Here is a 144,179-nt window from a genome sequence, read left to right as displayed (position 1 = left end):
AAGGAGTCACACATAAACAAAGCTCTTGGCTGCCATGCACATGGTCATGTCTATGTACACAATCAGGTGCTATGTGAGTCAAATCCAGGACTATCACCCTTCAAGAGGCTGTATCGTGTCACACATCAGGTGAACATCCAAAATCCCACCTGATCTTCACCCATTATATGAAACATGGACAGTTCCATAGTTAACAATGATGACACCACTGAATTGACTGTTTCCTCAGTTAAAACCAGGTCCCATGCATTTACAGGCTATACAGTTGGTAGACTGAGCAAATATTTTTTACTCAAGGAAACAATAAAAGCAATTGGTCATCACCTGGAACCTATATAGGCTGGTGCTATACCATTCAGCTCGCATTCAGCTGTGATGTCTCCAAACACACAGGCATGCATGCATGCATACATGCACACATAATTACAGTCTGTTCAAGGTACCCTCAACCCTAATGGAAGCTCCCCACCTAGCTGGGACTACTCTGAGTAAACCATTTATAAAATCGTTTAAAGTGAACAAACATTCAGGACGGTGGACAAACCTCCAGGGCTCAAGCAAGACCTGGTTAATCAAACTGGCCTCCTACAAAGAATACTTGGTGTGTATATATATATACATGATGTAATTCCCTGATGTTGGCTTGCAAGGTTAACCTGAAGGAATCCCTTGACTCTGCATGCTCTCAATGACACAGCACATGGCACCATGGTTACCCACACCATCATGCAACAAAAAAGTATTGTGTCATCAGGTCCACTTAGCAGCATAGTCCATGATAAACACAGCACACATACATACATACATACACACACACATAATACACTTATCCAGTTCTGTGCACTTAAAAGCTTAAAAGAATAACTTTTCTTTACAATTACATACAATTTCCTGTCAAACTTCTGATACAGGTTTCAAATTTAAAAAAAAAACTCCAGCTGTTTCATTTCGTAGTTGTGGATCTTATTAAAGTTGGAAGAAACCAAACGGTGGGGACACTATACTTCAACAAACTGTTGTCTATTCAACTTGACACAAAAACAATAGGAAAAGTGAATATTCAATTATTATCTTGTTTTTGTTGCTAAAATACATGAGGGATGCTGTGCTCACTATGATCACGTAAAACTTTTTAAGTGATTCCATAACAGTATCACTATATAATATTACCAATGCCTACACAGAAACCTCAAATACACCACTTATATGGGAACAATTCCTGTGGATTTAAAATTCCTAGCTACAAGATGTACAGTTAGTTATGTACCTGTACACCTACAGTGATAAAATTGCCTTAGGCCAAGTCAAATGTGACAGAATATGTTGATAACTGAATTTGAAACACTCTTTTATATTATCATTTGTGAAACAATAATAATTGAAAATAATTGTAATGCTATGAAATTATGCAGCTAGAGATTTACAGATGAAGCTCCATCATCAGTACCGCGCCAGATCTAAACTCATGCACCTGTGATCATTTCTTTTATGTAGCTAAATACCTAACAGATTGATTCATTCTTACCACTGCAGTCTCTCTTATGTCTGAACCATATGTGCTTTGGTAGGTCGAGCCATCTGGCTAACTGATGTATATTTTATTACTTGTACCATACAAAATTTGGTGTGATGAACATATTACACTCCTGTACAGTCATGTTGCAGCACAAGTCATATCCTTGTAAGCTCAACTATAGACATTGTACTACAAGATGATCTATTGAAATGATGTTGTGGAGTTTCCATTATTAGTGAGTCACTTGTGTGAGCTCCTGACTGTCAGGTAGTCAGTATTTCAGTTACAATATCCACAACTCTTGCAGAATTCAACATTAATTCATTGAATAAAAGTTGTAGAGAAGGTAGATAACATATCATCACCCCATGACATGAGATTATAAACCATTGTAACAGGTGTTAAGGCTTGTTTAAATGCTAGGAAAACAATGTGTTGCACTGAGAAGGCCTATAAAGGGCTCTGGGACGCACACGAATATACAATCAGTCCAATAAAACTTTGGCATTTGCATCAATCTGATTTGTCAATGTTGAAATAGTTTAACACTTCTCTGAGATCATGGGATGAATGATGAGCCGTGACCAGCCTCCTCTGCATGCAGTATGTATGTTTATATGTATATTTGCCAGACAGTGAACAGTTTTAAAGACTTACCAGCAGTAATCAAAATATTAAGCATATAGGGATCAAATCATACTCTAACTTTTTTGAATGGAATTATGAAATGTATATTACTTGTAGAGTTTTCTTCAACATCAATATGCAACCAGTTTACATAAAGCATTTTTGTAGTTGTTATCATGAGGAGACTGTGGCTATAATTGCTGGGATGCTTCATATACATTTTTCCCAAATTAAATCACAAACTTGTTACTGGGCCGGTACCACTATTTTCAATTTTCAGGTTGTAGCTAGATCTCAACAGTTAAAAGTTTAAGCATATGATTATATTACTAGTACATGCAAAGCTAATGGCATGACTACAGACCTACAATTATCATTGTATAGATGTGCTCTCTGGAGGGCTATAGCACAACACACATACTACACTACACTGCCACACTATATGCTACACACTACTACACTGTTTATATACTGCCACACACTCAGTGACACATACACATGTATGTAGGTGTGCACTGGCGCACACACACAGAGTATACACACGGAGCACACACACTATAATTACTATGATACGCTATACACCAATACATTCACAGTACATGCACACACTATACACATGCATGCACAGTACGCACACACACACGCACACATCAACTCATGCTAGTCACATTAGTGACACACAACTAAAGATTAAGGGAATATTAACAAGGTAGTTAACACCACTATACACTTGTAGTAGCTATTAGTAAACAATAAATATTGTAACTATATAGCAAACATCCAAAACCATTGAATTCAATGTCCTGTAAGTATTTTAACTAAAATAAACAATTTGCAGAACATAAAGTTACTACTGTATACTGCTGGGGGCTACAGTTGTTAGGGCATTTCTCCATATTCAGTCGGCCGGTTGGTGAATGCATCATGTTATGAGCAAATACCAAGTGTAGCTCAGTACTGCACTCTCACGGCAACTGCCAAGTTTCATAGCACTGACACGTACAGCTACAGCAAGCTATAGCTATACGACAGTTAGTAACTTACAGTAAATCAGAAATCTGATTGGTGTTACCGAGACTGCATCACAGTGCTCATTAATTTACCGCGCAGGCGCTATAATAGCCAATGATGAAACGGATTAGCTTATCAATCTAGTTGGCCAATTCTCGATTGAATAATTATCTATACAATGACAATGACCAGTAGTAGTACTCACCACAACCTCCACTTGGTCATACAATAAGAGAAAAGAATTGTTTTCGAGAATTCGATTTCGTGATCATGTGAACCCAAGGAGTGAACACATTTAAAAACAGCTATAAGTAGGCCTGCAAAATGCTTTTTACTAGAGTATACCAAATAGCAGGTAAGTATGATTTACCCTAGCTAAACGTGTTTTAGTCCCCAGCTGCTTAGCCATATAGCAAGCTGTGTAGCTAAGTGAAGGGTCAATATCATAGCTAGATAGGCTAATAGAACCCCTATTGTTCTATGTACTAGTTATTCGTTAAATATATGTTTGTACATACTGAATTGCATATTACTTTCTGTTGTTTTTTATTCATCAGTGGATATATTTCCTGGGTAGGAGCACAGTTAAGCCGCTCATGACTGGGAAGATGCTCAGTTATGTACCAATATTGCTACAGTGCTGTTTACTGTTCAGCTTTACTGACTCCCAGGAAGTGTTTAAACAAGATCCAGTTCCTGATCCATTTCAAATAAATGATCGCTATCCCAACCGTGATGAGTTTGAGGAGTGTAGACCGATCAAGGTGCAGCTTGAGAGAACCTCTGCCAGATTTTCTGCTACGATCATTCAAAATAGTAATACTGATTTAGATTTTGCTAATACTGATGCTTCCTTGATGACATCAAGACTAAAGTCACGTCTTGATATACTAGCTGGACTGTATAAGAACCAGTTTGGTAAAAACTTAAAGGTACTACTAACTTACGCTGAGGCAGGCCATCCTGATGTTACTACAAATGATTCACTACATTATGAAGGTATTGTTATAGTATAATTACAATTTGCTGAAAACATGGTGTAACAATCATCTCTTTCAGGTCGTACTTCTAGAATTGCAGGCAGCGATAATAGTCAACTACCAGAAATATTGCAATTAGCTATTCAAGCTGGATTTGACTGGGTGTACTATGCTGATGTGAACTACTGCAGAGTTAGTGTTATTCCTGATGGTATGTGTATGAGTCATAGCAGTAAAGTTAGCTATCTATGACCAATGCATTGTATACTGACCAAAATTCGTTACTACTTTTTCATTTTAATACAGTATGTCAAACTAACCTGGATCTTGTGTTCCTACTTGACCAGTCTGGGAGTGTTGGACAAAATAACCATGATCTGGCACTACGGTTCATGGAGTCAGTGGTGAACTTTTACAACATCTCATCAGAAGGCACTAGAGTTTCTGTGATCACATTTTCAACTGGAGCTGATGTAGAATTCAACTTTGAAAGACATGATTCACTGCGACAAGTTACTAGAGCTATTAGACGGATTAGCTATAGTGGTGGTTGGACCCAGACAGCTCTGGCTTTGGATTTAGCAGCAGATGCTTTCAACAACCCTTCAACTAGTGGAGCAAGACCACCATCTGCTGGTATCCCTCGTGTTGCAGTTCTCATCACTGATGGTCGCTCCAACACATATGATATTATAGAACCAGCTATGAATCTACAAACAGCTGGTGCTAGTGTGTACAGTATTGGAGTTGGTAACTACCTTCTTTCAGAACTCCTGTTTATTGCATCTGATCCAGACAGTGATCATGTGTTTCTGCTCGAATCATATACTGATGCTGCATTTTTTACTCAGCAGCTCAGGGGCACAACGTGTGATAGTAAGTATAACATTATAGTTATAGACATAACTATTGATGAAATTGCTGGCTATGTGCACCTGTACATTATTATGCTGTGGCGCTGCATGTCTATGCAAGAAAATGTGTTGAAATATTTTGTTTGCTAATTATGATTATAGCTAACCTTCTGCTATCAGTTGGTTGTTTGTATTGTGGGTTTTAGATCTAGAGACAATAATGACATTGGTTGACCATTTTAGGACTTAATTTAATCTGTTATGTCTTCAAGAGTGTACTTTTACTATAATATTATTGATCTATCTTATTTGCCAATTCTGACATTGCAGCCAAAAGTACAGTAACTATTTTGTGCATGTTTTAGTGATGATAATTGTGTGCTTAAATACACTAGTGTCATATTTCAAATGTGTGTATGTATATGACTGTCAGTTATGTAATTCACAAGGATTCATTGGCTTGTCTAGCATGTTACTCACATGTAAATCATTGACCATCCATATAGCTCCAGCCACGATATCTGCCTGTGCTGAAACTGAGACTGAAGTCACACAAGATGACTTCAAATACTTTCAATTGGATTGTCCCAGATTCACTGATAATGCTATAATAGAACTGACTGTGATTTCAGGACAATCTGCCATTTATGCCTCCACTGAGATTGTCAATCCCAGTCCTGTAAACAGTGTTGGGGTAACTCAACGTAATGAAGATATTGTGTCTGTGGGATCAGTGAAGACATTAACTGTGCCAATTAATGGAAAGACGGTATGAGAATTATAGACAACTACAGTACAGTAATATTTGCTGTATTTCACTTAAGAGTGCATGCTGTACAGTACTTATTGTGATTATTGCCGCGTGGGTTTGTTGGACCCAGCTTTTAGGATTTAGGAGGGATCAAATGTTGTATTGTTTACATTTGACGCACCCATGCACATAATTGCCAGACATGTAGAGTCTGTGACCTAAAATTACATTTAGGGTAAAATTTGGAGGCCAACCTTTAATAATGAAGCCATGAAGTACACCTTATAGTTACATACATTTAGGACTAGAAGTATAGTATAGCGGCACAACCAAAAAATTGTGTACTTTTCATAAAGCCATGAAACTTTCCACATAAATAGTAGTCCTCAATACATGTATTTTCAGATATAGTGCCATTGCTGATTTGACCTTTAGTGACCTTTACTGCTATTTTTGTACAGAAAATTGATCAATTTTGTCTTTAACTCCCTGAGGCAGTAATTAACTTGTTAAAACATGGTACCAAACAAAAGATCTTGCTGATAGAAAGAACTTGGTTTTGATTTGAAGTCAATAGGTGATTTCATTCTTAAGTTATGAGTATTTTTATTAGCAGCAATATTTGATAAATTTATGCATAATTATCTGCCCACAGGTAATTCACACCTCAAGGGCAGGTAAATTTATCAAATTTTGCAACTAGTAAAAATGATCATAACTTTGTAATGAAATCACCTATTGACTTCAAATAAAAACCAAGTTGTTTCTATCAGCAAGATCTTTATTTTGGTACCATGTTTTAACAAGTTAATTACTGCCTCAGGGAGTTCAAGACAAATATGATCAATTTTCTGTACAAAAATAACCGTAAAGGTCACCAAAGGTCAACTCAGCGATGGCACTATATCTAAAATTACATGTCACGAGGAGTATTATTTATGTGTAAAGTTTCGTGGCTTTATGAAAAGTGCACACTATTGTCAATTTTGGGGGCTACGTCGCTATACTAGTAGCCTCTATAACAAGGAAGTGATATTAATGAGGTGGATGCTATAACTGTACAACTAAAGTGACAAAATGATATCTTTCATATCTTTCATGCAGGTATTATACATTGCCATCAGAGGTATCAGCTCATCTACAAATAAGTTTCAGTTTATAGTTTACAATCAGCTGTTTTCAATGCCATCATACCCTGCATCAGTTCTGAGTATCAGTGACAATGGTGGTAGCCCCATCATTGAACTAGATGTTTTAGGATCTGATGACCCGTAAGTTGAATAACTATTATGTAACAATTTCAATGTTCATACATATAGTACAGTGTGCAGTGTTGATCTGTTACTGCTTTAAGACTGAATATCAATTCACACAAGGGATTAGTCTCTAATTGCTTTATTAGAATAATTTGTTGACTGTTTTATTGGAGTAATTTTGTGCACACATAAGGTACTGTAATGTAGTTAGCAGATCTATTACAACATTAGGTACAGCTTTACAATAACTGATGGAAATGATGGAGGAAACTTTGCAATTGATAGCAGTGGAAGGATAACTCTTAACAATGAACTTAATGCCATGGTCCAGGATGCCTACACCCTTACAATAACTGCTTCTAGTGTGAATTATGGTTGCCAGTGTGACAGGACAACTGTTGAAGTTTCTGTTTTAGCGTCAAATGATAATCCTCCCATATTTGATCATGTTGCTGCAGTTAACATCCTTGAGACTGCTCAAGTAGGTACAATAGTTGCTAATGTCACTGCAACCGATGCAGACTTTGGCATTAATGGTGAAATACATTATTCTATATTATCAGTTGATCCTGAAAATGTATTTGAAATTGATACAATTTCGGGTTCCATTACTCTAACTGGAACCTTAAATCATACCCTAACCCCCACATACACTTTAATGTTACAAGCAACGGATCAAGCAGTCTCTAATCAGATGAGTGGTGATGCCACACAAGTCATCAATGTTGTAGACGTCAACCAGCAACCATTCTTCCTCACACCATGTACTGCTACAGACATGTGTAGATTTTTAGTATCAGAAGGTGAGTCTATTAGTACCACTATAGCAATGCTAATGGCTGGAGACCCTGACTCATCTTCTATTCAAAATGGACAGATTGGTTTTACCATAGATCCAGACAACACTCCCATTACCATTAATGAGGTTGGTAACTTTGCTCTTTCTAGTACCTTAGACAGAGAGACACAAGACAGTTATTCATTCACTGTCACTGTTAGTGATATGGGAAGTCCTCCTTTAGATGCTTCTACCACAGTTCTTTTTATTGTCACTGATGTAAATGACAATGCTCCAATGTTGACTGCACCCAGTGAGGTCAGCATTTCAGAGAGTACTTCATCCAACACTGTTGTTGCCACTGCTACTGCCTTTGATCCTGATCTTGGCTCATATGGTCAAGTTTCATTTCAGCTATCAGGATCCAATCTGTTTACTATTGATGAGGACAGTGGACAAATCTCACTGGTTGGGACACTAGATTATGAAACTGCAACTCAACACACTGTAGTGTTGACTGCTACTGACTTCGGTAATGTTTCTTCTTCTGAGCATACTCTTACAATTAATGTGATAAATGAGAATGACAACGCTCCTATATTCACAGTGGACCCATACAGAGCATCAGTGGCTGAAAACAGTGATGACGGTACACTAGTTGTAACTGTAGAAGCTAATGACCAGGACTCTGGTGTATTAGGTGATGTGACTTATTCCATTACAAGTGGTAACTCAAATAATAACTTTGCAATCAACTCCACATCGGGAATGATCACGGTAAGTGATGACATAGACAGAGAGGTTGTTGGTGAATACAGGCTTACAGTAAGAGCTCAAGATGGTGGTAATCCTGCTAGATCAGATACATCAACTGTTATTATTACAGTACTTGATGTCAATGATAATAGTCCAGTGTTCCAAAGATCTCCATACTCCATTAGTGTACGTGAAGATGCTAATGTGCCTTTAGAGCTTCTAACACTTCTAGCTACTGATGCTGATGAAGCAGGGACAAGCAACTCTGCCATTACTTATTCCATTGAGAGTGGAAATGTTGAAAGTGTTTTTAACCTGTCGGCAAATACTGGAGTGTTCACACTTGTAGGAGAACTTGACTTTGAAACTTTGGAGTCTTACTCACTAACAGTCATAGCTACTGATGGTGGTTCTCGTACTGGTAATGCTGTTGTGATGGTAACAGTCATTGATGTGAATGACGAAATTCCCACTTTAAGTGAAGACCAAACAATCACTCTGCCAGAGGACCACAGCACCCTCAGTGAAGTAGCAATATTTAGTGCATCTGGTGAAATGGGCGAGCAGCTACAGTTTCAGTTATCTGGAGACCAAGGTGGAGAATTTACAGTTAACACAACAAGTGGTGTGGTATCGCTAGTACAGTCCCTTGATTTTGAAATGAGACAAGAATATCGGTTGACAGTTACTGTCACAGATGGTATATTCCCCACTTTTTCAATGCTAACAATTATAGTGACAGATGTCAATGATAATGCTCCAGTTATTGCACCTGCTGGTCCATTTACTGTCAGTGAAAATGCACCAGTTAACACATTTGTTGGAGCAGTTTTGACTTTTGATGCAGATTCTGGTAGCAATGGAAATGTTTCATTTAGAATCATTCAACCATTTTCAACAAACCTATTTTCAATAATTTCAAGCAATAACACGATTGGCATCATACAAACTGCTGCTGAGCTAGACAGAGAAGCTCTAGTTAAAATGAATCAATTCCTACCACCTGGTTCTCAGACTACTATCACTGTAGTGGTCACTGATATGGGAGATCCAGCAATGTCATCTCAAGTAGAAGTGGGAATTAAACTATTAGATGTTAATGACAATGCACCGAGATTTGTTGATCCAGTGCAAGAGGTCAACATCTCAGAAAGTACTAGTATCAGCACTAGAGTAGCCCAACTTAAAGCAGTCGATGATGATCTTGGTGATAATGCTCGCATTTCATATTCTCTTAGTGGCTCCTCATTATTTACCATTGACAGTAGCACTGGCTCCATTACCCTAAATGGTAGTTTGGATTATGAAACTACAACACAACACACTGTGGTGGTGACTGCTTCAGATGGGGTATTGTCAACACAACATACATTAACAGTTCTTGTAATAGATGAAAATGACAACTCTCCAATATTCACAATGGATCCATACACAACATCAGTGGCTGAACACAGTAATACTAGTACATCAGTTGTGACTGCGCAAGCTAATGATGCTGATTCTGGTGTGCTAGGAGAAGTGGTTTATTCTATCATTAGTGGTAATATTGGTGAAGTCTTTAGTATCAATGCAAACAATGGAGATATTACAGTCAGTGGAAATATCGACAGAGAAGTATTAGATGAGTACATGCTAGTTATTGCTGCTAGTAATCCTGGCACATCAACTCGAACAACACAAGCTAGAGTGAATATCATGGTCACTGATATTAACGACAACCTGCCACTCTTCTTGCATTCACAGTACTCACTCAGTATTCGTGAAGATGCCTCTCCATCTAGTATCTTAACCTTGGTGGTCACGGATGCTGATGAACCAGGAACTACCAACTCCCAATTTGATATTACCATCACTTCAGGCAATGAGGGTGACCTGTTTAGAATCTCCTCCCCAAATGGTGTCCTCAGCTTAGCGTCATCACTGGATTTTGAAATGCAGACATCTTACACATTGAATGTTAGAGCAGTTGACCGTGGTGATACACCTCTGAGTTCTACTACTGTTGTATCAATAACTACGATTAATGTGAATGATGAAACACCTCAGATAAGTGGTGACCAAGCAGTTCCTGTTTCTGAATTTGCTGTTGTAGGTGATAATGTTACTCAATTCACATCCACCAGTGAAGAAGGAGAGGTATTAACTTTTACCATAATACCTGATAATTGTTTTGACATTAATTCCACAACTGGCATGGTAACATTAGCTGCAAGCCTGGATTATGAAACTCAGCAAACCTTCACAGCTGAAGTATCTGTGACTGACGGACTATTTTCTACTTCTGCAGCACTCACTGTCAATGTAGTTGATGAAAATGATAATGCACCACAGATCACCTCAGCTGGTCCTTTCACCATTGAAGAAGAATTGTCTGAAGGAACATTAGTTGGTACCATATCGGCCACTGATTTAGATACAGTAGGTGATCCTTTATCCTTCTCTTTTGTTGGTACTGAAGTTCTGAGCTATTTTACTATTAACTCATCCACTGGTGAGATACGTACTGCTGCTACTTTAGACCGAGAAGCTCTGGAAAGTGTGTTTCCTCCACCTGGTTCTTCTCAAACATACAGAGTCAATGTTTCTGATGGAGTATTTTCATCATCAGCTGATGTAATCATCACATTGCTAGACATCAATGACAATACTCCAATATTTAATGGCCTCCTAACTGAATATAATGTTCTAGAAAATTTAACCATGGGAGTGGAGGTGTTTGTAGTAACTGCCACAGATGATGATTTGGAATCAAATGCAATAGTCTCATACTCCATATCAACTTCTCCATTTGCAATTGACACAAGTACAGGTAGTGTAACTGTTGCTGGTGTCTTAGATTATGAGATGGCTACTGAACATTCAGTGACAATTACTGCTTCAGATGGTACTCTATCATCAAGTCATGATGTTATAATACGTGTTGTTGATGTGAATGATAATGCTCCAGTGTTTTCACAGGACACTTATACAGCTGTGATAGTTGAACACAGCAGTGTTAACACAACTGTTACTAGTGTGTCAGCTATTGATAATGATTCTGGAGCTAATGGAAGAGTCAGTTATTCACTAGCCAACACTAACACTTTCTTCTCAATAAATCCTTCTTCAGGAGAAATAGTCGTTATTGGTGATATTGATCGAGAAACAGTTACGCAATTTACTTTTACAGTTGTGGCCACAGATGGTACAAGTCCAGCACAGAGAGATACTGCAATTGTGATAGTTAGTGTCACTGACATAAATGATAATGCCCCAACATTCCAACAGTCAAGTTACACAGTGAGAGTTCGTGAAGATGCTGCTACAACTTCTGAAATATTAACAGTGTTGGCAACTGATGATGATGAACCTGGCAATCCTAATTCACAGATCGACTACTCATTCCAACCAGATAATGCTGTGTTCTCCATTTCTGGAAGTGGAGTTATATCATTGCAAGCTACGCTAGACTTTGAGAATGCCTCATCTTATTCCTTAGTGGCAGTAGCAACAGATCGCGGAGACCCGATGATGAATGGCACTACTAATGTTAACATTATTGTTATTAATGTTAATGATCAACCTCCAGAATTTAGTGGAGACCAGAGCACAGAGTTGTCTGAATTAACACCAGTATCAGATCAGATAGCTAGGTTTACAGCAACTGGTGAAATGGGAGAAATACTGACTTACACTCTCAACGGAACACAGAATGGTGAATTTGAGATTAATGCAACAACTGGAATAGTAACCTTAGTTAGTTCACTTGACTATGAAACAACACAATTCTATGCTCTCACTGTTATCGCTAGTGACAATGAATTTAGTGAATCATCAACCTTAAACATCACAGTGTTAGATGAAAATGATAACACACCACAATTTGAACCTGTTAACACATTACAAATTGATGAAGAACAACCAACTGACACACCGGTAGGTCAGGTAACTGCTAGTGATGCAGATTCTGGAGCTAATTCAGATTTATCATATTCATTTGTCCAATCCAGTACACGAATTTACTTCACAATAGACACAAGCAGTGGTGAAATTACTACAGTTAGCACTCTTGATAGAGAATTGTTAGTACAAGAAAATCTCTTCTTGCCACCAGCATCACAAATTACATTCCAAGTACAAGTAACTGATGGAGGTAGTCCTCCATTATTCTCTCAAGTAGATGTGACTGTTCAACTTAATGACATCAATGACAATTCACCACAGTTTATTAATCCACCTGCAAGTGTGAGTGTATCAGAAAGTGAAGCCTCGGGATTTGTGGTCACTACACTATCAGCTGATGATGCTGATATCGGACGAAATGCCATCATATCATTTTCACTAACTGGATCATCATTGTTTAGTATTAATAGCACTAGTGGTGTTGTAACACTTGTTGGTAGTTTGGACTATGAAACTACAACAGAATACACTGTGGTAGTGACTGCTTCAGATGGGGTATCAGATACAAATCATACAATAACAATTCGTGTATTAGATGAAAATGACAACTCTCCAATATTCACAATGGACCCATACACAACATCAGTGGCTGAACACAGTAATACTAGTACATCAGTTGTGACTGTACAAGCTAATGATGAAGATTCTGGCTTATTTGGACAAGTACGGTATTCATTTGTCAATAACAATATCTCGAGTGTATTTACATTAAATGCAGCAAGTGGTTTAATATCTGTCAGTGGTGATATTGATAGAGAGAGTGTGACCTCCTACACATTTGAAGTTCGAGCATCAGATTCTGATAGTACTACACCACTCACTGCTACAACTACAGTAGTCATCACCATAGGAGACATCAATGACAATACTCCAGTATTTGATCAAGCAGTGTATCCGATAGAAGTCGGTGAAAATGTAGCCATTCCCACTGAGTTATTGACTGTTGATGCTACAGATGCTGACCAACCTGGTACTCCAAACTCTCAAGTATCTTTATCACTGTTGGATGGATTTGGAGTCTTTGAACTTAGTGATTCTGGTGTATTTAGTGTGACAGGTTCTTTGGATTTTGAAACACGCAGCTCTTATACTGTACAAGTGACAGCTACTGATAATGGACAACCTTCACTAACTGCAAATATTGAAATAATTGTTACTGTGACCAATGTCAATGACCAATCACCAGAAATTAGCACAGACCAAACCATTGAACTATCAGAGTTAACAACAGCAAATAGTAGGGTGACACAGTTTAGTGCCACTGGAGAAGAAGGAGAGACATTGGGATTCTCCCTTGTTGGTGATGGAACAGGTAGTGTGTTTGATATTGACTCCACAACTGGTGTTGTTACCTTGTTGACCACACTGGATTATGAAACAACATCTTCCTATAGTTATAATGTATCAGTTAGTGATGGTACATTCTCATCTTCCTCCATGCTAAGTATTACAGTCATTGACGAAAATGATAATGCTCCACAATTCGTATCAGGAAACGTGATAACATTCAATGAAGACTTACTAGCCAATACTGTAATAGGACAAGTTACTGCAGGAGATGCTGACTCTGGTGTCAACACTGAGCTGAGTTATTCATTTGTACAAGCAAGGGCAAGCATGTTTTTCACTATCAACTCTACTACTGGTGAAATATGTACAGCAATGGTACTAGACAGGGAGCAACTAGTTGCAATGAATGTATTCCTACCACCAGACTCTGAAATCTCATTTGAAGTACAAGCATCCGATAATGGTAACCCTGTTCTCTTTTCTACAATGGTGGTGATATTCCAAATCACAGATTTGAATGACAATTCACCACAATTTATTAATCCACCTGCAAGTGTGAGTGTATCAGAAAGTGAAGTCTCAGGATTTGTGGTCACTACACTATCAGCTGATGATGCTGATATCAGACAAAATGCCATCATATCATTTTCACTAACTGGATCATCATTGTTTAGTATTAATAGCACTAGTGGTGTTGTAACACTTGTTGGTAGTTTGGACTATGAAACTACAACAGAATACACTGTAATGGTGACTGCTTCAAATCCTGACGGTTTATCAACACAAAATACATTAACAATTTATGTATTAAATGAAAATGACAACTCTCCAATATTCACAATGGACCCATACACAACATCGGTGGCTGAACACAGTAATACTAGTACATCAGTTGTGACTGTAGAAGCTGATGATGCAGATTCTGGTGTGTTGGGAGAAGTGACTTATTCCATCACAAGTGGTAACACAGGAGACATATTCACTATTGACAGTATGACAGGATTAATCAGTGTTAATGATGATATAGATAGAGAGACAACAGATTCCTACACACTTGTAGTCTCTGCCATTGATGGAGGAGGACAATCCACAGATGCCACTGTGACTGTCACCATCACAGATATCAATGATAATGTTCCAGTGTTTGATCCATTGTCTTATTCTATAAAAGTACACGAAAACACTTCTGTTAATTCTATACTGGTCACTGTCACAGCAACTGATGATGACATTGGAGTGAATGGAGAAATCATTTACTCAATCGAATCAGGAAATGACAATGATTTGTTTAGTATTTTGGAAACTGGTGACATTTTACTAACATCTTCATTAGATTTTGAGACAAGTCCTTCACACACACTGTTTGTTCAAGTAGCAGATAGTGGTGAACCATCTCTGACAGCTGTAGCTGTGGTGTTTATAGAAGTGATTGATATTAATGATGAGGTACCTGACCTGGGTGGTGATCAGACAGTAGCAATATCAGAGTATACAACTGTTAACAGTAGAATTGTTGAATTTAGTATTTCTAATGTTGAGCAAGGTGATAACATCACATTTGAACTATTTGGTACTCAAGCTGAAGACTTTGAAATAAACCCATCAAATGGTGTGATAACTTTAGCACAATCATTGGATCATGAAGTAAGACCATCTTATGACCTCACTATTAGTGTAAGTGATGGAGTGTTTACTAGTTCTGCTCAGTTAACTGTTACTGTTCTTGATGAAAATGACAATACACCACAGTTTCAAGGAACAGGTCCATATACTATCAATGAAGAAATATCAACAAGCACTTCAGTTGGACAAGTAACGGCTTCTGATAGAGATTCGGGATTGAATGGAGAAATCATGTTTAGCATTATCAGGAATGTTGATGATCTTTTTACTATCGATACATCGAGTGGAGCAATCACTACCACGGCTGTCTTGGACAGAGAAACACTTGCAGACATGAACTTGTTTCTACCACCAGGATCACAACAATTATTAACAATACAAGCTGAAGACAGTGGTTCACCATCTCTCTTTACACGAGTTGATGTGACAGTGATGTTAGTAGATATCAATGATAATGCTCCACAGTTTGGAGATGTACCTTCTACCATCAGTTTCCCAGAGAACATTCCAGTCAATACATTTATACTAGATACATCTGCCACAGATACTGATATTGGTCCAAATGGAGAGATCACCTATTCTATATCTAGTAGCATGTCTCCATTACCATTTACAATTGACCCCTCAACTGGTGCTGTGAGCACTAGTGCTACATTAGATCGTGAGCAAGTTAACAATTATATTTTTAACATTGTAGCAACTGACAATGGAGCATCAATTCAGATGTCCTCATCTGTTGCTGTTAACCTGACAGTAACAGATATTAATGACAATGCTCCAGTGTTTGAAGAAGAATCATATGAAGAAGACATACCAGAGGATGTTCCTTCTGATGGTGGCGGATCAATCCCTCTTGAAACCGTTCGAGCCACTGATGCAGATATTGGTGTTAATGCTTTGGTTACCTATTCACTTGCCCCTGGTACCAACAGCAGGTTTACAATCCGCAGCAACACAGGTGATCTAAGTGTAAGTGGTGGCATCAACTTTGAAGAGGAGACAGAGTTTAATGTAACAGTGATAGCAAGGGATATGGGCATGCCATCTCTGTCATCATCAACTGTTGTTAGGATTCGTATTGTAAATGTTGACGAGTTTGCTCCAGACTTTATTGGTTCTTGTGATGTTACCATACCTGAAGATAGAGATGTCAATCCTGATAGTAATCCAGTGACTCAGTGTATTGCAGTGGATCAAGATTCTGGTGATGTGTTTTATCAAATATCGACTGAAGGAAACAATCCAGCTTTAAGTACATTCGTTTTGGACCAAAATACTGGTGAAGTGTTTTTAGTCCAATCACTGGATAGGGAAACATTAGATAAGTATAACTTCACACTACAAGCTAGCAGTAGTAGTAGTGCAGGAAATTTTCAACTTAAAGTTTCTCAAATGTTTGTTGCCATCAACATAGGAGATGTCAATGATAATGCTCCTGTTTTCAGCCCCAATCAACACATTATATCATACAATAATCCACAGTCTCAGAATATTGTAACAGTTACTGTTTCCGATGCTGATATTAATGAAAATGGAGAATTTACTGTAGAAGTTACCAGTATAACTCGTACCAGCGAGTCACATGAGATTGTCATTACAGCTGTGGATATGGGGACGCCTTCAATGTCAGGAAATGCCACAGTAACAGTCAATAATGTCTTCCCTTGTCAGATCATGAGATTCAACTTAGATCCTGACACTTTACAACTGAGTGTATCCACATTGTGTTCCCTGTCCAACCCACCAGTATCTAAAAACCATACACTTGGTACTGCAGTACCTTTAGACTGTAGTGCTGAGAGCAATCTTCCAGTGACATACCAGTGGCAGCGTGATGGATCATTCATCACAAATCCTTCAAGTGATCCGGTACTAAATCTAACAGAGATCGGATTTGATGATGTTGGCTCTTACTCATGTATTGCACGATCAAGTGTGGGTAGTCTTCAGTCCATTAGTGCTTTCATTGATGTTCATGGTAAGTGGTCATTGTAACTACAGGTGTGATACATGGTGTTTTGTTATTACACAGTTGTGCCAGTAATAATTAGACCTCCAGAAGCTGTCGAAGCTGAGGTCAACAGCTCTATCATGCTAACATGTGTGTCTGAGGGTGTACCACCACCTGAAGTAACCTTCTATTTTAATGGTGAAGAAATGAAGAATGATGATGAGAGGATTACTATAGATGGACACATTGTCACAATTGATCAAGTTGACATAAGTGATGATGGAATGTACCATTGTAGTGCTACTAATGATGCTGACTCTGTGGAATCTATTCCAGTTAGAGTTACCATCTTTGGTCAGTTAATAGTTTGTAGTTACATATTAAAGACTGACAATAATTTTCATCTGCGAATGGAACATTAACTGTTGCTGTGTGCTTTTATAGATGTCACAAACATAGTTGTTATCACAACCACATTGGACAATCCCAGTGAAGATGGAACATGCCATAACTTCAATTCAGCCATGTTTGAGGTTTGTCAAAATGTTTTAAACTTTGATAGAGACAATTAAGTGTTAGTATATGAACCAGGAATATATTTAGATATGCAATATTTGAGTGTGACAAACATTGTGATACTGTTTTAGAAAATCATACAAGACTCAACTGGATTAAATGTACAAGTGGCTGCTAAGCCAGCTGCAAGTTTGTGTGACTTTGGACCCTGTTATCCTAACCCATGTGCCAACAATGGTCGATGTGGCATTAACATCAACAGTGCTAGAGGTTACCAGTGTGTGTGCCCAACATCCTACATAGGAAGAAATTGTACTGAAGATGTTGATGAGTGTGTCGTAAATCGTAAGTATACACTTAGCTGTTATTGTTTGCTAAATAAATATTGTAACCATATTTGGTTATAGGACCATGTCTGTTTGGAGGAAACTGCACAAACACTGATGGGTTCTTTACTTGTACTTGTCCACCAAACAGAAGGGGTCACAGATGTCAGTATGAGATATTATGTGATAATGACACTCTCTGTGCTGATGGGGAGACATGTGTTGAGACACTAGCTAACAGTAATGGCTATGTGTGTGTATCCTCTGCACAAGCCAACAATACACTGAGCATTATGTTACGTGAGGGAATTTCCCCTGATGTTCTTGATGAAGAAGTTTATAACTTGGTAAGTTGGAGAAAATAAAAGTTTTGGAGTTTTATTTTCTGGTTGCAGATTGGTCCTTTACAACAAATGGACTTCAGTGGACGCAAGAGACGCCAAACTTCAAGTGACTTCTGTGAAGCTCGCTTCATTGTGGATGGCGACACATTTGTACTTGTCTGGGCCTGTCCTGAAGGTGGATCACCACCTGGAAATGAAGCTCTAGTGTTCCTTTGTGAGATATTGTTAAACAATAGCATAGTAACAAACTGTGCTTATCCTGATGGGACAAATACCACAGAATCAACGCCTGAACCTCTTCCACCAATTCAGTAAGTTAATTCTAAGTTGTGTGGTTGTTTTAATTAGTGTCTTTATTTAGGGTGGAAATCACCATTGTGCTAATTGAAGATGATAAACTTTTGAGTGGGAGTGATGCTGTAGAAGAGTTAAACAATAACGTAATAAAGCAGAGATTAGAGGATGCTGGTTATATAATAGACAATTTTACTGCTGGTAAAGTTATAGCATAATAAGCATATATAAACCTATTCGGTATATTCTAAATTTAGCTCAACCAACCACAGATCAGCCACCCACAAGAAGTGTAGGTGTAGAGGACAATGACAGGTTGTCTGGTGGTGCCATTGCAGGAATTATTATTGGAATAATTTTTGCCATTATAATTGTAACCATTATTGTCCTGGCCATTATTGCAGTATCAAGAAGACAGTCTTACACCATGAGTGATGGGTAAGAATTTTTGTTAACTTATTATGAATTTGCAAGCACGTATCACTTGTGTTCAACACTGTACAAAACATACATGATATGCAATGCTAAATTGAATATTGCTTGTGTGTTCTGTAGAACTCAGAATGTTGAATCAATGAAAAGGGTTACACCAGTTAATGCTAGGCAATCTGTAGTTGGTGTCTTCCGTAACCCAATGTACACCACTGGCTCACAAGAACAACTGAATGTGCCTCAACGAGAAGCAGAGAACTAATAGACGCTATAGTTTACTTAACATGTTTTATTAAAGTTTTATTCCAAAGATTTTTATATAATTATTATTGTACGTGTGTTGATTTACATGTGTTCTTGTTATTTTGTGCTTTTTATATGAGAAACTTTTTACATTCACATTAAAATTTTATTAAATGCACTTTGAATTGATTTATAATCAACCGATTACTAATAAATGATCAAGGTATGATTAATCACAAATCCATTTTTCTGCATGCATCATTTCTTACAGTGAATGGTAGATAGCTTAAGACAGTATGTGGCATGTGATCAATTAGCAGTCAATGCAAGTTGCTTCATTACTCCATTATGGAGCAATGTATATATGCATAATATCATTAGTATATATAAAACAACTTTGCAGCAGAATTTCAATTAAACTGACATGAACTGGACATATACTTATGATCTCAAAACATCACTGTGGTCACAGTCCATGTGTAGCTAACAATGCAAAACAGAACAGCAGAAATTTCATGAGGTGCACAGTTTCATGTCTTCTTATGTATTTCTTGCTTTTCAACTGATAGACTCCACAGTCCACACACCTTATATAATGTATATATAAAGTTATACATAACAGTTGCACACTAAGAGTAAAGGTATGGTCATTATCATCAATATGCATGATTTTGGGGAGTAGACAGCACATGTAATATAAAACTTAAGAATTGAGCTTCGCAGATTAAATTAATTTCAACTACAGCTTTTTTTGATGTCCAAATTTAAATTCAGGAAACTTTGTCTATAGAGTGGAACTTCTCTCAATAATTCTCCAAATTAAAGACTTGAAAAAACCCTCTATATTAAGAACAATGATTTTGGTTCCCACAAGTCTGATTCAGACCAGTGTTGGGCAAGTTACTTTGTAAAAGTAACTAGTTACATATTACATATTACTTGGAACTGAACTATTTAGTTACAGTTACATATTACCCATAAAATAAAGTAACTGTAATAATATTACATATTATATTACTTTGTGTCCACAGTCTTAAGCTGTCACGTGTGAAACTACCACCTTATCACGTGACATGATTGCGTTGTTGGACAATATGCAAATCTTGGTTATAAGTAAGAAGCTGGTGAATAAGCTTCATTCAGTAGGCCTCGTTATTTCGTTGAGGCTAGGCGTTACTCAGAGGATAACTAACGGGATTAGTAACTTCGTTACTTGTAGTTATTATTATTATTATCTACTTTACCAGTTAGGCACTGGAGGGTGTGCACAGAAGGCAGAGCCTGTTCGAGGTGTTTACCCATAGCCTAGGAGCCTAAGCGAAAATCTTTGAGCTAAATATCCTAAAGTGAAACGGGACAAATACCTAGAAGGGGTGAAAAAAAGCCAACCCCATCGTGACTTGATCCGCAGGCCACCCAGATTCCGGCCAAGCGCCACGCTCGGAGCCAACTTTGGGGAGGCCAGTTCTTATTTCCATCGGTTACCATCTTTGTGGAATGCCATGCCAATAATGGATATAAACACATCATATTTTACTCTCAAATCTAAGCTTAAATCATTCTTATGGAATCACTTTCTAATGAATTTTGACGAGAGCAACAACTGTACCTTTCACTTCCTTTGTCCTTGCAGAACCTGTCATCAATCCAGACCTCCAGTCACAAACTTCAAACATTTATAATTAATCAACATAACATTGTATAATTGTAGATAATTTTGTACTTAGGCAGGCTGATGGTGCAAGTTACCATCAGACCTTTGGTGTCACTTTTCACCATAAAGCATTAAATAAAAAAATAAATAAAAAATATTACGTAATATTTGACTCGTTACAGTAACTATATTACTTAGGTAACGCGTTACATTTGTAAGTAAAGTAGCTTGCGTTAGAGTAAGCGATCTATTGTCGGACACCATCTATAATCGGACACTTTTCTCAGAAACTACCAGGCCGAATCTTCTGAATTTTGCCACGGATAAACTTCACACTTAGCCTAGCAATGTACCAAAATTTGGGCTGGAAAGCTTTTGTGGTTGCTTTGCTACAGCCGATTAAAGTGACTGTCCGAAAACCTCTAATATCGGAAGTTTTATGATTATGATTATGATTATGATTAGATACTGGAAAGACAGCACTCAGTGCTGGTTACATCCAGGAGGGGGGGGGGGACCCTCAAAACAAAAAGGGGGTTAATTACAACAAATCTAGTCCAAAAATACAATTATTAAACTGTTCTAGTGACTCTGTATCGATGATGTGATTAGGGAGGTTATTCCATTGCTTGATAGTTCCTGGAAAGTAACTCTGTTGGTAAGCAAGTGTTCTAGTTGGAGGAATTATATATCTGTATTGGTGATGCAATCTAGTTGGATATGAAGTAGGCTTGAAATACTCAGGGAGCTGGATAGATGGCAAAGCGTGATGTAATACTCTATATAGTAAGTTCAAACGATCAATACATCTTCTGCTCTGTAGGCTCTTCCAATGCAGTTGATCCAACAGGTAAGTGACACTACTCATTGGATTGTAATCCGATGCTACCCATCTTGCAGCACGACGTTGTACCTTCTCTAAAGTATTAATTAAGTATAGCTGGTGAGGGTCCCAGACACAACTAGCATATTCCAGCAGAGGACGTATTGATGTTAAATAGGCTGTTATCTTAACTTCTTTGGAGCATTTACTTATATTACGTTTAAGAAAGTTGAGACTTTTAGTTGCTTTGCCGCAAAGATGATCGATGTGGTGGGACCAAGACATTGATTGGTGGAATATGACCCCTAGATATGGATGCTGACTCTTCAGTTCCAGAGCTTTATTGTCAATGCTGTAGGTGGTGAGCATGGGAGTTTTGCTTCTTGAACAACGTAGAAAAACACACTTTTCAACATTTAGTTTCATTTGCCAAGTTTTAGCCCAGTGGAAGACTTTATTTAGATCTTGTTGTAGGATACTATTGTCTTCTTCTGAATCAATAATTCTGTAAATAATACAGTCATCGGCAAAGAGACGAATCGAGGAGTTGATATTTGTAGATATGTCATTGATGTAAAGTAGGAACATTAATGGCCCAAGTACAGTGCCTTGTGGGACACCTGACTTTACTGGAATAAACCTGGAAGTTACATTATTTAGCACTACTCTTTGTTTGCGTTGTGTTAGCCAAGCCTTAATCCATTGATGAAGGTCTCCTTGTATTCCATAGTGTGATAGTTTCTGTAATAATCGTTTATGAGGAACTGAGTCAAAAGCTTTTGAGAAATCTAATAAAATTAGATCTATTTGTTTCTGTTGGTCCATTACCTTTAAGATTTCCTCTGTTAGCATTACTAGTTGGGATTGACATGAGTACTTAGGCCTAAAACCGTGTTGGCAATTATTGAGGATATTATTTTGGTCTACATGATTCATAATTGAGTGAAAAACAATATGTTCCATTACCTTGCAACAGGTAGAGGTAAGAGAAATTGGTTACCTCTTTTATCGGACACCGCCCAGCAATCCTCCACTAAAAGATGAAATTCCTCACAACCACCACTGACTGTTAGGGGAATACATGTTCTTTCTAAGCAGCCATAGTTTGTTTCATTCCTCCACTCGTAAGCGGAGCTACAACCATTAATATTCGGGTGTGTCGCGACCTCTATAATCGGACAGGGCAGAATTTCATTTCACGCGGTTTTATCACTTCAAAGCTACCTTTTAGGTATAATTAGCCATGAAAATTAAAGGTGTGGTACAAAATCTAATTGGATTTCCAAGGAGTCGTAAAATTTTACCATTTTAGTGATCAGTATGCTACTGTGGGACTCCACAAAATGACTTATGAACTGTTCCAAAGAACTTTTAGCACTGAAATGCATGGATGTAGCACAAAGGGGAGGGGCTAAAGTCCTTCCACCCCTCCACTTCCAATTATCAAGATATACTCTAATAGAGCAGTCAGCTACTCTAATAGAGCAGTCATGTGTCCAAACAAACATTTAGATTCAGGTTTTAGTAAAATTCAGTCACCTTTGTTACCAAAATCAATTTCAGAAGACTACTCTTCAACTTTCCTGTTGGGGGTATTCCCCCAGACTCCCTTGATAGAACATGCTTTGCGTGGTAAGAATGCTTCTCACTCTCAACCAGCCATGCTACTTAAGCCTTTCATGCACCTAATTAACTTTTGCTATCTGCTCTTACAGCCATGCATGTCACACATGCTTTGCAGCACACTAAACAAAAGGTATAGTTTTGTATGAAATAAACAACTAGCTACATGCACTCACGATATAGCTATACAGCTAGTAATTAGCTAGAAGATATTACAGACTTTTAAAATGAACCAAAGAAAGGCATGACATGTACACTATATAGATATAGCTGTGACAAGTGTATAATGTAGGTTAAAAGCACACAATTAGCTCCAATCTGGATCGTAATTAACTGCTGGGATGGTTGTTTGCAGAAATGGCAAATATATAGTGATAGTCATCCTTGCTGGTTGTTACTCCAGGACATGAACATGTGATGTCATTCTTTGCATCTCTTATATGTGACCCAATTTCTTGACTGGATGATAGGAGTTCTTAGCAATGTACAAGTTTTTTTTTCCACCTGCAAATTAGTTATATACACATGCATGCATGCATGTCTTATTTTTAATTAAGCGAAATCATACCTTTCATTGAGCACATTGTATAGTATGTGTGACATACATGGCTGCAAGAGATATAGCAGAAATAAGGTGCATAAGGGATTTACAAGCTAGAATGGTAGCTGGTTCATACAGTTTGCAGTGTGATAATTATACACTTATCATCATCTAAAGCATGCAGGTCTGGGAGCATGACTCCCAAAAAAATCTTTGAAAATTAGTCTTCTGAAATTCATTTTGATGTACCAAGGTTGAAATTTTATTCAAAAATGTATCTAAATACTTATTTGAACACATGACTGTTCTATTAGAGTAGTTGACTGCTCTATTAGAGTATATCTTGATAATTGGAAGTGGAGGGGTGGAAGGACTTTAGCCCCTCCCCTTTGTGCTACATCCATGCATTTCAGTGCTAAAAGTTCTTTGGAACAGTTCATAAGTCATTTTGTGGAGTCCCACAGTAGCATACTGATCACTAAAATGGTAAAATTTTACGACTCCTTGGAAATCCAATTAGATTTTGTACCACACATTTCATTTTCATGGCTAATTATACCTAAAAGGTAGCTTTGAAGTGATAAAACCGCGTGAAATGAAATTCTGCCCTGTCCGATTATAGAGGTCGCGACACACCCGAATATTAATGGTTGTAGCTCCGCTTACGAGTGGAGGAATGAAACAAACTATGGCTGCTTAGAAAGAACATGTATTCCCCTAACAGTCAGTGGTGGTTGTGAGGAATTTCATCTTTTAGTGGAGGATTGCTGGGCAGTGTCCGATAAAAGAGGTAAACTTCCGATATTAGAGGTTTTCGGACAGTCACTTTAATCGGCTGTAGCAAAGCAACCACAAAAGCTTTCCAGCCCAAATTTTGGTACATTGCTAGGCTAAGTGTGAAGTTTATCCGTGGAAAAATTCAGAAGATTCGGCCAGGTAGTTTCTGAGAAAAAGTGTCCGATTATAGATGGTGTCCGACAATAGATCGCTTACTCTATATTACCTGTTTTTATAGCGTATTTCGTTATATTACTTTGTTACCACAAAAGTAATAATATTACGTAACGCGTTACATAAGTAACGCGTTACTCCCAACACTGAGTCTGATTCTATAAACTTTTACTTCTGAAAGAGGAAAACCTCTATGTTGCAGAAAAGTGGACCAAAATTCTTGGTCTTAAAGTTCCCGTTATATTTCCACTGTATACAGCAAATATTTCTGTACATTAGATGGTATGCAAGCTGTGGTAAGGGGAAGGTATACCTATGTACATATGTCTAAGTCAGGCATTGTCTAAGTCAGTAGTGGTAGTCTAGCTGCACCCGCCCTTTCGCTTTTAGAGTAAGGGTCTGGTAACCATAGTATACGGTACTTGTGCTCCTAGTGGTAGTAATACAAGTACTGTATACTATGATTACCAGACCCTTACTCTAAAAGCAAAGGGGCAGGCGCTGCCAGACTACAGTAGTGGTTCATAATAGAGATTTCCTATATGCCTTTTGCCAAAATTCTAATAGAACACACACCTAAACATCACCTTAGGAAGACAAAAGAAGCCTTGGTAGTTAATTTGGAAGAAATATAGGTCCACTGGAAAATATGAAGTCAAAAGGAACCAATAAAAATATTTTCTTAGATAACTTGAAATATGCCATTTTGTTCATCTGCTTTGTATTTTTTTTCCACAGGGCTAGAGCAAAATGTGAGTACTTTTTGGGGATAAAAACTGCTTTTTATAGGTTCACTTTGCCATTGATCTTCTGACTTAATCTCTGTAAGGGTAATCAACATGTTAATTGTGTTAATAAATATCCATGTTAACACGCTCATTTGGAAACCCTATGTCGTTACCTATATTTAACCACAGTATATTAAGTGTTGTTCTCTACCACTGCGCACTTGACTCACTGTGATCGCTAAGTGTCCATGCCTATATAATAAATCAGAAGCTATACACTGCCTATAGTTGGATATGTCAAAGCTGTATAGTACAAAGTACATTCAATAGTAAGGAAACAATACACTGGTGTTTGATAACTCTGATAATATTAACTGACTACTTGCAGCTACTGTACATGATGACTGATTTTGATATACATGTTTAGTACTGTGTAATATCAAGCACCACCAACACCTCTTATAATCATGTTAGCTATCCATAAATAGATTTATAAAAAGTAAACAAATTAGTGTAAAAGTAATTTAAAAAATTAAAACACTAGAGATCGTTCAAAAAAGTAAAGAAACAAGAGTCAAACAAGCCAGCATGTTAAACACACAGAGATCTCTATTTGGACTCAAATAAAAATTTATACAAAAGCATTCTCAGTACTTATCTACCCCTGATTTACGGAGAAACTACTGTTTTTTTCCTTAGTTTCTACCATATCCATTGAGTCCAAATAGAGATCTCTGTATGTTTAATATGCTGGGTTGTTTGACTCTTGTTTCTTTACTTTTTCAGCAATCCTACTGATTCCCATGTTTTAATTTTTAAAATTACTTTTACACTATATGTATAGCTATATTTCAATGGAGAATCAAAGTGAAAATTTAATAACAATAATAATATCACTCTGAGCATCTAGTGCTATAGCATACCATACAACAGGAAATTTTGATGAAACAAAATTTGATGAATCAGTTACATTCGTAAATGTCAAACGTCAATAGACACCTCAAAAGTCAGTGTTTAAATCTGTGATTTCTTGCTTTTCGTCAAATTTTAATATTTATTAGTTGTGAATTTGCAAATTTCCTTTCATCAACAATTCCTGTTGTACAGTACCTAATCTTGTAAAGATGAATGAATGTGTGAAATAATAAATTTAAATTCTTCTGGCCTCAGAAATGGAACCACAAATGATCTTACCTGACTTCCAGTTAAGAGCCTTACTCATTTTCCTCCAGTAGACTCAGATGTAATAATTAGCTATTATAGCACTGAGGGTCACATGAGATCACATGCTCATACCTGTCAGTTTCCATCATGATTGCCTACTCTTTTAAATCTATTAGTCACCAATGTACTCTTGCCCAGCCAGACTGCCTTTATTTGGTCATATAGGGAAGATAAACTCTGTAACATTATCACTATACTGTATCAGTGAACACCTCCAGTACACTCCTAATATGGGAGCCTGATTATTTCTGAGTGCAAGTTATGAGAGAATACCTTCAGTGATATACACAAAGCCAGAGTGCAGCCTTATAGGACTAAGTTTTTACATCATAACAGAATGCTTGGGTGAAATGAACTTTCACATTATTGTGAGAAGTCTTAATGTTAAAATAGTTCCTATGCAAACAAATTATATTCATAAAGGATTAGCTATTTTGCAAAATGTTTCATAGTATATAGATCATGCATATAATAGCAAACAATTGATAAAAGTTGTGTTACTTCTTGTAGACTGCAAGTAGTTGAAATTTAGTCAAGTGTCTCACTTGAAAATGTTGGGAAACTTTGCAAAATCATACTAATTATATGAAGTTGGTGTAATATAGCCAGTTGTACGGTGTAGCTATAAGGCAGCAAAATTCCTGATTTTACTTATAGCATTTGTTTTCATAAAATAGTACATCACTATAGTGCATTGCGTAAAGGAAAGAATGCTGAGTCTGCTGACAGAGGATGTATTAGCAGAGATAATAGAGGGGTGCATGGTTGTTTGATTATAGGTTATAATGGATTAGCTACAAATAATTATAATAATTGATGGCAACCAAAGCCTGTTCTGACCATTACACAAACCATAAAAAATATATGGAGAATAATGCCATAAAGTGTGCCTGCAATCAGTCCTAAGGACTCAGCTGCTGACATTGGAAGACTGAAGGAGCAGGAGTGTTAACTTAGCGCGCAGGCGCTAGGAAAGTGCTATTAATTAATGACTCGAGTTTCTTATCTCTCGAAATGAGTCACTATTTATACAAGTGGAAGGGATGTACCGGTATATATGATCTACGTGTTAAGTTGACTAATCAGCTAAACCATAGAACTGAGATGATATCATGTAGAATCAGTGGTCACGTGGGTGGTCACCACTATACAAACTGACTATGGAAGGTTGAGCACATTTAAAAGCTTCGCAGCTACAAGTGCGTCTGTCAGTATTCATTGGTGCCGATAGAGCATAAGTTGAGCAGCAGGTAAATAACAGAAAATATAGTTATTACCAACTGACTTTATAGCTACAGGTAGTCATTTGTGGATACATAGCTATAATTAGTTGGAAGACTTGACATCGCTATAGCTAGCTGTTAGTAGCCTGGTTGCATGTGTATGATTTTTATTATTTTGTTTCACAGTGGAAATTTTGCAAAGGTGGGTAGAAGTGCAGATAAGCTCAAAAAAAGCTGGTCATTTGAAGATGCATAATCTAATGACCTTGGTGCTGCAGTACTGTTTACTGTTCAGCTTTATTAATGGCCAGGAAGTGTTCCAGCAAGATCCAATCCCTAATCCATTTCAAAGAAATGATCGCTATCCCAACCGTGATGAGTTTGAGGAGTGTAGACCGATCAAGGTGCAGCTTGAGAGAACCTCTGCCAGATTTGCTGCTACGATTATTCAAAATAATAATAATGATATAGACTTTGCTAATAATGATGCCTCTTTGATGACATCAAGACTAAAATCACGTCTTGATATACTAGCTGGTCTGTACACAGATGAGTTTGGTGGAAAATTAAAGGTACTGTTAACTTATGCTGAGGTGAATCATCCTGACATTGCAACAAGTGACTCACTTCATTTTGAAGGTAATTATTAGTTGTACAGTTTTAGCATAATTCATTATGAAAGACAACTACTTTAGGTCGTACTTCTAGAATTGCAGGAAGCAGTCGTAATCAGCTACCAAAAATATTAGAGTTAGCTGTACAAGCTGGATTTGACTGGGTCTTCTACGCAGACAGAAATTACTGCAGAGTTAGCGTCATTCCTGATGGTATGTGATTTTTAACTATGTTTGAGTGCAAGCTATAATAATATTTGTGATATCAGAAATTTATGCAATTTATTATATTGAATTTTGTTATAGTGTGTCAAACAAGCTTGGATCTCATGTTCCTGCTAGACCAGTCTGGGAGTGTTGGACAAAGTAACCATGATCTGGCACTTCAGTTCATGGAGTCAGTGGTGAACTTTTATGACATCTCAGAAGATCGCACTAGAGTTTCAGTGGTGACATTTTCAACTGGAGCCCAAACACAGTTCTTCTTCAATTCATTCAATTCACTGCAACAAGTTACCACAGCAATTAGTGGCATTAGCTATAGTGGTGGCTGGACCCATACAGGTCTTGGTCTGACATTGGCAGCAAATATCTTCAACAACCCTTCTATTACTGGAGTAAGACTGCCATCTGCTGGTATTCCTCGTGTAGTGGTTCTCATCACCGATGGTCGCTCCAACACATACAGTATCTCACAACCAGCTATAAACCTACGAGCAGCAGGTGTTAGCGTGTACAGTATTGGAGTTGGTAACTACTACCTTCCAGAGCTTCAGTCTATCGCATCTGATCCAGACAGTGATTATGTGTTCCTGCTCGAATCATACACTGATGCTGCATTTTTTACTCAACTACTCAGGGGCACAACATGTGACAGTAAGTGTAACTAAATCTATTGTATAATTTATTGATTAAGCTACAGGAAAACATTTTATTATGTCATGTGATGGTATAACAAGCAATTACTGCACTTTAAATACCAGTCATGGTTCATAAGTGATCATTGCAAGTTCATGGCTATTGGATTTCTGCCAGTCAATTTTCTATCTTATTAATGCTTCTGTTGTTCATGCTGTATGTTTCATGGGTGACTTGATCCTTGAATTGTATGTAGGGTTTTCAGTACTAATATGGTACTTCTCTATATCAGACACCTGTAGGCTAAGAACTTTTAGTCTACAGATGTTTTTGTCTTTCAAAGAATATTTATGATGTGCTAAAAATAAAAATCATAAAGAATGTAATAATGCTCTTAATCCAGAGGGTTCTATTAAAGGTGCTTTACTGTATGCTGACTAGGGATCAACGAATGTTATCTGTTGGCACTTTCTAGAAATTGAAGTACTTGGGTTCCAGGGGGAGTATGATCACAAAGCTGAAACGTAATAGTAATTCATATAACCCATAGATACAGAAGTTGATGTGGCAGCTATTATCAGCTATTTGTGCTGAAATATTCTGACAATTTTAGTTTTGTGGATTCTGTTTAGTAATGATTGAGTGTGTGTTTACAAGAGAGAAATATCACATTTCAGTGTGTATAGCTATTGGTTACTTGAACCCAAACTAGTTTTAATGAAGTCAAATTAGATTCATCAATATGTCTAGCATTTTTGTGTGTTTGTATTATTCAAGTACTAAGCATGCATTGTCTTTACAGCTCCAGCCACGATATCTGCCTGTACTGAAACTGAGACTGAAGTCACTCAAGATGACTTCAAATACTTTCAATTGGATTGTCCCAGATTCACTGATAGTGTTGTAATAGAACTGACTGTGATTTCAGGACAATCTGCCATCTATGCCTCCACTGAGATAGTCAATCCCAGTCCAGTAAACAGTGCTGAGGTAACTCAACGTAATGAAGACCCCGTACCTATGGGATCAGTGAAGACATTGACTGTACCAATTAATGGAAAGGAGGTATGGGAAATATCATTAGCTATTAGGTAGTAATGATGTACTTACTCATTGTATACTCTACCAATTGTCTGGAAATTGGTGGTGAATAACAATGGTACAAGCTTATGCCCTGTACTACAGCATAGTCTCTTGAGAGTTACTTATCCTGCCATACAAATGACACAATATGCACACAATAAAATGTGATAACCCTCTTAAGTGTATTGTGTTTATTGTTCAGGAAAGATCTACTATAGCCAGTAAGATGTTAATTTGAAAGAAAGTGTTAAATGCAGAGAAACCACTTTTGTAAAAAGAATTAGAAACCTTTGGTAGAACACAAACTAATTAAGCTAGAGTCCTCTAGGTAACTCAGGAGCAAAATTTTTTTTATTAAATGCTATCCCACTAGGGACCTGTGAGGGGCTACAACCTGTAAGTAAATACATACAGACCCAGTGGTGACTTGGTCCCCCGCAACATGCAGTCTAGGCCATGAGCTACAAGTACCCGTGTATAAATACATGCCACATTTTAGACACATTAAAGGTAGCTATTATATAACCATACGCCTTAAGCAAACAACTAGCAATAATCTTTGTATACCCAGAGTCAGCCTTTTGTGCTTATCTAGTGATACACAACTAGACAGAGTGTATGTACTGAACTACTACTATGCCTGTTTGTGAAAAATTCAAGTGTTAATCTTTAAATGGTTTGACATGCTCCATCATGTCATTTTTATTGGTGTGATCTCTATTTTCCATATTTTTATACCAGTTATATTATTTGTCCTTGTTATTTACATTCAGGTACTATACATTGCCATCAGAGGTATAAGCCCTTCTACTAATGAGTTTCGGTTTGTAGTTTACAATCAATTGTTTTCATCACCATCATACGCTACATCAGTTCAGAGCAACAGTAACAATGGTGGTAACCCCATCATTGATCTAGATGTGTTAGAATCTGATGATCCGTGAGTTGAATAATTGTTTATATAATTTACAGGGTATATAATTGTAACCATAGCTCTGCAGTTAAATAGATGACTAAATACAATATAAATAGTTAATAACCCCCTAAAATTGTTTATATTAAGATACATAGTGGTGAGTTGTGTGGTCTAAGAATTGTAGTGTAATAAACACAAATGCATTATTGACAGGAACATAATTAAGCGCAGTGGTTTTACATATGTGTGGTCACTTGTTCCCCCTTCTCCAAACAGAACAGATTTTATTATGAAACTCTGTGTGTAATTTAGTGTTGCACTGATATGACATTTAGCCGATATTCTGATAACCGATATTGAATAACATTTCCAAGCCGATAAACTTAGCCGATCCGATATAGTACTTCATGCTTATCCATCGTGAGAGATATCACAAATTTGATTGTAAATGACTAACTTAATTATTTTGCAGTGGTAGTAGTGCTAAAAAATAGCTGACAGTACTTTTAAGCAGAAATAACAACATTGCAATGCAACTTTATACATTGTTTGGTGCACTTGAGCAAGCATTTCTATGTAAAGGAATATATCTGTATCTGCTGCCTTTTCTATTATGGTGCTGATCCGATACCGATATCCAAAATATGCAGCCGATATATGGTTTTCCGTTAACCGATCCGATTATTGGTGCAACACTAGTGTAATTTGCCAGTACTACAGTTGATGTGTATGTAAAAATGTTAACTATGCTGGCATTACCTGCCAGGTTTGAAGTAAATCAGATGAAGAATGTGCAATTTGATCGTATCCAATTCAAAACAGCCAAGCTGTGAAAAATGGATGCAGCTTTTCAAAAAAAGAAAAAAAAATAGGCTGGTATGAAAAACATGTGATATCTAAAATGGTGGCCAAGATGGCTGCAGTGATACAATGTCAATTAATTTGTTTACAAGACACTTACAAATTAATTGATATTGTAACATTATTGTAGCCATTTCTTGGCTGCCATCTTTTTTTCACATCTTTTTCACACCAGCCTATTTTTGTAAAGCCACATCCTCAAAGCTTGGGTTTGGATTACTTATTTTATGCAAACATCAAAGCCAGCCTGCTTTGAAGTTAGTTTTTTGACTTCTTCTGCAAGTATACAGAATAGTGCAGTACAGAAGCCCTTAAAATTGACATAATTGTTCACTTTTGATAAAAGCACCAATTTTTTTACAGAGTATATGGAGCGTGCACTAAGTGTTTTAAGAAGAGGAGGCACGTAAAAAGTCCTCAGGAACACCCCTTTTTGCACCCTGACAAGAAAACTATTTGTTACTATTAAAATCAATCATGTTTCTATCAAGTTAACTGCTGGGCCTAGTATCATAGTAGTACAAAGCATACAGCTGGAACATAATAGCCTATTAGTAATCTATAAAAAACAAATAGTTTTCTCACATAGGCAGTAAACAAAATCACTAAAATTTCCATTTGCAGGGATTCTGTTAAAGTTTTGGACCTTCAATGCTGACGATTGTGTAGTTCTATGTACAAGAATCATCCTGATGTATATCGTTTCTTTATTGAAGGGGTATATTAAATTTCTAGTTTAATGAAGGCAGTTGCAAGTTGTTTCAGCATCTTGTTCTCAAGTTACAGCACTTTCAATTCAGTGTAATATAGCATAAGCAAGAAAAGTACAAGGATGTGTCATAAGGTACTTCTTAGTGCTCAAAATCTCACTTCATTGAAACCCAGCTCCTTTATGCTTATTTTGAGCATTATCACAGCACTAAGAAATACCTTAATACTCATCCGTGTGCTTTTCTTGCTTATGCTGTATTGTACTGAATTGAAAGCGCTGTAACTTCAGAACAAGATGTTGGAACAACTTGCAACTGCCTTCATTAAACTAGAAATTTAATTATCTTTCATATGGTGCCCAGTATAAGGACAAGGGACCTTTTGTTCAAGCTTTGTGCTTGATAATTGAACTGCTGTAGTTCATGGTTTTCTGTTGAGATATCCACCTGTGACCTATTAAAACTTTAGCATTAAATAACTTTTGTTATACCCCTTCAATAAAGAAACGATGCACATCAGAATGATCTTTGTACATAGTACTACACAATCGTTAGCATTGAAGGTCCAAAACTTTAACAGAATCCCTGAAAATGGAAATTTTAGTGATTTTCTTTACTGCCTAGGTGAGAAAACTATTTTTTTATTTTTTATAGATTGCTATAGGCTATTATGTTCCAGCTGTATGCTTTGTACTACATGATACTAGGCCCAGCAGTTAACTTGATAGAAACATGATTGATTTTTAATAGTAACAAATAGTTTTCTTGTCAGGTTGCAAAAAAGGGTGCTCCTGAGGACTTTCTACATGCCTCCTCTTCTTAAAACACTTAGTGCATGCTCCATATACCCTGTAAAAAATTTGGTGCTTTTATCAAAAAATGAATGAATATTTGGCTTAGGCGCTGGACTAGAAGAATTAAACTATTTTGAAATTATTTTTGTATGATTTTGTAGTTGCTTTATATTCGATTTTGTATTGTTGCTCTATTAAGATACATGGTACATATCTCGAAATGTGCTTATTACACATATGCATGTGTATATTATAATATGTGACTGGATTTTGGGAAAAACTATAATATATACAAATCGCACTTTAGAAGTTTCGAGATAAATGGTTTTAAATAATTCAAGTCAACATAGTTTTCCAAGAATAGCAAGCACGCATATGAAACTTACACAAGAGGTGCATCAATCTATTACTTTTCAGACCACGTACGTACTTCACTGCCTGTAGATTTTCCCACCAAATAAGATAGAAAATCTGTGCAGTTGGATGAGCAAAGTAGTATCATGATGAGTGCTCACAAAGGGTCAGAAGGTGGGAGTGGTGAGGTAAGCAAGAGATAGACTTCATAATGGAGGCAGACCATGACTGAAGTCCAGACACAAGATTATATGGCTGTGCTGGCTTCTCAGTGGCTGATATGCAACAAAATCAACCTAAAAAAAATGTTTGGCCAACAATATCAGGCCATCCACCAGTAAACCACTGATTCTTGCCAAGCCAGGCATTTCACAAAGCCAGAAATTGTCATTTGAGCTCACTATACCACCCAGAAAAGATGTCTGTTAAAACTAGCCTCAAGTAGTTTGAGTGATGCTGAGGGTCAAAACTAGTAGTGTAGTTATCCACTGGTGGTGTTAATTTGATTTTGCCTGATGTGTAATTTGGATCAGTTTTGTAAAATCTGGTCACATATGGTTGGCTTTTGCCTTAGCTATAACTCATTGACATTTTTCCAACACATTACTGAAGATTTGTACTTTGATATTTTATCAAAATGTGCAAGAAAATTCAACTAGTTTGCATAAGTGGTTTAGCTGGAAGGCATGACAGTAATTATATCATACTATCACTGCAACTGCTCTATTATACTATCTTAATAGCATGATTGTTGCGTATATGGTTAGTGTATAGCCTATTCTACTTGTTTGTGTTTTTAGTACTCTAATAGAGCATACCATTTTTCTGATCACTTCTAATACAATCCACTTAGAATGTTCTAGAACAATCTAGAATTTCTGCTGATAGATCTATGAGATTGTAAAACTTTACCATTCTAGTAACTAGAAATTAAGTGAATTGAGCAGCTGACAGCAGTGGTAAAGGGTTTGGACATATAGGTGTGGAGGTCCTTGGTTCGAACTCTGGACAACATTTTTGTGCAAAATATTTTCCCCTTGATGACTGTTCTATTAGAGTATCTCAATTCACTTGTCTCACTTGTTTGATTATTGCTTTATATCGAGAGTGTTGTGTGGCCAAGAAAACTGACACGTCACACCGTGTGTATATTTACAAAAAAATGCACACATACGTAGCTTGGTGCTCTTTTTTCAAATTGAATTACTTTTGTACTGCAAATGTCCCCCATATTCAGCACCCAACATACCAAGATTGCCTAATGCAATTGTGAAATACTAGCTCTCAAAGTTTAGCTTAATTTCTTTGTTTTGGCTTTTTTGTTTAGGGAGCTTGGGGGCTTAGATTATTCTTTTTGTACACTTCACAAAAGCCATTTTGAATGCGCAGTTCAATTTTCTAGATATGGTAGTGCACTTTAATAATGTATTGCGGCGAAATCACGTACCAAGTTTAGTACAAATCTGATAAAATTAGTCATGGAGCTACAGACAATTGTTTGCATTAAAAAGGTCAACTTTTTGTGATGCCTACAGGGTAAACTGCTAATGGGAATAACTTAAGAATCGGTATACATATATATTAACCATAATAGCTCAAACCTTTTGAGGTTTTAAAAAATTACATTGACAGCTTTAGAGTTGCAAGGCAAAAACCAAACAACTGTAAATTGCAGGGTTGAGATACTCTAGTCACTGCTGGGTAAAAAAGGTGCATGAAAAGACTTACCAAGGTTCAAACCAGGGACCTGCATGCTGAACACTCAAACCCTTAACCACTGAGCCGCTGCTATCATGGTTGTTCACCTCACTTAATTTCTATGTTATGAATAAAAATCCTAGCTAAAATCTACTCAGCTAATTTTAGTAACAATTGGTATTGGTAGTACATTACGATTAATGCACTTATCAATGTAAAGCTCTACTACCCCCCTCCTGGGTGTACATGGGGGGAATAGAGGGGTTTTTGATGTGGTTTGACTTTACCAATGGGACATTTGACTGCTAAAATTTTTAGAGCTTGTTGATTTTACAGGTCATGTGAGTCCCACAAGAATAACCCACTTCCCAAAGTACTCCAGGTGGGAATTTTACCACCCGTTATGCCCCATGGATGGGGAATTTGATTTTCAGAAAAGTCAAATCCCCACCTTTTTTCCCACTGACCAGTAGGGGGGAGGTAAGGGATAATATTGATAGGTGCATAAGACCCACTTGTGTCAGTCATCATCATCATGATCATCATACAAGTGCTATGCTAGCAAAACTTGTGATAACAGGCTGGAAATCGTAAAAGGTGCAGGATTTGCTTTTGCATGAAAAATCAAAATACTCTAATAGAACAGTTGCAGCAAAATAAAAACTAAATAATACAATCATGCATGCCTAACTTGTAAGGAATTTATTTTGCTATAAAACACTATTGCAAATCAATACAGACACTGTAATAAAGCCATAGCCATGAACAAGCAAGCACAAATTATAGAGCAATTATCAGTATTAGCTAATTGGTTATGTGTGTTAGTAAACGAAATGGTTACATGCTCCTTAATAAGGGGTGGGTGTTACGAGTAATAAAATGTTGATACCAAATATTGTCACCATTTTTTGGGAATGACTGTGGTTTTCCTGCAAGAAACTTAGTTAATTGAAGAAGAAACCTGAGTAGCCTATGCCATTATCTTCCTCTGCTAGTTCTCACCAGTGACGGATTTAGGGGGGTTTCAAGGTTTCCACAGAAACCCCCTTTTGAAGAATGATTATGCAACAGTTGAGTATTTTAATTAATTATTGCAGCTTGTGCCTATAATAAGTGATGTACATGCTCAGCACTCCATAAATAGACTCCATAAATATATATTTAAAAATAATTTCACACTAAAATTGTTGCCAAATGCAGTCTCAGAGCATCTAAATTTTAAAAATTTCTTGGTGGAGACCTCCCTAGCGTATGCATGCAAAGCACACTTACCCATGTCAGTGTACATGTCCACATTCTAACTGGAAACCCCCTTTATAAATTCCTAGATCCGCCACTGCTCACTGTGCATGAGTAGTGAAGAACTAGAGAAGCCTTTGAAAGGGTGTGTTCCTGTAGGTACAGCAAAAAGTGCATATTAAGCAATTTGTACATCTGTAATACTATCCCAGTAGGTACATGTGAGACAGCTAAAGTCTATGAATCTTGAATGCAGACCATTGATCCCAGCAACATGCAATCAAAGGAGTCATTTCAACAATGGCTTATTCAGTGAAACAAGTACATGCCAAAAAATAAGCACATAGACATATAGATACATGCCCTGTTTTAAGATTCTCACTTACTAGGGTTTAAACGAGATGTAACTACCACAATATACGTAGGGCTTCATTGGGATAGAAAGTTTTGGGTAGTTCATCAACAGAGTGATTTCTTAACTTAATTTCCTAATTAGCTTACTCTGTAAGCATGACAACATCCCGAATGCTTATTGAATTCACACCAAAAAGTTGGTAAATGAAATTCACTATTGGAAAAGCACGCCAAATTTCAAGGCAGATTATCCAACTTGGGAGGAAATTCAATTGCATAAAATGTGTGAAAATTGTGCTACTGTATTTCCTGTTACAAACGCACTGTTGATACACCAGCCATTTGGACTGTATGACTCATTACCATGTGTTGCCAAATGTCTTAGCACTGTATAGCTCAATGGACAAATTCATATTTTTCTGTAATGTCTATCGAGTCCATTTTATCCCTAAAATGACAGACCCCTTATTGATTTGACAATGCATCCTTAAAAATTGACCACCAAATTATTAAAAACTTTGTTGCATGAAAATTTTTAAGTATTTGTTGAAATCCCTTTATAAAATTGCAACTTTTGATAAAACTGTTTGGTTTTTCATGCTATATAATTCCTGGATGCTTTAATAAATTTAGTTTCACTAGCAAGTTTAAGGTATTCAAGTAATATTTCAACTTGTTTTCTAGGACCCATGAATATGCTAGAAATTTTGGGGAACATGAGTGGTGTATAAAAAGAATGGTGGAATAATCAAAAGATTTCAGAAATTCAGAATTTTACTTGTAGTGTAATAAAATACTCCCTTGGAGATAAACATGCTAGCTTAAAATTGGAGAGATACTTTATCAATTGTGACTGGATTTGGAAAAACAATCCAAATTGCACATTAGAAGTTTTGAGATAAACGACTTTACAGAATTCAAGTCAGCATAACTTGCCAAGGATAGCAAGCACATGTATGAAATTCACACCAAAGTTGCATCAATCCATTACCTTTCAGATCACTTCCAGTACTTGTAGTTGCTTGTAGAGTTTCCCGACAATTAAGATAGAAATTCTGAGCAGTTGGACAAGCGAAGTAGTATCACGAGTTCTCACAAAGGGGTGGAGGGTGGCGGAGTAGCAAGAGATAAACTTTAAAATGGAGGCTGACCATGTTTGGAGCCCAAACACAAGATTACAGGGCTTTACTGGTTCCTTAGTGGCTGATATTTAGGAAAATCAACAGAAAAACATTTGGCCAATAATATCAAGCTGTCCACCAGTAAACCACTGATTCTTGCCAAGCCAGGTCCTTCACAAGGCTGGAAACCGCCATTCGAACTCTCCACACCACCCAGAAAAGACGTCTGTTAAAACCAGCTTCAAGTAGTTTGAGTAGCATTGACTCCCACACCATACCATACCCACACACACACGCACGCACGCACGCACGCACGCATGCACGCACGCATGCACGCACGCACACACACACTACTTATTTCATTACTGGGTTGTACCACCACAGAAGGTTGGCTATTAATAATGATTGACCACTAGCAGTTTGATTTTGTCTGATGTACAATTTGGATCGGTTTTGTAAAATCTGGTCACAATTTTATCCTTATAAAGCTGCTCTATTAGAGTACGTCTATCTTTTAGGCTGCATTTTTATGCTTACTAGTTATTGTACAAGCAGTACAGTAGTACTATATAGTAGGGATCCAGCAAAACAAACTGATATCCCAAAAATCATTCTTACATGACAAATGCACCTTAACAAACTTGTGTCTAATTCTATAAAGCCCCTTACAGATGCACAATTTAAAACAGTTGCTACAACCCAAGCTTTTAGCTGCCTGCCTGTCAGCCTAAGTTAACAAATGAATATAAGAAATAGATAAGTTTGTGTGCTTAATCGAGGGATTATCACCTGAATTGCACTATAGCAATAAGCTAGCATAGTTAAGTTCAGGAGCTTTGGTGGCGACACCTTCAGCGGCCCATAAGCTCCTGCTAAGTTGAATAATTACACATCAGGTGATAGCACCTTTTGTTGTAATGTTTTGTTGAATGTTTGTTGCAATATAGCTAGTTGTATAATGGCACTTTACAACATTAGGTACAGCTTTGCAATTGCTGATGGAAATGATGGAGGAAATTTTGCAATTGATAGCAGTGGAAGGATAACTCTTAACGATGATCTGAATGCCATGGTCCAGGATGCCTACACCCTTACAATAACTGCTTCTAGTGTGAATTATGGTTGCCAGTGTGACAGGACAACTGTTGAAGTTTCTGTTTTAGCATCAAATGATAATCCTCCCATATTTAATAATGTTCCTACAGTTGACATCCTTGAGACCACTCCAGTAGGTACAATAGTTGCTAATGTCACTGCAACCGATGCAGACTTTGGCATTAATGGTGAAATACGTTATTCTATATTATCAGTTGATCCTGAAAGCGTGTTTGAAATTGATACAATTTCTGGTTCCATTACTCTAACTGAAACCTTAAATCATACCCTAACCCCCACATACACTTTAATGTTACAAGCAACGGATCAAGCAGTCTCTAATCAGATGAGTGGTGATGCCACACAAGTCATCAATGTTTTAGACGTCAACCAGCAACCATTCTTCCTCACACCATGTACTGCTACAGACATGTGTAGATTTTTAGTATCAGAAGGTGAGTCTATTAATACCACTATAGCAATGCTAATGGCTGGAGACCCTGACTCATCTTCTATTCAAAATGGACAGATTGGTTTTACCATAGATCCTGGCAACACTGCCATTACCATTAATGAGGTTGGTAACTTTGTTCTTTCTAGTACCTTAGACAGAGAGACACAAGATAGCTATTCATTCACTGTCACTGTTAGTGACACGGGAAGTCCTCCTTTAGATGCTTCTACCACAGTTCTTTTTATTGTCACTGATGTAAATGACAATGCTCCCATGTTGATTGCACCTAGCGAGGTCAGCATTTCGGAGAGTACTTCATCTAACACTGTTGTTGCTACTGCTACTGCCTTTGATCCTGATCTTGGCTCATATGGTCAAGTTTCATTTCAGCTATCAGGACCCAATATATTTACTATTGATGAGGACAGCGGACAAATCTCACTGGTTGGGACATTAGATTATGAAACTGCAACTCAACACACTGTAGTGTTGACTGCTACTGACTTCGGTAATGTTTCTTCTTCTGAGCATACTCTTACAATTAATGTGATAAATGAGAATGACAATGCTCCAATATTCACAATGGACCCATACAGAGCATCGGTGGCTGAAAATAGTGATGATGGCACATCAGTTGAAGTTGTGGAAGCTAATGACCGGGACTCTGGTGTATTAGGTGATGTGACATATTCCATCACAAGTGGTAACTCAAATAATAACTTTGCAATCAACTCCACATCAGGAATGATCACAGTAAGTGGTGACATAGACAGAGAGGTTGTTGGTGAATACAGGCTTACAGTAAGAGCTCAAGATGGTGGTAATCCTGCTAGATCAGATGTGTCCACTGTTATTATCACAGTACTTGATGTCAATGATAATAGTCCAGTGTTCCAAAGATCTTCATACTCCATTAGTGTACGTGAAGATGCTAGCGTGCCTTTGGAGCTTCTAACACTTCTAGCTACTGACGCTGATGAAGCAGGGACAAACTACTCTGCCATTACTTATTCCATTGAGAGCGGAAATGTCGAGAGTGTTTTTGACCTGTCAGCAAATACTGGAGTGTTTAGACTTGTAGGAGAACTGGACTTTGAAACTTTGGAGTCTTACTCACTAACAGTCATAGCGACTGATGGTGGTTCTCGTACTGGTAATGCTGTTGTGATGGTGACAGTCATTGATGTGAATGATGAGGCTCCTGAGATTAGTGGTGATCAAACTATTCCTCTTTCCGAATTCACTCCTATTGGCGACAATGTCACTCAATTTACAGCTACAGGTGAAGAAGGAGAAATATTAACCTTTTCAATAATGCCTGATAATTGTTTTGACATTGACCCAACAACTGGCGTGGTCACATTAGCTGCAAGCCTGGATTATGAAACTCAGCAAATCTTCACAGCTGAAGTATCTGTAACTGACGGACTATTTTCTGCTTCTGCAACACTCACTGTCAATGTAGTTGATGAAAATGATAATGCACCACAGATCACCTCAATTGGTCCTTTCACTGTTGAAGAAGAAACGCCTGAAGGAACATTAGTTGGTACCATAATAGCAAATGATTTAGACACAGTAGGTGATCCTTTATCCTTCTCTTTTGTTGGTACTAAAGTACTGAGCTATTTCACTATTAACTCATCCACTGGTGAGATATTTACTGCTGATATTTTAGACCGAGAAGCTCTGGAAAGTGTGTTTCCTCCACCTGGTTCTTCTCAAACATACAGAGTCAATGTTTCTGATGGAGTACTTTCATCATTTGCTGATGTAACCATCACATTGTTAGACATCAATGACAACTCTCCAATATTTAATGGCCTCCTAACTGAATATGATGTTCTAGAAAATTCAGCCATGGGAGTGGAGGTGTTTGTAGTAACTGCCACAGATGATGATTTGGGATCAAATGCAATAGTCTCATACTCCATATCAACTTCTCCATTTGCAATTGACACAAGTACGGGTAGTGTAACTGTTGCTGGTGTCTTAGATTATGAGATGGCTACTGAACATTCAGTGACAATTACTGCTTCAGATGGTACTCTATCATCAAATCAAAATGTTACAATACGTGTTGTTGATGTAAATGATAATGCTCCAGTGTTTTCACAGGACACTTATACAGCTATGGTAGTTGAACACAGCAGTGTTAACACAGTGGTTAGTAATGCAACAGCTATTGATGATGATTCAGGAGTTAATGGAAGAGTCAGTTATTCACTAGCCAACACTAACACTTTCTTCTCAATAAATCCTTCTTCAGGAGAAATAGTCGTTATTGGGGATATTGATCGAGAAACAATCACACAATTTACTTTTACAGTTGTGGCCACAGATGGTGGAAATCCTGCACAGAGAGATACTGCAAGTGTGATAGTTAGTGTCACTGACATTAATGATAATGCCCCAACATTCCAACAGTCAAGTTACACAGTGAGAGTTCGTGAGGATGCTGCTACATCTTCTGAAATATTGACAGTTTTGGCAACTGACAATGATGAACCTGGCAATCCTAATTCACAGATCGTCTACTCATTTCAACCAGACAATGCTGTGTTTTCTATTTCTGGAAGTGGAGTTATATCATTACAAGCTACATTAGACTTTGAGAACGCCTCATCTTATTCCTTAGTGGCAGTAGCAACAGATCGTGGAGACCCAATGATGAATGGTACTACTAATGTTAACATTATTGTTATCAATGTTAATGATCAACCTCCAGAATTTAGTGGAGACCAGAGCATAAATTTGTCTGAATTGACGCCAGTATTGGATCAAATAGTTAGGTTTAATGCAACTGGTGAAATGGGAGAAACACTAACTTACACTCTTAGCGGAACACAAAATGGTGAATTTGAGATTAATGCAACAACTGGAATAGTAACCTTAGTTAGTTCACTTGACTATGAAACAACACAATTCTATGCTCTCAATGTTACTGCTAGTGATAACCTATTTACAACATCATCAACCTTAAACATCACAGTGTTAGATGAAAATGATAACACACCACAATTTGATCCTGTTAGCACACTACAAATTGATGAGGAACAACCAGTTGCCACATCAGTAGGTCAGGTAACTGCCAGTGATGCAGATTCTGGAGTCAATGCAGAATTAACATACTCATTTGTCCAATCCAGCACACAAACTTATTTCACAATAGACACAAGCAGTGGTGAAATTACTACAGCAAGCAGTCTTGATAGAGAATTGTTAGTACAAGAAAATCTCTTCTTACCACCAGCGTCACAAATTACATTCCAAGTACAAGTAACTGATGGAGGTAGTCCTCCATTATTCTCTCAAGTAGACGTGACTGTTCAACTTAATGATACCAATGACAATCCACCACAATTTATTAATCCACCTGCAAATGTGTGTGTATCAGAAAGTGAAGTCTCAGGGTTTGTGGTCACTACACTATCAGCTGATGATGCTGATATCGGACAAAATGCCATCATATCATTTTCACTAACTGGATCATCATTGTTTAGTATTAATAGCACTAGTGGTGTTGTAACACTTGTTGGTAGTTTGGACTATGAAACTACAACAGAATACACTGTAGAGGTGACTGCTTCAAATCCTGATGGTTTATCAACACAACATACATTAACACTTCATGTATTAAATGAAAATGACAATTCTCCAATATTCACAATGGACCCATACACAGCATCAGTGGCTGAACATAGTAATACTAGTACATCAGTTGTGACTATAGAAGCTAATGATGCAGATTCTGGTGTTTTGGGAGAAGTGACTTATTCCATCACAAATGGTAACACAGGGGATGTATTCACTATTGACAGTATGACAGGACTAGTCAGTGTTAATAATGATATAGATAGAGAGGCAACAGATTCCTACACACTTGTAGTCTCTGCCATTGATGGAGGAGGACGATCCACAGATGCCAATGTGACTGTCACCATCACAGATATCAATGATAATGTTCCAGTGTTTGATCCGTCATCTTATTCTATAAATGTACATGAAAACACTTCTGTTAATTCTATACTGGTCACTGTCACAGCAACTGATGATGACATAGGAGTTAACGGAGAAATCATTTACTCAATTGAATCAGGAAATGATAATAATTTGTTTAGTATTTCGGAAGCTGGTGACATTTCACTAACATCTTCATTAGATTTTGAAACAAATCCTTCACATACACTATTTGTTCAAGCAGCAGATAATGGTGAACCATCTCTGACAGCTGTAGCTGTGGTGTTTATAGAAGTGACTGATATTAATGATGAGGTACCTGACCTGGGTGGTGATCAGGCAGTAGCAATATCAGAGTATACAACTGTTAACAGTAGAATTGCTGAATTTAGTGTTTCTAATATTGAGCAAGGTGATAACATCACATTTGAACTGTCAGGTACTCAAGCTGAAGACTTTGAAATAAACCCATCAAATGGTGTAATAACTTTAGCACAATCATTAGATCATGAAGTAAGACCATCTTATGACCTCACTGTTAGTGTAAGTGATGGAGTATTTCCTAGTTCTGCTCAGTTAACTGTTACTGTTCTTGATGAAAATGACAATACACCACAGTTTCAAGGAACAGGTCCATTTAATATCAATGAAGAGATGCCAGCAAACACTTCAGTTGGACAAGTAATGGCTACTGATGGAGACTCGGGACTGAATGGTGAAATAGTGTTCAGCATTATCAGGAATGTTGGTGATCTCTTTGCTATTGATACATCTAGTGGAGTGATCACTACCACAGTTGTCTTGGACAGAGAAGCACTTGCAGACATGAACTTGTTTGTACCACCAGGATCACTACAATTACTTACAATACAAGCTGAAGACAGTGGCTCACCATCTCTCTTTACACAAGTTGATGTGACAGTGATGTTAGCAGATATTAATGATAATGCTCCACAGTTTGGAGATGTACCTTCTACCATCAGTTTCCCAGAGAACATTCCAGTCAATACATTTATACTAGATGCATCTGCCACAGATGCTGATATTGGTCCAAATGGAGAGATCACCTATTCTATATCTAGTAGCATGTCTCCATTACCATTTACAATTGACCCCTCAACTGGTGCTGTGAGCACTAATGCTACGTTGGATCGTGAGCAAGTTGACAATTACATTTTCAGCATTGTAGCAACTGACAATGGAGCATTAGTTCAAATGTCCTCATCTGTTACAGTTAACCTGACAGTAACAGATATTAATGATAATGCTCCAGTATTTCGAGGTGAGCCATATGAAGAATCCATACCAGAAGATGCCTCTACTGATGGTGGTGGATCAATCCCACTTGTGACAGTGTTTGCCACTGACTCAGATATTGGTAACAATAGTATAATCACTTATTCATTAGCCCCTGGTACCAACAGTAGGTTTAGAATCCGCAGCAACACAGGTGATCTAAGTGTAAGTGGTGGCATCAACTTTGAAGAGGAGACAGAGTTTAATGTAACAGTGATAGCAAGGGATATGGGCTTGCCATCTCTTTCATCATCCACCATTGTTAGGATTCGTATTATAAATGTTGACGAGTTTGCTCCAGACTTTATTGGTTCTTGTGATGTTACCATACCTGAAGATAGAAATGTCAGTCGTGATAGTAATCCAGTGACTCAGTGTATTGCAGTGGATCAAGATTCTGGTGATGTGTTTTATGACATATTGATTGAAGATAATCCAGCTTTAAATACATTCTCCTTAGACCCAGATTCTGGTGAAGTGTTTTTAGTTCAGCCACTAGATAGGGAAATGTATGATCAGTACCAGTTCACACTACAAGCTAGGAGTGCAGGAGGTCCTCAAGTTTCTCCATTGCTTGTCACTATCAAAATAGGAGATGTGAATGATAATGCTCCTGTTTTCAACCCCAATCATCACACAATAACATATGATAATCTGCAGTCTCATAATATCGTGACACTTACTGTTTCCGATGCTGATATTAATGAAAATGGAGAATTTACTGTAGAAGTTACCAGTATAACTCGTACTAGTGAGTCACATGCGATTGTCATTACAGCTGTGGATATGGGGACACCTTCAATGTCAGGTAGTGCCACAGTAACAGTCAATAATGCTTTCCCTTGTCAGATCATGGAATTCAGTTTGGATCCTGACACTTTACAACTGAGTGCGGCTACATTGTGTTCCCTATCTAATCCACCAGTATCTCAAGACTATATACTTGGTACTCCAGTGTCTTTAGACTGTAGTGCTGTGAGCAATCTTCCAGTGACATACCAGTGGCAGCGTGATGGATCATTTATTACGGATCTTTCAAATGTCCCAGTTTTAAATATAGGAGAGATCGGGTTTGATGACGTTGGGTCATACTCTTGTATTGCACGATCAAGTGTGGGTAGTATTCAGTCGATCAGTACTTTCATTGGTGTTCATGGTAAGTGGTCATATTGCTGTTCTATAACTGCAGTCCTAATATGTGTGTGTTGTTATTACACAGTTGTGCCAGTAATAATTAGACCTCCAGAAGCTATTGAAGTTGAGGTTAATAGCTCTATAATGATACCGTGTGTGTCTGAGGGTGTACCACAACCTAACGTAACCTTCTATTTTAATGGCGAAGAAATGAAGAATGATGATGAGAGGATTACTATAGACAAACAAATAGTCACAATTGACCAAGTTGACAAGAGTGATGATGGAATATATCACTGTAGTGCTAGTAACATCGCTGACTCTATCGAGTCCAGTCCAGTCAGAGTGATTATATATGGTCAGTATGTATACACAAGTTACAGCCAATATTGTGTTTCCTCATGTGAAAACTGCATGTGGATGTTTAAGTTCTTTACATATAACTTCAGTGCATTTTGGCACAATCATACGAGTGACCTGTCCCCCCAGACCAGTTCAGTTACAGCAACTGTCCTTCCCCACTTTTTGGCGGCACTGTAGCTTGTCCCCCCACTCTGTCACTTACTGTTCCCCCGATCAGTTATGGCAAATTTACCGTGTCCACTTGCAGCACTGCCCTCCCAGACAACTTACGATGCCACAGTTGGTTCCCCTCTGCCCCCACTGCTTCAAAGTGAGTTTGGACTGGTCACTATAAATCCTCTTCTCCATCTACCTATCACTGAAGATGTATCTACAGTGCTCCCTCCATTATCCAAACACTTGATTATCCAAACAGTAGAAATGACTGCTCTATTAAAGTATTTGGTCTAAGGTGTATGTTTTATTAGACTATTTGAACATAAATTAATGGGCTTGCTTGTCTCAGAGATTCATTTATTGTAACCATTTCATACAGGACACAGCACAAATCCACATGCTGTCACTGACTGTCACTCAAATTCACACTTGGATGCCCCATTTATTCACTAGCAATCTAAAAACCACAGTGATATGTGCTTCTCTTGAATTTGTTTCTCCTCTGAAATATTATTATACTGTTTCTGGTTCATGTCAGCATATTGAATTATTTTGCCACTGCTTCTAGGTTTTGTTATTAAAGTTACTCCTACTGCTGCTGTTGTTCTAGCCCTTGCTACCAATGTCAGTTGCTTCATTCTTTCCAGTCCAGTCAATGTTGTTGGTTAATGATGATTATCTATTCCTCCAGTTTAGTGTGTGAAGGTTTCACTCAAAATGTCAAGCCTGTAGGTATATACACATGATATTCTACTGCTTCCACACTATCACTGTCTGCCACTGCTGCTGGCCTACTGTCACCATATTAAATTGGTTAGAGTGACCACCAACATTTAATAAAATTAGAGCCAGACACTAAATACTATCAATGTAATGGCAAGTGCAAAGATTCTTGACAAACAGCTTGATGAAACACATCTGCAATTGCTTATGTGGTCAGGTAGCCCCCCAACCCCCTGCCACAGATAGTCCAGCTGGACCATTGCCTCAAGTTTCCAGCCAGACTGCATATGTAAAGTTGCTGTAGTAGGTCTGTCCCTTCCATAACTAGGTATATAAATCAGCTTCAAATCATCCTCCTGTATTAGATACAGAACTGTTGTTATAGTTATGAAATAAATCCACACAAAACAGCCAAGCTGTGAAAAAATGGTGTGGCCTTAAAAAGCCTGGATGAAAAAGTTGTGGAATCAAAGGTGGCGGTCAAGAAATGGCTGCAATGATGTTAATGCTAATAGAGTTTAACAATGCACATAGCCATTATTAAAATTTATTAACATTGACACCATTGCAGCCATTTCTTGGCTATAACTTTTGACTTCACAACTTTTTTCACCCAGGCTTTTTATGGCCACACCATTTTTCACAGTTAGGCAGTTTTTGTGTGGATTTCACTTCTTTTTGTACTTTGTAAGGTACCAAAACCAGCCTATGGCTGACTTTGAGGTTTGTTTTTACAAACATTTCTTCTTTTCTATACATGATTACATGATTATTGAAGACAGACTTATAAATGTACTGTATTACATGATTATAACTTCCAATATTTGGTAATAATATTGCAATACACTAATAGAGTGCAATTTTTTTGAGGACTTCTAATAGAACATACATAGAATGTTCTAGAACAATCTATATATCTATGAAATTACAAACATTTATTTATAAGCAGAATTTTCATTTATAAATGAGGTGATCAGCCAAGATAGCAGTGGTTCAGTGGTATGGAAGTACCTGGTTCGAACTCTTGTAAGACATTTTTGTGCACTTTCTTTTATCCTGTGGTGACTGCTCTATTAGAGTATCTTGATCCATGATTTTACACTTGTTCAGTTTTTGCTTTATAACTTTGTGCTATATTTAAACTATTAAAAGGCTCTGCTATGATGATCAGCCCATGCACACACTAATTTTCAAGTTATTCCCATACTCGGTTTACCCTGTAGTCATGATAATTATTAACCAAATATCAAAACTATTAATTTGTGCATTTGCAATGTGGAAAGAGGCTAAAGGACTAAATCCCCCTTGGTTGGCTAGGGAGGCTTAGCTAACCCCCCCTCCCCCCAATATGAAATCTGACTATGATTGTATCTGGTGAACTGCAAAGTATTGATATTGTGTTCTAACAGAACATTCAAATACCAAAAGAGAGCAGTCAAAATGCTACATACTTTCCACAACAAAAATTTTGTTGGTGCAAAATTTTTCAAAAGTGGCAAAATTTTATTTACTGCGAAACACCTAACAAACTATGCTGTAGTCCCATAAATTGATTCTGGTGAATGGCTTTTAAGATGCCATGAAAGTTAAAATGGTTACAGCCTCTTGGAGCATGTGCTCCTAGACCCCTTGCTACTAAAGATTATATAGTCTGGTCACCCACCCCCCTCCACCCCCACCCTCACCTCACATCAACAACTTACTCCACCATCACTTCAGTGTTACCCTAACCTAACCTACCGTAACATTTATACACTGAATAAGCAACTTGCGATAATCAATAAATGAACAGCTAAATATTAACTTCATAAACACTGACATTGTAGAACAAATGAAACAATGTAGACAGTACTAATAGCAATTCTTGCATGTAAATCATGGATTAGTTCTGTGTGTGCTCTTGTAGATGTTGAAAACATAGTTACTACCATGGTTACATTGGATAACCCCAGTGAAGATGGAACTTGCCATAATTTCAATTCAGCCATGTTTGAGGTATGACTTCAATGAGATAGCTATAAGCAATAACATGTATCTTATATAATATTATTGTTTTAGAAAATTGTAGAAGACTCAACTGGAGTGAATGTACAAGTGGCTGCTAAGCCAACAGCAAATTTGTGTGACTTTGGACCCTGTTATCCTAACCCATGTGCCAACAATGGTCGATGTGGCATTAACATCAACAGTGCTGGAGGTTACCAGTGTGTGTGCCCAACATCCTACACAGGAAGAAATTGTACTGAAGATGTCGATGAGTGTGTTATAAATCGTAAGTGCATTGCTGTTATTGTTTGCTAACTAAATATTGTAACCTTTTTTTTGTTTATAGGGCCTTGTCTGTTTGGAGGAAACTGCACAAACACTGATGGCTTGTTTAATTGTAGTTGTCCACCAAACAGAAGAGGTCACAGATGCCAGTATGAGATATTATGTGATAATGACACTCTTTGTGCTGACGGGGAGACATGTGTTGAGACACTGGCTAACAGTAATGGCTATGTGTGTGTATCCTCTATACAAGCTGACAATACACTGAGCATTATGTTACGTGGTGGAATTTCCCTTGATGTTCTTGATGAAGAAGTTTATAACTTGGTAAGTACAAGTCAATAAAATTTCTGGAGCTTTACTGCATATTTGGCTACAGATTGGTCCCTTGCAACAAATGGATTTCAGTGGACGCCAGAGACGCCAAGCTTCAAGTGACTTTTGTGAACCTCGCTTCATTGTGGATGGTGATACATTTATACTAGTCTGGGCCTGTCCTGAAGATGGATCACCACTTGGAGATGAAGCTCTAGTGTTCCTTTGTGAGATATTGTTAAACAATAGCATAGTATCAAACTGTACTTATCCTGATGGGACGGTGGACTCAGAACCAATGCCTGAACCTCCTCCACCAATTCAGTAAGCGTATAACTATGATTGGCTGTTGTTATAGCATTACCCTATTAGAGTGGAAGTGAACATTGTACTAATTGAAGATGATAAGGTGTTGATTGGGAGTGATGCTGTAGAGGTGTTAACTGAAATACAACTGAACTTTACCGGTTCTGGAATAAATATTACTGAGGAATTTACAGCTGGTATGGTTACAAAATAGATAAAATACACATGGTTATGTGGGATTTACATGAATTACAATTATATAGCTATTTTATTTCTTTACAGTTCAACCACCCATAGACAGTACAGGTGAAGATGATAATGATGATGATGGATTGTCTGGCGGTGTTATTGCAGGAATTGTCATAGGAGTCATCTTTGGTATTATATTCATTACAATAATTGTACTGGCTATCATTTCAGTGGCAAGAAGAAAGTCTTACACGATGAGTGATGGGTAAGGATTCATTGACATCACATTAAGAATGTTATACAAAAATTAACAGTTTATTACTTCATTATGTAATTACAATACCTAGCGTACAAAGTAATACACACAACATTACATTCATAAACTCCATAATGGTAGGCTATATACACTTGAGGATTATATTTGGTAGCAGGTAAACTATGTAAATGGCTTCCACACAATGACGTGCCATTCATACACACTGCACACACCTTATGATACAATACACACTCTACTATTTATATTACATTAATGGTGTCTATATGATCCTGTATAGAACTCAGAATGTTGCATCAATGAAGAGAGTCACACCAGCTGAAGCTAGGCAGTCTGTGGTTGGTGTCTACCGCAATCCCATGTTCTCTGCTAACTCACAAGAACAACTGAATGTACCATAACCAGAATCAATCATTTCATTTATATATATGCCAAATGTTTATTATTTTAATACGTACGTAGGTTATGTGATTGTATGTAGACATGCAATGTACACATGTACATATCCAATTTGTGCACAAGAACATTTTGCATTTAATACACATTTCATTATATGTAACACAACCAATTCACATGATATGTACAATAATATATTAAAATAATCTCAACAAATTTCAAAAAAAAAATTCTCAAACTACATACATATATACACTAGGTCCTGCTTACAACATATTTACAAATTCACTAAAAACTCCACCACTAATAATGATACAATTGGTTAAAAATGTTCCTTCGCAAATAATTTTTTTTCTTTATCTTGAGGGTAGCACATTCATTTGAAGATCATTAACGTAATGTGCACATGAGAGAGACCGTGTGTGCATGGCTACGCTACATCGAAGGGTACTACTAGAATTAACAGCAAGAGATGTCATGTATAAGTACAATTGTCCAGTCCAGTAATTATATGTAGGTTGAAGTAGCAAGATAAAAAAGTTTATAAACCAAGTGAAACAATTCCATTGACTTCTGAGTGAATTCTAAATTTAAAAAAAACCAAACAAACAATAAATTATAACATAATTAAAGAAATAAATGCACTAAATACCCAATACTCAAGGAATTAACTATAATTAATTACCAATTAGAGAAATTATGCTATGCAAATACCAAAATAAAATACAACATACTACAAATCATATGTGACTGTCTCAGCAAAAACTCAACTTGTTTGCACAAGCATGGATACTGAGAAAAACAATTTTTAAAAACCCCTTCACTGCCAAATTTGTAGAGGCTCCAATCTACTGCTTCTAAACTGCTGTAACTTACACACCATACCATATAACCCTATAAAACTATATATCAATTTACTCGCTATAGAACAAGGAATTCGATTATGAAGTTGTTGTTTACACAAGAGCAACCACAAATCCATTATATAACTTTAAAGCACGAAAATCGATCTAAACGAAACCAAACGTTAAATTTCACTACTTTACAGGGTTATAATAACACAATAAACATCACTAACAGTTTACAGTTGAAGCAATTATCTCTAAGTCTGGTTTTCCAGCATTTGAGCAAGTGTACATGCACATACAAGCATGAGGTCACTGTTTCAAGGCGTACAAAAGTAGCAACACGCCACTCCAACCTACATAGTCCCTCTCCTTACTGTTTCTCTTTATTAGTAGTGCCATTATCACGACGAAGAATCGTCTACACTGCTTGTTATCGATGTTCCAAAAGTACGCGATTACATCATCTAAGCGTGTAATAGCACATGAGAGACCAGTTATCCCTGTTCCCGTTCACTTAAGGGCGTGCCCACTACAGGATAAGCGCAGGGGCTACTAAAACGCTCGACTGAAGTTACAGAGCATTTAGAATGTGATGCTACGGGCATTTATAATCGAAACTGCCATATGGCGGTTGTGGCGGTGAGAGGGTTAAAATTACACATGCTACACAAAGAAAAAATACGCAAGTTTTTATCAGGCCATTACTCAAAGAAGAAAGAATTAAATTGATTAAAACTATATACCATCTTATTTGCCTGCTAATGGAGAGTTCGAAAATCTTACTGTAGCCCTAACGGTATGCGTGTCATGTGCATTGTTTATGATGCAGTAAATGTAAACAAGATTGTCATCATTTCTTCTGCCTATAAGTAAGTGACAATTTTATTGATTTGTTAATCCATGGTGAACATTTTAAACCAAATGTGATCCAGTTTGGGAAAACCGGTCTTATCACCTATTTAAAAGTATTGAGAAATGCCGATTTTAAGTATTTAATGTGTTGTAGCTAGCCAATGGTTGAAGCTATGAGTACCAAATTTTCACATGTTTTACACTAATTCCTTACCTTCCAGAGCATCCACTGTGCAAGTAGCCAACAACTAAGTTTCCTGCCATTTTAGATAGTTTTTAAACCGTAGTTGACTGTATCAGGCGAGCTCCAAAAGGGGAGGGAGACGAGAGCCCAGAAGGAGGGCAAGAGGCTGTTAAAAAAATTAAAAAGGATAGCATAGGGATGAATTAGGCCAAGTTATGAGCCATTCAGGTCTCAAAACTGGCTAAAATGAAAGGAAATTCACAGCAGATTCAATACCACAGAGCTGTACAGCCACATACAGCCATCCCCAGGCTGACCAGAGCTCCATTAAGGCCCCACACCGCACATACGAATCGCCACTGGGCTTGGGAAAAGCAGCCAGCAAAACCAGACCACTCAAGTCTAGCTGATTTTGATCGTGAATTTAGGTAGTCTATTCATGTGTAGCTTTGTGTTCTGGGTGAAAAATCCAATCTGCCAATAAAACCGGTTTCCCAGACTGGGTCACAAACTGTAACATTGTAGACTAATCCAAACGGAAGTTATGGCTGCAAATGTAAGCACCTGTAGTTGATTTTCAGTATAGTTGATTTTTAGTATAGTTACTGTACAAATCGATTGTTTTGCTCTTCCTACTACTGTCTAGCACTATAATTCAAAATTACTCAACACCACAGGAGGCCAAAACTTTGTTGATCCATTCCTTGGATCCATTCCTTGAAAAAAATCAGAACAATTAGGGTTTTTGCTGAGACAGTCACATATGCAAGTAGCACAGTATGATTAACACAATTGATCAATAGCATGTTCTTAGTGTGTAGCAGTAGTACCTTAGTACATTACTTGGTATTAGCACTCAACATAACAAGCAAGCTGTTAACCCAACGAAGCATTACACACTACTGACCTTGAATTAATGAGATACTGTGCAAGACTAACAGCTTCTGGTGTACCCGTAATAGTCACCAGGCGATCAATCATGTCTCCCTCATTGTTTGCTATCTTGATGGTGGCACCAGACATCATTCGTATCTCATGTATCTTGGCTCCCTTCTTGCCTATTACACAGCCTATCAACTGCAAATAAATGACAAGGATGATGCCACAGTCTTGTGAGCTAATTCACTCAATAAGAACACAGATACATGCTAAATATTCAGGATAAGCAGCTGCAACAGCAGTGATAAGAATTCAGTGTGTTCTAAAGGACTTACAAATTAAGGACACAATTCCATTTTAAGGACAAAGTTTGTGCTTCATTAGATTTATAATTTGCTTGTTAAAGGCAAGCCTTACTCAGAATAACAGCCATTGTAAAACAAGATGGCATTACTGCTAATTTGAGCTATCTTTGGGTAGACAAGCTAAACTGATAATGAATGCCATCAATGAATAACTTTAAATTATCACAACATAGTGAATTCATTATACTAAAGTCATACGACACACACACTTCACTCACGTCATTTGGGATTCTCATCTGTTGAGTAGTTGAAGGTGTAGCAGCAACTTGGCCAGCTAACCATCAGACAGACACATACAACTGTAATGCTGATTAATTTCTGAAGCCATATCATAACAACAATTTTAAAAGCTATCAAGTTACAACCAAACAACATCAAATTACTTATGGCCAGTTAACTTGAACATTACACCAGTTAGCAATGTCTTACCTACAGTAGCTGCAGCATAGGATCCCTGTTGATACGAGTACCCAGTACCCTGTAGGAAAAATAGACAGGTGGTAATCAATCATTTTATCACAGAAATCTGATACAAATTAGTACTAGATTCTTTTACTTACAACTCTAGTCATTGTGCCTGGTCGATATGGCATTAGAGGTCCTTTAGGTGGTGTCTGCGATTTGAAAAGGAGAGCATATCCACTGCAGTTTAAAATAATGCTATTACCTCAAATATAATCTCACATATCTGGCTAACACAGCGAGCTAATGCCTCAGCACTACCTGTAAGATAGGCAATGGTATCATGTAAGGATAACACAAGATGTACCGAACCTGATACAGTAACTGCTCTTTCGTTTGACCCTGGTAATGTCTCGCCTGCTACCTGTACTGAAGCTCCCGTCCCTTCTCTGATCTCTTTGATTTTGGAGCCACCTTTTCCAATCAGTGGGCCACACTGTGTAGCAGGGATACATAGTCGAAATGAAATGAGACCACCATATCCCATCTGTGACTCCTGTGAATCCTGCCATGCAGCACAATAGTATGATATACACTGGGATAGAATGGACATACTGCTTCTAGTTTCCTTCCAATGTATAAAAATGCCTTGTATATGTTTTGTACTGATCCAACTACCGTGACCATTCTGAGGAAAGATGGAGAGTTATGTCTGTAACAGGTTGTTGTGTATAGAACTGACCTCTCAGTTGTTGTTCCATCAGAAATGTTGATCTTTGCTCCACTCTAACACAAGAAACAACTGTGAATATATGCACACACATTTTTGCATGCATACGCACACGTGTCATGCACCAAACAGTCTACATATCTGCACTTTGCTTACCTCTTCTCTGATAGCCTTTATGGTCATTCCTCCCTACAACAACACACAAGATGTTAAGGTCAGAGACAGTCAACAACAAACTACCTCACCTTACCAATGATTGACCCAGCATCCTATAAACAAGGAGAAACACAAAACAATTAATTACATGATGATGCAATATCAGTTGCAGAGGTTATTATAACACAGAATATGTCACAAACACAATTAACAGTTGAACTCACCCTACTTGATAATAACATTCTTACATGCATCACAGAACTTTCGGCTGACACTCTTATAGGGCTCGTGGTGTCTTCACCACTGGAATTCTAAAAAGCACAAAATAAAGAGACAGTTGTGCACACACACACAAAGAGAACGGCTTACTGGCACTGGCGGTGCTTGTAGATTGATACCAGTTGGTAGAGTGGTGTGACCTTCGCCTGTATCCCAGGTATTTGCGCTGTCCATGATCTGCGCTCTTATGGTGGGCGCCGTGGAGTATTGGTACGACTGGACGATTGGAGCTACGGTAATAGGCGACTGGCAAACCAAATCTGAGCCTTGCGCCATTCTTTCCACTAAATAGAACAGCCTCGAAGAGGTCTCCTACCCCAGTTTTCTCAACGAAGCAGCTCTGCAAATGATAGTTGAAAGTATGCAATAATGAACTCCGCTGCGTTAAAAACAAGTTCGAGCGCCTCTCGCATAAGACAGCCAGAGTTACTGATAAACGTACTGCTTAATTACATCATTAAATAGAACGTACCAGCTCTGAGAAGTCGCTTCTTGAGAACAAGGTAGCTTTGTAAATAAATCGCACGTGAGCTGCAATAAGGGTTTTCCCCGCGTATAGTGGACTTCCAAATATGACAGTAATTTAGAACCCTGTAAACACAAGATTTAGTTCAAATATTTACGATTTCCCAAAATCTCAAAATGTCCATGTGGAGCGTGTTTCGCAAGGACCTTTTTCTTAACAAGGTAGCTATTGTAACAGGAGGAGGGACTGGAATAGGGAAGGCGATAACCAAGGAGCTGTCGTTGCTTGGCTGTTGGGTGGTAATTGCTTCACGAAACCTTGAGCGTCTCTCCAGCGCTGCGAATGACCTTAACTCGTTCCTGAAAACAAATGGACAGCCTCCCGCCAATTCCTTAGACAGAGTCTCCACGTTTGAGTGTAACATCAGGAAAGAAGATCAGGTGAATAGTTGTTTTGTGTATATAGTGGCTCTGAAAGATGTAGACACCTGCATATTAAAAAATCCAGACACTTTAAAGGTCCCACAGGAATCTCTTAGTGAATACACTGGCCTGAGAAGCCATGACACTAGGCACGTATGGGATTGTTATTCTGGTATTATGCAAGTTCCACTGTAACGTCACTTTCATTTTTAGTTTGCACATAGATGATTATCTATGGTTTGCATCTCTTTTTTTTGTTCCGTGGGAAGGAAGTAGTTGGCACTGCTTGCCAGCATCCCTAGCAGTATATGGTAAAACGACTGTGATAATTGCACAATCAAATAGTGCTATTGACCGTATGCTGCAAGGTCACTTAGCTCACTTAGCTGCCGCGATTGATAAAATTTGCAGCAAAACTAATCGCATTTATTCAAATTGGAGTGTAGTGCATCCCACTAAGGCCATTCCAAATAAATTCTCTGTTTCCCATCCACTATTCACTGTTCCCTGGGCTTCTGTAGGTTCTTTTAGGTGTCTTTTCTGTAGGTGAATTCTTTTCCCCTTTTTATGTTTTCCTTCTAGCTTGTTTTCCATAGAGATGTGTGTGGAAGGGAGTGCCATTAGGGCCGGGGGAAAAAAAAGAAGAAAACGGTTCACTGTCAGCACTAAAAATTCCACTATTCTGTATTCTTCCATTATTTTCTGCTTTTCTTGCATACTGTACAGCCCTCATTAAAAAGTGTCAGATCACTATCAGTGTGCTATCGAGTCAGCACAAATTTTACATTTTTGTTATACCTACTGCTAAAAAGATGCAGTCACAAGCTTACACATGCTTTTATGCTGTACTCGGGCAAATATTGACTTGAAAAGCAGTGGAAATGGACACCTGCTTGTATGGAAATATGCCTGAGTGGATGACAAGAAACAGAGAATTTATTTGGAGTGGCCTAATAGTGAGCAAATATTTTAAAACTACTAAATTTCATGTTTTCCATTCATGGTTTTACATAGCTTTGAAGATATGGAAATTTTTCACTGCTATAGTTTGTCTGGGATTTAGTTTAGCCTGGCATCATCGGCCATTTTGTGCCTCTCACTTTGGTGGTGCTTGTTGTAAAATGGAGCATTTTTACTGTGAAAGAATCTGCATGGTCCTAACCATATATTAGACTTGCGTAGGGATCTTGCAGGATTTATCATGGTGACATCACAGAATGCCATCTGGAGTAATCCAGCCTTTGTACACAGTTCATATACTGCACATTAAGCACAATCCGTTTCACAAAGACTCTCAGAACAAATGATCATTTCCACTACCACTTATACTACATGTTCAATGAATTTATAAGTGTTATGATATGATCGGTCTTGCCATTATACACTGTAATAATGGCAGTACATGATATGTGTACAAACAATTCCAGTATATGGTTGTGACCTGGCCCTTTCATAGACCAGACTCATAGAAAAGTGAGTGGCATAAAAGGGTCATCTACTATAGCACAAAATGTCAAGATTAATGTGTTATACATTGTTTCTGCATCATAGTTAAAGTTCACACTATGTGCAATTAAACTGCAAAATTCTTTGGAGTTTGACCTTATCAGAACATGCTATCGTGGACGCTCAAAAACATCTATCCCTTAGTGAATTGAATTCTTTATTCAAAACTATATGAAATGCAATTTTGATTGATTTTCCAAGATACAGTAATTTTGTTGACAAAGAATTTTCTATTAAATGTAGTGGATACTAATACAACTCAATGGCAGTTTTTCTCCCTATAATGTAATTTGGATCAGTTTACGTGCATATGAAATTTTCACCCCCACAAAGGAGTATACGTAGTGATAAGAGTCCTCTATTGGTAGTAGTATCATGGGTGCTCACATAGGAGTGGAGTGCTTGAAAGCTGGAGAAGAAATTATAGGGTTATACTGGTGGTTACAATGCAGCAAAACTAACACAGCAAATGTTTGGCCAGGTTGCCCATGTCAAACCATGTCTTGTTGTAGCTCAAATGTAGTTTTAAGAATGTTAAGGATAGCCAGTAGTCCAGTAATGTAGCTTAATTGTCCTGCAAATAATAATAAGCAGTTTTGGGAATTAATGTGACACTGCATTGTTTTGTTATGGTTCAGGTATGGAGTATTCTTCCATCAGCAGCAAGATCGCTTTCAACTGTGATGGTTAAGCCCCAGATGTTCATCTGTTAATCTCATTAGATTTCTGTGATATACAATTGTTTAATGTTTTTGGAGTTTCAAAGTACAAAAAAAAATTGTTGCTGTTCTCATATTTTACTAGATTCATAACAATAATTACCCTATAGGCTCTATATTGTACTTGTATACTAAATTTCTTTATCATTTATAACCATATAGTGACATATTTACATGCCTACTAGAGCTTTAGAAAACAGATGTATTATGGTTTAGGTGGAAACCTGTACAAGAAGAAATCTTAAGAGTTAAAAATGAAAATTAAATTAGATTTAGAGTGACTTTTTTTAGCTATCTCTTTTGAAACTAGATGCATGCCATCTTAATTGTAATATTAAATTTCTATAATATAATATTAATTTTCTATGGTTAATTATCACATAAAATTATTTCCAGGTGAAGCGGCTGATGGAGCATACCATATCAAAACATGGCAAGATTGACTATCTTGTCAACAATGGTGGGGGACAGTTTAGAGCACCAGTTTCAGCTTACAGTACTAAAGGATGGCATGCTGTGATTGAAACTAACCTGACAGGCACGTATTACTGCATCAAACATGGTAGGTGTGGCTGCTTCTCTGTGCAGAATAGTATTATCATTGTGGTGTTTGTAGCTTATCATTCATGGATGGAGGAAAATGGTGGCTCAATTGTTAACATCATTATTGATATGAATAGAGGATTCCCTGGAATAAGGTGTGTATGTACATGTGTGTGCATACGTGCGTGTGTGTTGTGAGCTTGGTCTTACCCTGAGTGTCCCTACGGCGAAGGTGCTGGTTGCTAGGATTGGTCTCACAGAAGATGACTTAGCTCTGTTGGTATTGGATGGAGGTGTAGTGGAAGTGGTTGAATAGTTAAGTATTGGGGATTGTTAATTAGTTGAAGCATGTGGTGGAGTACCGTATAGCCTAAATATTTCAAGGGGGAAATTTTTCACTGATTTCGCAGTTTTGGGTGTTATCAGCGAAAATTTTACCCTTGAAATATTTAGACCTCCATATAGTCTAATACATTTTGGGAGTGTTTGCAAATCCGCGAAAATTTTATTTTTAGCAACATTGCTCAACCTCGAAATATTTGCCCCTCAAAATATTTAGGCTATACAGTAGCTGGTGAGGTTAGTTGTAGGATTGCACAAGCATCCAGAGCATTTGGCAGTCCTGAGTTTACTGCATCAGATTTGACATTGGAGACCAAGAGAACAGTGTATAGATCTGTTGTATTGGGAGTGTTGCTTTATGCTGAAACATGGGCCCCCCCACCCAAGAGTTGGTTATTAAGTTGGACAGGTTTCACTGGAGATGTATACATTGCATTTTGGGTATTAGTAGAACTGTACAATGGAAGGAGCACTAGGGGTGGGCAATATACCGATTTTTAGTTGTTGTGAAATATTTTTTAAAACTAAATCACTAAATAGTTAACATTTAGTAATACCGCATACCGAGAATACTGATTTTCAAATTATTTATAATAGAATTTGTTAGCAGGAGTGGAGCAAAGAGCATAGCATGGGACTACTAGTAAGGTACTAATGGGAGTCCAGCCAAATATGAGAGTGCTATGTGTTACCTCTGTCTAAAAATTTTGTTGGTTCTATATAAAAAGTTAGGGTCTCCAATTTCTTTTCCCATTTGAAGAGTAAGCACTGTGTAGTCTACAATGAGGTTATTGATGCAATGGGAGCTTATACATATTTAGTGGGTATTTAGTAACACTGCAATATCTATAATTAAAATACCACGGTATGATGTTGATCAATACCGCCCATCCCTAAGGAGCACCTCACTGCTGCTGAGCTGGCTGGCAGATTTGCTATGATGGAGATTTGTTAGCATTGTATAGATTGAGATGGTTAGGACATGTTGCCCGAATACCTGACGTAAGGCAACACAAAAAGCTATTGTTTGGTTGGCTCCCTCAGAAGTGCCCTGTCAAACTCCATTGGTGGGACAAGGCCCGTCAGGATCTGAAGAAGTGTGGAGTAGATGAGTCATCCTGGTCTAACAAAGCCCAAGATTGTACCAGATAGAGAACTTTAGGACTTGATCAGAATGTGATGGCTCCGCCTTCGAATAAACCATTTATACGTATGTACCGCCTGTCATTGATCATTCAAAAGGTACAAGGCACAGATGTACTACCACCTGTCCTCGTCATTGACAGAAAAGAGTGGACACATCCTCTGCTGGACAGCATCATCCCAGGATGGCTGGCTTCAAGTTCTAGTGTGCGTGTGTGTGTGTGGGGCAGCATAGCCAAGTGGTTAGGGCGTCCGCCTGGTAATCGAAAGGTTCCAGGTTCAATTCCCAGATGGGTCACTTTAGTGTTGTTGTTGTTTCCTTGAGCAAGAAACTTTACTCACACTGCTCCAGTCTACCCAGCTGTTAAAATGGGGACCTGGTGACCTGGTGCCAACTGAGGAAGCAGCCCACCTAGCTGTAACATCAATGGGCACCTGGTGTAAACTGGGGAAGCAAATGCTTAACTGTCCATGTCTCATATAGCAGTTGAAGGTCCAGGTGGGACCTCGGGTGCCCACACCTTCACCTGTGAGACATGGTACAGCCTCCTGCAGGTTACTAGTCCTGCCCCAGGAGGGCATGCCTGCGCTGACTCATAGCACCTGAGTAGTGCACAGGTGCCCCAATGCTGGCCACTGGGAAGTGTGACCGCGTAGCGGCAGCTGAAGGCTTTGCTTTGCTTTGCTAGGCTTTGTGTGTACACATGTAAGTGACCGTGTACTTGTGAGTGCATAGCCATTATAGCTAATTCAAACACTCTATGTATTCTTAGTTACGTATTATTTAGTGTTGTTACATATATATATATATGTATGTATTTGTGTTTCCATTTTCTGATAGTTGGCACAGGTGCTGACTAGCATATTGATTTGATTTGTATTTCAAGCTTTAGTCTAGCTAGGAGGTTGGTCACGCATCATCATTGATCTCGTGATTTCAAAGAAAGTGTTGAACTAATTCAACATTCACACCTCTTAATGTTCTAAGGATATTTATACCAGAGCATCCCATGGCATTTACACGTCTTCTCAGTACAATGCGCTACTTTCCTAGTTGTTACACAAGTAGTGAAAAAGGGTGCAACCTAGTGTGACGAAGATGTGGTCCCAAAGGTAGCGGCCAAGAAAAGGCTGCAATGATAGTATAATTTCATTGCAGCCGTTTCTTGGCCACCACCACATCCTTGTAATACTAGCCTATTTTGGAAGGCCGCATCCTTCTTCACGCTGAGATATAATTTCCTTTTGTAATTTGTATAGCTATGCTGGCTTTTGTCAATCCTTACAGAGCTAGACATTTTTACTTTTGGTTTATTTTAGTTGCTGAACATTGCATGTATATGACTGCTCTATACAGGGATATTGAAACACGCTTAGTACATTCACGAATGGTTGGTTTTCATGTGATAACTCATTGATATTTAAACAGATTTCCATTACATTACTGAAGGTTTATACCTTGATAGTTACCTGACACGTGCAAGAAAATTCAACTAGTTTGCATAAGCAGCTTAACCGGTAGGTGTGACAATAAATCACAGTGAGGCCGACTGCTCTATTAGGGTATCTCGATTGGGACGCTGGACAAATTTTCTTTGAGATTTTTCATGCACTTTTTAAAAAGCTTCTTAGTGACTGTTCTGTTAGAGTATCTCAATTGCACTTGTTTCACATGCTTGGTTTTTGCTTTGTATCTATCTCCTTAACTAATACTCTTATGGTACAGTTACTTCATGAACAGATGGATTTTCAAGTTATTTGAAATACCCTGTAGGCGTGTCAACAAATTGCTTTTGCATTTTTCAAAAATGTGCGTAACTCCCTTGTCCTTGATCCAAGATGTATGAAAATAGGACTGACTGTAATTGTACTGCATTATGCTCATACTGCCATCCAAATTTGGAGTAAAACATACTAGAGTCATTGCAATTTTTAAAGTGTGCTAAAGGAAAAGAAGAATACATATGTAAGAAGATTAAGAAGAAAAATAATTATGAAGAAGTTAAGATAACTTTGAGGGCACATATCTCAATTATGGCTAGGCAGATTTGACTCAAATTTGAAATATTAAGAGGTTTCCTATCCCAAGGGAGTTTCTACAGTAAAAATAGTAATTTAAATCAGTGACAAATGTGGTACGGAAACCCAAAAAAGATTCCAACACAGTACAGCATCAACATTTTTATGGTATGCTGGGAGGGCGTAACTAAAAAGGTATACTTATGAAAATGATGAAGATTATGGATGATCCCTAAGCTTCAAAAGATGTTAAATATCTTCACAGAAACTTTGAAAATTTTGTACTTCAAGGTATGCACATGCACATGTTCTGATCATCAATCAAAATAGTCTGTGTTGATATCAAAGCTGCTCTTGTCATATGGCCATGTGAATTACATCCCATTTGAATACATACTACACAAAGTATTAAATTCCACACAGATGGTATTATGTGTTATTGCTAGTCATTCAGGTGCTGCCAGAGCTGGAGTAGAAAACTTGACAAAGTCTCTTGCTGTTGAGTGGGCACCAAATGGAATAAGAATCAACTGTGTAGCACCTGTATGTTATGTAAACAGTCACGGCATATTTCTTTATCACTTATCATTATAGGGAACTGTATTCTCAGAGACAGCAGCTGCTAATTATGACGATGAGGCACTGTTTGATGCAGCCACAGAGATAATGCCAGCATGTCGGCTGGGTACACCTGAAGAGGTGACTGCATGTGTCATGCATGGTGGCTAATTTATTAAAAAAAAGTGTAATTAATTATGAAGCAATAAATTTTTTTGGTGGTGGATTATGAATTTCTGTATCAATTAAAAGAAATATGATGCAGAAGAGGCAATCCTCCAATAGCATAGACTGTTGTAAGGTTTCCATCACTTTACCATTGAAGAAAATTACACAAAATTAATTTGAAAACAAAATTGTGGGTGGTTGACATAACAAACAACAAGAAAACGAGACTAGAATTTTAAGACCATGCATTTACTATCTTTACCCCCTTTTAAAATAACTTCTCGTTTTTTCCTCCAGATCTCTGCTGCAGTTGCATTCCTTCTCTCCCCAGCGTCCGCCTTCACCACAGGGACAACTATGATAGTGGACGGAGGACAGGCATTGCACAAGAGTGGCTGGGAAGTGCCAAGTGAGTTAATACGTTAACACAGGATGGTTTTATTTGTGCTCCTCAACAGCTCATGACAAAATGCCAGCTGAAATGCCGACAGCATTTCCATTCAAACCAAAGTCAAAATTATAATAATTTACACGCAATAGGAACATAATGACTGTGACCGTGTGAATATAATCAAATGAACATAAATTAATAGTACCAATTCTTCTATGAAGAGGCTATAAATAGGTTGTGTTGTTTTACAATGTCTTCAACGATTTTCTGTTCTATTTCTTGTCCCTGAGTTAGCTCAGCATCAGACATGTCAATGATCTTTTCATCACTGCTGGTGACCAGCACAACCATACGCTTTCTGGTGTCCAATTGATTAGCAATAACTACCTAAAATTGTCCAAGTATAATAATATGGTAACTTGCAGGTAGGAACACTAAGTATCACAAATAAAAAGTTGATAAACCTGAAAGGGGGCACTAGACCACATACCCTATATGAGACACGGACATTTGGGCATCCTATGCTTTATGCCATTCCCATTATAACACAGCCGGTTGCTGCCTCACACACAGACATACACACAATAATTACACAAACACACTTGATGCTGGTATCTTTCAATCGCTTGCTTAGCCTTTGAAATCAGCAAATCTTTATTAGTTTCCAACTGTTATTAACAACACACACAAATAAAACCACAAGAGGACACAAACCTCACCTTGAAGGAGACAGTAAATGCTTTAGGTGCCCATTCCCTGACCAAAGGACTCAGTAACTTTGGCACCTGCTTCATCGTAATGGATAGAGCACCTGTAGACTGGATCTTGTGTTCAGGCTGAGTATCATAACACGAAAACTTGTAACGCACAATGAAATTACAAAAACTTGTAATACTATCATAGCATTTACCATTGCAATTGGGAGCAAAAGGAATATGGGAAGTATAGATGATAAATTCACTCAAATTTGTCAAGTCCCTTTAGCCTATGCTACACAGGATAAAAATGCCATATAAGACAATAAGATGTACATAGTCGGCAGACACAAATTTTTAAAATAATCACCATGCAACTGCTTTCCCTTCTTTAACAGTCTCCATTGTTGTTATTATTATCTACTTTACCAGTTAGGCACTAGATGTTTGTTACCAATACAATGAAACTTGTTCATGTATTTATTGATACTGGGCAGATGGCATGCTGATGCACCCAGGGAACAAATGACACCCCAAGGAAAATTACACAGAAGTGTTACCTACATAGAACAGCACAACTACACCCCCTGTACAAACCAGCCAACTATCCACCTGTCCATGTAAATACTGTATGTACTATGTAGGCCAGTCATGTATGGTAAGTAAATTTACAAACAAACAATTAATCTCATAAAGATTCCACCATTAGCTAATTAAGTTGCTAGACACTGACAATTCAAGCAAATAAACAACCGTTTTTGAAAAAAAAATAATCAGGGCTGCCCAGAGAAATTAAGGGGTCCAGGGCAAAGTGTTAAAGTGTGGCCCCAGGGGCAAGGAGGGTTCCACTCTGAATCACAACTTCAGTGCTGTAAGTCAAAGACCAAAAAAAAGAAGAAAAAAGGTTATTGCATGCTAACAATGACAATAGCTGCCTCTCACCAACTATATCTCCTTATTTATAATTACTGTACATACATAGCTTGCTACACTGCTCCTCTGAAGAATATTGTGACTGCTCTATTAGAGTATATTGATCTTTTAACAGGTATTCAAGGGGCCCTTGATGGGGCCCCAAGCTTTCAGGCTGAGGCCCAGGGCAAAATGCCCCAGTTGCTCTCCCTCCCTTCTGTGGGCGGCACTGACAATAACCCGTACACTTTAAACACTGCTGAGGAGAACACATATGATACCTAGAACACTTTACCATTTCTGGTGCAGGGAGGTAGAAATCAGACACGGCGGCAGCCAGATAAAATATCCCAATGGCCCCCAAACGATCAAATATTTTGGCAATGGCTTTCAACAGAAACAAGTACTCAGTAACAGTCGTGAAAGATATGTGCAGTAGTCGATTTTCTTTCTTGACCTGTGAGAAGAGAACAAACAATACTATATACACTCACAATACGTGACAAACCTTTTCATACACGGACAATTGTTTAACAAGTCTGTCATGAAGTTCTGAAGACACTGACACTATAAAAAACCCTCTGTTTATGTAACAGTCAGTTTCAAATTGGTTGTACATGGAATACAGGTACAGTGTAGTTTATAATGAAAATAACAAATTTACTATTGCATTCCAGCTTGTGCTGCAGATAATTGTAGATACAGTCGAACTCTCTTAACAAACTCGCTGAGTTAAGGACACAATAGAAAATTTGATCCCAACAGGTCTGACTCCAAATATATGTTTATGACAACTAAACAACAATATACAGAGTGATATCATATTTGATATGAAAATGACACACACACAGAAACACATCAGTTGTGATTTCATCTTAAGAAGCCATGCATACGCTAGAGACAAGTGCGCTGAAAACACAAACAGTACTTACGTAAGCCAAAATTCAGGGTTCAGGTAGCTATTTCCGCCCAGCACTAGGATGCCAGTGCACCACACGAGTCAGGACTAGTAACTCGCAGAAGGACTGTCCAGGTCTCATAGAAAGAGGCCGTGGAACCTAAGGTTCCATCAATGACCCCAACACTACTAAGTGAGACAAGGGCAGTTGGGCATTTGCATGTTACAGCTGGGTGAGCTGCTTCTCCAGTTGAGACTGGAGCAATGTGAGTAAAGTTTCTTGGTCAAGGAAACACCAACAACAATATATTATATATAGCAATGTTAATTTGGCAATGAACCAGATTGCCATAGCCACTTGGTTATGACACACACATGCACGCTCGCACACACACACACACACACACACACACACACACACACACACACACACACGTATGCTACACACACATACGCACATACATTCCAGTGATGCTTGCTGTTCAACACTGCTGGTAAGCTTAAACCAATCCAAGAAGTTTTGGAAGTGGAAGTGCCGCAAATATGGCAGCAATGATTTCTCTCTGTGCATGAAGATAACAGCATACCCATTGAGCAGAAAATATCTAAATAAGTTAAGAAACACATAGCTATTTCATGGATGCACCCACATCTATGATGCACCATAGCTATAGGAAAACTGCAAGGATACTCTGTAGATGATGAACCTCTATTGCCAGCACTGAAGTTATCCACAAATCTTACAGTATTACTCTCCAGTGGAACTGTAGTTCCTCCGGACTATGTAAGTGAACAGCACGAACAATTTTTAAAGAAAATGATAAATAATATATTGCGCGCTTACCGTTACCAGAGCAATTTTTCTGTTAGACGCGCCATGTTCCTTCACAAAGCGGTCCACGGATGACTTGACGTCTTCTAGATTACCCGGAGGTTCGTTGTTGTGAAAATACGTTTCCCATTCATCTGGTCCCACTGACATAGCGTACCTTGACAGTTATTTATAACACGGCGCTCGCCGTTTGGGTAACAAATTGTAATATCACGTGTGCCTAATGGATGGTACATTAGCACAGTAACTAAAAGTATAGATTATAAAAAGTACCATTAAAAACTATGTTTATTCGCTGTCATTTATATGTGATAAAAGGTCACTTTCCAACTTTTGTAACCTTGGTAGCATGTCCTTGTAAACCTAGAAAGAATACATCCAATACATTAACTCTATAATTATCTACTATTCACCTGGTGGACACTTGCCACTGGTTGAGCAGTGAGGGTATACTGAGGAGCTGTTTGTAGAGCACCAGCAAAACTACTTGGATCGGTGTACACTATTAATAATTTACAATGACGTGTAAACTAGTTAGTGGTAGTCATAGCTACATAGTTTATGTGAAAAAAGTTTTGTAGATTACTCGCTTTGAAGCATTTATACAAATGAGTAGCTGGGTTAAAAACACAACCTTTCCTCTGGATCAATCCATAGCCACTATTACAAAACGCTTAGGCTCCTAGGCTAGTGGTAAACACCTTGTACAGGCTCTGCCTTCTGTGTTCACCCTCCAGTGCCCAACTGGTAAAGTGATTTGGAATACGTGTGACTTCTAAGTGAGTTTTATGTTGTTTTTCTAGGTATAAGATTTTGAAAGTTAAAAAATATGGAGGGTATCTTGTACTTAGTAATTTCTGCTCAGTTCTGTACTAATGTACTAAATGTATAATTCTAACACCTTTGCAAATTTAACTTCTAATGTATAGATACACTTGCCTAAAGTGTTCTGGTTGAAGTATTTTGCTTTACTACAAAACATGGCAAACCCAACTTCAGATACATACAACTCGGACGTAGCTATAGCTGTAATCACAACCCAAATTCAAAGCTGGTTTTGCAGCAGGGCATGCATCTGGTTTTGGAAAGTTTTGTGTGTGTGCGTGCGTGAAAGAGCCCCATCAGTGAGTGATACAACACAAGAAGGCAGTGATAGATGCAAGTGCAGTTTTATGTAGTAGATCTCAGGACAAAGCAAGACACAGGTGTGACAGTGTTAGATTGTGTCATGCAGCAAGTAATGTGAGTGCTCCAGTCGCTTGCCCCAGTCAACAAACGTTTTGGAGTCAATGAACGTTTTGGAGGCCCCAGGATATGGCAAGGCATAAGTGCTTTATGAACAGAAGATCATGATGGTTTTTATCAACTCAGTCTGCCACTAGGCAGAAGGACATCACCTTATGGTGGTCTGCTCTGTGTGTGTGTGTGAGTGAGTGAGTGAGTGAGTGCGTGAGTGAGTGAGTGAGTGAGTGAGTGAGTGAGTGAGTGAGTGAGTGAGTGAGTGAGTGAGTGAGTGAGTGAGTGAGTGAGTGAGTGAGTGAGTGAGTGAGTGAGTGAGTGAGTGAGTGAGTGAGTGAGTGAGTGAGAGTGAGTGAGTGAGTGAGTGAGTCCATGTCATTTCAGCCATGTGAGCAAACAGTTTTGTGTCAAAATCAGCCTGCATATGTGAAATGAAGGCTTTGTAAACATTATTTTACACTTTCAAAAAGCTAAGCTTTATGCCAAGGCTGCTATTCCGAAATTCGAGTTAAACAGGTTAAGGAACATGTGAACAACTTTCCTAATGGACTATATAGGCATAATAACAGCGTAATAGACTTTGTAGGATACCAGAAAAAGAAAGGTGGCTTGTCCCATACTTACACGAATGAAAATGAAAGGCAGTCTTGAGGTTTTCTCTAAACAATTCGCATGAGAAAACACAATGGACATACTATAAAACAGTTGAGAAGATACTAATTTGTGGTTTAAAGTGATTTGTTAGAGTTACGTTTCCTTAGCAGTGCATAGCAACGTAATTACTGAATTATAACATAATTCATGAACTACGAAATATGCTAAATTACAGTATTTATATCTAGCTGAATTTATAGCAATAGCACGGATATAAACTAAATTATATACATGGTTGATTATTACCTATTCAGTTAGAATGAGATAGTATTAACTGCATGGGTGCCTGGTTTTTAGAAGTATCATAACATCAACTTGTTTCTATATTTAACAAATTGTATGGTATACAATATTTCTGAGATCGAGATCAGCAGCCAGTACTTTGAGCTTGAATAGATATAATGTACTCATCTTTAAAAACCTGCTGAAGTAGATTTATAATGCTTAGATATTTTCTAAGTAAAGCACCAAAACAGTGCCACCATAACAGCAGTACAGAGCCGGCCTTACCACATTTAGCGATGTAGGCACCACCAAGACAAGCAGCATTTTTGGTCCCACCAAGTGTGTAGACTGGAGCTCCAAACACATCAGCTAATACCTTAGTAGAACAAACAAATGTGAGAAACTAAGTATCATGGCTTGCCTGACAATATGACCTAGCCCAGGGCAGAAGCATTATTGTTGAGTAACCATGGCACAACTGATATATCATTATAACACCATGTTTATAAAAAGCTAAGAATCACTTTGATGTGGTAACAATTACTTCTATGTGGTAAAAATAAGTGTAAGCTGTTACTTTCCAAGTATAATACGTACACCACAGTGACCACATGCACAGATGGAGTTCCCAAATGCCTCAGCCCTTTTACCTAAATTTCTGGCTATGTAAATTTCACGAAAGATAGCTTTAGTTTCAAAATACACCAATTGACGTGTATACTCTATAAATAACTTATAATTAATCATGCACACTATATTATACCTCAATGTATTACCTGCAATATTCCTATATTCTCAGAAGCTCCTCCAGTGACCAGGATTCGTGTGTTAGAGTTGACATGATAGCCAAGATGTTGAGCATGTGACAGTTTTGCCATCAACTGTCCTTCCACCACTGCACGTATCTCTTCCTCTGGTGAGAAGTCTTCTACCTAAAATCGTAAACAAAATTTTCAGTAGAATTGAAAAGACAATAGCAGCAGTGAACCTTTTTGTCATCTTTGTCAAATTTAAAGCACCCCTTCACACCGACTGGGATAATTTCTGTGTCAGTGAAATAAAAGCCAATGTTTCCTCCATTTCCAGGTTGGGTCGATGCAAGCATTTTTTCAAATTTCTGTATGTACAACTGATGAAACGAAATAAATAAATAAAATATACCTCCCATGATTTGTCTGCATATTTGTCCCTGATCCATTCTCGAGTCATTGACCCATTCTTATAGCTACAAGGTAGCAGTGACACATTAGAGGACACCAGAGATAGTACAGTACATACCACAGGAGAGCCATGTAAGCACTGCTGTCCACAGGGTTGATGAGAACATGTCCCACTAGTTGTGGCTTGGGTTCATCCAACCACAAGAACAGAGTATCACTGGTACCTAAACTGTAATAGGATTAGAAGTCACTGAAACCTCACTTAATAACCTCTGTTTAAAGAAAGAAACTGCCTTCTTTTATGATGGACAGTTTGTGCGGTCCCTACAGATACAATTTGCCTCTAGTTGCAATAATAATGTACGATATATCCTCGTAGTACTAAAACTGTATCGGAATTATCATCCATAAGGTACTTTATCTACTTAGTATATGTTCTTCAATGCTTTAAGATTTCACACACCTCACAGCTATATCTCCTTGTTGGAGTCTCATTCCAGCTAATGCTGAAGGATTGTCTCCGGTAAAAGCGCACACTTTGCAGTCAGCAGAAAAGTGATAACGTTGTACAAAGTAGTTGGAGATAGTGCCCAGCATGGAACAACTAGGAGTAGGGACACCCAATAATTTCCTGAGACCAGGTGCACATGCATCAAGGGCAGTTTGATTCCAGTCCTTCGTGTGAATATCAAGTAAGTTCATTCCAGATCCTGGAATGGATATATTTTTAAATACATTTTTGCACATTTTACATGTTACACATTTACTACTCAAATGCAATGGTTCTTAATACGGACAAAGCTTGGAGCATTATGATTTTTTAAGGGACATTTAATTTGAAAACTTGCATAGGAACAAGCAGCTGAGCATAGTGACCATAATAACAGTTGATACTATATTCCATGTTCCATTACATTCATTTTCCATCCATATATTTGTACAAAAGGTATCCATTGTATCATTTAACATACCGTCACTATAATCAATTGATGCATAGTCACCAAGTAGCAGTGAGGGTCCAAAACTACTCACCAGAGATATTCTCTGTAACAAAATGAGTTTGCCTGAGATCTCAGAAATCTTGACATTTTACGTTACCTCTGTCTGTTTAAAGTCAGAATTGTGTTCTTGACAGATCTTAGCAATCTGGTTGCCAGTGAATCGCTATATTGAGAATAAAATTAAAATGAATACTGGATTATATTGATACCAACATCTGGAACCTTATATGTAGATGCATGATTGTGTATGTGCGCGCGTGTAAACATATGAGACATGAGATAATTGGTTAGGTATGAAATGATATACTCTGTGCATACTGTACTCACTTCATATGCTCGTGATCCAGTAATCTTTGCTACTACCTACAAGACATCGTATCATTTTCATACACTCACACATACAGTACATTCTACCTCTGGTCCATTCATAGCCTCCTCCAACATCCTGCACTGTCTTGTTGTGCTAGCATCTTTCCACACTGGAGAGTTTGCTATGGAAAACCGGTCAATGAGTTGGTCATAAAGTGATTTGGATGAGTCTAAAGACTGAAGAACTTTCTGAGCTCCTTCCTTCCAATAAACACTGCCATGTTGCTATACATGTACATAGTTCAGTTGGTAATGAAATTGTGTGTTACACTGAATACATGTGTTTGTGTTACATACAAAGTGTATACCTGACCACATCCAGAAACTGATACAACTCTTCCAAATGGAAAACCCCTTTCTTCTAGTCTGGCAAACATCAGATCAAAAGCCTTCACCCACATTGCAGCAGGAGCTGTATATGATACCCCATCAGCACCAGCATGGAGACCCCCGCTAGTACTGTGTGTGCACACATGTACATACACATATTTAATATAACTGTCTGCTCACTTGAACTCTTTTAAGTCATTATCATACTCTATAGCTACTTCTGTGTGCAGCTCCAGATTGTCATCAATCGCAATAAGTTTTAGCTGCGCAATGAATGAATGACCTCAGCGGACGCATGCAAGCACAGCACATTGTTAATAATCTAGAGTACTGGCCTTATTCCGAGTTTAACTACTACAGAACGATGACTTACCTGCTGGGTGCTTATATCAAAGCCAAGGTATAAGTTGGAGGCGGCTTTTTTCGGTGGTGGATTTTCATTGGCCATTTTGCCGTCACCCCAAATAACGCACACCAGATTACACGTGATAGATACAAGGAGGTTATCAAGATGAGTATGAGTAACGCAGCAATCGCTTTCGACGAATACGGTCACCCGTTTATAATACTAAAGGACCAGAGCACTAAAAGAAGATTGGCTGGAATCGAAGCACACAAGGTAGTCTCATCTCATAGCACGTGCTTTGCCATTTTGTATTTCAGGCACATATAATGGCAGCCAAAACAGTAGCGAATGTTATCCGTTCTTCACTTGGTCCAAAAGGTGAGGTGTCGTAATTGTAGAAGCCGAAGGGTCGACTCGTTTGGCCATCCTGGTATAGGTTTGGACAAGATGATGGTTAGTTCTGATGGGGAGATAACTATTACTAATGATGGAGCCACCATTCTGGGAATGATGGACCTGGAACATGAGATAGCCAAGTTGTTGGTGGAGTTATCAAAGGCACAAGATGATGAAATTGGTGATGGAACTACTGGAGTAGTGGGTAAGTATTATACAGTAGCTATTAGTGGGTTACTACTAGTCTCGCCCCCAGACCACAAGGGTCTGGTGACACGCAATAGAAACGCTAGGCAGTATAAAACAAAGCCTTACAATTTCCATATGACATCATGCATTACGTAATTCTGATGCATGAATTCAAATTGTCAGTGATGGCGGAGCGCTGCTTAAGATCCATGATGCTACAGTAAAAAGCATCAGTGTATACCGTGAATGGGACACAGCAATAAAGAACAAAGTGAGTTCTAGTTGTGTGAAAATATAGGAATATCTGATGTCAGAGATGTACTCGAATCTGATTGGTAACCGATGAATTCCTCGGTCGTATACGTCACTGCCAAGAGTTTGTATTGCGTGTCACCAGACCCTTGTGGTCTGGGGGCGAGACTAGGTTGCTACTACATACTACCTACAGGTGCTTTGATTCATATTGTGTTAGAGTCTTTACATCTAAAGTAGAACAAGTCTATCATTTAATATAGATTAAGTCTTTAAAATAGTTATTTGCTTATAGGGCATAGCAGGAGCGCATCAAATCCTATGGACAAGGGAGCATGTAACTTCGTACACTACCAATACTACGGTGAAATTCAAATATGACATCCAGTGTTACTATGTATATAATTGGTTACATCATTACACGCAACAGGGATACACTGAATGGGCTGCTACCCCATCATCTTGTGTGAAGGTAGTAAAGCTGCTTCGATAGGAAGACCGTTGAGTCGAAGGTAAAGCTTGGGATAGTCAAGTGGAATCAGTTTTGTGTGATTAGCGACTGTAGAAAGACTGTCCTAATAAGCCTGTGCTACTATTCCTCTGCTGTGCCATTGAACTTCGTTACCATAGCTTTGCTTTGTTGCAGTGGAAACATGACGTACTTGAGCATGCGCCTCCATATAATATCCTAATTAGGAAATTTTAAAAGTTACTTGTAGTACATGGCAGCCATGTTTGAATTTACGGAGTTACATGTTCCCTTGTCTGTAGGATTTGATGCACTCCTGGACATACTTAAAACTTGAAGCTGTACATGTCATAGCCTACAGTACATGTAGTAGGACCGATCTAACAAGTGTATCCCTTCAAATTCCAAATTTAACAAATGAAAAAATTTTTTGCCATTAGTCTATAGTTAAGCTTTTAGAATACCAATTACTTTGCTATGGGATAGGAATGGTTGGATAAAAGATTTTACTACTACTACTACATTACCTACCATAAAATGGTATCAAACATCACATCTGGCAGTAGTATACTCCCTACTGGGTTATTCCAGTCCGTTGTCCTATTATAATTACGCATGCGCTAAAAATCTAGTAACTGAAGGGCCATGACTGGTGATAAAGGAGTCACAACAACACAGTGAGTATTAGTTTTACCACATTAACAAGTATTCATCATCATAGGACACACACAGTTATTTGAATCTCATTTGAATCTGCCATTTCCTCCGCATTGCTAAGCGCATGTGCCAAAATACATAGGACAACGGACTGGAAAATCCCGGTACAGTGATAGATATCTCAAAGGCCACCCTGTTGTAGTGACCATGTCAAGTAGTATCCTAAAAATGGCAAATATTTAATACGTTAATTGGCATAGTTGAAAATTCCACTATGGTACGTGTCATTACCATGGTGGCCAGGCACTATGCTATAGTAACTTCTTTGTAAACTATTTTTAAAGAGTTACCATTTGTACTCTTTAGAAAACTGATTCTTTGATACATTTATTAATTAATAACCCTTTAACAACCAATGTCCACTATATTGGACATACACACATAGACTGGTATTAACTCCCATGATTTATTTACCGTGAATTTCCTGATATAATGGTACCAAGCATTGTTCCAAATGTGACTAGTATGATTTGTCTCTGAATTTATTATGAAAATACACTTATTGCTGTTTTCTACTCAGTTCTGGCAGGTGCTTTATTAGAACAAGCTGAGCAACTGTTAGACAAGGGAATTCATCCGATAAGAATTGCTGATGGATACGAGTTAGCAGCTCGAGTGGCCCTAGAACACTTGGACACTGTTAGTGAGAGTTTCCCCATTGATGGAGACTGCAGAGAATTACTAGTGGAAACTGCCATGACAACCCTAGGATCTAAAATGTATGTATTGTATGTAGTGGTGTGCATTAATTGGCATAGATGAAAATTCCACTATGGTACGTATCATTACCGTGGTGGCCAGGCACTATGCTATAGTAACTTCTCTGTAAACTATTTTTAAAGAGTTACCAATTGTACTCTTTAGAAAACTGATTCTTTGATACATTTATTGTAATTATGTAATTCTTTTATGGCCATTTCTTTTTGTGTGCTCGTGTGTTTATGTAATGTATTTTTGTTTGTGCTACCTGTAGCATTAACCGGTGTCAGAGAAAAATGGCAGAAATTGCTGTAGATGCTGTTTTGTCAGTGGCTGATCTAGAACGTAAGGATGTGGATTTTGAATTGATAAAAGTTGATGGGAAAGTTGGTGGGAAACTGGAAGAGACGATGCTGGTCAAAGGTGTTGTCATTGATAAGGACATGAGTCATCCTCAAATGCCTAAAGTTAGTAGTGTATCACTGTGTTGTGTGCAGCATATTTGTAAATATATAAGCCATCCATCTGTCTGCTTTCCATTCTGGTTGGACTATCATCTTGCTAACTGCTGCATGTTTTGAATGATTTATTTGTTCCATTGGCAGTATTTAAATAGCTATAGTGTGATGAAACAGTAGGAGCATGACATACGTGAACGTAAATGAAGAGCAGCTTTGAGGCTTTGTCAAGAGAATTTGTGGGGAAAAAACACGGTAGTCAAACTATAAAACAGTTTGGAAGTACTTTTGTGCATAGTATGTTGGTTTATTTAACAAGTGCTTCCTTAGCAGTGTATAGCAATATAATTGAAGAATTACAAAAACTTCATGAATTATGAAATCCTAAATTACAATAAATTAATTATGTATCATTGTAAAACCACAAACCTATTGGCCAAGTTAATAAAATACATAGTTGGCTAATTCCAGATGAGTTAGTTAAGGTGACAAAAATAATGCGAATTGAATACGTATTGATTCAAATTACTTGCATCCACATGGAATACGCATTAAGGCGAATTGAAGGTGGTTTACACGAATCCACCTCCATAGGTGGCTTGAATGTGAATTGGCTGGCGAATCAGGATTTGATACTTCATGATAATGCAATGTTAGTTAGTAAATGAGGGCTTTACACGTTTGCGCTTAACCTTTGTAAACAACACAGGGTAGACATACAGAAACGCTCAGTGTGATAAAAGTGCAAGGACAAGTTGAAGCAGTGTTTCATCATCATAGCTAGCTCTTACAGTTTGAAAGAACAATGGTCCCATACCATTCACGCACCATCAGTGGTCTTTCGTACTCTACTCATAGAAATCCTTCCGGTACGTTATAAATACAAGTATAAGTGTTACTACGAGGTATTCCTTTCATTCTATTGTTAATCTCACTGTTCTCTTGGTTGGCGCAAATGGGTGTTTTCTCAACCGTTTAATTATCTGTTTACCACACTAGTAATTCAATAATGCGCATTACATGATAATGCATGTGGACACGTTCAATTTGGATTCAATACGCATTGCCTGAATTCCTTTTGCATCCAGTTCCTAATTCAAATTTGTGTGAACATGCCTTTAGTTGCATGGATGCCTGGTTTTTAGAAGTAGCACAACATCAACTTGTTGAAAACACACAGCAAGGCTCTGTACTCCCTGCACGTTACTGCCTATACACCTTTGTTGGCCTGGGATGCTGGAGACACTTGTGATGATGGACAGTCCACTTTGCATATTGTCTTTGGTTAGAAGCTGGTGCATGAAATGGTAAAGGTTGAAATCAAAGTGATGCAAAGGTACCATACAAATAATATGCTGAGAGCAGTAGTTGCAGGAATCATCACAGTGCATTTTTCACAATGATCCTTATATGGAATAGCACCTGATAGGCTGTGTGCAGTTATAGGACATGACTAACCATGTAGTCATACCTGCCTGGACAATGTAGAACTATAAATGTGTAACTTTTTGAATATGGCATTGTCTCCTGATCTATTTGTGGAGTGTTTTAGTGCTAGTGTCTGATATAGATACATATGTGCATGATCTGGACAATGAACATACTGCGGTGTATATACTGAAGTTTACTTCGTTGCTGCTGGTGATAGGCCGATTAATTGAATGTGGTGGTAGGCGGTACATAAGCTGTCGCATTTCCTTCACGTTTAAAGCGACAACCCTTGTGAATTGACAACAGTGAAACTGTATTTTATCTTGCAATGTGACTCTCCTGCATAGTCCATACTGAGTTTATTTTCGTTGGTTTGTCTAGATTTAAAGAGACCATGTGTAACTTTGTATTTTATATTTTGCATTAGTTACTCCTTTACACATTATTGATATAGTGCATATTGAGTGTTTTATTTGTTGTATATTTTCTAAGTGTTATTTGTGTATGTTGTAAATGTGCTTCCATACTATTCAATAATTTTTTTTTTTATTTCAGAGGATAGAAGATGCTAAACTAGCAATCCTGACATGTCCTTTTGAGCCACCAAAGCCAAAAACTAAATATGGACTCTCAGTCACTTCAGTTGAGGACTACAAGAAACTGCTAAGTTATGAGAAAGAAAAGTTTACAGAGATGGTACATCAGGTACTGAAAGCAAGCGCGTGTGTGTTAAGGATTAATGTTTACATGATTTGTATAGGTGAAGAATACTGGAGCCAACCTTGCCATCTGCCAATGGGGGTTTGATGATGAAGCAAACCATCTATTGTTGACTAACGAACTACCTGCAGTACGCTGGGTTGGTGGTCCTGAAATAGAGGTCAGTGGTGCTGTTTTAATAATTGACCTTTGATACTGGGCGTGTTACAGTTGATTGCTATTGCTACTGGTGGTCGTATAGTGCCGAGGTTTAGTGAACTAACTGCTGACAAGTTAGGTAAAGCTGGCTTGGTGAGGGAGCTGGACTTTGGCACAACTAAAGATCACATGTTGGTGATTGAGAAATGTCATAACTCTAAAGCAGTCACCATTTTCATTCGTGGTGGCAACAAGATGGTAAGTCATACCTCTGTATTATCAAGATGTAGACAGTTATGTATCACATAGTATGATAGGTACTACAACAGCCAGGTCTAAAGTTATCGCCTAGTACAGTCATAATTTCTCACAATGCCATGCAGCATTCATAAAAAAATGATAAAGTGGGGGAGCATTTTATAAGCTTGAATCTGTAGAATATACATCATTGTACAACACTGAGGTAGAAGTTGATTTGTGAATGTGCTGGTCGCATGTGCAAACACCAGTCTTGTATGGTCATTGGTCTAGTATAATAGCTGAGTTAAAAGGTTGCTTGAAAGAAATAAACGCCCAGTCCCATAATTCAGTAGTTATATGTGGGAAATCCCTACTTTGGCATTAAAGAAATTAAGATAGCATGCCAATGTAGGGATCTTCTGTTGCCATGCTTCATTGTTTCACTGTTATTTATCACACATATCCCATTTTTATGTGATAATTTTAAATGCATTAGAACATGGCTTGCTTTGTATGTGTGGTTTAAGGTAATGGTGCTTTGAAAGTTATCAAGTGTTAAAGTGGAAAGTGATTAAAAACCACGCACTTTGATCTTGGTGGATTTTAAAGACCCTTCACTTTACTTTGGGATTTTAAAATCCAGTGAGATTGAAATAACTAAGTAATACAACATATTTGTAGATCATTGAAGAAGCCAAGAGAAGCATACATGATGCTCTTTGTGTGATCAGAAATTTGATCAAAGACAATAGAGTAGTTTATGGAGGTGGGGCAGCAGAGATCACATGCTCAGTGGCTGTTTCAAAAGAAGCAGACAAGGTTAGTGGTCATCTTATAATAATGATAATCATCTAACTTGACTAGATCTCGACACTGGAGCAATATGCGATGAGAGCATTTGCTGATGCTTTGGATTCCATACCAATGGCATTAGCCGAGAACTCTGGACTTAGTTCAATCCAGACAGTAGCTGATATCAAGTCACGACAAATAACAGAGAACAACCCAAGACTAGGAATTGACTGCATGCAGACTGGAGACAGTGGTCAGTTTTTCTATTAGAATTTTGTTAGGCCACTCCAAATAAATTCTAAATTTCCCGTCCTCCCCTCAGGCATATATGCATGTGGATGGGCAGTCCATTTCCATTGTAAGAGAGCTTTTCAAGCAATTATTTGTCTAGGCACAACCATAGCAAACTACCTAAAAGCATTTTTAACTTTTACCTTTATCTTTTAAGTTGTAGTGATAACAGAATGTAAATTTGTGCCAACTTGATAGCACACCGACACATGAGCTGAACTTTGAGTTGACAACCTTACAAGATCAATTTTACTGGCTTGTACGGTATGCAAAGGAAAGGAAGAATACAGAATAATGGAACATTTTAGTGCTGATAGTAAAGTGATGGGGGCGGTAGACGGGAAACAAAGAATTTATTTGGAGTGGTCTTATAGTTTTACGTATGTGTGTGCTGTGAAGTGAAATGTGTGTTTATTCTTTCCAGATATGAAGACACAGCATGTCGTCGAGACTCTGATAGGCAAGAAACAGCAAATCAGTTTGGCCACTCAGTTAGTGAAGATGATACTTAAAATTGATGATATTAGAACTCCCGGACAATCAGACGACTGATAAAACTGTTTCTTGTAGTTGCCTATATCATCATTTTAATATAATATAGAAATTATAGTACACATTTTACAAAACAATATTATTATGACTGCTACAAATTAGTTTCTGTCCTGCAGATATAAATTACATTAACATACAAAATGTTGTTACTATAGTGTTCTATTCATCTGTAACACTTGCTACACTTTGTTTTGGTGAAGTTGGCGAGTAGATGCGATTTATGGCACCTTTGCCAACCACTTCAGTGTTACCATCTAATTTAGTGATCTTTGGTGCATCTGTGTTTGTAGGGTTGGCAAACACCAGATCCTTGGAGTCTTCCAGTGTTGTTTCCATCATCACACTTCTACGGAATGTGGGGTTCATAAATTCACCGACAACTGTCTGTGTTCTGTCACGCCCACTCTCAATATTTCGTTGCAGTGTTGCTGCAGTCTTTGGTTCATTTATTCTGTGAAAGATGTCAATAACTAACATGTAATATTGTCATCTGGTATGCATACCCGTATGTGGCATGTTTCTTGTAGTAAGCTCGTCCATAATAGAGTGCTACAATTGCTCCAAAGGTGGCCAATGCTCCAACAATTAGTAAGGTTATTACTATTCCAGCTACAGCACCACCACCAAGTCCTGTAAAATATGTCAAGTCAAAAATATCCAGTACATGATTGTGATATTGTGGCTTACCCCCAGAACTTGATCCTCCGTTGTTATTTCCTCCATCAGTAGGGACAGTGTCTACGTTTATTAAAAATTAATGAATTAAAATCAATCTTTAGTGGTATACAAAACTAACCTGCTTGGAATTGACTTGCTTCAAACCCTGCATCCTGCAAGGCAGCCAATGTTTGTCCCTGTCCCAGGACCATCAGTGCTTGAGAGGCTTGTAGTGGAGTAGAGGTGACTGGATCAAGCATTATGAATGTAACTGTTACTCTGTAAGGGAAGGTAAATGATGTTCTGCTGGCTGGGAAACAGTTACAATAACAAAAATGGATGCTGGTTATTATTTAACATTTTTTCTCAACAACCTCTTTAAACTCGTAACTTAAATTGTAACTAGTGGTTTTATGGACTTACTCTATTGGGTCTAAGGTTTGAACCAGTGTGGGTGTCGCATCTTCTCCAGTGGAGTACACACATCGAGTGATGATGTTGTTAGTAAATAATCTTGAGCAAATCAGCTCTTCTGCCTCCTGTGCTGGTGGTGTGGTGTTACCAGGACATGCCCAAATTAACTTGTATGTTTGAGAGCTGCTGTCAGTGAGTGGAATGAAACGTGGCTCACAGACATCCGAAGATCCTGTACCAGCTAATTGTAGTAGTGTGTTGGTCTAGTTATGTCATATTTTGGTTGCGTTAGCAATTATGTTTATGGCCTTACCAAATCATACACTGTTTCTTCTAATTGATCTGCTGTAACTCCGGCCATTAGGTTAATGTTGACAGCCATATTATCAGGTGTAGAATCACAGATGTATCCTTCCATGTTTATTAGAGTTTCCACACACTGTCCTTCAGTACAGAGACTGTCATTGTCGCACCTCACATCGTATTGGCACCTGTGCCCCCTCCTACCAGTGGGACATGTACACTGGAAGCCTCCAAGAGTGTTTGTACAATTTCCGACAATACACGGAGCTGCAATATCAGTGATAATGTACTGCCACTCAGTGGTGTACACCAAGAGCTCATATTATTTATGAACTCTTGGTAACAATATACTATACACTTATATACCTTCCACAGAACATTCATCAATGTCAGCATCACAATTCTTTCCAGTGAATGTGTCAGGGCAGGTACACTCGTAACCATTACTAGCATTATCGTTCTTCATGCACCTTCCATCATTCACACATGGACTAGGATAGCATGGTCCACTGTCACAAAAACCATCTGCTTCAGCCTCAACTACTTCTGCTCCATGATTAGTAGTTTCTTCCAAGAGGTCCTAAGTGGAATACAGAGTAACACTGTACATGCATTTAATGGACACTACCTCGATCATTTCAACATCCAAGTTATGGCAGGTCCTACCATCATTGGGGTTATCCACTAACACTGTAGTTGTGACCAGCTCATTACTGTCTGTAATATTATGTAACGTATAATCTATTAGTGAATCATCATATGGTAAATGACTTACTGAACACAACTAATGTTGCTGGACTTGATTGTGCTGTCCCAGCTGAGTTCACTGCCTGACAGAAGTATTCACCACTGTCAGTTATTTCAGCTCTGGTTATTATTAAGAACTGTCCATTTTGTGTGATCCGATTGTCAAGCTGGACTTCACTGGAACTATGGAAAAATGTTACTATCGGTTCAGGTATACCAGTGGAAACACAGTTGAGAACCACTAGTCTATCCAGTTCAACTGCAGTGTCCTCAGGAGGTCTCACAATAATAGGTAAAGCTGCAGGCAGAGCAAATATTGTTATAATAAGCATAGCATTACATTAACTTAAATTTCAGTTGCGGTTTTAACAATTATCAGGTACAATATATCAAACATGTTTTCTTACTTATCACTGAAATGAAGGCAGCATCTGACTGAATAGTGCCGACGTCATTCCGTGCAATACATGAATATGAGCCATCATCATCAAATCCTATCTCCCCTAGATCTAGTACTGGGTTGCTTGACGGATTTGTGATAAATGATCCATCACGCTGCCACTGGTATGTCACTGGAAGATTGCTCACAGCACTACAGTCTAAAGACACTGGATCACCAAGTATATAGTCTTGAGATACTGGTGGATTGGACAGGGAACACAATGTGGCCACACTTAGTTGTAAAGAACCAGGATTCAAACTGAATTCCATAAGTTCACAGGGGAAGGCATTATTAACTATTACTGTGGCACTACCTGACATTGAGGGTGTCCCCATATCCACAGCTGTAATAACAATCTCATGTGTTGAGTTACTGGTACGGGTTATACTAGTAATTTCAGCAGAGAAATTTCCATTCTCATTAATATCAGCATCAGAAGCAGCAAGTGTCACAATATTTTGAGACTGTGGATCATTGTATGTTATTGTGTGTTGACTGGGATCAAAAACAGGAGCATTATCATTCACATCTCCTATGTTGATGGTGACAAGCATTTGAGTAGCTTGAGGACCTCCTGCACTACTAGCTCGCAATGTGAACTGATATTGATCTAACATTTCCCGATCTAGTGACTGAACCAAAAACACTTCACCAGTATTTTGGTCCAAATAGAATGTACTTAAAGCTGGATTGTTTCCTTCAATCACTATGTCATAAAACACATCACCAGAATCTTGATCCACTGCAATACACTGAGTCACTGGATTACTATCACGACTGACATTTCTATCTTCAGGTATGGTAACATCACAAGAACCAATAAAGTCTGGAGCAAACTCGTCAACATTTATAATACGAATCCTAACAATAGTTGATGATGAAAGAGATGGCAAGCCCATATCCCTTGCTATTACTGTTACATTGAATTCTGTTTGTTCCTCAAAGTTGATACCACCACTTACACTTAGTTCACCTGTGCTATTGCGGATTCTAAACCTACTGTTGGTATCAGGGGCTAATGAATAAGTGACTATGCTATTGCTACCAATATCTGAGTCAGTGGCAAACACCGTCACAAGTGGGATTGATCCACCACCATCAGTAGAGGCATCTTCTGGTATGGATTCTTCATATGGCTCACCTCGAAATACTGGAGCATTATCATTAATATCTGTTACTGTCAGGTTAACTGTAACAGATGAGGACATTTGAACTGATGCTCCATTGTCAGTTGCTACAATGCTGAAAATGTAATTGTCAACTTGCTCACGATCCAACGTAGCATTAGTGCTAACAGCACCAGTTGAGGGGTCAATTGTAAATGGTAATGGAGACATGCTACTAGATATAGAATAGGTGATCTCTTCATTTGGACCAATATCAGCATCTGTGGCAGATGCATCTAGTATAAATGCATTGACTGGAATGTTCTCTGGGAAACTGATGGTAGAAGGTACATCTCCAAACTGTGGAGCATTATCATTGATATCTGCTAACATCACTGTCACATCAACTTGTGTAAAGAGAGATGGTGAGCCACTGTCTTCAGCTTGTATTGTGAGTAATTGTTGTGATCCTGGTGGTACAAACAAGTTCATGTCTGCAAGTGTTTCTCTGTCCAAGACAGCCGTGGTAGTGATTACTCCACTAGATGTATCAATTGCAAAGAGATCACCAACATTCCTGATAATACTGAACGCTATTTCACCATTCAATCCCGAGTCTCCATCAGTAGCCATTACTTGTCCAACTGAAGTGTTTGCTGGCATTTCTTCATTGATAGTAAATGGACCTGTTCCTTGAAACTGTGGTGTATTGTCATTTTCATCAAGAACAGTAACAGTTAACTGAGCTGAACTAGTGAACACTCCATCACCTACACTAACAGTGAGGTCATAAGATGGTCTTACTTCATGATCCAATGATTGTGCCAAAGTTATCACACCATTTGATGGGTTTATTTCAAAGTCTTCAGCTTGAGTACCAGACAGTTCAAATGTAATGACATCACTTTGCTCAATATTAGAAACAGTAAATTCAGCAATTCTACTGTTAACAGTTGTATACTCTGATATTGCTACAGTCTGATCACCACTCAGGTCAGGTACCTCATCATTAATATCAATCACCGATATTGTTACCATTGTTACCTCTATCAGAGATAGCTCACCGCTGTCTGCTGCTTGAACAAACAGTGTATGTGAAGGGCTCGTTTCAAAGTCTAATGAGGAAATTAAGGAAATTGCACCAGTTGCTGAAATACTAAACAAATTTTCATCATTTCCTGAGGCAATTGTGTAACTTATTTCTCCATTAACTCCAATGTCATCATCAGTTGCTGTGACGGTGACCAGTGTAGAATTAACAGAAGTGTTTTCATGTACATTTATAGAATAAGATGACGGATCAAACACTGGAACATTATCATTGATATCTGTGATGGTGATAGTGACAGTGGCATCTGTGGATCGTCCTCCTCCATCAATGGCAGAGACTACAAGTGTGTAGGAATCTGTTGTCTCTCTATCTATATCATTATTAACACTGACTAGTCCTGTCATACTGTCAATAGTGAATACATCCCCTGTGTTACCATTTGTGATGGAATAAGTCACTTCTCCCAAAACACCAGAATCTGCATCATTAGCTTCTACAGTCACAACTGATGTACTAGTATTACTGTGTTCAGCCACTGATGCTGTGTATGGGTCCATTGTGAATATTGGAGAGTTGTCATTCTCATCCAATACACCAATAGTTAAAGTATGCTGTGTTGATGATACCCCATCTGAAGCAGTCACCACCACAGTGTATTCTGTTGTAGTTTCATAGTCCAAACTACCAACAAGTGTTACAACACCACTAGTGCTATTAATACTAAACAATGATGATCCAGTTAGTGAAAATGATATGATGGCATTTTGTCCGATATCAGCATCATCAGCTGATAGTGTAGCAACCACAAATCCTGAGACTTCACTTTCTGACATGCTCACACTTGCAGGTGGATTAATAAATTGTGGTGGATTGTCATTCAAATCTGTGATTTGGAATATCACCATCATTGTAGAAAAGAGAACAGGGTTACCACTATCAGATGCTTGTACTTCAAACAATATTTGAGAGTCTGGTGGTAGGAATACATTCATTGCAACCAGTTGCTCTCTGTCCAGTATACCGGCAGTACTTATTTCACCAGTAGTAGAGTTGATGGTGAAAAACATGCTTGCCCTTGCTTGTACAAATGAATAACTCAGCTCTGCATTGACACCAGAGTCAGCATCTTCTGCAGTAACTCGTCCTATTACAGTGTTGGCTGGTAAATCTTCATTGAATTCTATCATGTTTCCTGATACAAATTGTGGAGTATTATCATTTTCATCAACGACTGTAATACTGAGCATGGAGGAAGATGAGAATGTACCATCACTAACTGATACACTATAACCATAGGAAGATGTTGTTTCATAATCCAGTGTGGTCAACAAGGTAACAACACCAGTTGTGGAGTCAATATCAAACACAATATCTGCTCCATCACCAACAAGGGAGAATTCTAATGTCTCTCCTTCTTCTCCAGTGGCACTAAACTGTGTCACCCTACTATTTGCTGTTGTTAACTCTGATAGTTCAATGGTTTGGTCTGTACTAATTTCTGGTGGTTGGTCATTGACATTAGTCACGGTAACAATTATTTCTGCTCTTCCAGTTAATGAGGGTTGTCCATTATCAGTAGCTGTCACTTGTATGGTATAAGAACTGCGTGTTTCAAAATCCAAAGAACCTGTCACACTAAATACACCAGAATCACTAAGTTCAAAGACTCCAAATCCATCGATCAGTGATAAAGATACTTGAGAGTTTGGAGTAGCAGGTTGGTCAGCATCTGTAGCATCAACAGTCAATAGTGTTGTGGGGACATCTGTATCTTCTCTGACAGGCACCATGTACACTGCTTGGTCAAAAACTGGAGCGTTGTCATTGATGTCTCCTATGGTGATGACTACTGTAGTTGTAGTAGTGAGTGGTGTAGTACTATCAGAATCTGATGCTCGAACATCAAATGTGTAGGCGGTCTCACTCTCTCTATCAATATCACCACTGACAGATATTAAACCACTAGCTGCATTTAATGTAAACACACTCGAGATACTATTATTGACAAATGAATACCGTACTTGTCCAAATAAACCAGAATCCTGATCATTAGCTAGTACAGTCACAACTGCTGTACTAGTATTACTGTGTTCAGCCACTGATGCTGTGTATGGGTCCACTGTGAATATTGGAGAGTTGTCATTTTCATCCAATACACGAATAGTTAACATATGCTGTGTTGATGATACCCCATCTGAAGCAGTCACTGTTACAGTGTATTCTGTTGTAGTTTCATAGTCCAAACTACCAACCAGTGTTACAACACCACTAGTGCTATTAATACTAAACAATGATGATCCAGTTAGTGAAAATGATATGATGGCATTTTGTCCGATATCAGCATCATCAGCTGTTAGTGTAGCAACCACAAATCCTGAGGCTTCACTTTCTGATACACTCACACTTGCAGGTGGATTAATAAATTGTGGTGGATTGTCATTGATATCATTAAGCCGAACAGTCACGTCTATTTGAGAGAATAATGGAGGACTACCTCTATCAGTTGCTTGTACTTGGAAGATAATTTGTGATGCTGGAGGCAAGAAAAGATTCTCTTGTACTAGCAGTTCTCTGTCAAGAGTACTAGCTGTAGTAATTTCACCAGTGCTTGCATCTATTGTGAAATAAGTTTGTGTACTTGATTGGACAAATGAATATACTATTTCTGCATTGACTCCAGAATCTGCATCAGTGGCAGTTACTTGACCTACTGGTGTGCCTGTTGGTTGTTCTTCGGCGATTGCTAGCATGTCAATGGGATTAAATTGTGGTGAGTTGTCATTTTCATCTATCACTGTTACATTGAAAGCTGATGATGTTGTAAATAGGTTATCACTAGCAGTAACAGTGAGAGCATAGAATTGTGTTGTTTCATAATCAAGTGAACTAACTAAGGTTACTATTCCAGTGGTTACACCAATCTCAAACTCACCATTTTGTGTTCCACTAAGAGTGTAAGTTAGTGTTTCTCCCATTTCACCAGTTGCTGTAAACCTAGCTATCTGATCTAACACTGCAGTCAATTCTGATAGTTCGATGCTCTGGTCTCCACTAAATTCTGGAGGTTGATCATTAACATCAGTAACAGAGATGATGATATTGGTAACACCACTCATCATTGGGTCTCCACGATCTGTTGCTACAGCTTGTAATGAATATGATGGGGTGGTCTCAAAATCTAGTGGTGCTTCCAGAGTAATAATCCCACTTGCAGAAATAGAGAACACAGTGGTGTCCGATTGGAATGAGTAATCAATCTGTGAGTTAGGACCAGGTCCATCATTATCTGTTGCCAACACTGTCAACACTTCGGTAGATGTAGCGGCATCTTCACGAACTCTCACTGTGTAACTTGACTGTTGGAATGTTGGGGCATTGTCATTAATGTCAGTGACACTAACTATCACAATTGCAGTGTCTCTCTGTGCTGAACTTGCACCATCTGTAGCCACAACTGTAAAAGTAAACTGTGTGATTGTTTCTCGATCAATATCGCCAATAACAACTATTTCTCCTGAAGAAGGATTTATTGAAATGAAATTATTAGCATTCTCAAGTGAGTATGTAATTATCCCATTTGTCCCAGAATCAGCATCAGTTGCTGTTGCATTACTAACCACTGTGTTAACACTGCTGTGTTCAACTACCATAGCTGTATAAGTGTCCTGTGAAAACACTGGAGCATTATCATTTACATCAACAACACGTATTGTAACATCCTGACTTGATGATAGAGTACCATCTGAAGCAGTAATTGTCACTGAATGTTCAGTAGCCATCTCATAATCTAAGACACCAGCAACAGTTACACTACCTGTACTTGTGTCAATTGCAAATGGAGAAGTTGATATGGAGTATGAGACAATTGCATTTGATCCCAAATCATCATCTGTGGCAGTCGCTACAAACACCTCCACTCCCATGGCTGAATTTTCTAGAACATCATATTCAGTTAGGAGGCCATTAAATATTGGAGTATTGTCATTGATGTCTAACAATGTGATGCTTACATCAGCAAATGATGAAAGTACTCCATCAGAAACACTGACTCTGTATGTTTGAGAAGAACCAGGTGGAGGAAACACACTTTCCAGAGCTTCTCGGTCTAAAATGGCAGCAGTACGTATCTCTCCATTGGATGAGTTGATACTAAAATAGTTCATTACGTCAGTACCAATGAAGAAGAAAGATAGTACTGTACTTACTGAATCTACATCATTTGCTATTATGGTACCAACTAATGTTCCTTCAGATGTTTGTTCTGCAACAGTGAAAGGACCAGCTGAAGTGATCTGTGGTACATTATCATTTTCATCAACTACATTGACAGTGAGTGTTGCAGAAGTAGAAAATAGTCCGTCAGTTACTGATACTTGAGCCATGAAGGTTTGCTGAGTTTCATAATCCAGATTTGCAGCTAAAGTGACCAAGCCAGTTTCCGCATTGATAGAAACAATGTTGTTAGGTGCTATTGTAAAAACTAAAGACTCCCCTTGTTCACTGGTAGATGTGAATTGTGCAACAGTAGATCTGACAGAGGCAGATTCCCTGAGAGACACAGTTTGGTCGCCGCTAATCTGAGGTGCTTCGTCATTCACATTAATCACAGAGATTGATACAACAGTAGTAGAACTCATGGATGGATTACCACGGTCAACTGCTCTAACATTCAATGTGTAAGATGTCTGCATTTCAAAATCCAGTGATGATGCTAAGCTGAGGACACCATTTGGGGAGGAGATTCTAAACAAGTCATCCTCATTGCCTGAAGTGATGGCAATGTCAAATTGGGAATTGGCAGTTCCTGGTTCATCAGCATCTGTGACCACCAAGGTTAAGATACTGGATAGGGAGGCATCTTCACGAATACTGAGTGAGTACTGTGACTGCAAGAAGAGTGGTGGGTTGTCATTAATATCAGTGACCATGATATTCACTCTAGCTTGTGTTGTTCGAGTTGATGTGCCAGGATTACTAGCAGCAATAACTAGCATGTACTCATCTAATACTTCTCTGTCGATATTTCCACTGACTGTAATATCTCCATTGTTTGCATTGATACTAAAGACTTCACCAATATTACCACTAATGATAGAATAAACCACTTCTCCTAGTGTACCAGAATCAGCATCATTAGCTTGTACAGTCACAACTGGTGTACCATCACCACTGTTTTCAGCCACTGATGCTGTGTATGGGTCCAATGTGAATATTGGGGAGTTGTCATTTTCATCCAATACACGAATTGTTATTGTATGTTCTGTATTAGATACCCCATCCGAAGCAGTCACCACCACACTGTGTTGTGTTGCAGTTTCATAGTCCAAACTACCAGCAAGTGTAATTGTTCCAGTGCTACTGTCAATGGTAAATAATGATGAGCCACTAAGAGAAAAGGTAATACGAGCATTAACACCAAGATCAGAATCAACTGCAGCAAGTTGGGCCACTCTAGTACCAATACTAGCACTTTCTGAGATGTTGACCTCTTGCACTGGATCAACAAATCTCGGTGCATTGTCATTAACATCTAATAGTTTAATTCCCAGTTCTACTTGAGATGACATTGTTGGATCTCCCATATCAGTGACTACTACAGTGATAGTTGTCTGAGAACCAGGTGGTAGGAATTGATTCATTTCAACTAGAGCTTCTCTGTCTAGCTCAGCGGAAGTCCGTATTTCAGCAACAGTGTTACCATTTGGAGCAAGTGTGAATAACATTGATGAAGGAACAATCTGGAATGATAATTCTCCATTGCTGCCAGAGTCTATATCACTAGCCCTAACTGCTCCAACAAATGTATTAATTGGCACATTTTCGTTTACAGTGAATGGTCCAGCTGGTGTAATAACTGGAGCATTGTCATTTACATCTGTCACTATAATAGTGAGCATTGAAGAAGTGGAGAATGCACCATCTGTGACAGTAACTGTTAACTGATATTCTTGTCTAATTTCATAATCAAGGGATTGCACCAAAGATACTATACCACTTGTTGTATCTACGGTAAATTCTCCATTTTGATTTCCAGATAGCCTAAACCGCAACTGCTCACCAATTTCACCAGACGCAGTAAATGTTGCTACTTCACTAGGAGTAGTGTGGTCCTCTGACAGAGTGACTGTTTGGTCTCCGCTTAAAATGGGAACTTCATCATTCACATCAATAACTGTCACAGTCACAGTTGCTCTACCTGTGAGGGAACCATCATCAGTAGCAACAACAGTTAGAGAGTAAGATTGCAAAGTTTCAAAATCAAGTGATCGTACCAGACTAAATGTTCCAGAGGTTCCTGACAAGCTAAAAACGCTTCCTACATTTCCACTTTCAATGGAGTAAGTGATTACAGAGATGCTATCAGCATCAGTAGCTAGCAGTGTTAGAAGTTCCAAAGGCACGCTAGCATCTTCACGTACACCAATGGAGTATGAAGATCTTTGGAACGCTGGACTATTATCATTGACATCAAGTACTGTAATAATAACAGTGGACATATCTGATCTAGCAGGATTACCACCATCTCGAGCTCTTACTGTAAGCCTGTATTCACCAACAACCTCTCTGTCTATGTCACCACTTACCGTGATCATTCCTGATGTTAAGCCAATTGCAAAGTTATTATTTGAGTTACCACTTGTGATGGAATAAGTCACATCACCTAATACACCAGAGTCCTGGTCATTAGCTAGTACAGTCACAACTGGTGTACCAGTAGTACTACCTTCAGCTACTGATGCTGTGTATGTACTCAATGTGAACACTGGGGCATTGTCATTCTCATTAATAACAAGAACAGTTGCAGTGCGGTGAGGTGATGATAAACCATCTGGGTTAGAAGCGCTTACTACAACAGAATGCTGAGTATCAGTTTCGTAATCAAGTGTCTGTGCAAGTGTGACAGCTCCAGTTGAAACGTCAATGGTGAACAATGGTGAACCAGTGATAAGGGTGTAACTTATTCTAGCATTTGATCCAATATCAGCGTCAGTTGCTGATGCTTGCAAGACTCCATCACCAACAAATGCATTCTCTGAAATGCTCACCTGTGATGGTAAAGTAAGATCTGGAGGATTATCATTAACATCCGTAATGACAAAGGTTATTACTGTACCAATTCCTAATGATGGAGAGCCTCGGTCACTGACAGTGAGGTTGAACATGTACCGACTAACTGTTTCTCTATCCACTGAGTTTCGTAAGCTAATTTGTCCATTACTGCTTACAGCAAATGGTGTGGTTGAAGGATTAAAAGTGAAATCAAGTTGTGCATTATTAGATGTATCAGGATCTCCTGCTGCAATAGTTTCCAAGATGGTATTAGTTGCTGTATCTTCAGCAAATGAAAAGCTGCACGCACCTCTAATAGCACACGGTGTGCGAAAGAAAGGTCTTTGGTTTACATCTAATACATTAACACGTTGTGTGATTGTGGCAGACATAGGGTTACTGCTTGCCTGATCTGTGGCTGTCAACCTTAGATCGTAAGATGAACGTATGGTGTGATTGAGAGCTGCAGCTACACTAATTTCACCAGTAGTAGGATTAATGGTGAATTCATTACCAGGATTACCTCCAGTTATGGAATACCTCACTTCACCATTGATACCGAAATCAGCATCTGTTGCAGTGACCTGAACAACTGAAGCACTGACTGCAACTGTCTCAAGGACATCAACTGGATTAGTTGCTGCAAATATTGGTGGATTTAGATTAGCTGCTGAAACATAGACCTCAACGTAGACCCTCCCTCTTTGACAGTCATTTGACCTCAAGTAGGCCACCACAGTCAGATTATAAAAGTCTTGTTCTTCAGCATTTAGTGCTTCTTCAAGAAATATTCTCCCTGTTCTGCTATCTATACTAAACCTACCAGCCTCATTTCCTTCAGTGATGTTGAAAAAGTAACTGTGAAAAGAAAAATATTGTCATAACAAACACTTACATTGCAGTTATAAAATATAGTCCATTTCAAGATAGGTACTTATGTTTCACCCAAGTCTAAGAGGACAGGTGGCTGTACCAGGATATAGCTGTTAAAACATTGGTTTAAGTGATTGAATAATTTCTCAATAGCATGCAACCAAAGTAGGGTGACTATTTATCATGGCAGTTGCTAAGTAATGCACCTATCCTGCCTCCTGCCTTTGCTATTTGCATAACATGGGTATATATAGAACCAACTTTTATTCCCCTGAGCAATAACTTAGTTGTCATAAAGTGTGCTTCTTTGACCCTCCCTGCACTGGGTTATATAGTGCTGTGTAATAGTTATGCATGCACAGAGATTGGATAATTAAGCTTATAAATTAACTTACTCTGCATCATTGGCATTGTTGATAATGTTCAGGTCATGTATTGCAGTATTTTGAGTAAACACTCCATTTTGTACAGTGACAGAATAAATATCCTGAGCAAACAGCATGTTCCACACAACCATCCTGAAGCGATTGCGCATTGGTGTAATTCCCCTGATGCTGACATAAACAATCTGTAATGCATTAAAAACAACTTCACTTGAAGTTATAAAACAAGGCTAACAAATAATAATAATAATAAAGCAATAATAATAATAATAAAATATGTTGAATATTGTTGCAATAGACTGCAAGCAAATATATAATATTTTAGTACTGCACATAACTTACTCTGGTTATGCTTATTCTAATAATAACTCTTCTCCTGTTTGCACTTGGATTCTCATCCCTGACGGTGACAGCGACAGGGTTGGTTGGACCAGGGTTGACCACAGTAGTTGAGGCATACACGGCACAGTGACCTACTATGTCAACCTGTTCTACAATGACCACATCTGAGAAGGCAGGACATTGAATTTGAAAATATTTGAAGTCATCTTCATCCACATCAGTATCAGTATCATTACCAGGTGGAATATTGGCAGGGGCTATCAAGTAGATAATAAAACTCAATTCACGAACAACAGATTAAACACATTATTTGTACATAATGAAATAAGAAACAGGTTAGTGTATAGTGATTAAACATATGCATGCATACACATATGTATGTACATATGCAATCATTGTAATGTAAGTTAATAGGGTAGGTAACTCATAGAATAAATATCAAATAAGGTATATAGTACTGTTTAGGAGAGTTTCCCCTAAAATGAATATAGAAAATTGTATGTGACTTTTATGGAAGAGTCTTAGCACTAAATACAGATAAGTAAAAACACAGAAGGTCAAATATTTAATTTTAAAGAAATCACCAAGGGGCTTGTGAAATTGTGGGGTCAAAATAATCTAATAAAACAGTCATTGAGAATCTTGAAAAGTGCATGAAAGCTGTTGAAAACAAACTTGTCAAGGGTTTGAACTAGGGACCTAATTCCCAAACCCTTCCTTCCTCACTGTTGTCAGCCGACTTAATTTCTACCTTATATAAATGAAAGTTCTAGTTTAAATCTATTTCAATAGTAAAAAGTCATAATTTTATAGATCTATCAATGGAAAATCTAGAACATTCTGTGCATGTAGCCTATTCTCAAAAAACATGTGCCCTATTACAGTGTTACAAAGATATTAAATATTGTATAACAATAAAGATTGGTGAACTAATATCTGGCAGTTAAAATGCATTTTAATTTGGTAAAATGTTCTCACTGATAAATTGGCGATGCACCAGCTGTTGCATGCGATGTAAGCTGACAGAAGGATGAAGCATGCATGCTATTTGTGATGAAGTGTCTACCTTATGGATTCAGCTGCTACATGTATCTGGTCGCTTTCATGGTTGAAACTAGTCTGGTACATCCGCCAGATCCTTGCTGCATGCTTGGGATTATCAATTATAAGGATCAGGATCATGTCACACCCACTAATCAAATATGAGCTCTAGTCTAGTCTTACAGCAGTCAGCTTTTGTCATGAGCCACACCTACTTGTTGTTACAAGGTAATCAGCCAACTGTGAGATGCATTAACAGAAGTGAAATCCATGCAAAAATAGCCAAGCTGTAATTAGGGCTGCGGCCTTTAAAAGTCTGAGTGAAAAAGTTGTAAATGGCAGCAATGATATTATGCCAATCAAATTTAATAATATATACAGCAGGCTGTTTTTTACATGATACTGTGAAAAGTTTCAAGGTTTTACAAAAAGTGCATGGGAAGATCAAAGTAAAAACAGTTCTATACTTGCCATATAGAACGGCATACGTGACCTCTATTAGAACAACATGTAATGCCTTAGGTCCAACCAAAAACCAAACCAGCCCAATCACTTGCTACGGCCCTGTGATGTTTGATTGTACTGGGGTACTGACCTAGTTGTCTCACCCACTGTGGCTGATACAGTCAGGAGCTAGCTCTGACTAATTCATGACTGTCCTATCTAGAACTGTGCATGTGTAGGCATAGTCAGTGGGTATGTGATTAAAGTATACACATTTTTAAACCAGGTGCGTGCCGAAGACTGGCTGTGGGCACACGCCTGGTTTACTGAAATTGTTTTCGAACGTGTGTGTTTGTGTGTGTGTGTATGTATACCTATCTAGCTATCTAGCTATGTATCTACCTATCTATCTGTGTTTGTCCATACACACCCACATACATAAATCCTTTTAGTGGTAAAAAGAGTCAGCCTATGAAAATTCAACACTAAATGAGCCCTGTAATAAACTTGAACATAGGAAAGGTTTGTACTGAGGCAGTTTCTTGCCGGTTTGAAATACGGCTCTCTACAAACTTGGTAAACTACCTTCCCATTAAGTTCTTCATCTTTTTATCTACCGAAAAACACTGTAGCAGGTCTCTTAGGCCACTAGGAAATGTGTATATCTTCAACTTGAAAAGAGGCATGTACCTACGTACGTGTAGTCTTGCATGGCATAGACTGTATATTTGAGCTTGTATATTTTTAGGCACAGGGCCTTATCGCTTTCATATAAACACCCGTGCCTAAAACATTTGGGCTGGCACATTTCTGGCACCAATGTTCTAAGAAGCCATACAAGTATAGACACAGCTTCATGGTAGTCCTACTTACATACTACAGGTAAGATTAGTAGAAATGGCGTAGCAGAAACCTTGTATTCCGTAAGTATTTACCTTCATTGACAACCATAACAGCCTTCGTTGCCATCTCTACTCTCCCGAATGTGTGCACATACCTGAGGCGTTATCCCAACTTTTCTGGGATCCATAAGAACAACTTTGGTACCGGAAAATGTGCCAGACTGATTTTTTTAAGGTGCAGGTGCATATACTGAAAGTGACAAGTCCCTGCGCCTAAAAAATGTAAGGTCTGTGCCACGCGAGACTGATGTACGCGTATGAAAATGAAGGGTAACCCTGAGGTTTTGTAGAGAGAATTTGCGGGAAAATACTATATATATATATGTGTGTATTTCCGAGGAACACAGACATGTAAGTCATTAAATCTTCTTTTATATGCAACTAGGAAACTCCAGCAATTCAAAACCCTGTATCAGTCATTGTACTAACTGTATATCTGTATAGGTAGATGTAGTCTATTTAATTATTATGTGTTTGTATGTATATGTATGTTAGGGCACTGCTGAAAACTGAAAAGCAGTATTTTTATACTCTCTTTAAAAACAAACAAAAAAAAACTATAAAATAGTTGAGAAGATACTTCTGTGCATAATAATTTGTTGAAAGTGGTTTGTTCGAAATGCGCTTCCGCATAGCAACATAATTAGAGAATTACAAAATAATTCACCAATTACAAAATCAATAACTGTGACCAGATCTGCATAAAGGGGTTTCCAATTGCATGTACTTGGCAATCCACATAACTTGATTTGTGAGTATGGTACCAGCCTGAAATTTGGTCACTTCATACTCCCACCACACTATTCCTGGGTGTAATTTTAAGAAAATAGGTTAACCACATGATGAGTTATGACTCGTAAAACTTGGAAATTTGGAAAGGCTATAAACCCCTTTTCGCAGATCCGACAATAACTTTGCAGCTATGTATCTAGCGCCTGGTTTTTGGAAGTAGCACAACATCAACTTGTTCTCATACATACATAACATAAAAACGCACGAATGTATATAATGTACATTTAGGTGCTACACATATGCATATATCCTTTTATGTGTGAAGCCTTTAGGCAGCGATACATACTATACATCTGCTAATGTCTTGCATTTATGTATGCGTGCATGTGTGTATACATATTAAACTTGAACTTACTGTCACATGTTGTTCCACTGAGTAATTGTACAAATGAAGCAGCATCAGTGTATGACCGAAGCAAGAACACATGATCCTCATCTGGATCTGAAGAAATGTAGGTAAGTTCATTGATATCATAATTTCCAATTCCAACACTGTATACTGTTACACCAGCTGCTTTTAAGTTAGCAGCATGTGGGTTAAGGTAGTAGTGATTAGAGCGACCGTCAGTTATCAACACAACTACACGAGGAATACCAGCAGATACTGGACGAGCTCCGGAAATGTGAAGGTTGTGGTCAAGGAAGGCAAGTCTTGCTAAATATAAAGCAATAGCGGTGTGTGTCCATCCTCCTCTGTAGACCAATGACCCAATAGCTGTGTCAACAGCCTGGTTAGTTAGGTGATCTCCAAGCCAGAACTCTCTACGAGCACCTGTAGAGAAAGATACGACTCCAACCCGAGTTCGGTTAGCCTCTATATCATAAAAGTTCACGACTGCTTGCATAAAGTCAAGGCCTAGCCTGTGATTAGTAGAACCAACACTTCCAGATTCATCCAAAAGAAACAGAAGATCCAAATTAGTTTGACACACTAAAAGGAAAATATTTGGTTAATATTTTGTTCCACATTCAACAGCTATAACTTACCATCAGGTATAACACTGACTACACAATAGTTTTGATCAGCATAGAAGACCCAGTCGAGACCAGCAAGGACAGCTTGACGTGCTATTTGCCTCAAATGAGAACTAAATCTACCTCTGATTCTAGCTGAACGACCTATGATTATGTAACATACAGGTGTGAATTGTGTACTAAAGGATTAGCTGTCATGCCTTACATATCTGTCACTTGCTGTACACACACACACGCACGCACACAGTGTATTTTTTCTGTGTGTATTACATAGCTACACTTTAAACTGTAAAGCACAGAAGTACAACGCAACTTCAGCTGTACCATGTACTTCAGAAAGCCCACACAAACATTGGTATAACCCATTACCCACATGAAGCATGAATATGGTACAATGATAAACCACAGTACTTATACGGTCTGGAGGAATGCGGACGCATGCATGTAGGAGGAGCTAGAACTGCTGAGCACATTCACCACAAAATGTCAACAAGACCTTCTGGGGTGATACACTGGTCTTGTGGTGCTATAGAGTCTATGACAAACAATGTACATGTGTGACTGCCTATACACATCAGTTCTATATACATTTTGCATTTATGCTGCATTGTTGTACTTGAATTTGTGTACATATATAAAGAAGTGTCCTTACTTCTGAAACTATAGGTTTGGAACTCCAATAGGCTCATTGACTATATTTGTATGGCTGATTGTGTATGTATAGCTACTTGTGTGATAACAAGTATAATATTGTTTGTATGATTATATGCAGTTTGTATAAGGCCACAAGTATTAGCTCCTCATCCCTGCCTGCATTGCCATTTTTCTAGGCCATCAAGGATATTTTGCACCACTGGTGGCTAAGGAAGGCCAATTAGCACCATTTATAGTTGGTACCTTACTAGAGCAGTCTAAGAAAATTGCATTTTGAGTCATTTTAGCTAGTTAATTCAGCTATCTAGTTAGTAAAAAATAAAATAAAAATCCGCCTGCCTTCCCACACTACTATTGTATGTTAAGTGCTATCCCACTAGGGACCTGTGAGAAAGAGCTAGGCCTGGAGGATGAGAAACTAATAATTAAGTTTATGTGCCTTATCGTATGTACCTCTTTAGTACAATGTACATGTGCATGGCTGGCTGTATCTGTTGCAATAAGGAAAGCAGAAAGCAAAATGACTACTGAATAAAATTGAAGCACTTAAGCTTAATTAATTGAATTCACTACGCATTACTAGATAAGATAAACTAGCTAATTGTGTCCTCTCATGATCACAGCCAGATTTATACCACTGTAGGCTATTAAACTGTAGTGATATGTTGGCAGATATTCCCATGTACTGTTGGGACCGTAATAAGCTTCTGAATGTGCATGATGTTATCTATAAAGTTATACTAGATTAGCTATAGCCGCGGCTGCAACAGTGTGAACCTGTACCTTCAAAATGCAAGGAGTTCTGTCTTATTGAGGAATCATATCCAGGAACATTTCCATCAACATAACTGATTAGTACTCTGAGTTGTGTATTGTAGGTTGTGCGATACCATCTCGCAAGAGTGTCCAAACGAGACTTCATGCGCGAGGTCATAAGCCGCGCGTCTTCATTGGCGTAGTTGATATCAGGGTTAGTGTTCCGGATGACGGTTGCAGTAAATCTGGCTGACGTTCTTCTCAGGCGTAATTTTATTGGTCTACACTCCTCATCCTCTGGTCTGTTTGGGTACATCATTCCTTGAGAGAATGGGTTGGGGATGGGCTGCTGTTGGTACACCGGAAGTTGCGAGCACACTGAAAGAAACTCGCAAACTAAGACAACAACTAGCAAGCAACATCGGATTTCCATCCCGGATCGATATAAAACTTTACAGCAAACGGTCGGCAATCACTAGAATGAGACAAAGCGTACAGATGAGATACACCTTTTATTGATCACGTGATTTAACCTTGTGACCATTCAGAATGGCGGCTATTCGCAAATTAGGAGGCGGGGTCCGTTGCCACAAGACGACTAAATGATCCGCACCTAGCACAAGGCCTAAAATGTCTGGACAACAACGTAAACAACACACAATTAACTTGCAGCGGATTATTTTCCGGCCGGTTAAATTCAGTTTGTGGTTCGTGGCGCGCCCCCTTTGATTTTTTAATTTTTGCAGACAGTACACACAGACAAAAAGATCATACTTATTTATACAGTTGGCTAGTTGAACTGGTCAATCTCTGCGGGTAATCCGGGTATACTGAAGGAATTCCAAATCAGTCTTAATTGTGGGGAAAAAAAAAGTCAATCCCGGTCCATGGTTTGATAGTGTGATAGGGTTAGTATTGTCGACCTGGTGAGATATGTAGCATTGTAGTTTCTGTTTGTTTCTGCATTTGTGGGCCGTTTGATGTATTTAGCATAGTCGTGTTTCCATACAAGATTGTGCAATGAACAATTAGCTTACACACCAAAACAATGATAAGCATGCACACAAAAACTGTCACATGCATGGATGGCATAAGTTACGGAAAAGTGGCAGTAGTGAACAAGTGTCATTGGTATGCTCTTGTAATTTTTCCCATTGCTTGTTTTGGACTGTGGTTAAGTCGGTTAATCACTTAGCTTATAATTTATAGTGTCAGTCACCATGGTGACAAGCCACAACACCATGCATGTACAGTATACTTATGCAACTAATAATTTGTTCACTTCTGTTAATGATGGATTTGAAGTAAGGGATCAAACAAACACACTGGCAAGCCGGTAGATCTTTCAAGCTATACCTGAAACACCACTCCAGATGCTATAAATCAATGCTGACACATGCACACACACACGTTTATGCACACACACACACAAATTTAATCATGCTCACATTGTAAATAGCATCTTGATCTATATAGTGAATTTACTTGCAATATTAGCTATGCTCTTGAATTCTTGTATTAAATCAAGCCCAGTTAGCTCTTTGGCATTTGCAAACTCAAAAAGAAGTCACACGATACTATACAATACATGCCAAGCTGCAAGCCAAGTAAGGATGAAAAGCAATGGCCAAGAATAGTTGCAAGGATGTTATCTGCATGTGTATATCAGAAAGTGAAATCAAGCCTCGTGGTCACTATACACTATCAGCTGATGATGCTGATATCAGACAAAATGCCATCATATCATTTTCACTAACTGGATCATCATTGTTTAGTATTAATATTACTAGTGGTGTTGTAGCATTTAGCTTGTTTAATAGCTACTAGTTGTCAGTGGTTTGGACTATGAAACTGCAACACAACACACTGTCTTTAGACATACAACATACATCAAGTACATTCAGAGTCAATCATTACTGCCTGACATAGCACATTTGTCAGGCAAAAGTGCTGACCTGCCTTAAAATACAAGGAAGTAGCCTAAGGCTGTAGTATGTCTGAAGTGAACCATTGATTGCACCATTATAGGATGAGTATATCTATCAGTGCATCACAGCAAATTTCTCTTAATATAAGTATAGGTAGTATCAACATGTTTGCATGTTTGCATGCTCTAGTACATCAGTTGTAATTTTGGTGTGTTTGGGAGAAGTGATTTCTACGTTAATAATGGTGTGGATGGTAATGGTATGAGACAACAGTTTGGCCAACAGACACTAGGACTTTCAACTCAGGCCAGCAACTGTTTTGGTGATCACATTGTCATAAATCATCAAAGTGTTGGAAGTTCAGATAGCTAATTGTGTAAGATTCATTTTCACAAATGGCTAGCTATGAACACTTACATCTTGATACAATTGTTGACCATGTCAGCAGCCATCTAGAGAGAATTACTGACATTCCAGAAACTGGTAAAGCATTTTACTGGTAAAAAACCAAAAGTATACTGTAATGTAACATTCAATACTCTTACTCTAATAGAACATACAGGTTTCAAGAAAATCACCGGCAGCTTTATTATTTAGAAAAACTATAAATACAACTGTAATTCAGTTTGTTTTAAAGAATAGAAGAACTGATCCTAATGGAATGCCCATCTGCCATACTTTAACTCTATGCTAAGATATTCTAATAATTTCAGTACCGTTTACATTAACTAACCACAACATTTTCTCCCACTGCGTTGAATCAATTGAAATACTCTAATAGAGCAGTTATGTAGATAGTGTGATGGATGTTAGGGCTGGTGAGACATGAAGTAGTAAACAAGTGTTATTGGTATGTTCTTGTAATTTTCCCATTGCTTGCTTTGGACTATGATTAAGTTGGGTATCAAAGTCACCCTAATAGTAACAAGCCACAACATCCATGTACAATATGCTTTATACAAACTAACAGGAACACGAGACATTATTTAGTGGTGTTTTCACACTTGTTAGTGGTTGGGACTATGAAACTAGAACACAACACACTGTCTTCAGACATCAACATACCTACATTCAGAGTCAATTATTACTAAGACATTTGTCAGGCAAATGTACAGACCATAATGGATGCTGCCTGACCAATCAGATCAAATACAAGGAAGTAGCATAAGGTTGTAGTATGTCTGAAGTGAAGCATTGTATGTGACAAAATTTGACAACAGTGATTGTGCATTATAGGTTGAGTATATCTTCCCTAGTGCGTCACAGCAAATTTCCCTATATATAGTATTAGCTGAATCCTCAAAACCATTTAATAACTCATAGATGCAATTACACGTGATCTTGAAATTTGGCTCATTTGTAATACTGCTTAACCCACTAAAAATATTTCAAAATCTTTTTGTTCAAATGTCTAACATAATATTTACGGCCAATCAAAATTTTCACAATACATTTCCTATGGGGAAGCCATATAAGTACAATATCCATTACAGCCTTTTCCCAAACTTGTAATGGAGCCAAACCGTACGTGTCTGTTGTTGACACCTTTGCTGTTACCACTAATCATCTGTTTGGCTGAAATGTTAACTGTGTTGAGAAAAAATCCACTTTTAATTTTTAGCTGTTTTTCAGGATTCAGCTCAACTTGTACATACTATAGTGAATTGCATAAAGCTATACAATGCTCTAATTTGTCTGATATTTTCACTGGTTGTTATAATTGTCTTTGTACATTAACAATTCTTGTAACTAGTAGACTCCAATACTCACAATGGATCCATAACACAGTAATACTAGTACATCAGTAATTGTAATTGAGAGAAGTGATTTCTGCATTAATAATGGTATGGATAGAGAGGGTTTGCCAAGGTTTTTCAAATGGACCAACAACTACTTTCATTGCATTGTCATAAATCATCGAATTTGGAAATTCCAGATATTTGTGGAAAATCCATTTTCACACATCTAGTCACATATGGCTAACTATAAACACTTATAGCCTGGTATAATTGCTGACCAGGCCAACAACCAGCTAGCAATTTAAAGAGAGAATTACTGAGGCCCCTGAAACTGGTAAAGCGTTATTTTACTAGTAACAGAATGAAAAGTTTATATACTCATACGTGTTGCTTGGAATCAAGTCACCACTGGGTCTGAAATATTTTTCTGCATTATTCACAGTTTCAGTTACATGTTTCAGACTCCCTGTATTCACAGGCTTTAGCCTTCTCACAGGTCCCTAGTTGGGTAGCATTTACAGATTTACTCTAATGCAACCTTCAATGCTCTATTGGAGAAAAAAAATTAAAAGAAGGGGAGAAAGTGTTGTGGTTATTTAAATGCATAACATGCATGCTGCAGTAACTCTAGTTTTTGCTATGTTAAATTGTCAAATAAAGCTGCCACTGATCAGGGGTTTTAATTTCTTTCAAAACCTGTATGTTCTATTAGATAGAGTATTGCGTTGAAAAATGATCTAGATACTCTAATAGAGCAGTCAGATAACTATTCTTATAGAGCAATCAAAAGTTACGGCTTAGTCAACAGCTACAGTTTAAAGATTGTTAACTAAAAGCAGCCAATCTCAGAGCTTCTAAATTTTTGGAGGCATGATACCTAAGACATTTTATATTAATTGTCAGAAACCTCTCTTTGAAAAATTCTAGATCTGCCACTGCAGCTTTTCTGTGTATATCAAGTAATCTGATTACTTGCAAAACGTAAAACAATTGTATTTTTTCTAAAGATATTGAGGTAAGATACTGATGTGGTCATGATCTCTCCTGGAAGCATACTTCTATGTGCAATGCATGGGGTGGCTTATATCAGTTGATCTCAATCAAGGGATTGTCACAACTCAACATGAAGATCTATATGTTGTTCTATGAAGAGTTTGTAATACAAACAAATCCTTATACAAAAACATGTTGCCTGCTTTAATTGTAAGTGCGTACATCAATGTATTATCTAACCAATAACTATATGTCTATTTGGAATCTGTTTGATCATCAAGTGTTAACTTTTTTTCACAAGGAATTTTTTCCATTTCCTGACTCAGTGACCTTACTTTATTGCACAAACTATATAGCATATATGTGGCTAATATGTTTATACAATGCCAGGTTTGGAGTGTACATATGCCTAATATACAACTGGTGGCTACTTTGAAGTATGACATCATCATGGTATATTGTAAAATGCCATTTGGAAAATGTCACTTGTGTATAATTATAGAGTAAAAGTTATATGCATACATGCACCCACGACTACATTGTAATGGTGAAGACTTTAAAAGAGGCAAATGGGATGCATTGGGTGCAAGTGCACCCTACTTACCTTACCCAGAATTAGTAGAATCCATCTGAACATTGTGTAACATGTACACAGAGTCTCTGCATTTGAATGTAACATTAGGTGAATAGTTAGTGTACTTAATTTGTGTATACAGTGGCTCTGAAAGATGGGGACACCTGCGTGCATATTAAATCCAGACACTAAAGGTCTCAAAGTATCCAGTGAATACCCTGGCCTGAGAAGCCATGACACTAGGGCACGTTTGGGTAGTCACAAGGTTGTTATTCTGGTATTATACAATGCCACTTTCATTTTTAGTTTGCTCTTTTTGTCTCATGGGGAGGGTGATATTCAACCAGCCAGGAGAGTTAGGCCTGTACCCTCAAAATGTATACTTGTAAAACTTTATACCAGATTGAGACACTCCAACAGTAATCTAATAGAACATTTACCATACACAGTTGAACAAGAATTCTCTAAGTTCATTCCATTTGCCTTAGTGAGTATGACTATGGCATGCTGTTGTGAAAGAAAGCATTTTAGCTGGGCTGTAATTTTCTTTTGCATACCATCAGCAGTTATACTGACATTGGGTCATAAGACAATGACACTGTATAGTGATATCATTTATATGACAATTCATATTAACACCGAGTATGATGTTTTAAAGTTTTTCACCTTCTGAAGGGCTGTATATCCTCCCAGCTCCACCCCTGCTTAACCTGACTGAATACATGGTGCCTATCTATCTATTATGTATGTATATACTCATTGTCATCTTTCATTACATGTATATAATTACATACAGCCTGTATACAGTTAGCATGTCATCTTGTACAATGTGTGTGTGGTCAGTTACTTTATCCATTGGAAGTGTTAAGAAAGCACCTTACTGTGTTACTCAACGGCTGATATATAAAAGGGTTGATTCAACACAGAATATTTCTGATGTCAAGTGTATAGTTCTGAACTGCTTTAGTTTCAGTCAGTCTGTTAAGCTGACTGAATCTCACACAGCTCAGACATTTCATCACTGATGTTGATAAAATTCTGTCCATATGGCAGAGCTGGTTTGAGGTTTGTACAACACAGTTAATGTATTTAATATTAATGCTGTAACAATTGATTGACACAGACTGGATTAGTAAAGTGTAGCCGCACACCACATATCTAACCATCACCATTACATTTGGTGGGTTTCTTACTGTAGGTTGGTTCAATCAAGTTGTTACTATGCTGTTTTTGAGACCGTTCTGCACCCAAGTTTCTACCAACCATGACAACAGGAAACTTTATTTATGTCATGGTCGGTCCAAACAAAAGTATGTCATTGCATACATGTGAATTACTAGGCTTCTGAGCACTGCAATTTCAAAATCAATAATGTCATGGTCAGTCAGTGCCATATACTCAACTACATGTTGACCACTGTGATATTAATTGGTGGTGTACTGTTGTCCTATTTGTAAATGTTACCGTTTGTACTGTGTCTTCAATGTAAATCTGCCATATCAGATTGCTATCACAGTATTATTTTAGGCTGAACAATGTTGGTGTCATATTTGCAGTGTTTTACATGGGCAATGGCATGCAGAGAATGATTTTAAGATCTTTTGTTTTGGTGAGATGCTAACTTTGAAGTGCATGCTTTGTGAATTTCTAACAGAATTCCAGTCACAACCACTGTCTACTAAGGCAAGCATTTCTAGGATTATGATCAATTCAGTGTAACCTCGAAAACTGAGTATTACATCAATAGCCGCAATGAAGTAATGTGTAATATGTAACTGTATCTTAGTTTCAAGTAATAGTAATAAGTAATGAGTTATTTTTAAAAGGTAATTGCCCCAACACTCTACAAAATAATTATACTTGAACTTTACTATACGATTAATCTATATAGATAAAATTTAATGCATTTTTTCTCTAGTAGTGTATTATGCATTTTCTGTAGTTATATATCTGTCCAGAAGTGGAGAAGTGAACCAAGTAGTGAGTACAAAATACCTGCAGAGGTGAGCATGTAAGGCTATAATAGCAAAATACTCAAGTGCACACTCAATTTTTACAGTTTATACAAAATGCTCAAATTTCCACGTTGTATATAAAGTGCTTAGCCAGGAAGCTAGTTCAGTGTTATAGCTATCACTGACTCTCAAGACTTTACTAAATGGTTTGTAATCTAATTTAAAAGCATGAAATACACCTATCATTATCATGCCCCATCCCCATCCCCGAGTAGGCAGGAGATTTGACAAATGCTAGCATCAGATTTCCCTGTAACTTCTCTATAATGGCCGGACGCTTCAGATCCACATACATGTATGTATGCTGTAATAAATATAGTTCTCCTTTATAGGGTTTAAAAAAAAAAAAAAAAAGCAAACAACAGCTATATGCATGCAGACCTGTTGGGACCAAACACTGCAGCCCTCATTGTGGAGGCTATTTTTATAGTGCCAGAGATCTTGTTAAGAGAGGTCCACTGTATTGGCTGGTCAAATCCTTACCATGTCCCAGCCTCTTACTAAGGAGTTTTAATTCTAGGAGATTTGATCAAACCAATAAAAATAATGTCAAACTTCCCATGCTGGCCAGGGATGAGGCAAGACATATATATATGTACCACTCTGCGTGGGCAGTTCAAAGGCACCGCCAGTACCATAATTTGTATATTGCACTGCTGCAGACCGCAGCGAGTGCATTATAACTTATAATGCACTGGTTGTGGTTTTGTAGACCACAACGAGTACATTATAAGTTATAATGCACCGACCGCAGTGCAATATACAGATATTGCACTGGCTGTGGTTTTGTGCAGCATAGCACAAGTGCCGGTGGCGAAGACCACTACGACACCTCACCTAATAGGTGGAAGGACACTTCACAGATCACTCGAATTCTTTTATAGCCTGACATGTAAAGGTCGATTGTGGGCCATAACGTCACCAATACGTATAATGTTTACAAGCAGCCAATGGCGATCGAAAAAGCCAAAACAGGTGGTCACAACTCTAGTCTAGATATATATAAACGTACTTATACACCTTACTAGTCTGGTGCCATCTTAGCCCAGATTAAACTGTAGTCCACTTCGACAATGACTCAATAAAACAAATATATTCTAAATAATACTAACCTTTACGTTCGATTGTGGTAACCAGTTTTGTCATGCCACCAGATTCGAGTTTAGCCAGTGTGAATAGTAAGAATTAGACTAGTATCGTTTAGTAGTTGGGTTTTGTTTACTTAAAACGTCTATTTAGCTACTTTTTTTCGCTCGAGGGAATCACTATGGCGATTAGTCTGGCGCTTAGTCTATATGGCGATTGAGTGATCACGCTGGCATGTTGAGCACTACATAATGAGAGTCGAACAGCGAATGCAGGTTAGTGATATAACCCATAGCGTACTAGCTTTCAATATCTCAGGTGGCTGCAGTACTGCATGGGGGACGTCATCGCAACGTCCGGCTTGGTTACCCACAATCGATATTAGAAACCTGGCCTTTATAAGTGTTACAGCTGTCTTGTGAGACTCTCCCCACCTATTAGGTGAGTGGTACATAACAGTTATACAACGTGCACTCGTGCTCTGCCTGTATAAACGCACTTGCCTTCGGGCCTAACGGCCCTCAGGCTCGTGCGTTTATATCAGGCAGAGCACTCGTGGCCGTTGTATAACTATATAATATACCACACCTGTGGTTGAGATCAAACTGTGGTATATAACTGATATACCATGCTTTGTGGCTACGCTTACCATATATGGTGTAACCTCACACATTCCACGAAATCCTTATCTAAACGGTAAACAAGTCTCTAATAACAAGTGCCTAAATCAACCAACAATTATTCACCTCAGAAACTGGAACAAGTTCCGGTGAACTCCTGTCTCCTTCATGGATAACTCACTAATTGCGACTATGTGGGCGTGGCACCATTAAAAGTGTAAAATGTCTAATCCATCAAGAATTTCTATTGATTTCCATCTCCAGGAGGTGCTGTTTCACTATAACTTACAATCTATAATCGTTTTCATCTACTGGGGTGTAGAATATAACAGTTATATGTAGAGATTTCGGACGAATTTTATAATTGCAGCAAATAACATCTATTTAGTATAGCCTTATTCAGTACTCTTCAAGGATCTCAGCAACATTTAGTTTTTAAGAATCCATTACAAATTCACGGAGTTATCGGCAATTGAATTTTTAAAAAGCGGTTAAATTTTCTCCATTTTTTGTATTATAATAGCCCCAAAATATGGCACAATGGTGCAAATGGTCATGTTACAGTGTTGGATCAATCTTTTCAATACTCATGACAGACATCCCTGGAAGCCTACACTTGAGGACACTCTGAATAAGACCACCTCTGTAATTAAGACCATGCATAGTTTATGTTTGTCAAACAAAATCAGTGCAAGTATGCATGCAGCAAACCACTTTCATACAAAACGTAATAGAAACACATACAGCTACTGAATGAGTTACAGTTTTGCTCAAAACTGAACTACATAATATAGACCATCAATCACTGAAAAAGGTGTTAGGTTTACAAAAGTAGTTATAAATATCACTATACGTACCCACTCTAAATTCATATGTCATCCCACTATTCGCAAGTCATCTCTCTCTAAGTCTTCCAACAGTTGAAAGGTCCATTCTTCTTCATCATCATATAAAATTCTAAATTCATTTCTGACCTTATTGAAACCCAAAACTGTTCCTTTATACCATAAAAGCTTTCCATCACAGTTAAATCTGTGTTCTACTTGGCGGTGAAAAACAGCTTGATCATCTGTAGACTGACACAAAACCCTTTTATGAAATTTTATCTGCAATTTCAAGGCATCTTGCTTCTCCTTTTTAGTCCTCATCTTATCCAATCCTTTGTGAACTTCTTCCTTTGTTGTCCATAGTCCTGCACTGCTGATCTGTTTAGTCAAACTTTCTTTCTCTTTTATTTCTTTCTCTTTCTTCGATCTCTTTCTTTACTTTCAAAAATTTCTTTCCTCTTCACTTCAATTTCTTGTCTGCGTTTGAAAATTTGCTTTGTGAACAGATGTCAGTGTACGGGCTGCATTCAACAGTCTTTTTTTCTCTTCACTTGCTTTATTCTCCAGCCATTCAGATGTTTTGTTGTGAGAAAAAAGAAGTAGTGATTCAATTGCAATGTAAGAAGCATTGGGCTTCTGGGACATTAACCTGTCCAACACAGCAAAGTCACGTTCTGGTGTAACGTTAGTAACAGGTACTGATTTTGTTTCTAAAACTATTTGAGGGTCTTGGACAGAATTATATACACTACCAGGTAAATGGTCTATTACTAACCTTTGTAGAGTTAATGCAAATGACTTGAATAACAACTGGAGTATTTCCTCAACCATTACATCATCAGATGATTGTTGTGACAAAACCTTGAAAACTGGATCATCTAAATTGGTGTAGTCAGGAAACAATAGCTCATTTGCTTCCATAACAACTTGAGCATCCATGCTCCAACTTTCAAAATTTTCCTTCATTTTGATGTATGTTTCACTCATTTTCAGGATTGACACGGAAGAAGACTCAAGGTACCTCCAAAATGGCCCAGTTACTACTTTATCAATAATTCCAAGTGTTTTTACTCCTGCAATATACTGAGGAGCTTTTAAATCAGAAAGAACTGCTTGCAAAAGCCGATTCAGAGCAGAATGATGGTATTGAAGTAAATATATTTCCATGTGCGACTTCAAGTAATAAATCCCAGCAGCATCATAAAATATGACATTAAATCGATTGCCACGAAATGCAGCTAATGGAATTTTTGTCACACCATTACTTCTACAATAGGTACGAAAACGCACAGAGCAACCCGCTTGTTCTGATCCTTTATGATGGAAAAAGCCTTACAGGCTGTTCGGATCAAGCGTTGCGTGCCTGATGTTCTTCCCTGGTCTCCAACCTCACAAATGGTAGATTCCCATGCCTTAAGCACAGATTCAGCAGTGTCAGCAAGCCCAACAATAAAATGCAAGCCACAATAAAAGTTATTCATTCTAGTTAGTACATGTTTTTCATCTTGGGACATCTCATCCCACCCAGAAACAACATCTGGTAGTATATCTTTCCTATACTCCTGCAATAGTTGTGAAAATAACTTTTCTGCAGAGTGCCTGTCAGACATTGTGTTTTTGAGAAACACCATTACTTCCTAATTCTTTGCTTACTATGTTTAAATCATCAAGAATTTCAGTGAAAACATCCAATGTGCTTTGAGCTGACCCGGAAAAAATATGTCGTAAACCCAAATGGTAAACAGCACTGTCAGTGGCTATGTCATAAGTAGAAAAATGTTGGCCAAACTTTGTTGTGCCATCAGTCTGTAGAGTTAGGTAATCAACTTCTTCTTTGGTCAGTTGATCTGCTAGTTGAGCTTGAGCAATTGTCAAAGATTCAACCATCATATCACATAATGCTGTGTTACGGGGCAAACGGTCAATAGATTTATGAGCAATATTTTTTAGTACTGATGTTATTACAGCCCTGATGTTTTGTATACCAACATTGAGTGACAGTAACTCATAACAACATACTCGTACATCATCTGTATATTTGCCATCCTGGTAAGCATTAATGTCTTCCTCCGAAACCAGTTCTTCAACTGTGTCACGTAACTCGGAATTTTCTTGCTCTAAACGAGTGATTTCCTCTTGCAAACATAACTGTTCTTTTTCCTTGTCAAATTCTAGTTCAAGTTCTTTTCCTTCATTTAATATTTGTAGGGTGCTACATTTTACTTTCCAATATGAAACTCTGCGGCGAACTCTATCAACGTTTTGCTTCAATTCTTCAATTGTCATTTCAGCTTCAATCAGCCTTTTCTCTAGGTGGTTTACTAATTTACATTTTTCTGTAAGTTCCATCTTTTTATTTTTGATTTCTTCTTCCCTACGTAAAACTTTCTTTCTAGTATTTCTATGTATTGAATACAGCCTTTGCTTAGATTCTTTACATTTTTCTCTAGTTTCCTTTATTATCTTTGAGTCTGTTTCAATCTGTAATAATAACTGGGTATTTTGTGATTTCAAAAGTTCATTGTCACTTACTAATTCACTACATGAGTGGGATGTAGAACTGAAGTTGGCATTAGAACTTGAGTTGGATAATGTGTGCAACTTACCATGAACCATGTATTTGGGCAAGCAATAACTTTCACATAAAAATCCTTTGATAAGTGCATCCTTTACTTGAGAATTGCGTTCTTTTTTTAATTTTGGCTAATCTGCTAGAAAGACGGATCACACTTTGTCTGAGTGATTTACTTGTTGGGAAAGTTTTAACAGGCCATTCATAGCCCATTAAAAGAGCCAGCCATCTTCTAAAAGAATCATAATTACAACTACGATGTTTGTTCATGAATTCATATAGATCTAAAACAAGTCCATTAGTAACATTTGTAGCAGAAATAGATGAATTATCTGACAGCAACATTGCTAATGTTAAACCATGTTGTAAAAGAAACACTCCACAATCGTCTATTGTAGCCATGCATCCATGCACACCTGTATGATATATACATAACACAGGTACACAAATATAACCAACACTCATTAACATTGATGTGCAACTTTACATCCCCAAAACAATACTAATGTAACACACTGACTTGTACATGCACACATTGTTATGTAACACTATATATAAGTTCACGCATGCGTAATTGTACTGTTGACCACGTTTAATGATATTCGTTGTTGTTGCGGCTCGAGACATCAATTCGACGATTGTTACACTGGTGACAGGAGTGGGATCGCCTGAACTCTTCGTAAACAGCCAAACAAGCTGTGGTACCGTGGTGAATCAGTTGCGATAACGGTACCCGGACAAGCGAGTAGGCTTTATTTAGAGTTCAAGTTGTTTTCGTTTCCTGTATTGCTCTCAGGTTACAGCGATGGCACAGCAGTTTGATTTGCCACTTCCAGAGATCACTGTGATAGATTTCCAGAGGTCGTGGATACGATTTGAACTGGTCTCCAAAGCCAAGGAGTGGGACGAGGCTAAATGGAAGCTGATACTACCAAGTCTACTGCGGAGCAAGCTAGTAGATATTTATGTAAGCCTTGATGATACTGCTCGTGGTAATTTGGAGCAATTAAAAAAGGCCCTGATGAAACAAGCTGGGCTGGTGAGAGACCCATTAACTGCAGGACAACTGTTTATGTCAAGGAATCAACTCCTGGGTGAGAAGGTTAGAGATTTTGTAGTGGAATTAAAAAAGTTGTTTGTTGAATCTTACCCTACTGAAACTCTCAGCTCTGCAATACTTCTGCAGCATTTCTTAACTGGTTTATCACCTCCTATTTGCCGCCAATTGCTCCTTAAGGGCCAACCCGGTACACTTGATGAAGCTGTCAAGCATGCAACTGATGCTGAGTATGCTCTTTCTTTTGAGTCTGCTCAGGAAAAGGTACACAACATCAATGCAATCCACAAACAGCCAGCACAACAGAATGGTCAGTTGGAAATACTAATGGAGAAAATGACAAAACAGCTCGAAGCTTTGCAAACCAAACTTAAGCCACCTAGAGTATCTTATCGTCAGCCTAGACCACCAAGGCAGCGGCTTTGTTGGACATGTGGGGAACCAGGACATCTACAAAGGGACTGTCCTTTAAACGAGGAGAGGTCAGCCCGGAAGGTGGGGGGTTGGCCGAGGCCTTAAATGAAATCCACCAAACACTTTCAGACACTGTACATATAAACTCATTTTTTTCTGTTAATGGCTGCATACATACTACACCTATTAAATTCATGCTGGATTCTGGTGCTGCTGTGTCAGTAGTAAGTCATCACATAGTTAGACATATCCCAATCACAGCTATAGAGACAATAGCTCCGGTGTAGGTGCGAATGGCTCCCCCTTGGATGTCATTGGTCAAGTAAGTGCTGACATACTATTGGGTGAGTTTGCAACAAACCAGAAGTTCATTGTTGTTAGGAACTTGGCTGTAGACTGCTTACTTGGAGCAGATTTTTTGCGGACACATGGTGCAATATTAGATTGTTGCAACAACACCTGGTCATTTGGGGGTAACACTGGTACTTCTATTCCTATTGTGTTGAGCCAGAGAACTTCAGTTTCCCAATGTCATGATACTGTGAATACTATCCTACGTGCAGTGAGTAATATAGAAATACCAGGAAGGTCTATTCAGCTTTTGTCAGGAAGGGTTGAAGCCACCCACAAGAATGGAGTAACTGTCCTAATAGAGCCAACACCATCACTGCCAGCTCATCTTTATCTAGCTTGTTCCTTAGGTGTGATAGAAAATAACAACGTGACCATCCAGGTGATGAACACTAGCCCTTCCCCTGTGACAATCTTTCAAGGAATGAGATTGGGTGCAGCAACACCAGAGGACAACATTTTATCTGTATCAATACAAGATTCAGCATCTCCAGAGGACCTGCCATATCCATCCAACAATCCACCTAGTTTTGACAACATCGCTACTCCAGACTTAACTGCAAATGAACGTAACCAGTTACTAAATCTTCTGACAAAATTCCAGGGTATATTTGCACCAACCACAGGACCACAAGGCTGCACATCAACAGTAAAACACTCCATCCCAACTATCGGGCCTCCTATCTGTCAACCCATGCGCCGTGTACCTGTGGCACTGAAAGACACTATCAACACTGAAGTTAACCGTATGTTAGAACAGAATGTAATTCGACCAAGTTGCAGCCCATGGTCATCTCCTGTGGTAATGGTGCAGAAGAAAGATGGCTCGTGGCGTTTCTGCATCGATTATCGGAAGTTAAATGCAGTTACACACGATGATGCGTACCCGTTGCCCAGGATTGATTCTACTATTGACTCCTTAGCAGGATCTTGCTATTTTACCACCCTGGACCTAGCAGCAGGTTATTGGCAGGTTGGGTTGGAGGAAGATGACAAGGAAAAGGCTGCTTTTTCAACCACGCTGGGTCACTTTGAGTTCAATGTCATGCTTTTCGGGATTACAAACGCTCCAGCCACGTTCCAGCGCCTCATGGAGTGCACCCTTGCTGGCCTTACTCAGGAACAATGTTTGATATACCTGGATGATATTATTGTGTTTAGCTCATCTTTTTCAACTCACCTTGAACGGCTAGAGAATGTACTTACAGCACTACAACATGCTAATCTACAATTAAAGTTATCCAAGTGCCTCTTTGCACAACGGGAAGTGAAGTACCTGGGACATACTGTATCTGCAGTAGGAGTAAAGCCAGACCCAAGGAAAATTGAGGCTGTATCACATTACCCAGTACCAACCAATGTTAAGGAGCTTAAGCAGTTTTTGGGCCTTACCAACTATTATCGCAAGTTCATATCTAACTATGCCCACATTGCAGACCCACTATACAAAATACTGCGGGGACCCAAGAAGTTGTTTAATTGGAGCACACCTTGCCAACAAGCATTTGATCACTTAAAGTCACGGATGATACAACCTCCTATTCTGGGATACCCAGACTTTTCAATTCCATTTGTGCTTTATACCGATGCATCGGAACTAGCAATTGGTGCTGTGCTTAGCCAACATCAGAATGGAGGAGAAACAGTTATCTCCTATTGGAGCCGACAACTCACAAAACCAGAGCGTAATTATTCAACAATTGAACGGGAGGCATTAGCGGTTGTTGGAGCTATTAAGGAGTTTTATCCCTACCTCTATGGCTTTACATTCAAATTGGTAACCGACCACAACCCACTAACCTCCCTCCGTAATGTCAAAGATGTTGGTGGTCGCCTTACAAGGTGGATGTTGTACTTGCAACAGTTTGATTTCACATGGGAGCACCGAGCAGGGAAGAATCACACAAATGCAGACGCCTTGTCTCGTGTTGCTCCATCAAATTCTGTGCTTGGAGTGTTCCATCAGTTTTCTCCTCCTATAGCTAACATCAAAACTGCCCAGCAATCTGATAAGATGCTCTCACCGATCATTTCTGCTCTGAATAGCGATTCCCCACTACCAGCAGATGTGGTCCCAGGCCTTAAGCATGTAGTTCTGGAAGATGGTGTATTGTGTAGACGTTTTTGTCCTTCGTCATCAGCACAGGGCCACCTACAGTTAGTTATCCTTGATACCTTAAAGAAAAGTGTCCTAAAGCAACTTCACAACCAGTCAGGACACTTAGGAGTGCACAAGACTTTGGTAAAAATTAAAGAACGTTTTTACTGGCCAGGTTACGAAACTGACGTTACCAATTGGGTTCATGAATGTTCAGAGTGCGAGAAAAGAAACCAGCCACACATGACACCGCAAGCTCCACTTGAGACTATCACCAGCAACTACCCCTTTGAGAAATTGTCTTGGGACATTATGGGACCTCTACCACCAACTGCGAATGGTAACAAGTATATTGTAGTAGTGACTGACTTGTTCTCCAAATGGGTTGAAGCTTTCCCAGTAAAATCAACGGATACCGAAACCCTTGCACGACTGCTTGTTGATGAAGTTGTCTGTAGATATGGTACACCTTTGTATCTCCACAGTGACCAAGGTGCCAATTTGACAAGTAAACTGATGGCATCTGTGTGCAACCTACTTGGAATTGAACAAACTAGGAATAGCTCCTATCACCCCCAAGGCAATGGCCAAGTGGAACGTTTTAACCGCACTCTTGAGGCCATGCTAGCTAAGGTTATTAGTGATCACCAACTGGATTGGGACACCCACCTCCCTAGAGTGTTGTGTGCATATAGAACCGCTATACATGAAACAACTGGCTTCACTCCCTTCCACATAACGTTTGGTCGTTCCCCAGTTCTTCCAATTGAAGCATTCTTGGACTTCACACAACAGAGATGTGATGCAGTGACTACTATTCCATCCTTTTTAAATGAAGTCCATCAGTCATTACATAAGGCTTATTCAAGTGCCAGAACTCGCATTTCGTTGGCCCACAAGCAGAATAAAGAGCGCTATGACAAGCAGAAACCGTTTGTCCCTTTCCAAGTTGGTGACCAGGTGTGGCTGTTCATCCTTGTTGTGCAACGTGGTAAAACTAGGAAGTTTACATCACAGTGGAGAGGACCGTACACAGTCTTGGACAAAGTGAGTAAAGTTAACTATCGAATAAAGTTAGTAGGATCTTCTGCACAGCCCAAAGTGGTCCATCACAATCGACTTAAACTGTGTTATGGTACCCCACAACAAATTGCTGCTCCAGCCCCACAGTTACCATCCAATACTCAAGCACGACCCCTCTATTCTAACATAGTTCAACGGCCAGTCCACTCAGCAGTGGGAGGATATGCAACTTCATCCAATGGACCAGCTGTGAATCCTTGTAACAATTCAACTGTAACTCTATCAAGCACTTCGTCTGGTGATACCACGACCTCTGCTATAGCCAGTTCATCTCGCCCTCAACGCCAAAGATGAGCCCCTTGTAGATATGACTTTGTACTTCCATAACTTGTGAGGACACAAGACCTGGAGGGGGAATAATGTAACATACTGACTTGTACATGCACACATTGTTATGTAACACTATATATAAGTTCACACATGCGTAATTGTACTGTTGACCACGTTTAATGATATTCGTTGTTGTTGCGGCTCGAGACGTCAATTCGACGATTGTTACACTAAAAATAAGTACACTGGCAATACAGCTTATAAATACACTGATGATGCCAGAGAAAAGAATGCAATAATAGCTACCTTGATCACATGCATACACAATACACAATTCAACATTATTTAGGCTAAAACCTGCCAAACATATCCCATAGCTGCATGGTGGAGGGTGAGAGTGCATTTGTTGATATAAATTTCATGTATTCTCATGGGTAGTAGCAACACCTCTGGCACCCATGGGTGGAACCAAACCCAACCCACCTAGCCATAAAATTATACCATTGGAAATAAATTTACTTTGCTATTCAACAACATCTCCATATAAGAGCATCAAAGAGATCACTGATGAATAGGATCAGTTGTATTGGCTGTGTATGTAAGAACCAACCATTAGCTACTAATTATAATACACTATTAAACCTGCAACACTTTGAATATAAAGCCCCATTTAGTTTTAATCACACACCATGCATAACGTTACTGAATTGTGTAGTTACAAATGTACATGTCATAATAGCTCATATAGCTGCCAGTATACCAATGAAAATTATTACTGATAAATAAACTTGTGAACGAACTAGTCAAATTACCTTATGAGTCATGGTTAAGAAAACTTGGACTCTATTCTCTTTACTGTTGACGACAACGAGGGATCCAATCAACTGGTCAAGGTACTAAAGTACCTTGACCAGTTGATATCATAATAACCGTGTAAAAGCTTGTAAACTTCAATTGGATCCGCTCGTTGTCGTCAACAGTAAAGAGAATAGAGTCCAAGTTTTCTTAACCATGACTCATAAGGTAATTTGATTTACATGCATGCATAGTAAAATGCAACACAATGCTGTAAGTAATTTATAAAAACATTAAATTTGCAACCTCTGGGGATGTATGAAACATTAAAGCCTACAATATAACTTATTGGGTTATACACTATAGCTCTTGGTTGGTCACTCCAGCAGTTAGCCAGCACAGAATGAACCCATCAAACACTGTATGGGCTTGCAGCAAGTTAGTAGCTATACAGCTGATGGTATCACATGCAGTAGTTATGGAAAGCACACAATGCAGCTACACACGTAGGAAAAAACAACCAGTTAGCAAGCCCTGTATGTCATCCAGGTCAGACATTGTTTACAGCTACGACGAAGCATAAACGGCTCAGAAAGTTTGTAATTAGCTAGCTTTCCCACATATGCGTAGACATTACATGCAGTAAACAACCAATACACTGAGCCAGCCACATGGCTAGCGTAATTAGACTATACACTGCAGACGAACTACGGCTGTCAAGACTCGGGTACATCTCTTTCCTGCCACTCCGAGCCGTTCAGAGTCATGATCCATCATTACTCCACGTCGCTACCTTTAAGTGAGCACCTTACGACAACTACACAGATTAATGCACCTATCAATGTATTGCCCCACCACCCCCCCCCCCCCCCCCTCGGGCGTAAGTGGGGCTTTACAGGGGGAATTGACACGAAACTGCTGCCCCACTATGGGGCATTTGACGATCGTTCAGTAAGTGCCCAAATATTTTTTGTTGTAACTTCCTTCGCTATGTCAAATCCCGAGTTAATCCCGCGTTGCAACTGGGGCCAACGGTGGGGATTTGACACGATAGGTTTGCCCTACTATGGGGCATTTGACATTCGGCTGTGTCAAATCCCCACTATAGCCCCATATATGCCCGAGGGGGGGGTAGTGGGGCAATACATTGATAGGTGCATAAAATGTTCAACCTAGCTGGCCTATCATGTACTGGGTCGTTTCTTGCGAAAAACACAAGCAACTACAGTAAATTCACGAAAAAAACGTTCCATAAATTGACATGTAACATCACAAGAACATATTTATTACAAAAAACGAATAGCACCATCGTATTCCTCACCCTAAAAAACCTTAGCAACAATCCACTTCTCTCTTTACGAAATTTTAATGCAGCGAAACGAGTGTGCCATAATTCCATTGGGAGATTTACGGAGATTTTATTGTGCAAAATTTACGGACTTCCGGAATCGCTATTATATGCGCGCTTTCGTGAATCGTGCGTATATTTTAGTCATATCCCTCGTAAGCGTGTTATAACTATAAATTATATATAATATATATATACACGTATATATAGATGTCAAATTACCAGCCGTTAGTGCATGGGGATGATTAGTGCATAGTTAATGCACTGCATTTTCAACCTAGTTCTATTGCTGCAATTAAGGATGTGATAAATTTCACCCAGCAAGTATCCCTATTTTCCAAAGGAAGTGCTAGAAATCTTTTGCTCAAGATGGCCAGTGCCTCAATTTCTGCTTCACAGAGAATATTTTATGGTAGAAACTCTAAAGAATGGACAATCAACCCGGACTGTTTTTAATCTGTATATAATTTAAGCTGTAACTTTAGTTTTGTACTTAAATTTATATATTTTTTTTCCTTGCCATGCCCACTGCTGTCCACTGTTAGTCAGACATGTGGTCGCATGTTGTCCGAGGACACATAATATATAATTTGTTTGTAATCATGCATGTTTTCTCATCAATTATTAGTGATGGTTCTCTCCCACTGTTTTTACTCTTAAATGACTTGTCTATGTGTTGTATTAGATTATTATGAATGGCATAAACAAGGGTGGATCTAGGATTCCAAAAGAAGGCTCTAAGCTAGTGGCATCTATAGTTGGGTCTAAGAAAAGTAGCAACTGATTGATACAAGTACACTCAGCATGAAGAACAAGGAGAAGTCTGGGGGTATGCCCTCACAGCTGCAAATTAAGGTTTCTGAAATTGAATTTGATTTTGGGAAATAATTTTGACTGAACCTTATTGAATAAGCATTGTGAGCCACTTTAGCAATTTTCTAACCAGCTTTCTTAATTTATAAAGGGCACAGCACAGAAATTCTGACTGCAGTTGGTATGGTTGAGTTCAAAAGTTGAAGTTCGATGGGCCTAGGAGTTGGTCTTTGCATATAGCTATGTTCTTTATAGAATTTTAATGGTGGATGTTTTATTAGAGTAGTTGACTGTTCTATTAGATCTTTTAATACCTCTTCTCTTCTCACTCTTTCCATCCAGCTTTCATTGTCCATGTATGTATGCTTTATATCTAATTGCACCTATACTGCATGTAGCTTTTAGCTACTTAGTACCTTGAAACAGTCTGGTGATAATAGGGTAAGTCAATCAATCTGGTAATGGAACAGTCTGGTGATTTGAGCAAAGGGGAGTTTCATGATGCTCTGTGTTTATGGCTTGGATGGCAGCCTGTTAACTTGCCTCAGACTTGTGTTTGTGGTAAATCCTTTAGTGTGGAGCATGCCTTTAGCTGTCCATGTGGTGGTTTTCCATCTATTCTCCACAATGATATTCGAGACTTAACTGCAAAGTTACTGAGTGAGGTGTGCTATGATGTTTGTGTTGAGCCTGCTCTCCAGCAACTAGCTGGGGAACCTCTACGTTATGCTACTGCTAATGGAGAAGATGGTGCCCGACTAGATGTTGTTGCTAGGGACTTTTGGGGTCGAAATAGGCAGCGTGCATTTTATGATGTTAGGGTGGCTTTTGCGTGCTCCTATATTCGTTCCCCATTGTCTAGATGCTACTCGGTTCATGAACAGGAGAAGCGTCAGGCTTATGATGAACGCATCCGTGAAGTTGAGAGAGCATGCACCATTGGTGTTTGCTACTACTGGTGGCATGGGACCTTCTGCCACTACTGTCTTTAGGAAACTTGCTTCCTTGTTAGCGGAAAAATGGAATATCAATTACAGTAAATGTTTGTTTTGGTTGCAATGTAGGTTGTGCTTTTCCTTGATAAGATCTGCTGTGATGTGTTTACAGGGTCATCGGTCTTCATCTCGACATCCTATACCATCTCATGTTGATCTGGACTGCATTCACTCAGGGCCGCCTTGATTCTGGCGGCCCTGAGTGAATGCTGGTCTTTCCAGCTGTCCAGCACTTTAACACCCAGTGCTGGGGGTGGTGGCAAGGGCAGTCCATCTAGCCTGGGGGAAAAAAAGAAAACAGTCTGGTGATAATAGGGCCACCCAATTTTTGATTCAGAAGGTTGCCATTGATGTTCAACGTGGCAATGCTGCTTCTGTAATGGCAACAATACCATCATCCCAGGATTGGGCATGCCTCTCTGCCCACTGTTTAAGTGTCGGTTTTTTATTGATTTATAATATTATCTTTTTATGAACTGATAAAATAAATAAATAATAAAAAAAACTTAGTACCTTTCTAGCTAGCTCATGGTATTTGTGGGGGTGCTTCAGCCCCCCATGTATCCCCCCCCATAGATCCTTTACACCCTCGGCTATTAGTAGTAACCCCCTAAAGCCGACCTTGATAGACCATACATTTCTTGCTTGAGGCAACTAGAAGTTATGGGCCAGGAAGCATCCATCCATGTCTGCACACGTCCAGCCACACCTTTTTGTTAACCCTCAACTCCAAAATGGTAAAACCACTTTGCCTCTAAAGGCATATCACATGTAATATAAGTTGTATTAATAAACCAAACAAACCTCAGTCTCCTGCTTTGTTGTAAAGTTCGAATTACCTCGGGATGAAGATTCGGCATTGCCTGCTAGTCACTATATTAGTTTGCGAGTTTCTTTGCGCATGTTCACAACTTCCGGTGTACCAACAGCAGCCCATTCCCGACCCGTTCACTCAAGGACTAAGGTACCCTGACAGAGACGAGGACGATGAATGCAGGCCTATTAAACTGTACGTGGGAAGGGGTTCACTCAGATTTGGCGCAACCATCATCCGGAACACTAACCCTGAGATCGACTATGCTACTGAAGACGCGCGGCTTATGACCTCGCGAATGAAGTCACGTTTGGACACTCTTGCGAGATGGTATTTCACAACTTACAATACACAACTCGGAGTACTAATCAGTTATGTCGATGGAAATGTTCCTGGGTATGATCCCTCAATAAGAGTGGACTCCTTGCATTTTGAAGGTATGTACGTATGATGTGCGTGGGTGTGGCTATACACAGTAGACTAAGTACATATGCTGTATACAAAGGTAGTGATGTTTGGTTTCGGTATGATATCAAAGGATAATTGGTAAAATATTGAAATTTCCGAGGGGTAGCCAACCGCCCACGCAAACTTCTAAATTGTGTACGAGAGTCCCAATATTTAAGTATTTCAAAATGTATTTCTGTATTATTTCAATAAATATTTCATGGATTTCAATGGATTTTTCAGATAGTGTACGAGTATTGCACATCACTAATACAAGACTGTGCTGAATCCATGAAGAGAGGGTTACATACCAGATGGTATGGTAGCTATATGATATGCGTGTTTTGAGTGGCCTTGAAATATGCCGGCAAACTACCTAAAATATAAGTTAGTTGTCAGTTTTACTCATCAGTGTTATACCTATTGAATCTTAATGATCCATGTATACCTAATTTCCATGCTGATAGTTCTCCTCAGTCAACAATTCCAACTTGTCTTCTTATCATATACTACCACCCAGACATTGTAATATATAATTCCCAGAGTCCATCCATCACATTCAGTCTACCCACAATAGGAAGCAGAACAAAACTGAGTATTTGCAGCTGATGGCTGAATTTGATCACCTGAATATTGCTAACTATTATGACACTGTTGAAATCAGAAATCACAGTGCTTGCAATCATTTCCAAGTCTCTACTATCAAGAATTTGTCCAACTTGTTAAACTTTGTTTGCACTGATGTAAGGATGTCTAGGACTGAGTGTGGCCCCGATTGGGTGACCTGCGGTTCAAATCCTGGGGTAGGAGGGATTTTTTCCCTTTCTTTGGCCCATTTCTGTTACACCTTATTGTTAGCTAGGTCAAGTAATGTTCTTAGGTTTCCACTTCCAGTTTGCTATGTTAGGTAGTCGAAAGGCTGCAGCACATGTTGCTGTCAGACCTTCAGTGCTGGTCACTGTAAAGCTTTAATAACAATAACAATATCGAAGCATGTTGTTAAGGAATGGTTGGATGCTGCTGCCTCTGTCAGTATTTTTGCCTCTCAGAGAATTTTTCTGGCAAGAAACTATAAGGAGTGGTGCATCAACTAAATAGGATTTTTTTATTGTAATACATAAGCTACTGTATAGCGGGTTATTTTCGACACAGAAAATTTTGCACAAGAAGCAAAATCTGAATTTCGAAGGATTTTAATTTCGAAGAGCGTATATTTCGAAGTCCGGATGGATTTTAAATAAACGGAAATTCGTGTCACAAAATATGAAGATGTGTGAATTTTAGCCAAATACTGACTTACTGATGGAATAATTCCCATCCCTGTGCACTGGAGAGAAGACTGAGGGAGTCTCGAGTGGAGTAAATTTACTGGCTCGATCACACTCGATCGTAGCTAGCTATCTACCATAGATTCTGGCATCAGTCTGGATCACCTGTTTTCTGGTTATTGGCACAGTAATGATACAGTTTACCCATTATCATCAGTAATACTGAGCTAAAACTTGAGGAATACACAAACAAATCACCAAAAGTTGGATCGTTGCTTTCACTTGTGGGAATTTATTTTCAAAGAACAACCAGACGTGGGAATTTATTTTCAAGAAGAAGGGCCTCTTCGAAATATCCGAAAATAAAAACCTTTCAAAAATTACCAGCTATATGGTAGTCTATTTTTCTTGTTATGTTTTTACCTTGCTATGCCTACAGTGTATTTCCTACATGGCTCACTTTGTAGTCGAATGTTGCCCAAGGTTTCACATGCTTATTTGTTTTATTTTCTCATCACAAATAATTTTGATGATGGTTCTCTCTCTGTTACCAGGATGGGCGCAGTATACATAGACTTAAGCATTTTGATCTACCAGTTGTGTACACATGTTAGCTATACTTTTGCACACAAGTACAGTAGAACCTCGATTATCCGAACCCTCAATTATCTGAACAGTATAAGTGACTGCTCTAATTTTGTCATAAAGTGAACGTTTTATTTGAGTGGTGTATGTTCTATTAGAGTAGTTGAACAGAACTCCCTGTAAAAATGAATGGGCTTCATTTATCTGAACAAATTCACTTATCTGAACACTTTTATGATTGAGCTGGCACACAGGTGTTCGGATAATGGAGGTCCTGCTGCATTATCTTTTTCTGGATATGTAGTAAATTACTATGGCTTCCAACAAAATGTTTAATTTATGCATGTATTGTATAGATTAACGACTTGATATATATATATATATATATAAGTACTGCAATTTTGCATCTAATTCTGTTACAGTGAGGTCACTGACTGGTTAGTACCATACTTAAATTTACTACACAAAAGTGGACCAAGTTGTGTTACAGTGTGTGCATTGGTCTATACTTAACCCAGGACCATACATGTCTGAAAATTGAAGACATGAAAAATCACACTGTTAATTTGTGTACAAACCATAAATACCTAAAATTAACAATTCTGACGTTTCCATGTGTACATATAGCTTTAATACAAATTTTTCTTATTTATGGAATTACTTCACATTCATTGACCACCTACGTAGCTACATATACTATTCATACTTGGCACCCATGGCACCAACTTGCTACACCAAGAATTACAACAACTATGTTTCCCTTAACCATGAGTGTACATAAAGAAAGGGTTACATAAACCTAGCAACTATCTGCATATAGCTATATACCAGTTTTAATAGCCAATTTTAATATTGTCATTAGAAGCTAAATCTGTATGTATATTCAATTCCAACTTACAGCATTATCTCTAAGCATTGTGGCCAACTTTATTTTATGGTAGGCAAGTGACTCAATTTAACTTATGTATGGTAGCCTTATCTATTCTATTATCATACGCTCATGCATGTAAATGCATTTAGCACTATGAAATATGTAACTACTAGCTACTACTACTACTACAGACAGGAAACAGTGTTGATATCACACTGCACTGCATTAATTAATTTTGACACTATGAAGTTGGTCAAATGATGGGTGCCATGAATGAAGTATGTAAGATGCGACAGGTCCATACATCAGACTCACCACTTTATCCAACCTTCCAGTTATTACTAACCTTCTTTTTTTTCCAAGAGCAATCAAAGATTGGAACAGCTTGCCAGTATCTGTCATAGAATCAGAAAACATAAATACATTTACTAATTACTTATTGTCTATCTAATTGTTTGCTGTATATTTTATGTGTATGTGTGAGGTGTTGATGGCCCCCTGGGCGCATCGGCAATTGCCGTCTGCCCAGTAACAATAAATAAATAAAATAAAAAATCAGACAATCTAGTGGAAGAATCCTTGTTTGCTTTAACAACAGACAAATTCCATAATAAGGCTTTATAGCATATAGAAATAACCGTTGCCCCTAGCAACCTGAATTTCCCAGTGTCATTAGGTGATGATGCCTAAAGTAACTTCTCCAAATTTTGAAAGGAAGCATATATATGTCACAAGATATGACATTTTGAAATTTGTGGTTTTCCCATACATATCTATTTGAGAGGGCTACAGTTGCCTCTTCTCGGGCAATCACAAAAATGAGGTATTTCAACATATGCAAAAACTAAAAATTCAAAAGTACATACATCTCAATATTACATAATTTGTAGGTGTGAATGTCAACGATAATTTCTCCAAGTTTTAAATGGATAGTGTATATAGGTCATAAGATATGACCATAGATACTACACCTTGAATTCCATGATTTGTGTGATTACTGAGAAGTTGTCCCTCTCATTGACAATGTATGGGAAAATTCCAACTTTGAAATGTCTTATCTCATGACTTATTTATGCTATCCTTTTAAAACTTGGAGAAGTGACTTAAGACATTGACACCTACAAATAATGCAAAATTTAGGTTGCTAGGGGCAGCGGTTGAAGTTTTCATTATTATGAAATTTGTCTATGCAATGATTTGCAAATAAAGTTTATAAAATTGTCCATATTTGCCAACTTTTGTACAGTTCACTGTAGAACCCTAGAAGGTATTGTTTGCACTTAATGGTACACTCAGCAGTAGTTACTCCTCCCACTTGCATGTGTCCACATTCCTCTTCACCATAAAAAGTACTGTTTACACCACAACACCATATTGTTTAATTATATGAACCATATATATGAACAGTGGTATACCACCACAAATAGGCAATTGGAAACAGTGGGAACGGAAAGTGGAAATGGAAAACAGAAATGGTCAAATAAATGTACCTTAGAGTAAAATCCTTGTTTAGTGGCCACCTCTTAAAGACCACCTTCTCACCTTCTTATAAGACCACCTCTGCCACATTATAATTAGATCTCAAAGATGGCTAAGGTATACTCTACTTCATGGTTACCTTTTATAAAGATCACCTCTTTACAAATACCACTTTACATTACAATAATAGCTAGATTCCAAACATCCTATATATGTCATGACCACTTTATCAAAACAGCTAAAAGACTAGGCTCTTAAGGTCATCATCTCCTACATGTATGAGACCTCATTTTTTGTTGATACAGTAGGTTGTAGCATACTAGCTACATTTCACTTGCATGGAATATAACACATTCTGATACTATAGTATTATTTATGTTGGTACAAACTAAGTGATGATGGTATATGACTCGAGTGAAGTGTGGACAAAGAGATGACATTGATATGAATCATGAAATACATGTTTGAAGCTTACCAAATATTATACCATGTAAAGAGGTGGTCTTTATCAAAGGTAACCACAAAGTGGTCCTTGGCCATCTTTGAGATCTAATTACAATGTGGTCTTTGTACAGAGGTGGTCTTTAAGAGGTGGCCACTAAACAAGGGTTTTACACTGGGTACATTTATATGATGATTTGACCATTTCCGTTTTCATTTCCACTTTCCATTTCCACTGTTTCCAATTGCCCCCACAAAATGAATATCAAGCTCTTCTTTATGTGCATGCATGCACGGGTAATGGCTTAAGTGTTTTTATGGGCTGTGGTTTAGCCTGGCCTAATTATGGGCTGTTGTTGCTTGAACTGTGTAGTGAATGGTTCTGCTATGTAAAAATGTTCATTTCTGTTTGTCATGACATTTTCCTTTAGGGTGGCTAAATCAATCTTTTTGTCAATGTCTGTGGATGCAAAATTAATACCATAATATTATATATAAACATTCTGGTAATGTACTTTTGCAATGCATGAACTGTAAGACTTATATAAAAATCTATATGTAGCTAAGTGATTTGACTTGTGTAAGGTATTGTTCTACATATGTGACTGGATTTTGGGAGAAAAAAAAACGATCCAAATCACACATTAGAAGTTTCAAGATGAACAGTTTAAAGAATTCAAGTCACTGTAACTTGCCAAGGATAGCAAGCATACATATGAAATTTACACAAAAGATCCATCAATATATTACCTTTCAGGCCACTTCCAGTACTTGTAGTTGCTTGTAGGGTTTCCACCAAATAAGATAGAAAATCTGAGCAGTTGGATGAGTGAAATAGTATCACGAGTCCTCACAAAGGGGTGGGGGGTGGTGGGGTACGCAAGAGATAGACTTCAAAATGGAAGCAGACCACGATTTGAGTCCAGACACGAGATTACAGGGCTGTGCCAGCTCCTCAGTGGCTGATATGTAGCAAAATCAACAGAAAAAATCATCTGGCCAACATTATCAGGCTGTCCACCAGTAAACCACTGATTCTTGCCAAACCATGTCCTTCACAAGGCCAGAAACTGCCATTTGAGCTCTCCATACCACCCAGAAAGATGTCAGAAAAGACGTCTGTTAAAACCAGCCTCGAATAGTTTGAGTAGTATTGAGGGTCAAAACTAGTAGTACGACAGTGTGGCTATCCACTGGTGGTGTTAGTTTGATTTTTTCTGATGTGCGATTTGGATCGGTTTTGTAAAATCTGGTCACATATTTTGTGGCATTCTGAGGGGTTGTCAACAAAGCATAAATCTTGTAGGCAAGTAAAAAGATCTATGTAAATTTATAATCAAAGGATACTTAAACCCTGTGAATGTAGGGAATCAAGTTGTCATGTCAAAAACCTTACCAAACACAGAAAAAAATCCTAGACCCAGCAGTGACTTGAATTGAACCCTCAGAAACTTATAGTCTGGGAAAAATTGACTATAATTTCCACATAAATTTCAAATGATTAAAAATTAGTGATGAGAATGTTTTGCTTGATGACAAAATACAGTCAAACCTCTCTAATCTGATGCTCAATGGAACCCATAAATTTTGCTGGATTTTTGCATTATCAAGTCACCTCTGTAATCCGACATTTTACAATATCTAGAATTATGTCAGATTATACAGGTAAAATGGATCACACAATGCTTTTAACATGAATTAATTTTAAGTATTACAGCTTTTTTTTCTATTATTGTCAACCAACTAAATGCTTTGGTTGCTTAAAAATTATTATCTGTAATTGTTTTTAATGCTGCTATTATTCTCTGTCGGATTACAAAAGTGAAAAGTCGAAAACAATGTATTTCCAAGTCTATATAGGAATCAAATTTTGTGTCAGATTACAGAGTACAGAGGTTGTTTTCTATACAAAAGTGTTGGTAAATGACATTTTGGTCTGATTAGAGGGAATTCTGGATTACACAGGTGTCATATTAGAGAGGCTCGACTGTAGTCTTGCAGTGTATAAATTTATCTTACAACTGTAAATCTTATTGGCAATTTTCACCTGTTTCAGACCCCACAAATAAAATACACCACTACAGCAACACTGAAATAGTTCAGTGGAATCACTGATAATATAAGTGATTGCATGCTGCTTCTACCATATTTTAGAAAACCTCAAGTTGTGGCTGGCTTACAACTGGTTTAATGTATCTGCCCACATATTTGTAACATAATTAGAAAGTTAGCTAACTGTTGTCTGTTTACATGTTTGATTTGTCCTTTTTTCCAATGTAGGACGTTCAGCCAGAATCAGTGGCAGTGACAGATCTCATTTAAGTGAAATAGCACATCAAGCTGTCCTTGCTGGTCTTGACTGGGTCTTTTATGCAGATCAAGACTACTGTGTAGTTAGTGTTATTCCTGATGGTAAGTAATTATTGGCCTACTGCTGTATAGGTTAGATAAAACATTGAACCTGCATGTTTTATGTGGATATTTAGAAATGGGGAGTCCTATGTAATTTGAAATTTAAAAAAATGACCTCAGAAATCAAGGCACTTTGATAATCAGGACACTTCTAACTGGTCCCAGCACATACAATATTGTATAGGTTCCATTATTTGCTGCCGTATATAAAAGAAATTACAAAAGCTGCAAATTCACAATATTTTGTTATGTTATGCTTCACTTTAGTATGTCAAACTGATTTGGATCTCCTGTTTCTTTTGGATGTGTCTTCTAGCGTTGGTCGATCTAATCATCGGTTGGCTCTACAGTTTATGCAAGCAGTTGTTAACTTTTATGATATAGAGGCTAACCGAACTCGGGTTGGAGTAATAACCTTTTCAACTGGTGCTAATGTAGTGTTTTTATTTGGAGAACACCTAACTAACCAGGCTGTTCACTCTGCTATTGGAGACGTACGTTATAGTAAGGGATGGACACACACTGCTCGTGCTTTAACATTGGCTACATCTTCATATGCTGATCCCAGTTCTGGAGCACGTCCGATATCTGCTGGTATTCCTCGTGTGGTTGTGTTGATAACTGATGGTCAGTCTAATCACTACAGCATAAACCAGCCAGCCATAGACTTAAAGGCAACTGGTGTGACAGTGTATAGTGTTGGAATCGGGAATTATGACTTAAATGAGTTGACCTTAATTTCTTCAGATCCAGATGAAATTCACGTGTTCTTGCTTCAGTCATACACTGATGCAGCTTCATTTGTACAATTGCTGAGCGGATCAACATGTGACAGTAAGTCGATCACAGAGACCATACACACTTTATTGCCACTAGCAAAACCTGTTGACACTAAATGTATTCTTACCATTAGTGATATGAATGTATCTATGGCAACATGCAGCATTGATATTTATTAATTATCTGGTGTTGTTTTTTTGCAGCTCCTGCCAATCTTCCACCTGGCAATGTAACTCAAAATGATGTGGAGGAAGATGACTTTAGATACTACCAATCTCAGTGTGCTTTGTTTACAGAAGTAGTTATCGTGGAACAGTCCGACATAGTTGGTCGTTCTGTCATCTATGCCTCTACCACTGTGGTCAATCCTGGTCCAATCAACTCTGATGAAGTTACATTTAGAGAAGAGGATCCAAGTGTGGATAGCAGGAGGCTCAATGTCACAACAACAAGCACAACTACAGTAAGATCCATATACTAATTATGATGCATGGCTATATAAAGTTTTGTCCAACACAGGCTGTTTATGTCAGTGTTAGGGGGATCACTCCAATGCGTAACCGCTTCAGGATGGTTGTGTGGAATGTGTTATTTACTCAAGATGTCTACTCTATTACTGTACCAAGTGAAGAACTTAATCCAGTTAGTATACATGACCTCAATATTGCCAACAATGCCAATGATGCTGAGTAAGTACACATCACTATATGACTAAATATTTTGTAAGTATACATAAAAAAACTTTGCATGGCAAGATTAAAGTAAGAGAACAGTTCTATAGTCACCAATCTGTCTGTCAAACTGCCTACAGTCAGTTAGATTACTGCATGTATTGGAACAGTTATTGAAATGAATATCTAGTGAGTTTTTTTTAACAGAAGCTCTAAAATCACTGTTGTTCACCACATACAGCTGCTGTATCCTTAAATAATATAATACAATAATATAATCATAATTGTATAACCTCATATTAATAAGTATAATTACAATTGGGGGAAGGGAGAGGTAGGAAATAAAATCATTATCAATTAAAGAACATTCTAATCTTGTCCTTAAAACCATCTAATGAGCTGCAATCAACAATATGCGAAGGTAAATCGTTCCAGAGCTTGATTGTAGAATGGTGAAATTACTACAGCCAGCATTCTTGATAGAGAATTGTTAGTACAAGAGAATCTTTTCTTGCCCCCAGCATCACAAATTATCTTCCAAGTACAAGCAACTGATAGAGGTAGTCCTCCATTATTCTCTCAAATTGTTTATTGGGGCGAGCCTGAGCGAGCCCCACACTAGCGAGTTGCCCACGTAAGTTTCGTGTCATGGACCATGCGCAAACAACTACAAAAGAAATCGGAAACTTACCGAATTAATGCCCACTGTAGTCCATGTCACGGCAAAGTAAACGGCGTAGATTACAGCACTTCCATATATGCTCGTGTCGTCGACCGTACCACGGAAAATAAACGGCGTAGATTACAGCACTTCCATATATGCTCGTGTCGTCGACCGTGCCACGGAAAAATAAACGGCGTAGATTACAGCACTTCCATATATGCTCGTGTCATCGACCGTGCCACGGAAAAATAAACGGCGTAGATTACAGCACTTCCATATATGCTCGTGTCGTCGACCGTGCCACGGAAAAATAAGCGGCGTAGATTACAGCACTGCTCGTGTCCTCAACCATGCCACGTGTTGTCACGCTGAGATTGGCTATACATGGTACAGCACTGCTCGTGTCCTCAACCATGCCACGTGTTATCACGGTGAGATTGGCTATAGATGGTACATAATGGATAGAGAAGAACGGCTTAGAAGAAGAAGAAAGCAGTATAGATTGAGAAGAGATCGCGAAACACCAGAGCAAGCGGAAGAAAGACGAAGGAGAAACAGAGAAAGTAGCAGAAGAAGACGTACTCAATTGACACAACAGCAAAGGGACACAATCTTACAGCAGAGAAGGCAGGATTAGTACGTTTTAATCGAGGGGTCCGCCACGCTTTAAATCTAACTTATCCGAGATTCAAATCTCTTGGAATTCCCATGCAATCTACAAGAATCTTCTCAAATTTCTGAATCTCTGTGAAATCTGCAAAATCCATTAAAATCCATGGAATCTTTAAAATCTTCCTAATCTTCGTGACAATCTTTTACAATCTTTAAAATCTCGCTGAAATCTTTGAATCTGAGACTACCACAATCAAATCTTAATCTCCTTGTTAGTAAATTTCAGTAAACGTTTGGATATTTTACTCAAGCCCTTGCTTGTTAACACGTATTCTTGCGGCTGTCTTGCACCTAGGCCTGTTCGTCCACGTGTACTGTACGATTATTGGGTTCTTGCAGTCTACGTATATTGCCAGAGATATAGCCAGTTGTTCCGCCCGAAGTTGTTTCTTCTTCGCAACGCCTTTAGCTACTTGACGAACTTGTTGGGACAAGCTAGTTAGTGACCCTGACTCGGATCTTTGTTAGGTGAGTCTACATACTGAATTCACACCTGTGAAAAGAGTGAGCATGGTGCATGTACGGATTCATATTGCTCCTGACATAATAGCCAAGATAAAACTCCAATAGCTAACAGCTACATCTCTTTAGTGAGCTCTTTAGCTAAATCAGGAGTAGCTAGTACGTCTCGTCAATATTCACATTCTTGAAAATCATCATGCAGTAATTATAATCACATCTCAATCTCTATATTCTAGATATAGTATAGACCTCGATATAGACTAGCCAACATTCATGCAGCAAATGAAAAGTTTAGCTACACATGTGGGACCCCTGCTTTTAGTGATACGAGTAGTGATATTTGCTATGTATAGTTTAATTTGTTATCCCGCTCATATGGGACCTCAGCTGTGAAGGCTACTGAAAGCCTTTGTCAGTTTAGGGAGTCAGAGACATCATCAGTGCTGGCAAGAAGAATACAGAGAAGACTAATAATCCCTGCTATGGCTCCATAAACATAGGCACATGTCTTGATTGTATGTGGCTGTGGATCAAGTCACAACACGGCTGGATGGAGTCTCTGAAATCTTAAGGTTTTGGTTACAAGGAATTTGCATGCTTTTGAATATTCCTGCACTGGTATCTTGTGCCAGCATCCCACAACATTAAGCTCAGGTATGAAAGCTTAGTCCAATTATAATTAGCTATGTAGCAACATGCACTATGTAATGTGTAAGCTTAACTCTACCATGCCAGCAAGTAATGTGTCCAAATGATATCATACTCTTAGCTGAACAGATTCGAGCAGATTAAATTACTATCTCATCTATTATTGTTTAGTGAAAGATAACAGGAGATGGAGCAGCAACCTCAGGAACTATCCACTACCACTTCGGAAGTTGATATACTTGCGCTGAACGCATGAACGCATCTGATACCATCTGATACCTGATACCTTGAAATGCATGAACGCATCTGATGCCTTCGCTTAGCTGAGTTCATGTACGTATGTATATACATACAATTTACAATACACGCACAAACTTTAACAAGCATGCTAGCTAATCATTTATATCTCAATGGGTCAATGTCCATATCACTTTGCTAACTCAGGTAGACAGTCTCAAAGACAGTTGCACTATAAGTTATATTATATATAAGTGTGGAATCTATGTGTAAAATCTAATTGTGTGGTATCTTTGATATCATATTATTCCACATTTGCTGAAGTCACCTACACCATTGATATGCTGAAGTTCCTGTACACAATTATCGAGACAATTATGCAGTCCAACTGTCAGCAGTTGCAAGAGATGTCTAAATAATGATATAGCTAAAATGTACACAACTTGCATGGACATGGCAAAACATGATGATTTTAGACATATTATTTGATGCATACAGTATTATAATACAGCTATACATGTGCGGCATGAAAATCTAGGGCAATGTAGTAGTTAATAATAGTATAATTAAGCTTTGCCAACTCTAGTATGAGATTTACTGAGCTTATGTGTGCATGCAGGGCTATTTGATTCGATTGAATGCTTTAGCTACAGTGACCAGCACTGAAGTAGTTTGCTATGTCACTATCTTGGTTGCTCAGTACAAATGAAGTATGTACAACTCAAGATCTAGGCATTTTCTCATCACTACTGAGATCACTACAAGAAGAGCTAGCTCTTAGTCATGATTACTTACTATGTGAGGTAACTGTATAGATGCATTGGGAACAGTTCCATTAGCTAAGGCTAACTTGCTACGTGTCAGCGGGCAAAACCGCAAATTTAACTAGGCGAATTAGCCACATATACTAAGCTCTATTGCTGGTAGTATGCAGTATTGCAATAGCTAAAGAGTAGCCTCTTCAGTAGACTCGTACCTCGACTCATACCAGGCACAGAACACGGCTCCACAGCACTACAACATAGTATTTAACAGTATTTCAAATCTTAACTGAAATCTTAAAATCTTGTAAAATCTCAGTCAAAATCTTGAATCTTTCTTAAGATTTCTCAAATCTCAAATCTAAGTACTGCGTTACGGACCCCTCGGTTTTAATTAAATTTATTCAGTAGTTTATATTGATAGTGGTTTGAATGCTGGTGTAGTAACAAATGCTCATGTGAATGTGGACCAATCACAGCATCTCCAGTGTCAGGTGCCAGTTGACATTAGCGATCCTGCAGTCATTGCCAAGATTAGGGAATTTCATGCTGAATTGGCTTCATTGGATACAGTCAGGTGTTCAATATGTCTTGAAAAATTCCCAAGCATTTCACTAAATGACACGAGTACCTGTAGGCGTTGTCACAATGATAGCCATGTACCAAAGCTATTTTCTGCTACTAATAATATGGATCCTGGTTCAGTTCCACCAGAACTTATTGTAAGTAATGTTCCTCACACACATACACTTATAACCATTTACAGCACCAACAAACACTCCATGTACTGTTGCAGAATCGCTTTCATTCATGCTGGATACATCCATTTCTCGATTCATTTTGCGACAGTGTGCCACCTCTTTGAAGCTTTTTTGTCAATGCACATGTGCCACCACGTGCGCACTCTCCCACTCGTTTATCTCATACATCATATATAGCTATACTTTAGCGTATTTCATCATTACACATTACATCATCAAAATGTATTTACAACAATATGCTGACTCCTCGTGCTGACTTTGCCATCTTGCCGCAGTGCCTGTAAAAGTATACATAGTATCATTAGCTAGCTATAGCTTCTAAGTTCAGTTCAGGCTCGCCCCACGATGCTGCTAGCATCTGCCTAGTTATTATGCTGTGTTGATGACACCCCATCTGAAGCAGTCACCACCACAGTGTATTCTGTTGTAGTTTCATAGTTCAAACCACCAACAAGTGTTACAACACCACTAGTGCTATTAATACTAAACAATGATGATCCAGTTAGTGAAGATGATATGATGGCATTTTGTCCGATATCGTCATCATCAGCTGATAGTGTAGCGACCACAAATCCTGAGGCTTCACTTTCTGATACACTCACACTTGCAGGTGGATTAATAAATTGTGGTGGATTGTCATTGATATCATTAAGTTGAACAGTCACGTCTATTTGAGAGAACAATGGAGGACTACCTCTATCAGTTGCTTGTACTTGGAAGATGCTGGGGGAAAGAAAAGATTCTCTTGTACTAACAATTCTCTATCAGGAATGCTAGCTGTAGTAATTTCACCAGTGCTTGCATCTATTGTGAAATAAGTTTGTGTGTTGTAAATAGCAGCTGATCCTGAATAGTTTTTGTTTGTTTTGGACATTTGGTTTGAAACTTATGGAATAGGCTAGAAATCCATCCATAGATTTGCCACTGTACCAACCTTTCTCTAGCTGTTTGGTGTCTTGTTGACCACTCACAGTTCTCAGCTGTCTGTGCCATTCTTTAACTACCTACAGAATATGTGACTGGATTTTGGAAAAACGATCCAAATTGTACATTAGAAGTTTCAAGATAAACGGTTTTAAAGAATTCAAGTCAGCATAACTTGCCAAGGATAGCAAGCATGCGTATAAAATTTACACAAAAGATGCATCAATCTATTACTGTTCAGGCTACTTCCAGTACTTGTAGCTGCTTGTAGAGTTTCCCACCCAATAAGATAGAAAATCTGAGCAGTTGGATGAGCGAAGTAGTATCACGAGTGCTCACAAAGGGGTGGAGGGTGGGGGGTGGCGGAGTGGGCAAGGGATAGATATCAAAATGGAGGCAGACCACGATTGGAGTCCAGACACGAGATTACAGGGCTGTGCTGGCTCCTTAGTGGCTGATATGTAGCAAAATCAACACAAAAAATCATCTGGCCAACATTACGAGGCTGTCCACCAGTAAACCACTGATTCTTGCCAATTAAGCCAGGTCCTTCACAAGACCGGAAAAAAATGTTCGAGCTCTACACACCACCCAGCTTCGAGTAGTTTGAATAGTAGTGAGGGTCAAAACTATTAGTACAATAGTGTAGCTATCCACTGGAGGCGTTAGTTTGATTTTGCCTGATGTGCGATTTGGATCAGTTTTGTAAAATCTGGTCACATATATATGTGGTCTTGTAAAAGCAAAAGTATGAAACCTGCAAAAAATTTTGCGACAGAATTTGTGTTATAGCAGTATGTGTTTCAATATTTCAATCATTAATGTTTATAAATCTTTTACAGTTACTTTTTCAACATCACTGAAGGAAATGAGGCTGGTAGGTTTAGGATAGATGACAGTACAGGTGAAATATTTTTAAATCAAGCGCTGGATGCTCGAGCACAAGATTTCTACAATCTGATGGTGGTTGCTCATTTGAGATCAACAGATTGTCGTAGAGGAAGAGTCTATATTGAGGTGTATGTAGTTGCAGCAAATGAAAACCCTCCAGTATTCCAAGCAACTATTCCTGTTGATGTCATTGAGACAGTTGTAGTTTCCACTCCTGTTGTGCAAGTAACTGCCAGTGATGCTGATTTTGGTATGAATAGTGAAGTCAGGTATTCCATAACTGGAGGTAACACTGGTGATGCATTTACCATTAATCCTACTACTGGTGAAATCAGCATAGCTGCAGCTCTCAATCACACCATACAATCATTTTATGATCTAATGTTGACAGCCACAGATCAAGCAGCTAGCAATCCTATGTCTGCCACTATCACACAACGTGTTAATGTATTAGATGTAAACCAAAGACCTTTCTTTCGTACATCCTGTGCTGTTGGAGGCACGTGCAGCTTTTCATTTGCTGAAGACACAGCAACTAATACCATCTTGGAAACTATCACAGCAGGAGATCCTGATACATCTACTAATGCGCAGCTTGATTTCACTTTTAATCCTTCAACCACACTATTTGCTATAAGCAGTAATGGACAAATTAGCTTGCAAAACTCAGTGGATAGAGAAACAGTTAGTCAGTACATGTTCAACCTCACTGTCAGTGACCGAGGCTCTCCATCATTAGGAATTAGTACAGCAGTAACCTTTGTCGTCACAGATGTTAATGATAATGCTCCAGATCTTACTTTACCATCACAGGTAAGCATTTCAGAGAATGCATTTGTTGGTGATGGAGTTTTGCAAGCATCAGCAACTGACGTTGATATTGGATCAAATGCTAGAATAAGTTATACTCTTATCACTGGTTCACCATTGTTCACCATAGATGTTTCAACTGGAGCAGTCACACTTGCACAAACACTCGATTACGAAACTGATACTCAGCACTTTGTTGTAGTAAGTGCTTTTAACCCAGATGGTTTATCATCACCTCTCCACACTGCAACTGTTCTTGTTATTAATGAGAATGACAATGCCCCAGTGTTCACATTGAGTACATACACAGCATCAGTAGCTGAAGGTAGTAGTACTGGTACACCAGTTGTGACTGTACTAGCTAATGATCAGGACTCTGGTGTATTAGGTGATGTGACTTATTCTATTACAGGAGGTAACTCAAATAATAACTTTGCAATCAACTCCACATCAGGAATGATCACGGTAAGTGGTGACATAGACAGAGAGGTTGTTGGTGAATACAGGCTTACAGTAAGAGCTCAAGATGGTGGTAATCCTGCTAGATCAGATACATCAACTGTTACTATTACAGTACTTGATGTCAATGATAATAGTCCAGTGTTCCAAAGATCTTCATACTCTATTAGTGTGCGTGAAGATGCCAATTTTCCTTTGGAACTTCAAACATTGCTTGCTATTGATGCCGATGAGGCAAATACCCAGAATTCTGCCATTACTTATGCTATAGAAAGCGGAAATGTAGGTGATGTTTTTAACTTGTCAAGAACCACTGGAATGCTTACTCTTGTAGGACAACTTGACTTTGAAGCTATGCAGTCTTACTCACTAACAGTCATTGCTACTGATGGTGGTTCCCTCACAGGTAGAGCAACTGTGACGGTGACAGTTATTGACTTGAATGATGAAGCACCTCAAATTAGTGGCAGTCAATCCGTTTCTCTCAATGAAACTACTTCAGTAGGGTTTGTTGTTGCAGAATTTAGATCCACAAGTGAAGAAGGAGAGGTATTAACTTTTACCATAATACCTGATAATTGTTTTGATATTGATTCAATGACTGGTGTAGTTACATTAGCTGCAAGCCTGGATTATGAAACCCAGCAAACCTTTACTGCTCAAGTATCGGTAACTGATGGACTGTTTTTTACCTCTGCAACACTCACTGTCAATGTAGTTGATGAAAATGATAATGCACCACAGATCACCTCAACTGGTCCTTTCACTATTGAAGAAGAAATGTCTGTAGGAACATTAGTTGGTACGATATTGGCCTTTGATTTAGACACAGTAGGTGATCCTTTATCCTTCTCTTTTGTCGGTACTGAAATACTGAGCTATTTTACTCTTAATTCATCCAGTGGAGAGATACGTACTGCTGACATTTTAGATCGAGAACTTCTGGAAAGTGTGTTTCCCCCATCTGGTTCTTCACAAACATATGCAGTAAGAGCTTCTGATGGAGTATTTTCATCATCAGCTGGTGTAACCATCACATTGTTAGACATCAATGACAATACTCCAATGTTTAATGACCTACTAACTGAATATGATGTTCTAGAAAATTCAGCCATGGGAGTGGAGGTGTTTGTAGCGACTGCCACAGATGATGATTTGGGATCAAATGCAATAGTCTCATACTCCATATCAACTTCTCCATTTGCAATTGACACAAGTACAGGTAGTGTAACTGTTGCTGGTATCTTAGATTATGAGATGGCTACTGAACATTCAGTGACAATTACTGCTTCAGATGGTACTCTATCATCAAGTCAGAATGTTACAATACGTGTTGTTGATGTGAATGATAATGCTCCAGTATTTTCACAGGACACATATACAGCTATGATAGTCGAACACAGCAGTGACAACACAACTGTTACTAGTGTGGTAGCTACTGATGATGATTCTGGAGCTAATGGAAGAGTCAGTTATTCACTAGCCAACACTAACACTTTCTTCTCAATAAATCCTTCTTCAGGAGAAATAGTCGTTATTGGTGATATTGATCGAGAAACAGTTACACAATTTACTTTTACAGTTGTGGCCACAGATGGTGGAAATCCTGCACAGAGAGATACTGCAAGTGTGATAGTTAGTGTCACTGATATTAATGATAATGCCCCAACATTCCAACAGTCAAGTTACACAGTGAGAGTTCGTGAGGATGCTGCTACATCTTCTGAAATATTGACAGTGTTGGCAACTGACGATGATGAAACTGGTAATCCTAATTCACAGATCGACTACTCATTTCAACCAGACAATGCTGTGTTTTCTATTTCTGGAAGTGGGGTTATATCATTACAAGCTACATTAGACTTTGAGAACGCCTCATCTTATTCCTTAGTGGCAGTAGCAACAGATCGTGGAGACCCGATGATGAATGGTACTACTAACGTTAACATTATTGTTATTAATGTTAATGATCAACCTCCAGAATTTAGTGGAGATCAGAACATAGAATTGTCAGAATTGACTCCAGTGCCCAGTCAAATAGCTAGGTTTACGGCAACCAGTGATAACGGAGAAATGATAACTTACAGTCTCAGTGGAGTACAGAATGGTGAATTTGCAATTAATGCTACCAACGGAATTGTAACTTTAATGACTCCACTTGATTATGAAACAACACAATTCTATTCTCTGACTATTACTGCTAGTGATAGCCTATTTTCAACACCATCAACCTTAAACATCACAGTGTTAGATGAAAATGATAACACACCACAATTTGAACCTGTTAACACACTACAAATTGATGAAGAACAACCAGCAGGCACACCAGTAGGTCAGGTAACTGCTAATGATGCAGATTCTGGAGCTAATGCAGATTTAAGATATTCATTTGTCCAATCCAGTACAAGAAATTATTTCACAATAGACACAAGCAGTGGTGAAATTACTACAGTTAGCACTCTTGATAGAGAATTGTTAGTACAAGAAAATCTCTTCTTGCCACCAGCATCACAAATTACATTCCAAGTACAAGCAACTGATGGAGGTAGTCCTCCATTATTCTCTCAAATAGACGTGACTGTTCAACTTAATGATATCAATGACAATCCACCACAATTTATTAATCCACCTGCAAGTGTGAGTGTATCAGAAAGTGAAGCCTCAGGATTTGTGGTCACTACACTATCAGCTGATGATGCTGATATTGGACAAAATGCCATCATATCATTTTCACTAACTGGATCATCATTGTTTAGTATTAATAGCACTAGTGGTGTTGTAACACTTGTTGGTGGTTTGGACTATGAAACTACAACAGAATACACTGTAGAGGTGACTGCTTCAAATGGGGTGTCATCAACACAGCATATGTTAACAGTTCTTGTACTAAATGAAAATGACAACTCTCCAATATTTACAATGGACCCATACACGACATCAGTGGCTGAACACAGTAATACTAGTACATCAGTTGTGACTGTACAAGCTGATGATGCAGATTCTGGTGTGTTGGGAGAAGTGACTTATTCCATCACAAGTGGTAACACAGGGGATATATTCACTATTGACAGTATGACTGGATTAATCAGTGTTAATGATGATATAGATAGAGAGACAACAGATTCTTACACACTTGTAGTCTCTGCCATTGATGGAGGAGGACGATCCACAGATGCCACTGTCACTGTCAACATCACAGATATCAACGATAATGTTCCAGTGTTTAATTCATCATCTTACTTTACAAATGTACCTGAAAATACTTCTGTTGACTCTACCCTGCTTACTGTTATAGCATCTGATAGTGACATGGGTGTTAATGGAGAAATCTCCTATTCAATTGAATCAGGAAATGAAAACAACTTATTTAGTATTTCAGCAACCGGTGCGATTTCCTTAACTTCCTTGTTGAACTTTGAAACGAACCCTTCACATACATTATTTGTTCAAGCCATGGATAATGGTGAACCTTCTTTCATTGCTGTCGCAATTGTAACAATATCGGTGACTGATATCAATGATGAGGTACCTGACCTGGGTGGTGATCAGACAGTAGCAATATCAGAGTATACAACTGTTAACAGTAGAATTGCTGAATTTAGTGTTTCTGATGTTGAGCAAAGTGATGTCATTGCATTTGAACTGTCTGGTACTCAAGCTGAAAACTTTCAAATAAATCCATCAAATGGTGTGATAACTTTAATACAATCACTGGATCATGAAGTAAGACCTTCTTATGACCTCACTGTTAGTGTAAGTGATGGAGTGTTTACTAGTTCTGCTCAGTTGACTGTTACTGTTCTTGATGAAAATGACAATACACCACAGTTTCAAGGAACAGGTCCATTTACTATCAATGAAGAAATGCCAGCAAACACTTCAGTTGGACAGGTGACGGCTACTGATGGAGACTCGGGACTGAATGGAGAAATAGTGCTTAGCATTATCAGGAATGTTGGTGATCTGTTTACTATTGATACATCAAGTGGAGTGATCACTACTACGGCTGTCTTGGACAGAGAAGTACTTGCAGACATGAACTTGTTTCTACCACCAGGATCACAACAGTTACTCACAATACAAGCTGAAGACAGTGGCTCACCATCTCTCTTTACACAAGTTGGTGTGACAGTGATGTTAGCAGATATTAATGATAATGCTCCACAGTTTGGAGATGTACCTTCTACCATCAGTTTCCCAGAGAACATTCCAGTCAATACATTTATACTAGATGCATCTGCCACAGATGCTGATATTGGTCCAAATGGAGAGTTCATGTATTCTATATCTAGTAGCATGTCTCCATTACCATTTACAATTGACCCCTCAACTGGTGCTGTGAGCACTAGTGCTACATTAGATCGTGAGCAATTTAACAATTACATTTTCAGCATTGTAGCAACTGACAATGGAGCATTAGTTCAGATGTCCTCATCTGTTACAGTTAATTTAACAGTAACCGATATTAATGACAATGCTCCAATATATCGAGGAGAACCATACGAAGAATCAATACCAGAAGATGCCTCTACTGATGGTGGTGGATCAATCCCTCTTGTCATGGTTTTTGCCACTGATGCCGATATTGGTAGCAATAGTATAATCACTTATTCACTTGCCCCTGGTACCAACAGCAGGTTTACAATCCGCAGCAACACAGGTGAACTAAGTGTAAGTGGTGGCATCAACTTTGAAGAGAAAACAGAATTCAATGTAACAGTGATAGCAAGGGATATGGGCTTGCCATCTCTTTCATCATCCACCATTGTTAGGATTCGTATTATAAATGTTGATGAGTTTGCTCCAGACTTTATTGGTTCTTGTGATGTTACCATACCTGAAGATAGAGATGTCAGTCGTGATAGTAACCCAGTGACTCAGTGTATTGCAGTTGATCAAGATTCTGGTGATGTGTTTTATGACATATTGATAGAAGCAAGCAATCCAGCTTTAAGTACATTTTTGCTAAATCAGGACTCTGGTGAAGTGTTTTTAGTCCAGCCACTAGATAGAGAAATATTAGATCAGTATCAGTTCACACTACAAGCTAGGAGTGCAGGAGGTCCTCAAGCTTCTCAAATGCTTGTCACCATCAACATAGGAGATGTGAATGATAATGCTCCTGTTTTCAATCCCAATCAACACACAGTAACATATGATAATGAGCAGTCTCAGAATATTGTGACACTCAGAGTTTTTGACAATGATATTAATGAGAACAGAGACTTTTCTGCTGAAATTACTAGCACAACTCGTACCAGTGAGTCACATGAGATTGTCATTACGGCTGTGGATATGGGGACACCTTCAATGTCAGGAAGTGCCATAGTAATAGTCAATAATGCCTTCCCTTGTGAACTCATGGAATTCAGTTTGGATCCTGACATTTTACAACTGAGTGTGGCCACATTGTGCTCCCTATCCAATCCACCAGTATCTGAAAACTATCTGCTTGGTACTCCAGTATTTTTAGACTGTAGTGCTGTGAGCAATCTCCCAGTGACATACCAGTGGCAGCGTGATGGATCATTTATCACAAATCCTTCAAGTGATCCAGTACTAGATCTGGGAGGAATTGAATTTGATGATGTTGGCTCTTATTCATGTATTGCACGAAATGATGTGGGGACAATCCAATCAAATGTTGCCTTCATTTCAGTGTCAAGTAAGTTAACCAGTGTCACTTTTGTGAATACTTTACTGGAGTGTACCATAACTATATCTCATTACATTACTTTTTGTCTGCCTACAGCTAAACCTGTCATTGTGAGACCTCCTGAGGACACCGCAGTTGAAGTAGAGGGACTTGTAGTTCTCAATTGTGTTTCTACTGGTATTCCTGAT

General features: G+C 38.3%; 11 protein-coding genes across 13 annotated transcripts in view; 6 read left to right on the top strand and 5 right to left on the bottom strand.

The window, feature by feature from the left end:
- The first annotated feature begins 4,938 nt into the window (after nucleotides 1–4,938).
- Nucleotides 4,939–19,664, top strand: LOC136269118 (protocadherin Fat 4-like). The gene is made up of 12 exons (XM_066064592.1): nucleotides 4,939–5,010; nucleotides 5,495–5,757; nucleotides 6,844–7,010; nucleotides 7,227–17,362; nucleotides 17,417–17,689; nucleotides 17,780–17,868; nucleotides 17,983–18,196; nucleotides 18,259–18,524; nucleotides 18,573–18,832; nucleotides 18,883–19,016; nucleotides 19,073–19,253; nucleotides 19,371–19,664. The coding sequence occupies exons 3-12, from the start codon at nucleotides 6,922–6,924 to the stop codon at nucleotides 19,507–19,509; spliced, it is 11,781 nt and encodes a 3,926-aa protein (XP_065920664.1). The 5' UTR covers nucleotides 4,939–5,010; nucleotides 5,495–5,757; nucleotides 6,844–6,921; the 3' UTR covers nucleotides 19,510–19,664.
- Nucleotides 19,665–28,149: 8,485 nt separating this feature from the next.
- On the top strand, nucleotides 28,150–52,030 carry LOC136269119 (protocadherin Fat 4-like). Its single transcript, XM_066064593.1, has 15 exons — nucleotides 28,150–28,284; nucleotides 28,444–28,896; nucleotides 28,953–29,084; nucleotides 29,178–29,747; nucleotides 30,532–30,794; nucleotides 31,586–31,752; nucleotides 39,838–46,820; nucleotides 46,884–47,156; nucleotides 49,947–50,035; nucleotides 50,099–50,312; nucleotides 50,373–50,638; nucleotides 50,691–50,950; nucleotides 50,999–51,129; nucleotides 51,215–51,386; nucleotides 51,676–52,030. The coding sequence occupies exons 2-15, from the start codon at nucleotides 28,506–28,508 to the stop codon at nucleotides 51,794–51,796; spliced, it is 10,032 nt and encodes a 3,343-aa protein (XP_065920665.1). The 5' UTR covers nucleotides 28,150–28,284; nucleotides 28,444–28,505; the 3' UTR covers nucleotides 51,797–52,030.
- On the bottom strand, nucleotides 51,899–57,082 carry LOC136269129 (poly(rC)-binding protein 3-like). The gene is made up of 14 exons (XM_066064609.1): nucleotides 56,959–57,082; nucleotides 56,577–56,826; nucleotides 56,432–56,518; nucleotides 56,297–56,320; nucleotides 56,208–56,240; nucleotides 56,064–56,107; nucleotides 55,937–56,009; nucleotides 55,694–55,886; nucleotides 55,587–55,642; nucleotides 55,480–55,533; nucleotides 55,349–55,397; nucleotides 55,138–55,193; nucleotides 54,583–54,752; nucleotides 51,899–52,375 (listed from the first exon to the last, which is right to left on the bottom strand). The coding sequence occupies exons 2-14, from the start codon at nucleotides 56,760–56,762 to the stop codon at nucleotides 52,333–52,335; spliced, it is 1,068 nt and encodes a 355-aa protein (XP_065920681.1). The 5' UTR covers nucleotides 56,763–56,826; nucleotides 56,959–57,082; the 3' UTR covers nucleotides 51,899–52,332.
- Nucleotides 57,083–57,095: 13 nt separating this feature from the next.
- LOC136269137 (peroxisomal trans-2-enoyl-CoA reductase-like) lies at nucleotides 57,096–64,973 on the top strand. Its single transcript, XM_066064617.1, has 7 exons — nucleotides 57,096–57,392; nucleotides 59,996–60,161; nucleotides 60,216–60,297; nucleotides 64,093–64,189; nucleotides 64,241–64,345; nucleotides 64,670–64,781; nucleotides 64,831–64,973. Exons 1-7 carry the CDS (start codon nucleotides 57,129–57,131, stop codon nucleotides 64,893–64,895), a joined length of 891 nt encoding a protein of 296 aa, XP_065920689.1. The 5' UTR covers nucleotides 57,096–57,128; the 3' UTR covers nucleotides 64,896–64,973.
- LOC136269131 (phosphopantothenate--cysteine ligase-like) lies at nucleotides 64,866–68,263 on the bottom strand. Its single transcript, XM_066064612.1, has 8 exons — nucleotides 68,113–68,263; nucleotides 67,960–68,048; nucleotides 67,731–67,873; nucleotides 66,879–66,937; nucleotides 66,666–66,827; nucleotides 65,483–65,599; nucleotides 65,366–65,431; nucleotides 64,866–65,150 (listed from the first exon to the last, which is right to left on the bottom strand). The coding sequence occupies exons 1-8, from the start codon at nucleotides 68,248–68,250 to the stop codon at nucleotides 64,977–64,979; spliced, it is 948 nt and encodes a 315-aa protein (XP_065920684.1). The 5' UTR covers nucleotides 68,251–68,263; the 3' UTR covers nucleotides 64,866–64,976.
- Nucleotides 68,264–68,265: 2 nt separating this feature from the next.
- LOC136269126 (xylulose kinase-like) lies at nucleotides 68,266–73,583 on the bottom strand. 2 transcript variants are annotated; one of them, XM_066064603.1, is made up of 15 exons: nucleotides 73,452–73,583; nucleotides 73,259–73,341; nucleotides 73,057–73,207; nucleotides 72,794–72,973; nucleotides 72,707–72,742; nucleotides 72,477–72,542; nucleotides 72,350–72,422; nucleotides 71,842–72,088; nucleotides 71,497–71,607; nucleotides 71,380–71,443; nucleotides 71,207–71,335; nucleotides 70,995–71,150; nucleotides 70,504–70,594; nucleotides 68,514–68,602; nucleotides 68,266–68,463 (listed from the first exon to the last, which is right to left on the bottom strand). In XM_066064603.1, exons 1-15 carry the CDS (start codon nucleotides 73,524–73,526, stop codon nucleotides 68,389–68,391), a joined length of 1,626 nt encoding a protein of 541 aa, XP_065920675.1. In that variant the 5' UTR covers nucleotides 73,527–73,583; the 3' UTR covers nucleotides 68,266–68,388. The 2 variants fall into 2 exon arrangements, with proteins under 2 accessions (XP_065920675.1, XP_065920676.1); XM_066064604.1 differs by having other exon boundaries at nucleotides 73,259–73,400; nucleotides 73,452–73,556.
- Nucleotides 73,450–80,869, top strand: LOC136269125 (T-complex protein 1 subunit epsilon-like). Its single transcript, XM_066064602.1, has 11 exons — nucleotides 73,450–73,697; nucleotides 73,742–73,802; nucleotides 73,861–74,025; nucleotides 75,968–76,166; nucleotides 76,421–76,613; nucleotides 78,591–78,740; nucleotides 78,796–78,915; nucleotides 78,966–79,151; nucleotides 79,815–79,952; nucleotides 79,998–80,178; nucleotides 80,641–80,869. Exons 1-11 carry the CDS (start codon nucleotides 73,590–73,592, stop codon nucleotides 80,766–80,768), a joined length of 1,629 nt encoding a protein of 542 aa, XP_065920674.1. The 5' UTR covers nucleotides 73,450–73,589; the 3' UTR covers nucleotides 80,769–80,869.
- Nucleotides 80,787–100,220, bottom strand: LOC136269117 (protocadherin Fat 4-like). Its single transcript, XM_066064591.1, has 15 exons — nucleotides 99,728–100,220; nucleotides 98,303–98,434; nucleotides 97,671–98,246; nucleotides 94,137–94,393; nucleotides 93,807–93,979; nucleotides 83,297–93,396; nucleotides 82,918–83,187; nucleotides 82,771–82,859; nucleotides 82,509–82,722; nucleotides 82,153–82,409; nucleotides 81,849–82,102; nucleotides 81,565–81,704; nucleotides 81,456–81,506; nucleotides 81,272–81,398; nucleotides 80,787–81,219 (listed from the first exon to the last, which is right to left on the bottom strand). Exons 1-15 carry the CDS (start codon nucleotides 100,131–100,133, stop codon nucleotides 80,928–80,930), a joined length of 13,338 nt encoding a protein of 4,445 aa, XP_065920663.1. The 5' UTR covers nucleotides 100,134–100,220; the 3' UTR covers nucleotides 80,787–80,927.
- Nucleotides 100,221–106,846: 6,626 nt separating this feature from the next.
- On the bottom strand, nucleotides 106,847–119,534 carry LOC136269130 (uncharacterized protein PF3D7_1120000-like). 2 transcript variants are annotated; one of them, XM_066064611.1, is made up of 3 exons: nucleotides 119,444–119,511; nucleotides 112,015–112,470; nucleotides 109,316–111,963 (listed from the first exon to the last, which is right to left on the bottom strand). In XM_066064611.1, the coding sequence occupies exons 2-3, from the start codon at nucleotides 112,096–112,098 to the stop codon at nucleotides 111,085–111,087; spliced, it is 963 nt and encodes a 320-aa protein (XP_065920683.1). In that variant the 5' UTR covers nucleotides 112,099–112,470; nucleotides 119,444–119,511; the 3' UTR covers nucleotides 109,316–111,084. The 2 variants fall into 2 exon arrangements, 1 of the variants encoding a protein (XP_065920683.1); XR_010707223.1 differs by lacking the exons at nucleotides 109,316–111,963; nucleotides 112,015–112,470 and adding an exon at nucleotides 106,847–106,929 and having other exon boundaries at nucleotides 119,444–119,534.
- A 17,210-nt stretch (nucleotides 119,535–136,744) lies between these two features.
- On the top strand, nucleotides 136,745–141,097 carry LOC136236800 (protocadherin Fat 4-like). Its single transcript, XM_066027033.1, has 3 exons — nucleotides 136,745–136,776; nucleotides 137,018–140,972; nucleotides 141,092–141,097. The coding sequence occupies exons 1-3, from the start codon at nucleotides 136,745–136,747 to the stop codon at nucleotides 141,095–141,097; spliced, it is 3,993 nt and encodes a 1,330-aa protein (XP_065883105.1).
- Nucleotides 141,098–141,115: 18 nt separating this feature from the next.
- Nucleotides 141,116–144,179, top strand: part of LOC136236799 (protocadherin Fat 4-like) — a 5,716-nt gene continuing 2,652 nt past the window's right edge. Inside the window, exons 1-2 of the mRNA XM_066027032.1 lie at nucleotides 141,116–144,000; nucleotides 144,088–144,179. The exon at nucleotides 144,088–144,179 is cut by the window's right edge and continues 178 nt beyond it. Coding sequence (XP_065883104.1) covers nucleotides 141,204–144,000; nucleotides 144,088–144,179 — 2,889 coding nt within the window. The 5' untranslated portion in view covers nucleotides 141,116–141,203. The remainder of the gene's footprint in view (nucleotides 144,001–144,087) is intronic.

The sequence above is a fragment of the Dysidea avara genome, chromosome 10 (assembly GCF_963678975.1).
Source record: "Dysidea avara chromosome 10, odDysAvar1.4, whole genome shotgun sequence".
NCBI classification, from domain to species: Eukaryota; Metazoa; Porifera; class Demospongiae; order Dictyoceratida; family Dysideidae; genus Dysidea; species Dysidea avara.
This window is presented reverse-complemented; position numbering and strand designations above follow the sequence as displayed.

What these genes read in the sequence shown, in the direction of transcription:
- LOC136269118 (XM_066064592.1), top strand. Translation starts at nt 6,922, where the DNA reads ATGCCATCATACCCTGCATCAGTTCTGAGTATCAGTGACAATGGTGGT. An exon ending in AGTTAGAGTTACCATCTTTG is followed by an intron (nt 17,690 to 17,779) that starts GTCAGTTAATAG and finishes GTGCTTTTATAG; the next exon opens with ATGTCACAAACATAGTTGTT. An exon ending in TGATGAGTGTGTCGTAAATC is followed by an intron (nt 18,197 to 18,258) that starts GTAAGTATACAC and finishes ATTTGGTTATAG; the next exon opens with GACCATGTCTGTTTGGAGGA.
- LOC136269119 (XM_066064593.1), top strand. Translation starts at nt 28,506, where the DNA reads ATGCATAATCTAATGACCTTGGTGCTGCAGTACTGTTTACTGTTCAGC. An exon ending in CAGGGGCACAACATGTGACA is followed by an intron (nt 29,748 to 30,531) that starts GTAAGTGTAACT and finishes TTGTCTTTACAG; the next exon opens with CTCCAGCCACGATATCTGCC. An exon ending in ATGAAGAAGTTTATAACTTG is followed by an intron (nt 50,639 to 50,690) that starts GTAAGTACAAGT and finishes ATTTGGCTACAG; the next exon opens with ATTGGTCCCTTGCAACAAAT.
- LOC136269129 (XM_066064609.1), bottom strand. Translation starts at nt 56,762, where the DNA reads ATGGCGCAAGGCTCAGATTTGGTTTGCCAGTCGCCTATTACCGTAGCT. An exon ending in AAGAGCAGTTACTGTATCAG is followed by an intron (nt 55,643 to 55,693) that starts GTTCGGTACATC and finishes CCTATCTTACAG; the next exon opens with GTAGTGCTGAGGCATTAGCT. An exon ending in TATGTGAGATTATATTTGAG is followed by an intron (nt 55,534 to 55,586) that starts GTAATAGCATTA and finishes TTCAAATCGCAG; the next exon opens with ACACCACCTAAAGGACCTCT.
- LOC136269137 (XM_066064617.1), top strand. Translation starts at nt 57,129, where the DNA reads ATGTCCATGTGGAGCGTGTTTCGCAAGGACCTTTTTCTTAACAAGGTA. An exon ending in ACATCAGGAAAGAAGATCAG is followed by an intron (nt 57,393 to 59,995) that starts GTGAATAGTTGT and finishes AATTATTTCCAG; the next exon opens with GTGAAGCGGCTGATGGAGCA. An exon ending in GAGTGGCTGGGAAGTGCCAA is followed by an intron (nt 64,782 to 64,830) that starts GTGAGTTAATAC and finishes GCTCCTCAACAG; the next exon opens with CTCATGACAAAATGCCAGCT.
- LOC136269131 (XM_066064612.1), bottom strand. Translation starts at nt 68,250, where the DNA reads ATGTCAGTGGGACCAGATGAATGGGAAACGTATTTTCACAACAACGAA. An exon ending in ACAGCAAGCATCACTGGAAT is followed by an intron (nt 66,938 to 67,730) that starts GTATGTGCGTAT and finishes GGTTTTTTATAG; the next exon opens with TGTCAGTGTCTTCAGAACTT. An exon ending in AATTGTCCGTGTATGAAAAG is followed by an intron (nt 66,828 to 66,878) that starts GTTTGTCACGTA and finishes CTCTTCTCACAG; the next exon opens with GTCAAGAAAGAAAATCGACT.
- LOC136269126 (XM_066064603.1), bottom strand. Translation starts at nt 73,526, where the DNA reads ATGGCCAATGAAAATCCACCACCGAAAAAAGCCGCCTCCAACTTATAC. An exon ending in TTGATATAAGCACCCAGCAG is followed by an intron (nt 73,342 to 73,451) that starts GTAAGTCATCGT and finishes TTCATTGCGCAG; the next exon opens with CTAAAACTTATTGCGATTGA. An exon ending in AGGCTATGAATGGACCAGAG is followed by an intron (nt 72,743 to 72,793) that starts GTAGAATGTACT and finishes GATGTCTTGTAG; the next exon opens with GTAGTAGCAAAGATTACTGG.
- LOC136269125 (XM_066064602.1), top strand. Translation starts at nt 73,590, where the DNA reads ATGAGTATGAGTAACGCAGCAATCGCTTTCGACGAATACGGTCACCCG. An exon ending in TTACAGAGATGGTACATCAG is followed by an intron (nt 78,741 to 78,795) that starts GTACTGAAAGCA and finishes TGATTTGTATAG; the next exon opens with GTGAAGAATACTGGAGCCAA. An exon ending in CATGCAGACTGGAGACAGTG is followed by an intron (nt 80,179 to 80,640) that starts GTCAGTTTTTCT and finishes TATTCTTTCCAG; the next exon opens with ATATGAAGACACAGCATGTC.
- LOC136269117 (XM_066064591.1), bottom strand. Translation starts at nt 100,133, where the DNA reads ATGGAAATCCGATGTTGCTTGCTAGTTGTTGTCTTAGTTTGCGAGTTT. An exon ending in AGTCAGTGTTATACCTGATG is followed by an intron (nt 98,247 to 98,302) that starts GTAAGTTATAGC and finishes TTTTCCTTTTAG; the next exon opens with TGTGTCAAACTAATTTGGAT. An exon ending in TGCCTTCATTTCAGTGATAA is followed by an intron (nt 83,188 to 83,296) that starts GTAAGAAAACAT and finishes CTCTGCCTGCAG; the next exon opens with CTTTACCTATTATTGTGAGA.
- LOC136269130 (XM_066064611.1), bottom strand. Translation starts at nt 112,098, where the DNA reads ATGGTTCATGGTAAGTTGCACACATTATCCAACTCAAGTTCTAATGCC. An exon ending in CCCACTCATGTAGTGAATTA is followed by an intron (nt 111,964 to 112,014) that starts GTAAGTGACAAT and finishes TTATTATTACAG; the next exon opens with ATTGAAACAGACTCAAAGAT.
- LOC136236800 (XM_066027033.1), top strand. Translation starts at nt 136,745, where the DNA reads ATGTTCGAGCTCTACACACCACCCAGCTTCGA. An exon ending in TACACACCACCCAGCTTCGA is followed by an intron (nt 136,777 to 137,017) that starts GTAGTTTGAATA and finishes AATCTTTTACAG; the next exon opens with TTACTTTTTCAACATCACTG.